Source organism: Taudactylus pleione, unplaced genomic scaffold (assembly GCF_031769625.1).
Source record: "Taudactylus pleione unplaced genomic scaffold, aTauple2 ptg000065l, whole genome shotgun sequence".
In the NCBI taxonomy this organism is placed as follows: Eukaryota; Metazoa; Chordata; class Amphibia; order Anura; family Myobatrachidae; genus Taudactylus; species Taudactylus pleione.
In genome coordinates this window covers 4,531,742-4,675,920 of record NW_028284467.1, presented here as the reverse complement: position 1 = coordinate 4,675,920, position 144,179 = coordinate 4,531,742, and the positions used below count along the sequence as shown (strand labels likewise).

Genomic DNA, 144,179 nt, shown 5'->3' with positions numbered 1-144,179 from the left:
ATACTACTCACAAACATGATATCCCCCACAATACCCTTACCCTCCCTATCCTTACCCATATCCACCACCTTTACCCTCTGCTCAAACCTCACAACAACACGTGTCTTCACCCAATCCACGAACATGTTTTAATTGTAAACAAACAGGACATTTAAGTAGAAACTGTACAGTAAAAGAGTAGGAACCCCAGATCAGGGAAGACCTGGATATCCCCATAAGGGATATGCACAGAGACCAGCAAATGTCCAGCATTCACGGGCTCCAATTGTGGCCATAAATGTTTTATTGGAGAATGGTAGCCAACGCTAGGGGTCAGGTCATACCTGTAGTCTACAGATAGTCAGGTTAACGGGAAGTACTAGGGAAGAACCGGTCATGATGGTTGATGTAGCTGGTACTGAATATCCTTTTCTTATAGACACAGGGGCGACCAGGTCAGTGATAAAATCTCCCATTAATTTACAGGTGACCAACGAGACAGTACCAACAATGGGTGTAACAGGTAAAGTGGAACATTATCCTTTAACAAAGCCCACAGAAGTTACTATTGGGCTGTTGCATAGCAGGCATTCTTTCCTTCTGGCTGCTGCGACTCCTACTAACCTGCTGGGTAGAGACTTGTTATGTAAGATGGGATGTGTTATATATTGCACCCCTGATGGTGTATTTTTAGATATCCCAGAGAGAGTTGCACATGAGGTGCGAGATATGTTGTACACTCCCCAAAGGATAGTGTATCACTCTACAAGTTTAAATGAAAATCCATCTCAGGTAGATGAAATGTTGTCCCAAATTCCAGATTCCCTTTGGACTAAGGATGGACAGGACACTGGATTAATTGCAAACGTAAGCCCTGTAATGGTAAATTTAAAAAGCGGTAGGCAAGCTCCAAAAATTCCCCAGTACCCAATAATACAGGAGGTAGAATTAGGGGTTTTTCCAATAATTGAGCGATTATTGCAACAGGGAATTTTAGTTCGTACAGGTAGTGTAGCCAACAGGCCCATCTTCCCAGTGAAGAAGAGTGGTGGGAGGGGTTATAGGCTGGTACAAGACCTTAGAGGTGTTAATAAGGTAGTAGAGAGCCAATTCCCTGTAGTGCCAAATCCAGCTGTCATCCTGATGCAGATCCCACCAAATGCAACTCATTTCACTGTCATTGACCTCTGTTCTGCTTTCTTCTCTGTGCCTCTCCATCCTGACTGTCAGTATCTATTCGCATTTATATACAGAGGTGTACAATACACATGGACACGATTACCCCAAGGTTTCATAGACAGCCCCAGTATCTTCTCCCAGGCATTGCACGACTGTTTACAATCTTTTCAACCTGCCAATGGATCTGTTCTAATTCAATATGTGGACAATTTATTGCTATGTTCTGACTTGTTTATGTCATGTTTAAATGATACTAAACTTTTGTTGCTTCATCTCTCGCATACAGGACACAAGGTGGCAAACTACAGCCATGCCAATCCAGAGTAAAATATTTGGGACACTGCCTAACCCAGGGGTTATGACATTTTACAAATGATAGAATCCAGGCCATACAGAACATGACACTGCCGCAGAATCAACAGCAAATTCGTACCTTCTTGGGAATGTGCAGATACTGTAGAATGTGGATCCCAGGTTTTTCTATTTTGGCCTTGCCTTTACAGGAATTAGTCTCTTCCTCAAAGCCCGATCGTGTCATACACACAGAGGAAACAGAGCAGGCTTTCCTTAATCTTAAGGATAGTCTGACAAAAGCTCCTGCATTGGGAATACCTGATTATGAAAAACCTTTTGATTTGTATTGTACGGAAGCCGATGGTTGTGCTGCAGGTGTCCTTACACAAAAACATGGTGATGCCAGTAGGCTCGTAGCATACTACAGTGCCCAATTGGACACTGTGGCAAGATCACTCCCCACTTGTTTGAGAAGTGTAGCAGCTACCGCTTTATTGGTGAGTAAAAGTGAGAACGTAGTATTGGGTCATGATGTGATTGTCTACACTCCCCATGCTGTATCTGCTCTGTTGAACTCAGCTCAAACCAGACACGTCTCTTCGGCTAGGTTTATCAAATGGGAACTAGCTCTAATCGCACCCACAAACATCACTGTTAAACGTTGCAGCACGCTGAATCCAGCAACGTATTTACCATATGTACAACATGATGTACAAAGGGTGGAAGGAGGCAAGTTGCTGGCGGGAGGTGAGTTCAGCGGACATAATGATATGCACGATTGTATGGAAAATCTGAATCAGACCTTTACTGCTAGACCTGACATACACGACACACCTTTAGGGAATGTGGATGTGACTTTTTATACGGATGGGAGTTGTCACAGACAAACAGACACAGGTGAATTATGTACAGGTTATGCTGTTGTAAATGACACAGACATCATAGAAGCTAAATCTCTTGGTCCTCCTCACTCAACCCAGGTGGCAGAGTTAGTAGCACTAACTAGAGTGTGTGAACTGGCAGCAGGCAAATCTGCTAACATTTACACTGACTCGAGGTACGTGTTCGGGGTGGTGCACGATTTTGGGGCTCTATAGCGTCTGAGAAATTTTATGACAGCAGCAGGCACACCAGTTGCACATTCCCAACACATAAAACATCTTTTAGAAGCAATTCAACTGACCAAAGTGGTGGCAGTAATTACCTGTAAAGCCCATACATGTGAGGATGATCCGGTGTCACTGGGCAACAACAGAGCCGATGAAGCTGCAAAATGGGCAGCAGGGTTAAAAATGTTTTCTACCACTGAAAAAATATGTCTTTCTAAACAATTGATATGCTGAAATTAATTGAGATGCAAAATTTGTGTTCCATTCAGGAAAAGTCCATTTGGAAGTCCAAGGGATGTGGGCAAGAGTCCTCCGGTCTCTGGAGGGATGAATAAGGTAAACCAGTAGCCCCCAAGTCATATTACCCCAGCCTGGCTGAGGCAGCACACAGTCTGACTCATCTGGGAAAACAAGGTATGTGCAAGTTGGTGAGAGCATACTGGTGCGCACCAGGTTTTTCTTCACAAGCAGAAAAGATAGCAATGTCCTGTCTGACCTGCTTGAGGAAGAACATAGGGAAAACGATCCCTACTGAACCGTCCCACATTCCACCGACTGATGGACCTTTCCAGGTGATACATATTGATTTCATCCAATTACCACCCTGCAGGAATCTTAAGTATGTATTAGTGTGCACTGATGTATTTTCTAATTGGGTTGAGGCCTACCCAGCGGCCACTAATACTGCTGCGATTACTGCCAAGAAAATAGTTCAGGAATTTGTATGCAGGTACGGTATCCCTAAAATCATTGAGAGTGACAGGAGTACTCATTTCACAGGTGATGTTTTTCAAAATATGTGTAAGTTGATGGGTATTAATAGCCAACTTCACACCCCCTACCGACCGCAAGCCAGTGCCAAGGTGGAGAGGATGAACGGGACTATTAAAAATAAGTTAAGTAAAATCATGGCAGAGACTGGACTAGGATGGCCAGAAGCGTTACCTTTGGTCCTACATAGCATAAGGACCACTCCTAGACCCCCTCTAAATCTGTCCCCATTTGAAATACTGTTCGGTAGACAACCTCATTTGATTATAAGTCCACAGGAAGACTTGAAGGGTAACAACGAGGTAACTGTAAAGTATCTTATATCAATGAGTAAGCAGTTAAAACAACAGCAGCAGAAACTGAAATTGTTGTCCCATGATATGCCTGAAACTAACTGTCATGATGTTGAACCAGGAGAATATGTTATGATCAGAAATTTCTTGCTTTCAGGTTTTTTGACTGATCGGTGGGAAGGTCCGTACCAGGTGCTGCTGACAAGTACTACATCTTTGAAGGTGGCCGAGAGAGATACCTGGGTCCATTCCACTCACTGCAAAAAGGTCAATCAACCGGTGGAGAAACAAGTCGGAGACAAGGCTGATAGCGTGGACCTGTCGCTCGCGAGCTTGTTCCGGGAGGATTGAAAAGGTCGTAGTAAGATACCTGAACTAAGAGAAATTTGCAGGTCTTGTTGTGACAATGGACGGGCCTGCTGTGTTCATTTTCATATTCTCTTTTAGAGTGTTCACCATCCTGGTCGGTTCGGGAATATCCAGTTTCTGTGATGGGAGACCGATTGAGGAAATGGGAGCTGATGGCAGTGCTGATGGAGTGGAGTCAGGAGGAGTGCAATGCCAATCAGGGGTGTGTCTGACCAATCTTAGTACTGTTATTGTTAAGAGAGCTGTCATTCCATATACTCGGGGACGGTGTTGAGGTTTATCGTCTGAAGATTCCTGTATTTGTGAGCTTTGTGGGTCCCTAGTTGATGAGAACTGTATCCAACGGTGCCAGCCTAAATATAACCCGTACTGGGGTGGGTATCCTTTAGAGGATTATCATAGCATGGTAGGCAAAGTGTTAAATCAAACTGATTGCTGGGTGTGTTCACATGTGCCACAGGGTTGGTGCCATTTCCGCTGAATATCATGGAAATTTTAGAATTACAGAAAGGGAAAACATTGGATGGAAAATTCCTCTCATCCAAACCACCTCATTTCAAACTCTATCAATTCCAAGTAGATAGATCACTTTTGTGTTTAAACATAACCAACCCCAATAAACCTGGGAGTTGGGAAGTGACGGGGAATAATCAGACGATGACCTTCTCACAAAGAGCTGATAATGAGTCCATAAACCATGATCTGTTACGCTCAATTAAATCTAGTGGGAAACATTTTAGGTATTGGTATACATTGAGTTCCACCAAAGAAATTATTGGTAAGGTGCCAGATGGTTATTGTGCTAAAATAATACAGCCAGAAACTTGCATGTACCAGATGGAAGACCCAGAAATAGGATTGTTTGCAAGGGAAATGCGCTTAATGATAATGATGCATACCATTCCTTATGTTCTCCCTGATAATGTATATTTTATATGTGGAAGAAAAGCGTATAAGTGGCTCTCCCCGAGTTCCGAAGGTTTGTGTTACCTGGGAAGAGTAGTCCCAGAAGTTATGACCCTCACACATGTTGAAATGCTTGGTATACATAAAAACACACCGTCACCATATCTTCACACGCAATATGAACACAGAGGCAAACAAAATATGATACCTGGTGACGTGCACAAAGCCACTCAGTTAATTAGTGAGACAACTAGCTTTCAAGTTTTAGTTGCATTGGATCCCACAAGGATCGCTCGGGGTACATTAAACTTTAGATATATTCAGGAACTTGCTAAATTAATAGATAATATCACCGAAATGTACGATGACACATTCGGGTATACAGGGAGAGAATTGCAAGCGTACAAGAAAGAACTGGTGCAACACAGGCTAGTGTTAAATTATTTAACTGCTGTTACTGGAGGGTATTGCGTAATGTTGGCCACCCAATTTGGAGTAAAATGTTGCACCTATGTCACCAATGATACCAGCTACCCCTAGGAGGTGATAGACCGGAAGATGGATGAAATTCTGCAGCTAAAATGAGAGTTTCGTAAGAACCATAACGCTTCAGTGACTGAAGTAGGGGAGAAGATAGAAGGATGGGTTTCATGGCTGAACCCAGTGAAATGGTTCTCAGGTCTAGGGGAATGGGTCCAGGAAATGATTGCCAGTATAGGCAAATTCTTAATCCTTATACTGATTGTCATCATAATAATTGGCATATGTGTCCAGTGTGTTCCTATTGTGTTGAAGTGTGGAAAATGTAAAAATAGAGTAAAACGAAAGAACAAAATTATGATGGTGGTCAGTATGAATACCGAGGTAAATACAGAACTGAATTACAACCCTGAACTAGGAAATACCATCATTTAATGTATTATATTTAGACATGCATCGAATGTATTATTGAAATGTTATTTTTAAAAACACCTCAGATAATGTAAAGTCTCAATTCCCCTTCAAGACTGCCTTTATAGGACTGGTGTATCCCCACACCTTTCACATGATGTTCCAAGATCCACGGTGTGCATATAATAGTAGTTTTATGTCCCCACTCAGAGACACATTATTGATGGATTAAGAACCACCTTGTGCCATCCCATAATAACACTAAATAGTATATAAATGTAAGCCTAAATTATATTTTAAAATCAGATTGTGATAGCATGTTGTTCGCTATCAAAGGGTGGACTGTCGAAGTTGGAATTTTGTGAATGGCCGTCTAACGCCATTTTAGATAAACTCACACTTTAGTACATGTGGCGATATTACTATTAGCATCATGTGATTGCATCTGTGACCATTGCCATAAGTTACGGTGATTCATCTAAAGCCCATGTCATGATTTTACGTAGTTTGGGTGCTCTGGATAAAGTGTGTATATTATTATAATTCCCCTAAGGGATATATTTCAGAAATGGCTGTACAGTATGTCAAAATTAGATTGCATTAGCTAAACAGAGCAAATGGCCACGTGACAACTAGCCTGTGTAGACAAGCTTCATGGACATAATGTCTGCTCTCTCTCCAGGTGGCCCTGCTCAAATACAGCAAGAGCGTCATTTGTAACACCTTACATTAGCAGGCTTCCTACAATAAAATACCTTCAAAGCCAAGATTGTTATCTGAGGTTTGGGTCTTGTAGCTGTGCTAATTTGCATCCACACAGGCCCTGGGAGAACAAAGACCAGTATTTTGGAACCTGAAAAGGGTGGGGGCTGCTGGGACATGAGCAAGTCATGGAACTATAAGGCTCAACATTCGACACTGCTAGGTGTTCACTTAGTTTAAGTGAGATTTAAGTGCACCATTTCTCATACACACATTAATACGCACAATTGCGCCGTTAACTAGTCGCATATTAGCGAATGCATAAGACCCTGTATGAAAACGCTGAATATTAACTCCATGCACATGCATCTGCTCCAAGTTAACTAGCATCTTAACTTCAAACCCCACATACTCACACCTTACATATTCACATACAAGGTTCCATAAGCTTTAAGGTATAAGATTCAAGTATGCACATTTACTATAATTGCTATGAAATAAAGGTTATTTCATAACTAAGGTTTTATACTTGATAAGTAAGCCGTGATTGGTATTGTACTGATGTGTACTCTTTCAACAATATTCTGGTACCATCGGTGTGGAGATCGCATCATGCATTCTCAACTTATGGACCGCAGAGACTTCAAGCAACAAAATGTACATTATATGAACAACTGTTAGGATGTTGCATGAGGCGGGAAACCAGAGACCCCCAGTTGTTAGAGGCTGGGTTGTGTCTATTTGAATCAACCTGTTAAATGCCTTGTAACATATGCCCTCTCCTTTAGGACCAATGGTATTAGCAACAAACTTCTCTATTGTGCTGTTTATTTCTGGGGGGTATAAATATGTGTGCTCTGACCCTGGGTTCCTAGTCTTTGTGCTGAATGCTGATTGACGAGGGGTTTCTTGCTGATGTCTAACATCTGGACCAGAGAGCGCTGCGTATGTATAATTGTACTTGGGTCTGTATAATCTCTGCGCTAAGCTAAATTAGCGTCTTCCTTAGAGGTTTATAGGTAGGATAGAAGGTATATGCAGGGGTATATAGAGGTTCAAAGGCAGAATCCTAAGATATCTAAAAATATACCATCAGGGGTACAATAAATGACACATCCCATTTTACATAACAAATCCCTTTCCAGTAGGTTAGTGGGGGCCTCTGCTCCCAGGAGAAAGGAATGCCTGGTATGCAATGGACCGATAGTAACCTCTGCGGTTTCGCTAAAGGATAATGTTGCACTTTACCCGTTTCACCCATTGCTGGTACTGTTTTGCTGGTCACCTGTAAATTAGATCGCAATTTTATCACTGATCTGGTCGCCCCTGTGTTTACAAGAAAAGAATGTTTAGTACCAGCTATATCAACTATCATTACAGGTTCTTCTCTAATATCCCCAGTTAACCTGACTGGCTGTAGACTACAGGTGTGACCTGACCCCTAGAGCTGACTATCGTCTTCCAGCAAAGTATTCACTGCTGCGACGTGAGCAGGTGATGGCTGGAATTGTCCTGACTGCTGTGGGTGCCCCTTCTGTGGGTATCTCGGTGTTCCCTGGCTTGGTGGTTCCACATTTTGGCTTTACAGAACTTACTTATGTGGTCCTAATTGTTACATCTATAACACCTTCGTGATTGATGTTTTGTGAAAGGTCGTTGTGTAGGTTGAGGAATGAGGAAAGATTGTGGTTGTGTGTAGGGATAAGGGTTTGGAGGTTGTATGGGATGAGTGTATTGTGGCTGTGTGTGATAAGAGTGCTGTGGTGTTTTTTGCATTTCTTCCAGAGCTTGAATACTAACAGCCATTAGTTTCTCGCTCTGCATTTCTCTCTTCCTAAACATGTTTTTGTCATGTTCAATTGCAGATTCTCTGAGCGTGTCTACCGTAACTCCCCTCCAACCAGGAAGTGAGGTCTGAACCCTGGCCTTTAGAGTGTCCTGAAGACCATCCATAAGCACTGTGATTGTCATTTCCCTGTGATGGGTGTTGTCTTTTATATCCTTGTATTGGGTAATAGTCTGCAGCGCTCTGGTAAAATAATCTGCTGCAGACTCACTCTCTTTCTGCTTAATCGTGAAGATTTTACTCCAGTTAACAATTAATGGGAAAAATACAGCCAATTTGGTAACAATACAGGTTATACTGATTACCTTCATCAGTTATGGGACTATCTCCATCCAATACACAGGCCGTGATAAACTTTTTCACGTCGGTATTGTGTGGAAGACATGCCCGTAATACCACTCGCCAATCTTTATTGGTTGGCTCATGAGCATTACCCAAATCCTTTACAAATCTCTGGCACTTTGCTAGTTCTTTCCTAGGGTCAGGGAAATCTGTTATTATGGAACGTAGTTCTGCTCTTGTCCGTGGACAATGCATCGCTACATCCCTTGCGGCCACTACACCATGTGCATCCAGATTCCCATTGGGAACAGTTATTGTCCGGACGGGATGGATGCCTGCCACACTGCTACATTTGACCTTACTACCTGTTTGAGGGTTCAGCCTATTGCTACTACGTATGGTATTAGTAATCTCCGCTACTGTTACAGTGGGTGTTAATACTTCCTGCACTGGTGGGGCTACCTCCATTTCTGGTACTAGCGGGGCAGCTACCTGTGCTTGCTGTGGTGGTACATTTAACATTTGTGCCACATGGGAAAGAGCGGACATCACAACAGGTTAATCATCTGCATCATAAACCTGTTCCTTATAGTTACTTAGAAGAGGGTACAAGTTACTTGTTACATTTTTATGATTTTTGAGATCGACTGTACCTTCACCCTCATCCGCATAGGGCAGTGGTGGTGCGCGTGCGCTACTAACATTACCTCCTGCAATGCTACCTTGCTGTGCATGAGCGCTACTTTGCGTACTCACTCCCTGGCATCGTGAACGCAACGCTATTTTGCGTCGCGTGCACAGCACTATGCCACATGTTCCCCTCGTTCTGCCACAGCTTCAAGCAATCATTAAACTTTACCCTTTTTTTCAGAGACTTCACTAAACATATACTGTATCTGAGATTGTTCAGAACCTCCGAATCAAAGCTACCAATCTTAGGAAAAGGTGTTCTACATTTCTTGGTCATTTTGAACCATATGTCACAGTACGCAGTAGCATACATGCCATACTTCTTAAACATAACATACCTGGTCAAACCAAGTGGCCCTTCCATCAGCAGCACATCATCAACCATTACTAGAGATTGCTTCACACCCATATGAGTAAAAGCTTATCAATTTCTAGAGAATTTTGATTGGTGAATGATTTTCAGTGAGCTACGTTCACGCACCCCCTCCCGTTATACACAGCAGACCCGCCTGGTGTTAGTCAGCTTGTATAACAAGGAGCAGAATAACCACCTATTGCAAATTATTCTACTTGCAACAATATTAACTCAAGCTTCTGCCGCTCGCTTCCTACTTTGAGTTTACTCCCGCTGGTAGCATATAGAAGTTCCAATAACTCCTAACCTTGCCAGCAGTTTCACTCCTACAACAACCCACTTCACAATCACAGTTTATATAACCATGCGGTTCGATCGCATTGCCCAAAGAACCTAACTGATCAATGGCCTTTGCGATTAATGGGTGCTGGACCAAGAAACGTAATTTCTCGATAACCACAATGTACCTGCTTTGTACACTGGCCCAGTAGTTTGTACTGCCCCATCAGGCACCTACCGAGTTTATACTGAGGTTTAACAGACAATAACCTCCACTACTTAGGCTTTACAATCACATGTTTCAATTTACATACACCTTTTCTGCCCAGAAAATAGAACCTTTTCCCTTAATATGGCAGTACAATACAGATGTTTAACAAGCAATCACACTATGCATACAATGACCGTTTGAACACGTGGCAGCAATACAGGAAATATGTGTACGCTATTGTGCGACTTCCCCTTTTAACACAACACTATCAACGAAGGAAAACAAACTTTTTCTTTCCTTGTCCCTGGATTGTAATCAGCGCTCCTTGAACTCACAAAATAACGGATAGCGATCTCTCAGCATAAAGTGGTAGCAGGTTTTTGAAGGCAATGCGTTCTTTCTTGTGTATGGCGCCTCCACCCTTTGATGAGAGATCGATAACCGTGTGTTACCATGTAAAATGGCAGCGTGTTCTTACTCTATGAGCCCCCAACTATGAATTCCTATTTAACCTCTATACCCTAAAGTCGCAGTTTAGTGTTGCGTACACATATGAAATAATCGCTTTCCAGATGTTGAGTGTGGTTCCAAAACACAAAAGTTATTATTCACATAAAAAGCATATAGTTACATGCCTTGATCTATAATACAATTAGCACAAAGGTTATACAAAGTACAAGGTACAATCAATATATACGCATACGCTCTGGATCTAGATTTCCTGGGATCAACTATGAAACCTCCGCTAACAGAAAGAAAGATGACTAACTACAAGATCCAGGGTGCTTGTATATAAACCCTTGCAGAGATAATCAATACAATACAACAAGTTGGCATAATCCCATTGGTTCTTTCTCCTGGTTCTTCTGTTACGATGCAGTTCATAGGTCAGTTTGTACTGTAATAGTTCAGCCTCCAACAGCTCTTTGTGTCAGTTTTCCCACCGAAGAACAGGTCTAAACTGGCTAATAAACATTATATTACACAGTACATTTCAATGCCTATCTCTCTATTATCCATAATTCGCAGACACATGTTGCGATCTCCTTGCCGATGTGTCACAATCTGGTGAAAGTGATCCTCTGTGGAGGATGGTGAGCCGGGGGGTTCAGGTGACTATCGGAGTGACTGTGGCTAGGTCTCCTATTTGCGGCCGAACCCAGGTTTGGCTAGACCTGCCCAGAGGCACGGAGTCTAACTCACTTGGTGGTTTTCTCCAGTGACCCCTCCAATTGGGATTTGGTTTTCCGCTGCACCAAGTGAGCAGGTCGCGCCCTCTGGACAGGTACCTGGGAATGGCAGAAGACTGGAAACTATATTACGTTAAGTTATTGCTAGAACACTGGAGATACACTGGAACACAATTAGAAATCCTGATCACCGGCTTGCATGAGATTACTGAGAATGCACTAAGAATCACTAAGAAATCCAGGAGCTGACTAGCTCAGCAGCTCAGGGAGATGTGGACACAGGCAGGTGCTGGAGTTTGCTAAATATGCAGAAAAACACAAACATATACTAGGGATTGCACATACAAGAGTAGAGTGGACTCAAGGAATATATTGGGAATGCTAGAAATGTGGTACTGGACAAAGGCCAAATACTGGGAGAGCTAGAAATGCTGGTACTGGGCAAAGGCAAAATACTGTGAATAATCATATATGCAGGTGCAGATTGCACAGACAAGACATATAGAGAAGATAGGCATACACTGGGAGAGTGCTAACTGCAAGTGCAGATTTGCACTGACAAGGCACAGAGCAGATTGATACAGACATGTGCTGGGAGGACCAGCTGTGAGCTAATTAATACCAGCAGGTAATCTGACACTTCAGTGATACAGGGTAATAGCCACAGGAAAGCTGCAATAGAATTAGCAGCACATATACAAAGACAAACAGGGAAGGGACATGAACCACTGAAGTACTGTGAGAAAGCTAAAGTCTCAGAGTAAGGTTTAGCATGGAAGCTAATACAGGAAACTGGGAAACTGTGAGCAGGCTGAAGCAACACGTTGAAGGATTTAGCACAGAGCAACAGTGGGAGTAACACAGGCACTTGGAATAACGAAGTTGAACAGCAACTTCCTGGAGTTGTGGAGGCGGATTTATACCCACGGGTAGCAGATTACTGGAGCACAGCATCAGCTGACTGAAATCATGCTACCATAGGTTAGGAGTACTGTCACATGAGAGGAACTGTCATGGCGGCGCCCATGATGGGAACTCCGATCCCCAGCACACACAGCTGACCATGGAAGCTCGCAAAAAGCACCTATGGCAGAATACTCAGCCCCACATCCATCACTGCACCAGATGTCTGACCACAAGGAAGTCAGGGGAAGCCGGCAAGGAGGTGAGAGAGGCCGATCCTAGGCTGAACCCTGACACGATGGAACCGGAAGTCTACAAATAAACAGGGGTATTTTAGAAAAGCACTAAACACAGTCTGCTTATCATGTACTAAACCATAGATATCAAATACCTGCATTTCACAACATAATTGATGATGTATAAAACCTTTAATATTAACCTTAATGCTAGGGAACCTTTTTGTGTAAGTATGCAGTGTGTCGGTGTGGGGATATTAAGAAAAGACGCTAGAATGGGTTGTGCATCTACGTGTTTGTGGAGTACACCTGTTACGTTCTGGGTTATTTGTGGACCCGGGGTGGTAGCAGGAGCGATCACAGAAGCAGATTTGTAAATAAAAACTAGGATTTTAATAAGTGCTCGAGTGGACATATAATGTGGCAGTAAATAAAAGTCCAGGAAAATATAAATGTGCACAAGAGTTCTGTGGTGGGAGCAAAAGGGTTAATGTCCAGGTAGAAACAATTAGAGCAGTCCAGGTGTGCAGGTAGTGAAACTGAAAATAAACAAGCCAGGTTTGCAGATAGTGAACTGAAGTGCAGGATGTCAGCAGGCTCAGGCACTCAGGTATGGGCAAGGGTGATGGAGGTAGCGGGGTAGTCCAGTGGGAACTAGGAGCTGACAGGCAGACTGGCAGACAGTGGATTCACAGGCACAGGAAAGCACAGAGAACTCCCTCTCAGCTAGGCTGAGAGTCACGTTGCACTGGCAAAGAAGGAAGGCACTGACCCTTCCTAAATACCCCATGCCGTGCTGTTACTGGCCGGAGGGAACATGTGACTCACCAGGATTGGCCAGCCGCATCACATGGCCAGAAGGCAAGATGGCAGCGCCCATGCCAAACGGAATGGAGACGCCGCCAGGCCTTACCAGCGCAGAGTGACAACAGGCCCGCACAACAACGCGTACAGCCAAAGCCCCCCGCCAGACACCAGCTCCACCACCAGACAGCCCGCGCCATAATGACCTCACAGGTAACACTCGCCTAGCGCCATGCTGAAATACCCTGGCCGTGACAGTACCCCCCCCTTTTGGGGTGGCCTCAGGACACTCACCAGGCTTCTCCGGATGGGCAGAATGGAATCTCCTGATGAGCGTGGGAGCGTGGACATCACAAGCATCGGTCCAGCAACGTTCCTCTGGACCGTAACCTTTCCAGTCCAGCAAATACTGTAGATGACCTCTGCGAAGACGAGAGTCCAAGATCTGGGCGACCTCAAACTCAACTCCTCTCTCCGTCTGGACTCGAGGAGAAGCAGGTAGAGCACTATGGAATTTATTCAGGACCAGGGGCTTCAATAAGGAAATATGGAAGGAATTAGGGATTTTTAGGTATGGGGGTAACTGTAGACGATAGGCCACTGGATTAATGACTTCTGTTATGGAGAAGGGACCGATGAAGCGCGGTGCAAATTTCATAGAAGGAACCCTCAGACGAAGATTCCGGGTGGATAACCAGACCTGGCTTTCAACTTGCATGCATGGAACTATTCTACGCTTCTTATCGGCCTGGGTCTTATAGCGAGAGGATGCCTTCAACAAATCAGACCATACTTGAGTCCAGATGGCAGCAAAATTCCGCACCGTGTCCTCCACGGCCGGAACATCGAAAACAGGCAGGCTTCGGAATTCGGGAACACGAGGATGAAGGCCATATACAACCTGAAATGGCGTTTGGTTAGTTGACGAGTGGTAGGAAGCATTATGTGCAAACTCAGCCCACGGCAGCAAGGCAGCCCAATTGTTCTGGGAAGATGACATAAAAATTCTTAAGAAAGTCTCTAGATCTTGATTAACTCTCTCGGTGGAGCCGTTGCTTTGTGGATGGTAGGCCGTGGAAAAGTTTAACTTCACTTGAAGAACAGAACACAAAGCCCTCCAGAATTTTGCAGTAAACTGCACACCACGGTCAGAGACAATTTCAGCAGGAAGGCCGTGTAGACGAAATATGTGTTGGACAAACAACTGTGCCAGGTCAGGGGCAGAAGGTAACTTCTTCAACGGTATATAGTGGACCATCTTAGAAAATCGGACTATTACAACCCAGATAGTGTTGAAACCTTGAGAGACTGGCAGGTCTGTGACGAAATCCATGGAGAGATGTGTCCATGGACGTGATGGAGTAGGTAATGGAAGCAATTCCCCAGCTGGAGCTTGTCGTGATGATTTATGCTGGGCACAGGAGGAGCAGGAAGAGATAAACTCCATTATGTCTGCCTTCATAGAAGGCCACCAATAGTGTCTTTTCAGGAACTCCAAGGTCTTCCGAGTGCCTGAATGCCCTGCAAAGCGAGAGGAATGTGCCCAAGTGAGAAGCCTCTTCCTTAATTCCGGGGCCACAAATGATTTTCCCGTAGGAGGCTGAAGTTGTAATGCGGCGAAAACTCTTGATTCCAAGACAGGGGTATTGCTTTGATTTTCAGATTGATCATCACAGAGGAGAGATCTCGATAGGGCATCAGCCTTCTGATTAAGTGCTCCAGACCGAAAGGTCAGGGTGAACTGAAACCTGGCAAAGAATATTGCCCAGCGGGCCAAACGAGGACTCACACATTGGAGGTTTTTGAGAAATTGGAGATTTCTATGGTCCGTAAATACCGTAAATGGAAACTTGGCGCCTTCTAGCAAATATCTCCATTCTTTCAACGCCAACTTTACAGCTAGTAGTTCTTGCTCACCTATGGCGTAGTTCCTTTCGGCAGGAGAGAACTTTTTAGAAAAGAACCCACACGGATGGACTCGGTTGTCCTCATAACGTTGAGACAAGACTGCTCCCACAGCTTCAGATGATGCATCTACTTCCAACAAAAAAGGCCTGTCCAGATCTGGTTGTCGAAGGACTGGTGCTGAGATGAAGGCCTGTTTTAGAAGATGAAAGGCAGACTCTGCCTCAGGTGACCATTGGGCAGGATTAGCACCTTTGCGGGTCAAGGCTGTAATGGGAGCCAGCAGTGTAGAAAATCCCTTAATGAAGCGTCTATAATAATTGGCGAAGCCCAACAATCTCTGGATGGCCTTCAGTGTCTGAGGTCGGGTCCAATCCAGAATTGCTTGTACCTTCTTGGGGTCCATTTCTAAACTGGAGCCAGATATTACATAGCCGAGAAAAGGTACACTGGGCACTCCAAAGACGCACTTCTCCAGTTTGCAGTAAAGGTGGTTTTCTCTCAAACGGGTCAGGACCTCCTTAACATGTTCTTGATGTTTAGCCACAGAGGGAGAAAAAATCAGTATGTCATCCAGATAGACAACAACCGAAACATATAACAGATCCCGGAAAATCTCATTAACGAAACTTTGAAAGACAGCAGGGGCGTTACATAATCCAAAAGGCATTACTAAATACTCGAAATGTCCATCTCTGGTATTAAAAGCGGTCTTCCATTCATCGCCAGCTCGGATACGAATGAGGTTGTAAGCCCCTCTTAGATCTAATTTTGAAAAAATGACAGAGCCCTTGACCCTATCAAACAACTCAGTAATCAGGGGAAGAGGGTATCGATTTTTTACAGTAATGTCATTAAGGCCTCGATAATCGATACATGGTCTTAGACCACCGTCCTTCTTGCCAACGAAGAAAAACCCAGCTCCGGCAGGTGAAGTAGAGGGGCGGATGAACCCCTTTGCCAGGTTGTCCCGGATGTACTCGGTCATGGCTTGAGTCTCAGGCAAGGACAGCGGATAGGTACGACCACGAGGTGGCATCTTATCAGGTATCAATTCAATTGGACAGTCCCATTCCCTATGAGGGGGTAAGATATTTGCTTGTTGTTCAGAAAAAACGTCGGCAAACATCTGATATTCCTTGGGAATGGCAGAAGAAACTAATGAAACTGTCTTTCTCACAGGTCGAATTTTTGGAAGACAGGATTTCTGACAGTCCATACCCCATGACAGAATCTGCATAGAACTCCAATCAATCCTGGGATTATGTTTACGTAACCAGGGTAGACCAAGAACAATTTCTTGAGAGGCCTCTGATATCACCAGGAATTTTAAGGACTCAGAATGAAGTGCCCCAATTCGGACCAATACAGGTTGAGTCTCTTTGGTGACTATCCCGTTAGTCAGAGGGCGTCCGTCTATCGAGGTCAGAGAGATAGCATGGTTGAGAGTCAAACAAGGTATCTGAAATTTATCAATGAAACTAGACGTTATGAAATTTCCGGCTGCTCCTGAGTCGATTAGAGCAGTAGCAAAGACAGGTTTGGGTTTAAGATCCAAGGCTAGGGTAATTGTGAAATCTTAAATTTTTGGAGACGAGTTCATAACTCCTAACTTGATGTCTCCAGGGTCAGTTAGGATTTGGCATTTCCCGGTTTACGGGGACAGGAGATCAGCAGGTGACCAGACTCACCGCAGTACAGACAGAGGTTCTTTTGCATTCTTCTCTGACGTTCTTCTTTGGAGAGGTGTGTATGATTCACCTGCATAGGCTCCTCTTCAGTGGGAGAAGGAATGGGACGGGTAGAAATGGAGGGGGTAAATGACCTTTGCCGGTCAGTTCTGTTTTTTTCAGCCTGACGTTCCCTGAAGCGTAGGTCAACTTTGATACATAATGAAATCATGTCGTTCAGATTAGTAGGAAGCTCTCGAGTGACTAGATCATCCTTTAGTCGGTCTGACAACCCATGCCAGAAGGCCGAGGTGAGGGCTTCCTCATTCCATTTGAGCTCTGATGCTAAAATTTGAAATTGCACGGCATATTGACTGACAGGACGGACCCCTTGCCTCAGTGTCATGATGTTTGATGATGCTGATACAGTACGCCCAGGTTCATCAAAAATCCTCCTGAAGGATGACACAAAGCCTGCGTAATTATCCAGCAGCGGATCTGAGCGCTCCCAGAGTGGGGAAGCCCATTCCAAGGCCTGGCCGGATAACAGAGAGACTATATAAGCCACTTTAGTTCTTGCAGTTGGAAAGTTGTCAGGCTGCAGGGTAAAATGTACGTCACACTGATTTAGGAATCCTCGGCAGAGTTTAGGATTGCCGTCAAATTTATTTGGTAAAGGAAGACGTAAGCGGGGAGATGATCTGCCTCCTGTATTCCCAGACGCTGATGCGGATGTAGTTGCTGGTACTTCAGGGGTAGAAAAGGAAGTTTGCAAACTATCCTGTAGCTTGGACATCTCTTGCAGAAATGTAACCATCTGATGCTGCATGTTTTCCAGATTTTATAATCGACCAGAAATGCACCTGAACAAATCCACTCCTGACTCCTGATCCGTGGCCGGCTCCATGTGGCCAGTGCAAACTGTCACGTTCTGGGTTATTTGTGGACCCGGGGTGTTAGCAGGAGCGATCACAGAAGCAGATTTGTAAATAAAAACTAGGATTTTAATTAGTGCTCGAGTGGACATATAATGTGGCAGTAAATAAAAGTCCAGGAAAATATAAATGTGCACAAGAGTTCTGTGGTGGGAGCAAAAGGGTTAATGTCCAGGTAGAAACAATTAGAGCAGTCCAGGTGTGCAGGTAGTGAAACTGAAAATAAACAAGCCAGGTTTGCAGATAGTGAACTGAAGTGCAGGATGTCAGCAGGCTCAGGCACTCAGGTATGGGCAAGGGTGATGGAGGTAGCGGGGTAGTCCAGTGGGAACTAGGAGCTGACAGGCAGACTGGCAGACAGCGGATTCACAGGCACAGGAAAGCACAGAGAACTCCCTCTCAGCTAGGCTGAGATACACGTTGCACTGGCAAAGAAGGAAGGCACTGACCCTTCCTAAATACCCCATGCCGTGCTGTTACTGGCCGGAGGGAACATGTGACTCACCAGGATTGGCCAGCCGCATCACATGGCCAGAAGGCAAGATGGCAGTGCCCATGCCAAACGGAATGGAGATGCCGCCAGGCCTTACCAGCGCAGAGTGACAACAGGCCCGCACAACAACGCATACAGCCAAAGCCCCCCGCCAGACACCAGCTCCGCCACCAGACAGCCCGCGCCACAATGACCTCACAGGTAACACTCGCCTAGCGCCATGCTGAAATACCCTGGCCGTGACAACACCATGGTACGTGCTTTGCGGGGTTGTTCATATTATATGTAATAATAAATGTACATATTTGTATAATGAGGACTTTTAACCTGGGGCAGTGGCAGACGCACAACGCTAATAATCCTAAAAGTGCTGTACACGGGGTATCGTACAGTCGCTAATATGCGTGGTGCGTTTTATGTGCAGGGTGCTTTAATAAACAATGCAACTGTGCGCTGTGCATCTTTTATATTATATGTATGATTTAATGTGCTTATGGGGTATGGTAGGACTTTTAATAATATGCGGTAGCAATATAATTGCACGATGCTAATAATAGCATAGTAGCATCGCACACAATGGTTTCAGGTTGACAACGCATGATGGCAACATAAAAACTGGCGTCGTGCAGATTTTAATTTTAAAATTTAGGCCCTCATTCAGAGCCGCTCGTAAGCGGCCGTACGCTCGTAGTCATCCAATGTTGTAAAACCACGCATGCGTCGGTGTAACAGTGCGCATGTGCGTATGGCTGATTGCGATCATTTTTTTCAGTCGTTCGTCGAATAGCAAACAGGAAGTGACATGTCAGATGTGATTGACAGAACTGTCCATTTTGGGGTGGTGACGGGGGTGGAGATGGGAAAACGCAGGCGTGTCGAGGCGTTTTTTGGGCGTACATAAATTATCTGGTGCGAACGGCCAATGTGAATGGAACAAGTGTTACGTCACTGTCTGATCCACTTTCCATTAAAACTGCTCGCTCAGCTTGTTTTCTGGTATACTCTACCGCAATAACGATGGTCTCTTCGTCCTTCCCAAGCCACATCAATGGTATTCCGATTTATCAATTGAGGCCTCAAAAACAATCAGTTTTGAATTGCAAAAATGCTTGTAAGGTGTTTAGCAAATAGCCTTTTTTTAGTAGCAAAAAAACATACGCAGGTGAACTACTCAGCTGCTAATTTCTGGGTTAGACAATCAATTATCTTACAAATTTATTTTAAATTTGCGTGGTTTTTTTCCAAATTTTTTTTTTTTAGGGCAACAATATTGTATGCATGTTTATTTTTTTTCTTCATTTTTAGGGGCCAAGAAAACAATTGTCCTTTTGTTTTTTGCTAAGTGTTAATTAAAACTCATAAATTGTTTTTAACCCTTGGTTTTTTTATTCAAAAATAATGTTTAGATTGCCGTTGTATTGTTTGTAATTTTGTTTGCGGGATTACCTTTTAACCAGTTTTTGAATAAATGAACAATAGAATTGTGCAGATTTTCAACAGTATTTTATTTTTTGTTGTGTTTTTTATAATTTTTTTGGAAATAATAAAAACTTGATAACATAAAAACAAATAACAAATGATTTTAGAAACACACAAACAAAATAAGTGGCACCTGAAATCCACAAATAAAAAAAATTATAAAAAAATTCACAAGAAAGGAGAGGGAGGTTTTGGGCATTAAGGAATATGGGGCAAACACAGAGAAGGATTGTGGGAAAATTAGCCAGTGCTGTCATCGCCTTTTGGCCTGTTTGGCCGGGGTAGGGAGGGAGCCTGAACGGGTCCGGAATGTCCTTCTCCAGGCCTGGCCAGAGGCAGATGTTGTGGCCTCTGGACTAGGCATAGGGTTAGGCACATTTGGAGGGATGGCTGTTGTTGTGCCAGATGTGGAGGGTCCTGATGTTCCGGCAGGAAGGGAGGCCGGCTCCAACATGTGCTGGCGAACGAGCTGCTCTGGGGCATTTGCTCTTCGCACGTTGGCCCCAGTATTTTCCGCCAGGGCCTTAGCAATGGTCACGTTGGCCACAGCACTTTGGCGTCCAACTTCTGCAGAATCTCGGTCTGCTGATCCGTTTTAATATTGAGATCAGTGAGGAGGCCCACTGCCTGCGAGGGGGAATGCCCTGGACTGTCTGCCACAGGGTCCCCAGCCGGATCTACTGCTTCCTCCCCTGCAGAGCCAGCAGAAATTCTGCGGCCAAAGCTCCCCTCTGGACTGGAGCAGACTCATCCGCCTGTGTCTCTGTGAGAAAAAAGAGAAAAGAGTAACATTATAATCTAGATATTGTCCAAAACACATTTCTGAGTTGTTAACATTACAACATTTACCTGTGGCAACATTAGCAGCCGCAAAGTCTGGCATGTCGGTATCCATGTTCAACACGCCAAACACCTCCTCATTCTGCACACACCCCTGGGCCATCTCCTCCAAATCTGTGAGCTCCAGTGACACAGGGGTGGGACCCCCCACCTGTCCCCTCTGCATGCCTAGCCCTATCAGCCAGTTTTTGCTTAAGACGACAGTTGAAGTCGCTCTATCTGTGGTGTAAAAAGTTGGCATTATTCCTGCAGTATTTGGACCTGTAAACACTTTTTACTAAAATGTAGTTTTTACGTACCGGTGTTTGACCTCCCGGGTTGAACGTTCAAAATCACCCACCCTATTGACACCACTGGCTATGTCATCCCACATTTTCCATTTCTGGCTTGCACCCATATTCCTTGCTGCCTGTGGCAGGTTGTCATTGCACATTTGCACCAAAACCTCCATCTCCTTTCTTGTGAATTGTGGATGCCTTTTTTTTGTTTGTTTAGTTGGCCTACTAGGCCCAGCAGCCTCTCCCATGGCATCCTCAACACCTTTTTTTAAAATGGGATTAAAATTTATAATGTAAAATGTTCCCAAAATTATTGTTAAACATAATCCTTTAGCCCAAAAAAGAGAAATACTTACCTGGTGCCTCTTGGCCAGTGCTTTGCTGCTCTGTAGTCATTTTGGACTTTCAGGTCTCACTACAGCAGACCGATTTGGGTTTTCAGTGACGTTTTTATACATGTGTCAGCATTATTCGGCCACATCATTGACTGTGCGCTTCTATTGTCCGTCCTTAATTTGAGCGGGAAAATAAAGACTATTTATGGCTTGGTGTAACTCGAGTCGATGTGGCATGTTGATTGTTGGAGGTTTTGCGTTGGAGTGGATTGTTGGCTTATTGAGTAGAAGGAGGACTTTTTTTGTGCGATATTTTGTTTTTTTTCTAACTTCTTTCTTTTCCGTTGGCTTTTTTTTTATTGTTTGGCTATTTTTATTTGAATTTTTGAGTAAGTATTTTAAAAAACCACCGTAAAAAATAATAGTAAATAGTTTACAAATGTTTGTAATAATTTGTTTTGTTTGTCTTACAGTTATTTTGGCATTGCCCCAGTGACGTTTTTGAACTTTGGGATATATGTCTGTTTTTGGTAAGTGTTTTTGGTTTCATGAATTTACAAATTCGATGTGTTGCATATGTTTCGCTAAGTAATGTTGTTTATTTTCCGGGAACAATCATGTCTTACCACTAAATGTAGCGTACTATTTTGCAAACTAATGTTTGAGTGGTTTTAAATGTAAAATTTACGTACTATTTTTCGAACTAATGCGTCCTTATTTAACTGTAAAAGTAGCGTACTATTTTGCGAACTAATGTGTCTTGATTTAACTGTAAAAGTAGCGTACTATTTTGTGAACTAATGTTTTTAGAATTTGTCAGTGTAAAATCATGTCTTACCACTAAATGTAGCGTACTATTTTCTGAACTAATGTGTGCTCCCTTCTCTATTTTTTCTCAAAAAAAAATTGTTTCCAATCATATTTTATTTAATTAATCTTAAACATATTTTCTACTTTTGAAATGTAGGTTGTTCTGCATATGACACGTCCCAGGCCTGTAAGCATCTTTGGATTTCTTAGAAAAGATAAGTATATTTTTCTTTACACATTTGTCTAAAACAATAACTACCTGGCTTACCATTTCAGGTTGATGTTGGTCGTATTATATTGGCCATGGTTCCAGAACCCGACCAACCTCAACTTCGTCCCAGGCGTAGGCCTCGTAGGCGTGCAAGGCCCCAGATATATAAAAAATGCGTCACCCTTTTTGGAATGCCAGATGATGAGGTGTTAAGGTGATACTGTCTGCTGCCACAAATCATCATAAACACTCTCTCATTAATAGAGAGTGATCTTGAACGGCAAATTGACAGTCCTACAGCAATACCACCACTTACTCAATTAATGTCGGTGTTACATTTTTGTGCCTCAGGATCCTTTCAAACCACTGTGGGAATAGTTGCTGGAATATCCCAATCCTCCTTTTCAAGGATCCTGAGGGCAGTGATGGAGGCCCTTTTTAAACACCTCCATCATTTTATTAAAATGCCATTGGATATGGGTAACCTTAATGTGGTGAATTTTTACCAAATAGCTGGCTTCCCACACATCATAGGGGTTGTGGATGGCACATTTTTAGGAACCGAAAGCACTTTCATTCACTGAATGTAATGGTGGTATGTGATGCCTCCCTCCAGATCCTGTCCCTGAATGCCAAATTCCCCGGCAGTGCACATGATTCCTTCGTCATCCGGCAATCAGGGATTTGGCACAAATTAAACAACCTACAAGCTGGTGATGCGTGGCTTCTGGGTAAGTTGAAACCTTCTGTTGAAACCAATGCAAAGCTTGTTACACAATGGTTCTGATGTTTGTTTTTATATTTTCACAGGAGACAGTGGTTACCCTTGCACGCCCTGGCTGCTCACTCCTTATTTGGTTCCCACACCAGGGCCACAAAGTGAGTATAATTCCGCACTTACAGTGCTCCACCACCTGCCTGGTGGCTGTATCGGCCTTTTAAAAGGCTGATTCAGATGCCTCCACCGCTCTGGTGGCGACCTCATGTATTTGCCGGCTATGGTTTCTAAAATTGTGGTCCTGTGTGGGATATTTCACAACATTGCCATAAGGAGTGGTGTCCCAATGCAGCCAGAGGATGCCTTGCCTGAGGATGTCCCCCCCAAGGTTGGTCGGAGGTCAGTATGTGGGGGGGCCATACGCGATGATATTGTGGCCAGCTATTTAGGTAATTATTTTCCAAAATTAAGTTAATTGACACAATGTAGACATGTAAGATTTTAATGTACAATTTTAATTTTTTTTTTTTTTTTCTTTTATTCCATAAAGTTACCATAAAAAATTATGCCTACTACCTGATCCCAAAAAATGACTTCATGTGGACACATTGGATATAACTTCGGGAACAATGATTTCTTCGCCTCATTTGTAGAATCATGTTGGCATGCTACTTCTTCAAACAGTTCCTGATTGTTGTTTTACTTTTGTTGTTTTGGGTGTGTTTTGGATTTTTGTGTGTGTTTTCATTGTGTGAATTGATTGTGACAAATCACTTGGTGTTTATTATTTGTGTGCATTAAACTTTTTTTTACTGTTAAACAAACATTTCCTGGGTAAATTACAAGCAAGTGTAACCTGGTCCAAAAAAGGCAAACTTGCTTAATGGCTAATCCTGTAATGTGTTAAATTGTAATCTTTTTGACCCTGTTTTTTGGCTAAAAACAAACACCAAAGGTATTATGGTGAATCAGTCTGTTTGCCAATGTAGGCCTAAGCAGGTTTGGTTTAATTTTTACATTACCCCCAAAAAAGAACAAACTAGTGTTGCCGTTAATTCTACAAACCTATTGGTATTGTTAGGTGTTTAATTTGCCAGCTTACATACTTACTTGAGCTTTCTACAATCCAATTTACATTACTTAAAACCTCATGGTAAATTAGTAGACTTATCTAAGATTTACAGACAAGGAATGAGACTTAAATAAATCAAAATATCTGTGATTTTTTAAAACATTTTTTGGGTGAAAAAAAAAAATTAGTGGCGCAGGAGCGCCAACAGATGATCCAAGACCACTAGCATGCCAACTACATGGCCCCTCAAGCTCTGCAAGCCTGCATACATTTGTTTGTTACGCCTCTGGTCCTCTGTGGGTTTAAAAATATAGGGATTACTAAAATGACACCTTAATTTATATGTTAACAAACAACTTAAATATCAGACTATACAAAAAAATTTGAAAAAAACATCTACAAAACAAAAGTAATGCCAAACGCAAAGATTGTTGTAAAAATAAAAAAATTAATTTTACATAAAAATTCAACATAAAATAGGGACAACTACGTAAAAATACTACATTTATTGGTACCGTAAACAAGAAAGACACAAGCATGAGTGTTTGGACATGTGTCATATGTGTAAGGGGAAAACATCCTAGACATTGTTTCACAAAGATATATATCCAAAACATTAGAACTACTTTACAATTTTGAACTGCACAGGCAAAAGGACATCACCAAAAAATCAAAAAATGCAAAAACATACATAGTTTAAAAGGGAAACAAACCGGGCATAATGCTGACTGGGCCAGGAGCCCCGAAATCGTCCTCCTCAGAGGTGGGCCAGTGCTGCACGGATGGAGGAGGGGTGATTTGTGAGGAAGTTGAGGGTGAGGAAAAGAGAGGGGGGGGAGGGGAGAGTGAGGAAAAGAGAGGGGGGGGGTGGAGGGGAGGGTGAAGTTGGAGGGATGGGAATGTGAGGAGAGGGAGGGGCCTCACGGTCTGCCAGGTCTGGGGTGGAGGGGGAATTTGGGGAAGAGTGGGGAGAGGATGTTTGGGTGGGAGTGGGGGATAGGGGACGAGCCCGACGTCGGTGATGTTGGAGACGTCGTAGTCTGCGCTCAGCCCCTAAATGATGTCGAAAAATTTATATTATTACATATTTAATATTTTGATTTCAAAATTTACACACCAAAAAAAAAAACACAGGGCTATATGGGAAACATGCACACGCAGGTATGTCCAAAATAAAGAAACAGGGCTATACGGGAAACATGCACACGCAGGTATGCTTACATTTTAAATTAAAAAAAAAAACACTTTGCAGTATTTGCTGACGCAAATTGGCCAACAGGCGTGGGGATCGGCGCCGCAGATCGGACCACCTTCTTTCCAGTTGTCCAATATTTCGGTGGTATCCGATCGTACGCAGGTGGCGCCGCACCTCCGCGTAGGCAAGCCGCTTGCGGAGGTTAGTGATGGGGCCCGTGGAATTTGTTATTCTCCGGTCCATCACATCAGTGAGGACCAGGAGTTCACGGCGACAAAAAGCTGCAGCTCTCATGATGGTAATGATTTTTTTTACACAAAACAGTTTTAATAAAGGTCCTAGAAAAAATTTGATTTTTTTGTGACCTACACCCTCACAAATATAATGTGAGTTATGATAGGCTTGATGCAGTGACATGCGTAAGCTAATTTAAATATTAATAAAAAAGATGAAAAATCTGCATATAAAAAACCGCAAAATAATAGTAGCATTCAAACAAACTTTTAATTTTGAACAACCATCCCCTTGGTCCAACCGTACGTATTCTGCGGAATCAATGACACACACTAACAATAATAAAGTTTATTGACATTGAAAAAAAAAAAGGATTGCAAACATGTGAATACCAATTAAGATAATTAATATAGTGATTGCCATTAATCGATTCAAGTATGTTTGTTGAATGAAATAACAGGCAAACGAAAACTGACAGGGCCACTTCCGGAATTGACTTGTACGAGCGTTCCCTGCAACCAAAGAGGAGACGGACGGTCGCTATTTAGAACGTTCGCTAGCTAGAGGAGGGGTTGGGAGACTATGGGGCGGAAGATTAGCTGTGAGCGAACATACGAGCGAGCGCTTGAATTTACATTTTTTCGCTCGTACGCCGAACGAGCGAACGGCCACTTGCGTCCGGGTCTGAATCAGGCCCTTAGGTCAGCCAACCATCCTGCTACGACAAGAGAGCAACTCTTTAGTACAGTCCTGGAAGAGGCACCATTATGACATCACAATCTATTGTGCAGGGTTCTTTTTTCCCCCCTCTCTCTCCCTCTCTGTCCCAGTGCCTTACTGACAATTTGTCCCTCTTTTTATTTGTTTTTGTTAATAATGTTTCATCTTAGTTAAAAAAAAAATTATATAATTTTTTAAGTTTTGGTTTATATTTGATCTTTTCATATCTTATTATACGGACACACAATATTGTAACAATTGTAACAATGTATCCTTTTATTTTATCTTTATGAATAAAAAGTCGAATTGAATAATGAAAAAAATAAGTTGCTGTAACCAGGAGAACTATTCCCCAGAGACAGTCTTTTACAGCACAGTCACTGAGATGAGCTACAGGTGTAAGTACTATTGAAAACATATTATACTATGTATAAATTATATAGTTGTTCCTTTATCTGGGGCTCCTCCCATTGGGGCCAATGACTGTGGATGTTACCCTGGCTGGGCTTCTTACTGAGCCCGTGTCATTAGGAACAGCTATATATTAGTGCAGTGGTTCCCAGTGTGGGGTACTGGTAGCCCCAGGGGTACTCGTTATGATAGAAGACATATCTGTAATGCCGGGGTGGGATATGCAGTAGATAATTACAGTATATAAAATAAATCATAATTTGTAATATATGGGTGTCACACTCCCCACAGAGACCCCAGAACCAGACCCCATTACTTACCTTTGCGGGCGCTCGCCTGCGGCATCCTGGGCACTCACATAGTACGGCAGCGGCTCCCTCCTCTCTGGCTAGCTCTGTCAGTGTCCTCTCTCCTGCACCTGCAGTCTGCTCTGGCTCTGGCGTCTGTGGGGTTGGACTGCAGCCCTCCGGTCCATGGGCACGGCCATGTTGGATTGCCCATGTGACTCTGCCTCCACCAATCAGCATCCAGCAACCTAAATAAAATGATTTCTTATGTAGCAACTAGTAGCCAGTGCAACAGGACTCTTAGCCTAGTCTAGTGAGCTCCCTTACTGTGCTCCATATAGTGTTCTTGCTGACTTTTCAAGTATTTCATTGCTGTGAGTTCCAGCCATCCTCCATTATACCTGGAGTCCAGTTACCCTCCGGTCCAAACCGGAGTTCCAGCTGTCCTTCATTATACCTGGAGTCCAGTTACCCTCCGGTCCAAACCGGAGTTCCAGCTGTCCTTCATTATACCTGGAGTCCAGTTACCCTCCTGTCCAAACCGGAGTTCCAGCCATCCTCCAATATACCTGGAGTCCAGTTACCCTCCGGCCCTAGCCGGATTACCAACCATCCTCCATTATACCTGGAGTCCAGTTACCCTCCGGGCCAAACCGGAGTTCCAGCTGTCCTTCATTATACCTGGAGTCCAGTTACCCTCCGGTCCAAACCGGAGTTCCAGCCATCCTCCAATATACCTGGAGTCCAGTTACCCTCCGGCCCTAGCCGGATTACCAACCGTCCTCCATTATACCTGGAGTCCAGTTACCCTCCGGTCCTAGCCGGAATACCAACTGTCCTCCATTATACCTGGAGTTCAGTCTCTCCCGGTCCTAACCGAAGTACTCGTCGTCCCTCAAGTTCCACTCGTAGGATCCTCCTGTCTATTTGTTCCTTCATGCGCAGGAACTTCCTCAGACCCAGTCTTCTTCAGAGAGCATCTGAGTCTAACCAAACAGACCCAAGGCCCAGCCCAGGAACACAGCCTCAATCCCCTTTGTCTATGACAGTTTGCACTGGCCAGATGGACTTAGCAAGTGGTCAGGGATCTGGAGTGGATTCCTCTCAAGATGTGCTATCTCATCTGGAAAGACAAGAGACCTCTCAGATACAATTGATTCAATTAATTCAGGATATGTTGTCTTGTTTGGACAGCATTCAGGCCTTGCTGTCACATCCTGCTCCAGTTAGCACTCAAGCCGCTTCTTCTTCAACTGTGTCATCTGCTCCTCCAGCACCACCTTCTGCTCGTCTGCAACTCGCACCTCCGAGCAAGTTCAATGGCAACCCCAGATTATGCAGAGGTTTTCTAAATCAATGCAAGATTAATTTCGAGCTTCAACCTGCCAACTTCCTGATGGCCAGAACCCGAGTAGCCTACATTATCTCTCTGCTCTCTGGTCAAGCACTCAATTGGGCCTCACCTCTCTGAGAGAAATCGGATCCTTTACTATATAATTATCCTGAATTCATTTCCACATTTCGTAGAATTTTCAATGAACCAGGAAGAACCACTTCCACCTCAACAGATATTCTATGTCTCCATCAGGGCAGCAAGACTGTCGGCCAATGTCACTCAATTCCGAACCATGTCTTCAGAGCTTAATTGGAATGAGGATGCTCTCATTGCTGCCTTCTGGAATTAACTTTTAGGAAGACTCAAAATGATCTGGCCTCCCGTGATCTTCCACCCAAGCTGGATGTCACGGCTGCCGACACTTGAGACTCCTGGGAGGAGGCAGGCCTTCTAGGCACAATAAACTGGGGTGGCTTTAGGAATTACCTTTTCATGAAATCTCGATAGCATGGAATAAAAGTAAATAGAATTTATTCACAGGAGAAATATAATAGCAACATCTCACATAAAGTCTCAACCACACTGAGGTTCACATAAGCAATAACGAGTATTGGAGAAAACCCTCCATATAGTCTTTAACACAGAAAAGTTAATATGGTAGGGAACCACCGAGTCCAGTATGAGGCTAACACCTCAGGATGGTATAGAGGAGCTTCACCTGGGTGGAACCCTGTAGTGATGGAGATCTGGAGCAGAGTGAGCCCTGTGATGCGGTGAAAGATGGAGCAGGGTTGAGCCCTGTGATGCTGTGAGGTTGAAGCAGGGTTGAGCCTTGTGATGCGGTGAGGTCGGATCAGGGTTGAGCCCTGTGATGCGATGAGATCAGAGCAGGTTTCAGCTCTGTGATGCGATGTGATCGGAGCAGGGTAGAGCCCTGTGATGCGATGAGATCGGAGCAGGGTTGAGCCCTGTGATGCAGTGAGATCGGAGCAGGGTTGAGCCCTGTGATGCAGTGAGATCGGAGCAGGGTTGAGCCCTGTGATGCAATGAGATCGGAGCAGGGTTGAGCCCTGTGATGCGGTGAGGTCAGAGCAGGGTTGAGCCCTGTGGTTTAACTAGAATCCGGAGCGGGGTTGAGCCCCATGATGCAATGAAGGTTGAAGCAGGGTTGAGCCCTGTGAAGCGGTGTGGTCCCGGAACAGGGTTGAGCCCTACGGTATAACCAGAATCCAAAACGGGGTTGAGCCCTGGATGTGGCGATGATAACTGCAATGGTGCTGTTGACAACTGTACAAAGATGGATTTGATGTCCACAGGAGTGAGAGGCAACAGGCAAAGCAAATAGTGCAGCAAAGGGTGAAACCACAGCAGTGGAGAAGAAAGCAATACTTAGGCAATGGCTATGCAGTGCGGCTGGTAACTGGCATCAGAAGTTAAGCTGGAACATGAGCGGAGATATAGCAGAGTCCACAGCAACCCACAGGCACAGCAGGGATCTGGCAGGAGGTCAAGACGTTGCACAGACACTGAGACACAGTTAGTAACAGGCTTTATACTAGAAGTCTGTGATCCATAGGAAGTTCAGAACATGTGACCCAAATGGAATCAGGTTTGAAATAATGAGCAATATAGGAATCCCAGAACCTGACAACACCTTGGAAACAGATGATCACTTTATCTCTCTATTCCCTGTATGCGAAGAATGCCAGCAAGCAGGATAGCTCCTCTAACGACCACAAAGGAACTTTGGAAAAATAATCTATCTTTATGTACTGAAATAGTCGCAGTCCTGACAGTACCCCCCGCCCCCTTTTTGGGTGGTCTCCGAACACCCATCAGGTTTTAAAGGGAATTTAGCATGAAAATTACGTATCAATTTAGGATCTTGGACATCAGAACCTTTAATCCAAGATCTCTCCTCCGGGCCATAACCCTTCCAGTCTACAAGGTATTGTAATTGACTTTGATGCTTACATGAATCCAGAATTTTATCGATCTCAAACTCCACACCTCAAGCAGTTGTTATGGGAGGTACTTTAAGTCGAAGATTTCTAGTAGACAACCAGACACGATCCCCAACAGAGTATTTAGGAACAGCTGAACGTTTTCTACCAGCAAAGACTTTATAATTATGAGAGGCTTTCTTAAGACACTTATGTACCGGTCTCCAAATTCCAGAAAAATGTTGGAGGGTAGCTTTGGTTGCTGGAATGTCCACTGTAGGAATTGATTGAAGCTCAGGAACTCGAGGATGCTGACCAGAATTGGCAAAAAAAGGGCTTACACCTGTAGCAGACGAATAATGAAAGTTATGAGCAAACTCTGCCCAAGGTAAGAAATCCATCCAATCATCTTGAGAAGAAGAAATATAAATTCTCAAGAAGGTCTATAACTCCTGGTTCACTCTTTCGGTTTGTCCATTTGACTGAGGGTGATATGCAGAAGAAAACTGTAATTTAATTTGCAATGATGAACATAAAGCCCTCCAAAACCGAGCAACAAACTGGACACTTCAATCAGAAACTATCTCAGAAGGAAGTCCATGAAGACGAAATATCTCTTTGATAAATATTTGTGCTAATTTGGGGGCTGATGGAATTCGAGCCAAAGGACAAAAATGAGCCATCTTGGTAAAATGATCCACCACTACCCAAATAACTGTACATCCCCTAGACTCAGGAAGATCTGTAATAAAATCCATGGAAAGATGGGTCCATGGTTGGGTGGGAATGGATAGTGGATGGAGAGGACCAACTGGAGACTACCGGGAGGACCTATGTTGTACACACTTAGAACAAGAACGTATAAACTCTTGAACATCTTTTTTCATGGAAGACCACCAATAGGAACGTTGCAAAAATTAGTACATTTTACGAACCCCTGGATGTCCAGAGAAACGAGAATTATGAGCCCAGGAAAGAAGTTTACCTAGTAACTCTGGTGCCACAAATATCTTCCAAGGAGGAGGATCAGGAGAGATGAAAATTGAAGAAAAAGCCAGAGGGTTTATTTTAGGGTACCTTTGATCCTCATGTTGTTATTTCTCTTCCAACATTGAGCATGAAAGTGCATCTGCCTTTTTGTTCAATGAACCTGGATGATACCTAAGGACAAAATCAAAACGAGAAAAAAAGAGTGCCCAACGAGCTCGTCGTGGGTTCAGACAATGGGCAGTTTTCAAATACTATTTTTACAGACCATAAAAATTTGTTGTAACAGGGTGCTTTGCACCTTCAAATAAATATCTCCATTCCTCCAAAGCTAACTTAATAGCTAACAACTCTTAGTCCCCGATGGAGTAATTACTCTCAGCACTAGAAAATTTTCGTGAAAATAATCCACAAGACACTGTTCTCCCATCTGCAGCCACTTGAGACAAAATAGCCCCAACTCCATAAGTGGAGGCATCCACTTTTAGCATAAATGGCTTTTCAACATCAGGTTGAACTAGAATGGGGGTCGCAGAAAATGCATCTTTGAGAGTCTGAAAGGCATCCAATGCCTCTGGGGACTACACTTTGGGATTAGCCCCTTTTTTGTGATAGCAGTAATTGGAGCTACAATCATTGAAAACGCTTTGATAAACTTTCTGTAATAATTGGTGTCGAAGCTGGATTATTGGCTGAGACAAGATCAGTTTAAAATTTAATCACAGCGACGCCATCTTGGAAATAAGATCGCAAGACGCCATTTTGCGAATGGCCGCCTAAGCACCATTTTAGATAAACTCACACTTTAGTACATGTGGCGATATTACTATTAGCATCATGCGAATGCATCTGTGACCATCGCCATAAGTTACGGCGATTCACTAAAAGCCCATTTCATGACTTTACGTAGTTTGGGTGCTCTGGATAAAGTGTATATTATTATAATTCCCCTAAAGGATATATTTCAGAAATGGCTTTACAGTATGTCAAAATTGGATTGCATTAGCAACAACAGAGCAAATGGCCACGTGACAACTAGCCTGTGTAGACAAGCTTCCTGGATATAACGTCTGCTCTCACTCCAGGTGGCCCTGCTCGAATACACACCTTACATTAGCAGGCTTCCTGCAATAAAATACCTTCAAAGCCAAGAGTGTTATCTTAGGTTTGGGTCTTGTAGCTGTGCTTATTTGCATTTACACAAGAACCTGGGAGAACAAAGGACTTTACTTTTGAGCCTGGAAGGGGTGGGGGCTGCGGAGAGAGGGGGGTGTGTGGAACTATAAGACTCAGCATTCCACACTGCTAGGTGTTCACTTAGCTTAAGTGAGATTTAAGTGCACCATTTCTCATACACACATTAATACACACAATTGCGCTGGTAACTAATCGCATATTAGCGAATGCATAAGATGCTATATGAAAATTCTGTTCATTAGCTTTATGCGCACGCATCTGCTCCAAGTTAACTAGCGTCTTTATATCAAACCCTGCATACTCACACATTACATATTCACATACAAGGTTCCATAAGCTTTAAGGTATAAGATTTAAGTTTGTTCATTTAGTATAAATGCTGTGAAATAAAGATTATTTGGTAACTAAGGTTTTATACATGATAAGTAAGCCGTGTTTGGTATTGTACTGATGCGTACTCTTTCAATAGAATTCCGGTATTATCGGTGTGGAGATCGCATCATGCATTCTCAATTTATGGACCACAGAGACTTCAAGCAACAAAATGTATATTATATGAACAACTGTTAGGATGTTGCATGGGGCGGGAAACCAGAGACCCTCAGTTGTTGGAGGCTGGGTTGTGTCTATTTGAATCAGCCTGTTAAATGCTCTGTAACAGATACATCCCCCTTGAGGACCTATGGCATCAGCAACAAACTTCTCTATTGTGTTGTCTATTTCTGGGGGGTATAAATATGTGTGCTCCAACACTGGGTCTTAGTCTTCTTGCTGAATGCTGACTGACGCGGGGTTTCTTGCTGATGCCTAACATCTGGACCAGAGAGCGCTGCGTATGTATAATTGTACTTGGGTCTGTATAATTCCTTTGCGCCGAATTGTGTATGAATCAATAGCGTGTAACTGACTGTACTTTTACTTGAATAATACTTTGTGCTTTGGAACCACACGTTCCAAGTCTGGAGTCTTTATTTACTATATGACTGCGTACGCAAAATAGCGTCATCCTTAGAGGTTTATAGGTAGGATATTAGAAGGTATAGGCAGGGGTATATAGAGGTTCTAATTCAGTATTGTTAGTTGGGGGCTATTAGTGAAGTCACTTACCTACTCACATGGCACATATGGTTATCGATATCTCAGCAAAGGGTGGAGTGGCCACATGCAGGGTTTACCTGCAACTGCTTTGTGCTGAAAGATCACTATCCATTTTTGTGTGAGCCAAGGAAGCTGACTAGAATCCAGGGACAAGAGAGGAAAAAGTTTGTTTTCCTTTGTTGATAGAACCTAACGTTTAAAAGGGTGCCGCAGTATTGAGCACGCGGCTGAGTCGCAGTTTTGCGCACAGTAAAGATGCACTTTTGCGTATGCAGCTAAAAAGTTGTCATACGGTTATGTGGTAGTTGAATTATTGTGTATGCGACTGGTCGCACCATAGCGTATACGTACTTCCGGTTGTGCTGCCACGGTGTTTAAATAAAGCCGTTGAGGTTTACATTTTTCAATATCTGGGTTAACGTGTTTTTTCCTGTGCAGGAAAAAGTGTGTAACAGTGAGTATTTGTTGGTAGGGGTAACTTGTTCCCTACAGTTAGAGGTACCGTATGACCTTTAAGGGCTAAGTGCTAGTCGCTCGGTAAGCAGCTTACCGTTCTATACACAGTAGCAGGTGTACATGTTGTCTTTGTTGCAGAGAAGGTGTGGAAGTTGCCTATTTAAATCTTATCCAGGTGTGGAAGTCGCCTTACTAAATCTTATCCGGGTGTGGAAGTTGCCTTTTTCAAATCTTATCCAGGTGTGTGGGCGCTGCCATTTAAATCGTCCACAGGTAAGTGAAAGTATCTTGATTGTCTTTCACCAGTTTAAATCTTTATTGAAAAGCATAGGAGTTGTCTCAGAATAGGGGCCATGCAAACAATAGAGATGTTAGACAATGATGTGCTGCTAATGGACGCGCCGATTGGATCGGCTCGTCGTATTATGCATACTAAGTACGATACTTATGCAATAAGGTATTGTGATGTATGGTTTAAAATGACGATGAAGAGTGTTAGACCGTTTCCCAGAATTGGTAGTTTTGATAAGGATGTATTAGATAATGTCCGGGATCACATCAGTTTGATGCGCTTCCAAGAGAAAAAGGGAAAATATTATGAATGTTTAAAATTGTGGCAGCATGAAGGGGATGCGTGGCTTAAAAATGTGCAAGCGACGCAAACTAGCGTTGCGAGCGCATTGCCAGAAAATACATCCGCGACGCTGAATTGCAATACGGGCGGGCCGCAAAATGGCGCGCACGTGCAGCAAGGTTGCGTTGTGGAGAGTATTGCCAGCAGTTGACGCTCACCACCTCCACCTTATGTGGATGGAGGTGCAAGTACAGTTACCAAAAATACCCATAAAAATGTAACAAGCAATTTGTACCCTCTCCAAAGCAACCATAAAGAAAATGTTCATGATGTGGATGATGAGCCTATTGAAATGTCTGCCATTTCCCATGCTGTACAAATGATAGATGCTGCATCACAACAATCACGAGTGGTGCCGCCATCTTCATCGGTAATAGCAAGCGAAGTGCTAACACCCTCTGCACTCGTAGAGGAAATTGTTAATAGCATACGTAGCAGCAACAGATTAAACCCCCAGCAAGGTAATAAGGTCAAAGGTAGCAGCGCTGCCGGTCTGCATCCCATTCGGACAATCACTGTTCCGAATGGAAATGCAGATGCGAACGGTGTAGTGCCCACGAGGGAAGTAGTAATGCATTGTTCTTGGACAAGAGCAGAACTAAATTCCATCATAAATGATTTCCCCGATCCCAAAAAGGAACTAGCCAAATGTCAAAGATTTTTGAGGAATTTGGGTAGTTCTCATGAGCCAACTAATAAAGATTGGCGTGTGGTGTTAAGGGCCTGTCTACCACGCAATACCGTCGTGACAAAATGTATCACGGATTGTGCATTGGATGGTGACGTTCCCTTAACAGATCAAGTAAACCAAGGTAACATTTCCCGCATTGTAACTCAATTGGGTATATATTTTCCAGTAGTAGTTAACTGGAACAAAACTTTCACCATTAAACAAAAGGAGAGTGAATCTGCAGAAGATTATTGCGACCGGGCTCTGCAGGCTATCGCCCAGTACACTGGGTTAGAAAATATTAAAGATAGCACTCACCACAGGGGAATGATAGTCATGGTACTCATGGACGGTCTTAAAGAGAATTTAAAGACTCGGGTTCAGACCTCACAATCTGGCTGGAGGGGAGTCACAATAGATACACTCATAGAATCTGCCATAGAACATGATAAAAACATCTCAAAGAAGAGAGAGACCCAGAGCGAAAAACTAATGGCTGTCAGTATCCAAGCTCTGGAGGGAATGACGGTAACATCACAGCCAACGGACACACTCGCACCTGCACACACACTTACACCTGAACAGTTATATGCCCTCACTAACCCTACGCAACAACAAACACAGCTCTATTCCACTAACCCAATACAACCACAGGTCCCATACTGTTCACAAACTTCATATCCCCACAATACCCTTACCCTCCCTATCCTTACCCATATCCACCACCTTTACCCTCTGCTCAAACCTCACAACAACACATGTCTTCACCCGATCCACGAACATGTTTTTATTGTAAACAAACAGGACATTTAAGTAGAAACTGTCCAGTAAAAAGAGTAGGAACCCCAAATCAGGGAAGACCTGGATATCCCCATAAGGGATATGCACAGAGACCAGCAAATGTTCAGCAGGCACCAGCTCCAATTGTGGCTGTAAATGCTTTATTGAAGAATGGTAGCCAACGCTAGGGGTCAGGTCATACCTGTAGTCTACAGATAGTGAGGTTAATGGGAAGTACTAGGGAAGAACCAGTCATGATGGTTGAAGTAGCTGGTACTGAATATCCTTTTCTTGTAGATACAGGGGCGACCAGGTCAGTGATGAAATCTCCCATTAATTTACAGGTGACCAACAAGACAGTACCAACAATGGGTATAACAGGTAAAGTGGAACGTTATCCTTTAACAAAGTCCACAGAGGTTAGTATTGGGCTGTTGCATACCAGGCATTCTTTCCTTCTGGCTGCTGCGACTCCTACTAACCTGCTGGGCAGAGACTTGTTATGTAAGATGGGATGTGTTATATATTGCACACCTGAGGGTGTATTTTTAGATATCCCAGAGAGAGTTGCACACGAGGTGTGGGATATGTTGGACACTCCCCAAAGGATAATGTATCACTCTACAAGTTTAAATGAAAATCCATCACAGGTAGATGAAATGTTGTCCCAAATTCCAGATTCCCTTTGGACTAAGGATGGACAGGACACTGGATTAATGGCAAATGTAAGCCCTGTAATGGTAAATTTAAAAAGCGGCAGGCAAGCTTAAAAAATTCCCCAGTACCCACTAAAACAGGAGGTAGAATTAGGGGTTTTTCCAATAATTGATCGATTATTGCAACAGGGAATTTTAGTTCATACAGCTAGTGTAGCCAACAGTCCCATCTTTCCAGTGAAGAAAAGTGGTGGAAGGGGTTATAGGCTGGTACAAGACCTTAGAGGTGTTAATAAGGTAGTAGAGAGCCAATTCCCTGTAGTGCCAAATCCAGCTGTCATCCTGATGCAGATCCCACCAAATGCAACCCATTTCACTGTCATTGACCTCTGTTCTGCTTTCTTCTCTGTGGCTCTCCACCCTGACTGTCAGTATCTATTTGCATTTACATAAAGAGGTGTACAATATACATGGACACGGTTACCCCAAGGTTTCATAGACAGCCCCAGTATTTTCTCTCAGGCATTGCACGACTGTTTACAATCTTTTCAACCTGCAATGGATCTGTTCTAATTCAATATGTGGACGATTTATTGCTATGTTCTGACTCATTTATGTCATGTTTGAATGATACTAAACTTTTGTTGCTTCATCTCTCGCATACAGGACACAAGGTGGCTAAGGACAAACTACAGCCGTGCCAATCCAGAGTAAAATATTTGGGACACTGCCTAACTCAGGGGTTACAACATCTTACAAATGATAGAATCCAGGCCATACAGAACATGACACTGCCGCAGAACCAGCAGCAAATTCGTACCTTCTTGGGAATGTGTGGATACTGTAGAATGTGGATCCCAGGTTTTTCTATTTTGGCCTTGCCTTTACAGGAATTAGTCTCTTCCTCAAAGCCAGATTGTATCATACACACAGAGGAATCAGAGCAGGCTTTCCTTAATCTTAAGGATAGTCTGATAAAAGCACCTGCATTGGGAATACCTGACTATGAAAAACCTTTTGATTTATATTGTACAGAAGCCGAGGGTTGTGCTGCAGGTGTCCTCACACAAAAACATGGTGATGCCAGTAGGCCCGTAGCATACTACAGTGCCCAATTGGACATTGTGGCAAGATCACTCCCCACCTGTTTGAGAAGTGTAGCAGCTACCGCTCTATTGGTGAGTAAAAGTGAGGACGTAGTATTGGGTCATGATATGATTGTCTATACTCCCCATGCTGTATCTGCTCTACTGAACTCTGCTCAAACTAGACACGTCTCTTCGGCTAGATTTACCAAATGGGAACTAGCTCGTATTGCACCACCAAACATCACTGTTAAACGTTACAGCACGCTGAACCCAGCAACGTATTTACCATATGTACAACATGATGTACAAAGGGTGGAAGGAGACGTGTTGCTGGCGGGAGGTGAGTTCAGCGGACATAAAGATGCACAAGATTGTATGGAGTATCTGAATCAAACCTTTACAGCTAGACCTGACATACATGACACACCTTTAGAGAATGTAGATGTGACTTTTTACACGGATGGGAGTTGTCATAGACAAACAGACACAGGTGAGTTATGTACAGGTTATGCTGTTGTAAATGACACAGACATCATAGAAGCAAAACCTGTTGGTCCTCCTCACTCAGCCCAAGTGGCAGAGTTAGTAGCACTAACTAGAGCGTGTGAACTGGCAGCAGGCAAATCTGCTAACATTTACACTGACTCGAGGTACGCGTTCGGGGTGGTGCACGATTTCGGGGCTCTATAGCGTCTGAGAAATTTTATTACAGTAGCGGGCACACCAGTTGCACATTCCCGACACATAAAACATCTTTTAGAAGCAATCCAACTTCCCAAAGTGGTGGCAGTAATTCAATTTAAAGCCCATACATGTGAGGATGATCCGGTGTCACTGGGCAACAACAGAGCCGAAGAAGCTGCAAAATGGGCAGCAGGGTTAAAAATGTTTTCTCCAACTGAAAAAATTATGTCTTTCCAAACAATTGATATGCTGAAATTAATTGAGATGCAAAATTTGTGTTCAATTCAGGAAAAGTCCATTTGGAAGTCCAAGGGATGTAGGCAAGAGTCCTCCGGGCTCTGGAGGGATGGACAAGGTAAACCAGTAGCCCCCAAGGCATATTACCCCAGCCTGGCTGAGGCAGCACATGGTCTGACTCATCTGGGAAAACAAGGTATGTGCGAGTTGGTGAGAGCATACTGGTGCGCACCAGATTTTTCTTCACAAGCAGAAAAGATAGCAATGTCCTGTCTGACCTGCTTGAGGAAGAACATAGGGAAAGCGATCCCTACCGACCTGTCCCACATTCCACCGACTGATGGACCTTTCCAGGTGATACAAATTGATTTCATTCAATTACCACCCTGCAGGAACCTTAAGTATGTATTAGTGTGCACTGATGTATTTTCTAATTGGGTTGAGGCCTACCCAGCGGCCACTAATACTGCTGCGTTTACTGCCAAGAAAATAGTCCAGGAATTTGTATGCAGGTACGGTATCCCTAAAATCATTGAGAGTGACAGGGGTACTCATTTCACAGGTGATGTTTTTCAAAATATGTGTAAGCTGATGGGTATTAATAGCTGACTTCATACCCCCTACCGACCGCAAGCCAGTGCCAAGGTGGAGAGGATGAACGGGACTATTAAAAATAAGTTAAGTAAAATTATGGCAGAGACTGGACTAGGATGGCCAGAAGCGTTACCTTTGGTCCTACATAGCATAAGGACCACTCCTAGGACCTCATTCAGAGCCGGACGCTATTTGCGGTCGTTTGTTCAGAAAAAAGGGGTGGCTATTCAAATGAACTGTTCGCTCTTTGCGGTCTGTTTACGCCTCTATGTCTGAACGAGCGAACAAAACTTGCGGTCGTTTTTTGGATAACTACGCCCCCTGGCCGCTCGCATCCTACGTCATGTCCGCTATTTATTAGATTAATCGAGTACATCGACCAGCGTATGAACTGCTCGCTATTCTTGTGGTTGGTTTTTCCTACCATAATCTTGCGAGCAGTTCTGACTATAAAGTAACCCAGTGACGTGGTCAATGACGCTGCTGTACTAATTATGCACACCGATAAAACGCCCATTTTGACCTTTAAGCACACCTGCGTTCGGATCTCCACTCCCCGTTTTCAAGCACCTTCCCCTGTTACCACCCACATACGACTCCTCCTGTCACTCAAAATAGCAGGCATTCACTATTTAGCGAACAAACGATTTTCGGCCGCACTGACTGGTTCGCGCATGCGTATTAATTTACGATCCGTACGTATGCGCAGTTGGGCAAACATCGCTCGGAACGAACGAGCGACCGCTTATGAGCGGCTCTGAATCAGGCCCCTAGACCCCCTCTAAATCTGTCCCCATTTGAAATACTGTTCGGTAGACAACCTCATTTGATTATAAGTCCACAGGAAGACTTGAAGGGTAATAACGAGGTAACTGTAAAGTATCTTATATCAATGAGTAAGCAGTTAAAGCAACAGCAGCAGAAACTGAAATTGTTGTCTAATGATATGCCTGAAACTAACTGTCATGTTGTTGAACCAGTAGAATATGTTATGATCAGAAATTTCTTGCGTTCAGGTTGTTTGACTGATCGGTGGGAAGGTCCGTACCAGGTGCTGCTGACAAGTACTACATCTTTGAAGGTGGCCGAGAGAGATACCTGGGTCCATTCCACTCACTGCAAAAAGGTCAATCAACCGGTGGAGAAACAAGTTGGAGACAAGGCTGATAGCGTGGACCTGTTGCTCACGAGCTTGTTCCAGGAGGATTGAAAAGGTCGTAGTGAGATAACTGAACTGAGAGAAATTTGCAGGTCTTGTTGTGACAATGGACGGGCCTGCTGTGTTCATTTTCATATTCTCTTTTAGAGTGTTCACCATCCTGGTTAGTTCAGGGATATCCAGTTTCTGTGACCAGGGACCGATTGAGGAGATGGGAGCTGATGGCAGCGCTGATGGAGTGGAGTCAGGAGGAATGCAATGCCAATCAGGGGAGTGTCTGACCAATCTTAGCACTGTTATTATTAAGAGAGCTGTCATTCCGGATACTCGGGCAAGGTGTTGAGGTTTATTGTTTGAAGACTCCTGTATTTGTGAGCTTTGTGGATCCCTAGTTAATGAGAACTGTATCCAATGTTGCCAACCTAAATATAACCCGTACTTGGGTGGGTATCCCTTAGAGGATTATCATAGCATGGTTGGTAAAGTGTTAAATCAATCTGATTGCTGGGTGTGTTCATATGTGCCACAGGGACAGCATAACGTAGGGTTGGTGCCATTTCCGCTGAATATCACGGAAATTTTAGAATTACAAAAAGGGAAAACATTGGATGGAAAATTCCTCTCATCCAAACCACCTCATTTCAAAATCTATCAACTCCAAGTAGATAGATCACTTTTGTGTTTAAACTAGGGATGTGCAGGCTCGTTTCTACTCGGTTCCGTTCGTTTTTTTTTACCGAATCTTATTGGCTATCCAAAACTCGTGACAGCTGAAACCCAATAAGATTCGGGAAAAAAACTCTAATGGAACTGAGTAGAACCGAGCCTGCACATCCCTAGTTTAAACATAACCAACCCCAATAAACCCGGGAGTTGGGAAGTGACGGGGAATAATCAGACGATGACCTTCTCACAAAGAGCTGATAATGAGTCCATAAACCATGATCTGTTATGCTCAATTAAATCTAGTGGGAAACATTTTAGGTATCGGTATACATTGAGTTCCACCAAAGAAATTATTGGTAAGGTGCCAAATGGTTATTGTGCTAAAATAATACAGCCAGAGACTTGCATGAACCAGATGGAAGCCCCAGTAATAGGATTGTTTGCAAGAGAAATCTGCTTAATGATAATGATGCATACCATCCCTTATGTTCTCCCTGATAATGTATATTTTATATGTGGAAGTTCAGCGTATAAGTGGCTCTCCCCAAGTTCCGAAGGTTTGTGTTACCTGGGAAGAGTAGTCCCAGAAGTTATGACCCTCACACATGTTGAAATGCTTGGTATACATAAAAACATACCATCTGCATACCTTCACACGCAATATGAACACAGAGGCAAAAGAAATATGATACCTGGTGATGTGCATAAAGCCACTCAGTTAATTAGTGAGACAACTGGCTATCAAGTTTTAGTCGCACTGGATCCCACCAGGCTCGCTCGGGGTACGTTAAATTTTAGATATATTCAGGAACTTGCTAAATTGATAGATAATACAGGTAGAGAATTGCAAGCATACAAGAAAGAACTGGTGCAACACAGGCTAGTGTTGAATTATTTAACTGCTGTTACTGGAGGGTATTGCGTAATGTTAGCCACCCAATTTGGAGTAAAATGTTGCACCTATGTCATCAATGATACCAGCGATCCTAAGGAAGTGATAGACTGGAAGATGGATGAAATTCTGCAGCTAAAATGGGAGTTTTGTAAGAACCATAACACTTCAGTGGCTGAAGTAGGGGAGAAGATAGAAGGATGGGTTTCATGGCTGAACCCAGTGAAATGGTTCTCAAGTCTAGGGGACTGGGTCCAGGAAATGATCGCCAGTATAGGCAAATTCTTGATCCTTATACTGATTGTCATCATAATAATTGGCATATGTGTCCGGTGTGTTCCTATTGTGTTGAAGTGTGGAAAATGTAAAAACAGAGTAAAACTAAAGAATGAAATTATGATGGTGGCCAGTATGAATACCGAGGTAAATACAGAACTGCATTACAACCCTGAACTAGGAAATACCATCTATTAATGTATTATATTTAGACATGCATAAAATGTATTATTGAAATGTTATTTTTAAAACACCTCAGATAATGTAAAGTTTCAATTCCCCTTCAAGACTGCCTTTTATAAGACTGGTGCTTCCCTACACCTTTCACATGATCTTCCAAGATCCGCGGTGTGCGTATAATAGTAGTTTTATGTCCCTATTCAGAGACACATTATTAATGGATTAAGAACCACCTTGTGCCATCCCATAATAACACTAAATAGTATATAAATGTAAGCCTAAATTATATTTTAAACTCAGATTGTGATAGCATGTTGTTCGCTATCAAAGGGTGGACTGTTGAAACTGGATTATTGGCTGAGACAAGATCAGTTTAAAATTGAATCACAGCGACACCATCTTGCAACTGGCCGCAAGACGCCATCTTGGAAATAAGATTGCAAGACGCCATTTTGCGAATGGCCGCCTAAGCGCCATTTTAGATAAACTCACACTTTATTACATGTGGCGATATTACTATTAGCATCATGCAAATGCATCTGTGACCATCACCATAAGTTACGGCGATTCACCAAAAGCCCATTTCATGACTTTACATAGTTTGGGTGCTCTGGATAAAGTGTATATTATTATAATTCCCCTAAAGGATATATTTCAGAAATGGCTTTACAGTATGTCAAAATTGGTTTGCATTAGCAACAACAGAGCAAATGGCCACGTGACAACTAGCCTGTGTAGACAAGCTTCCTGGATATAACATCTGCTCTCACTCCAGGTGGCCCTGCTCGAATACACACCTTACATTAGCAGGCTTCCTGCAATAAAATACCTTCAAAGCCAAGAGTGTTATCTTAGGTTTGGGTCTTGTAGCTGTGCTAATTTGCATTTACACAACAATCTGGGAAAACAAAGGACTTTACTTTTGAGCCTGGGAAGGGTGGGGGCTGCTGAGTGAGGGGGGCGTGTGGAACTATAAGGCTCAGCATTCCACACTGCTAGGTGTTCACTTAGTTTAAGTGAGATTTAAGTGCGCCATTTCTCATACACACATTAATACGCACAATTGCGCTGGTAACTAATCGCATATTAGCGAATGCATAAGATCCTATATGAAAATGCTGTTCATTAGCTTTATGCGCACGCATCTGCTCCAAGTTAACTAGCGTCTTTATATCAAACCCTGCATACCCACACATTACATATTCACATACAAGGTTCCATAAGCTATAAGGTATAAGATTTAAGTTTGTTCATTTAGTATAAATGCTGTGAAATAAAGATTATTTGGTAACTAAGGTTTTATACATGATAAGTAAGCCGTGTTTGGTATTGTACTGATGCGTACTCTTTCAATAGAATTCCGGTATTATCGGTGTGGAGATCGCATCATGCATTCTCAACTTATGGACCGCAGAGACTTCAAGCAACAAAATGTATATTATATGAACAACTGTTAGGATGTTGCATGGGGCGGGAAACCAGAGACCCTCAGTTGTTGGAGGCTGGGTTGTGTCTATTTGAATCAACCTGTTAAATGCTCTGTAACAGATAAATCTCCCTTGAGGACCAATGGCATCAGCAACAAACTTCTCTATTGTGTTGTCTATTTCTGGGGGGTATAAATATGTGTGCTCCAACACTGGGTCTTAGTCTTCTTGCTGAATGCTGACTGACGAGGGGTTTCTTGCTGATGCCTAACATCTGGACCAGAGAGCGATGCGTATGTATAATTGTACTTGGGTCTGTATAATTTCTTTGTGCCAAATTGTGTATGGATCAATAGCGTCTAACTGACTGTACTTTTACTTGAATAATACTTTGTGCTTTGGAACCACACGTTCCAAGTCTGGAGTCTTTATTTACTGCATGACTGCGTACGCAAAATAGTGTCATCCTTAGAGGTTTATAGGTAGGATATTAGAAGGTATAGGTAGGGGTATATAGAGGTTCTAATTCAGTATCGTTATTGGCAAAGCCTAAAAATCTCTGAATAGACATAAATGAAGTGGGCAGTACCCAATCTTGAATAGCCTTTAAATTCTCAGGGTCCATCTGAAGTTCGGAACCGGAAATGATATACCCTAAAAATGGTATCACTGGGACTTCAAAAACACACTTGGAGATCTTACCATAAAGCTTATTAGCTCGAAGATGACTTAATACATCTTGAACATGGGTACGATGATCAGAAAGATTCCTGGAAAAAAATCAAAATATCATCAAGATAAACAATAACAAACTGATAAAAGTATATCTTGGAAAATTTCATTCACAAACTCCTGGAACACCGCGGGAGCATTACATAAACCAAAAGGCATGACGAGGTTCTCATAATGGCCATCTCACATATTAAATACAGTTTTCCACTCATCTCCCTCTTTAACTCTGATCAAGTTGTAAGCACCCTTTAGATCAAGTTTAGTAAACAGTCGAGACCCCTTAACTCTGTCAAACAATTCTGTAATGAGAGGCAAAGGATATTTAATTTTTACCGTGATCTCATTTAGACCTCTAAAGTCGATACATGGACGAAGACCACCATCTTTTTTCTTTACAAAAAAGAAGCCCGCTCCAGCGGGAGATGAAGAAGGCCTGATAAACCCATTTTGTAGGTTATCTTGCACATATTCAGACATGGCTTGAGTCTCAGGAACAGAGAGAGGGTATACTCGACCTTTGGGTGGCATTTTACCAGGAATCAGTTCAATAGGACAATCCCAGGGATGATGCGGTGGAAAAGACATCAGCAAATTCATGATAAGGCTGTGGGAGAGAAGGTGGAACATCTACTTTCACTTCAGCCAATCGTACCACAGGAACTAAACAATTTAATTTTGCATTTAGGACTCCAAGAAAGAATTTGAGAACAAGTCCAATCAATATGAGGGTTATGAAGAGTTAACCATGGTAGACGAAGAACTATATCATACATAGAAATGGGTAATACCAAAAACTCTAAAACTTTCTTCATGCAAAGCTCCTACCCTCAACTTCATAGACTTTGTTTGATGCGTAACATATCCATTAGAAATTCTAGTCCCATTAACTGCAGAAAGGGAAAAAGAACGGGTTAATTTGACAACAGGAATTTTTAATTTCTGAACCAAAGACAATGAAATAAAATTGCCAGCTGCTCCAAAAATCAGAAATGCTCACAGAAATTAAACAATCCTTTTTGGGGGAAAGTTTAGAAAGTACCCCTAGTTTGACTTCCCCTCCATCAACTAGGGATGATCGTTTCCCATCCTTATTGGACATTTAGCCAAGAAATGTTCTGAGGATGCACAATACAAGCACAAATTAGAATGCCTCCTACGTTGCTTCTCAACTTCAGACAATTTAGCTTTATTAATTTGCATAGGCTCATCAGATGTACTATGACAAGAGCGAGACTGGGGAAGAGAACTTTTAGAACACTCAGAGCGACTCCTCTGAATCCCTCGTTCTCGCATACGCAGATCAATTTTAATAGTCAATTAAATTAACTCATCCAAATTCTCAGGAAGATCCCGAGTCACCAACTCATCTTTAAGTCTCTCAGAGAGACCATTCTAGTATGTTGCTCTTAAAGCCTCATTATTCCATTTAAGCTCTGCAGCTATAGTTTGAAAACGAACCACATACTGACCAACTGGAGCTGTTCCTTGCTTTACTCACAAAATATCCACAGACGTGGCCACTGATCTTCCAGGTTCATCAAATATCCTTTTGAAAGTAGAAACAAAAGCTTGGTAATTAGACATTAAGGCATCATTTTTCTCCCATAAAAGGAGAGGCCCACTCAAGAGCAGCACCAGACAGTAATGACATAATATAAGCCACTTTAACACGAGAGGTGGTAAAACTTTGAGGTAACAATTCAAAATGAATGTCACACTGGTAGAGAAATCCTCTACATGTTTTTGTATTACAATCATAAGAGGTAGGAGTCGGTAAACATAAATGAGAAGCAGAAACCCCTGATGTACTTGCAACAGGAATATTAAGTTTATCAAGACGTGTAGAAAGATCCTGTAGACATTGCAAAACTTGAACTTGAGTGTTTTCCTCTACTTCCAAACGAACTGTCAAACCCTGAAGCACCTGTACCCCAGTAGCCTGTTCCAGATCCGGATTAATTTTTAGGTCTGTGCAAACTGTCACGGCTACCGACACTTGAGACTCCTGGGAGGAGGCAGGCCTACTAGGCACAATAAACAGGGGTGGCTTTAGGAATGACCTTTTCATGAAATCTCAATAGCATGGAATAAAAGTAAATAGAATTTATTCACAGGAGAAATATAATAGCAACATCTCACATAAAGTCTCAACAACACTGAGGTTCACATAAGCAATAACGAGTATCGGAGAAAACTCTCCATATAGTCTTTAACACAGAAAAGTTAATATGGTAGGGAACCCCCGAGTCCAGTATGAGGCTAACACCTCAGGATGGTATAGAGGAGCTTCACCTGGGTGGAACCCTGTAGTGATGGAGATCCGGAGCAGAGTGAGCCCTGTGATGCGGTGAAAGACGGAGCAGGGTTGAGCCCTGTGATGCTGTGAGGTTGAAGCAGGGTTGAGCCTTGTGATGCGATGAGATTGGAGCAGGGTTGAGCCCTGTGATGCAATGAGATCGGAGCAGGGTTGAGCCCTGTGATGCGTTGAGGTCGGAGCAGGGTTGAGCCCTGCGGTGTAACTAGAACCTGGAGTGGGGTTGATGCAATGAAGTTTGAAGCAGGGTTGAGCCCTGTGAAGCAGTGTGGTTCCGGAACGGGGTTGAGTCCTGCGGTGTGACCAGAATCCAGAATGGGGTTGAGCCCTGCGATGCGGCGATGATAACTGCAGTGGTGCAGTTGACAACTGTAACAAAGATGGATTTGATGTCCACAGGAGTGAGAGGCAACAGGCAAAGCAAATAGTGCAGCAAAGGGTGAAACCACAGCAGTGGAGAAGAAAGCAATACTTAGGCAATGGCTATGCAGTGCGGCTGGTAACTGGCATCAGAAGTTAAGCTGGAACATGAGCGGAGATATAGCAGAGTCCACAGCAACCCACAGGCACAGCAGGGATCTGGCAGGAGGTCAAGAAAGATCTGAAAGTAACATTGCACAGACACTGAGACACAGGTAGTAACAGGCTTTATACTAGAAGTCTGTGATCCATAGGAAGTTCAGAACATGGCGGAAATGGAATTAGGTTTGAAATAATGAGCAATCTAGGAATCCCACAACCTGACAACACCTTGGAAACAGATGATCACTTTATCTCTCTATTCCCTGTATGCGAAGAATGCCAGCAAGCAGGATAGCTACTCCAAAGACCACAAAGGAACTTTGGAAAAAGTAATCTATCTTTATGTACTGAAATAGTCGCAGTCCTGACACTGGATGATTTGATCTCTCTCTGCAACAATGTGGACCTACGTCATAGGGAGAGTGCTCTGGAAAGAAGCTGATTTGATCATGGAAGACCACGTCCGGTCCCTCGTGTACCTTCTCCTCCCGTGGGCAAAGAACCGATGCAGGTCAACCGCTCTCTCTTGTTGGACGAGGAATGGCAGAAAAGGTGGAAGAACCTTTGTATGTATTGTGAATCGTCCCAACATTTAGTTAGATCCCGTCCCATTCGTCCGGGAAACGCCTCCTCCTAACTTATGACAGAGAGGTTAAGTTAGGAGTTGCCATTGATTCACCTAGGAAGTCGGATTCCACCATCCAGGCTCAGTTGAAGCTATCTCAAGGTTCCACAGCTGTACTAGCTCTTTTGGATTCCGGAGCTGCGGGAATTTTCTGACTTTGGACTTTGGGCCTGATTCAGACCCACTCGCGAGCGGCTGTCCGCTCGCAAGTGGGTCGATGTTCTGGACTGAGCATGCGCACGACGGAGGGAGCTCCGTCGTGCGCATGCGCCAGACGCGACGAGCGAAGGAAAGTCCTTCGCTCATTGTGTCTGATCAAAGGGGGCGTGCTGTCGATGTTGATTGACAGCACGCCTTTGGTAGGCGTGCCGGGGGCGTGCCTCCCTGACGGGGGCGTTCCCACGGGAATGCCTCCCGTCAGAAGCCGGCCCACTGACATCACTAGTGGTGTCAGTGGGAGTGATTTTGGCTCTGATAGAGCCAAAATCACTCCGGAGCTTGCGGTTGAAAACCTCAACCGCAGGCTCCGGCTCGCAGTTTCGATGGTCGCGATGGTCAAGACCATCGCGGCCATCAAACTGCACGCTCGTATAGCCTGTAGGTGGTGACCCACAGCTATATGAGCGTCCAGGAGGATGCTCCATTTTCATGGAGGCCGGCCCTCATTCAGAGCATGTGCTCTGCTCAGAGCGTACGGCTCTGAATGAGGGCCTTTGTCCATAAACAACAAATTTCCATTGAAGCTTTGCCTCGAGTCATCACCTTAACCACCATCGATGGTAGTCTTATTACAAGTGGAACCATCACCCATCGTACTATGACACAAACTCATCATCGGGGTGCTCCATTCTGAGGAACTGTCCTTCCTAGTGATTCCCAAAGCCTCTCATTCTCTAGTTCATGGCCTATCCTGGCTACATAAACATTCCCCACAAATTGATTGGTCAACTATGCAGATAACCTCTTGGAGTTCTTTCTGCTTTGAAAACTGCCTTCAACGAGTAGTTCCCATTCGATCTTTTGCTCTACAAATTCCTGAGGGTCTGCCCACACCCTATTTGGACTTCCAAGATGTTTTCAGCAAACAGAACGCAGATACATTGCCTTCACATCGAGACTGGGATTGTCCCATAGACCTGATTCCAGGAAAAACTCCTCCCAGAGGTCATGTATATTGATTATCCTTACCCGAGACCCAAACCATGTCTGAGTACATTAAAGAAAACTTAAGCAAAGGCTTCATTCGACCTTCTACGTCTCCAGCTGGAGCTAGATTTTTCTTCGTAAAAAAAAGATGATGGTCTTCGGCCATGTATCGGTTATCGAGGACTTTATTATATAACAATTAAGAATCGTTACCCACTTCCTCTTATAACCAAACTTTTTGACAGAGTCAAGGGAGCCTCCATCTTTACCAAGCTTGATTTAAGAGGAGCTTATAATCTGATTCGTATACGTGCTGGAGATGAATGGAAAACGGCCTTCAACACCAGGGATGCGCATTACGAATACCTTGTCATGCCCTTTGGTCTTTGCAATGCCCCGGCCATGTTCCAATTTTTTGTAAATTACATTTTTCGAGACCTCCTTTACAACTGTGTGGTCGTTTACTTGGAAGACATTTTGATTTTTTCTCGGGATTTGGAGAGTCATCGAGTTCAGGTAAAAAAAAGTCTTTCTGAGGCTGCGCTCCAATCAGCTGTTTTGTAAACTGGAGAAATGTCTTTTTGAAGTTTCTAACATACCGTTCCTAGGGTACATGATCTAAGGAACCGGCCTTCAAGTGGATCCCTCAAAGTTACAAGCCATTCTCGACTGGTCACCACCTTCTTCTCTGAAAGGTGTACAGCGGTTCTTAGGTTTCACCAACTATTATCGCAAGTTCGTGAAGGGATTTTCCACATTGGTAGCACCTACCACAGTCTCACCCGCAAGGGAGCAGATCCAACCCAATGGCCGTAGAGGCCACCTCTGCCATCCAACTTCTTAAACAGACGTTCATTTCTGTCCCTGTCCTGAAGCAGCCAGATTTAATATGACCATTCACCCTGGAAGTGGATGCATCCTCTGAAGGTATTGGAGCTGTTCTCTTAAAACAATTCGAAGATGAGAAACTTCATCCCTGCGGGTTTTACTCTGGTAAATTCCTGCCAGCAGAGAGGAACTATTCAATTGGAGACCAGGAATTGCTCGCCATAAAACTGGCACTTGAAGAATGGCGGTATCTCTTAGAGGGGGCTCAATATCCAATCACCGTTTACACCGACCACAACAATTTGTTGTATCTAAAGTCGGCAAATTTTTTGAACCTTCAACAAGCTAGATGGGCAATGTTCTTTTCGAGATTCAACTTTAAACTCTCCTATCATCCTGGATCACAAAATTGCAAAGCCGACTCTCTTTCTCATTCCATGGAGAGTGGTTCCGATCCAACCATGGAACAGTCTCATCCAATCTTGGACCCAAATACTTTCGCTACTACTAATTTCTCCACAATGCCTCATGTTGGAAAAACTTTTGTTGCTCCTAATCTCCATAAGAAGTTACTACAGAGGGCACACCCTTCCTATTTTTCTTGGCATTTAGGTATGGAAAAAAACACTTGAGTTCATCCAGCGATCTTATTGGTGGCCTGCAATGAAAGCAGACATTAGGTCCTATGTGTCTTCATGTGTCACGTGTGCTCAGCACAAAGTTCCCCGACCGGCTCTGCCTGGACAACTCCAACCACTTGCCATTCCGTTGCAGCCTTGGACGCACTTATCAATGGATTTCATCACTGACTTCCCTTCATCGCGGGGGCATAAAACGATTTGGGTTATCGTGGACAGGTTCTCCAAAATGGCCCAGTTTGTACCCCTTACTGGACTACCAGCTGCACCGTATTAGCTCAATTCTTCATATGGGAGATTTTCAGATTACATGGCCTACCCCAAGAAATCATCTCTGACAGAGGGGTGCAGTTCGTGGCAAAGTTTTGGAGATCACTATGCTCCGCCCTATGGGTGAAACTAAAGTACTCCACCGCATACCATCCCCAAACCAACGGGCAAACTGAAAGGGTCAACCAGGACCTGGAACAGTTTCTTCGCACCTTCATCTCTTCCTCTCAAGATGACTGGATTGAGCTTCTCCCATGGGCTGAATTCGCTCATAACAATCATTACCATACCTCTACTAAATCAACTCCTTTTTTCACTGTATTTGGTCAACATCCCTGAGTTCCAGAGTTTCCTCTACTCCCAGGTTTTGATGTGCCCGCTGCCAAGATATCTCTCCAATAGTTTGACATTTGGAGAAAGGTTCATTGTGCTATAACGAAAGCCTCGGCCCAATACAAGAGGTTCGCTGATTGCAAAAAATGGGCAGTTCCAAGTTCTCAACCTGCAGATATGGTTTGGCTCTCCACTCATAATCTCAGACTCCGAGTTCCCTCAATGAAACTGGCTCCATGTTACATCGGTCCATTTCCAATAATCAAAGTCCTAAATCCAGTTGCCTACAAGTTGAGACTACCACCATTCCTTCGTGTTCCTAATTCCTTCCACATCTCCCTTCTAAAGTCATTGATTCTAAACAGATTTCAGAAAGTCCTTCCCAAAACTTCTGGTATTCAAACTGGAGGTGACGAATTTGAAGTTGAAAGAATCCTAGATTCCTGTTATCATTACAATCGTCTCCAATACCTCATTGATTGGAAAGAATATGGTCCAGAGGTGAGGATCTGGATTAATTCCTCTGATATCTATGCTCCTCGTCTAATCAAAACATTTCATACGAAGTTTCCTCTAAAACCCAAAAAGTGTCCAGAGGCAACTCATGGAAAATGGGGTACTGTCACACGTCCCCACAGAGACCCCAGGACCAGACCCCATTACTTACCTTTCCGGGCGCTCACCCGCGGTGTCCTCGGCACTCACATATTGCGGCAGCGGCTCCCTCATCTCTGGCTGGCTCTGTCAGTGTCCTCTCTCCTGCACCCGCAGTCTGCTCCGGCGTCTGTGTGGTTGGACTGCAGCCCTCCGGTCCATGGGTGCGGCCATGTTGGATTGCCCATGTGACTCTGCCTCCACCAATCAGCATCCAGCAACCTAAATAAAAGGATTTCTGCTGCAGCAACTCTTTGCCAGTGCAACAGGACTCTTAGCCTAGTCTAGTGAGCTCCCTTACTGTGCTCCATATAGCATTCGTGCTGACTTTTAAAGTATTTCATTGCTGTGAGTTCCAGCCATCCTCCATTATACCTGGAGTCCAGTTACCCTCCGGTCCAAACCAGAGTTCCAGCTGTCCTTCATTATACCTGGAGTCCAGTTACCCTCCGGTCCTAGTCGGAATACCAACCGTCCTCCATTATACCTGGAGTCCAGTTACCCTACGGTCCAAACCGGAGTTCCAGCTGTCGTTCATTATATCTGGAGTCCAGTTACCCTCCGGTCCTAGCCGGAGTACCAGCCGTCCTCCATTATACCTGGAGGTCAGTATCTCCCAGTCCTAACCGGAGTACCAGTCATCCCTCAAGTTCCACTCATAGGATCCTCCTGTCTATTTGTTCCTTCATGCGCAGAAGCTTCATAAGACCCAGTCTTCTTCAGAGAGCATCTGAGTCTAACCAAACAGATCCAAGGCCCAGCCCAGGAACACAGCCTCAATCCCCTTTGCCTGTGACAGTGGTAAATATATATGTAAAATCTTGTTTATAGCATATTTTTTTGCTTTCACATATAGCAGCGCCTAAACATTTGAACTAGTAGCGATTATATTTATTACATATGTTAGGGGTACAAATAACGCAATTGGGCTGCCAGGGGGCACCCAGGTGGAAAATGATTGAGAACCACTGTATTAGTGGTAATGTGAAGGTAATAAGAGGCACTAAATAAATATTTTGCCACCGTTTACTGATCCCTCGGTATGTATCCAATCACAGTTCTGTCCAACCTGATCTTATACTTCTGATTATATTGGATTACATTATACCATACTTACCTACTTTTTTCATCTCCTCTCCAGAGAATCCTGAAGGGAAGATGCAGCTTGATACTTGGGGGGGTGGGACCTGGCTCTGACAGCGTTTTGCCTTATTTTATCCCCACCTCCTCCATACGGACCTGCGATTCTCTTTTTTAACTCTCCCAATTTGCCCACTTCACTAGAAATTGGGTAGGATGCGGAAGATCCGGCCACTTTTCCAGGGATGCGGGGGGATACCCAACAAATTGGGAGCAACTTGCAACTTCCGGGAGAATAGGCAAGTATGCGTTATACTGTACACACAATTCTTCCACAGAAACGTGAATCCCCCATTATGTGATTCTCATATAAAATGTAACGATAACTGTACAATATCTTCAAAATCTAATAAATGTAGAATTATGCTGTTTGCGGCAATACTAAATTATATACCGCCCGAGTGTATTAAAATACACAAGTAGGAACAGAGGGTCTGAAAGGATCCAAAAATAATACTAAGGGGCGGTGCAGAAGATAGCGCTACTATCGAAGTCACCTGAATATGAATGTATGGAACGTAATGTTTCTGTTATATAAGCATAAAAATAAATTGTATACTTAACTTAAATAAAAAAGCGGCTCTAATTTATTTTTAGTTGTGTTGTTCGTGTCCTCAATGATTTTGTGTTAATCAATTAGACATGAAAATAAAAAGGATATCACAATGTATAAACCAGATATCAACTGGGTATTTTCCAAGTAAAGATACACTGATACGAGTGATAAAAGCTTGTAGGGGCTTCTTTATGGATGATCAATGGTAGAGCAGACCAGTACTCACGATAGGTTTTGTATGATCAATCACATAATGGTGTCTTTTATCCCCAACGAAAGAAATATTTTCACTCCTCTTTCGGTTGGTAAAAAAAATAATGTATTATAAAAGTCAACATAAAACCAATTGTCAGCTAAAAAAGTTCAAATTTGTTAGATAGTGCTATCTGGTGGGAGCATAATCTGGAGTTGAGTGTGACCCCAAAACAGTAGCACCTATCCTTATGTATCAATGTCTATTTCCCTATAGACTGTAAGCTTGCGAGCAAGGCCTTCCTACCTCTATGTCTGTCTGTTATTACTAGAGAGAACCGGACCCACCCGAACTTCGGGGATCCGGGGTGATCCAAGGCGCCCCTCGGAGGTTTTGCCTCAAGCGGTCATTTGTAAAAATCCCTATGCCTTCAATAGGCAAAGCACTGATTGGCTGACAGAGCCGCCTGTCACGGCTCTCAGCCAATCAGCGTTAAGCCCTATTGAATGCAAGGAAAAAATAAGATGGCGCTGGTTCCTGTGGCCGGAACCCCCCGCTGCCGGCACACCAGCTGTCGACACACCAGCTGCTGACACCGCCGGCAGCCCCGCATTTCCCCATGCTGCCAACATCGCCGGCATCCTGCATTTAGAACACCCCTGCACTGCGGACACAGTCAGCAAACCTGCACTGAGGACACCACTGAGGACACCACTGGCACCCCTGCTCTGCCGACACTGCTGGTACCCTGCACTGAGGACACTGCCAGCACTCCCACACTGCCATTCCATGTACTGAGGACACCATCAGCAACCCCTGCACTGCTGACACAGCTATCAAACCTGCACTAAAGACAACACTGGCACCCCGCACTGCCGACACCGCCAGTACCCTTCACTGAAGACACTGCCAGCACCGCAGCACTGCCATTCCATGTACTGAGGACACCATCAGCAACCTCCACACTGCCGACACAGCCAGCAAATCTGCACTAAAGACACTGCTGGCACCGACACCGCCAGTACCCTTCACCGAGGAAACTGCCAGCACTGCCAGCACTCCCTCACTGCCATTCCATGTACTGAGAACACCGCCAGCAACCCCTGCACTGCTGACACAGCCAGCAAACCTGCACTAAATACAATGCTGGCACCCCTGCACTGCTGACACCGCCGGTACCCTTCACTGAAGACACTGCCAGCACCGCAGCACTGCCACTCCATGTATTGAGGACACCGTCAGTGACCCCAAACTGACAACACTGCCGGCACTCCCACACTGAGGACACAACCGGCACCCCTGCACTGCCGACACTGTCAGCAAACCTACACTGAGGACACCACTGGCACCCCCGCTCTTCCCACACTGCCGGTACCCTGCACTGAGGACACTGCCAGCACTCCCACACTGCCATTCCATGTACTGAGTACACCGTCAGCAACCCCGGCACTGCCGACACAGCCAGCAAACCTGCATTAAAGACACCGCTGGCTCCGACACCGCCAGTACCCTTCACTGAGGAAACTGCCAGCACTGCCATTCCATGTACTGAGGACACCGACAGCAACCCCCGCACTGCCGACACAGCTAGCAAACCTGCACTGAAGACACAGCTGGTACCCTCGCTCTGCTGACACGGCCGGTACCCTTCACTGAGGACACTGCCAGCACTGCCATTCCATGTACTGAGGACACCGTCAGCAACCCCACACTGACAACACTGCCGGCACTCCCAAACTGAGGATACCACCGGCACCCCTGCACTGCCGACACTGTCAGCACACATGCACTGAGGACACCCCTGGTACCCCTGCTTTTCCGACACCACCGGCACCCTGTACTAAGGACACTGCCAGCACCCCCGCACTACTGCCCCACGTATTGAGGACTCCGTCAGCGACCCAGAACTGCTGATACTCCCACACCGGCCACATACCTGCACAGCCGAGACTGTCAGCACTCCTGCATTGAGTACACCGCTGGCCAGCACTGCTGACACTATGCACTCAAGACACTGCCAGGGCCCCCACTCTGCCAACACCGCCACACTTCCAACACTGATGGCACTTCCGCATTTAGGACACCACTGGCACTCTTGCATTGAGGACACCGCCAGCATCCCGCACTGCCGACACTGAAGTCACAGTAAGTGCACTATTAGTAGATCCAACCCACATTGTATAACACACAGGGCCTGATTCAGACCTGCTCGCAAGTGCTTGAGTGCTTGCAAGCGGGTCTATGGTGGGCTCTGCGCACATGCAGCGGCCGCACTGCGCGTGCGCAAGCCCCGGAGCAAGAGAGAAATTCTCTTGCTCCGTTCTCACTACAAAAGGGGTTGGCTGACGATGTTGATCGACAGCTCGCCTGTTTTGTAGGCATGGCGGGGGGGTGGCTTCACAAACTGAGGCGTTTCCAAGCGAATGCCTGCCGTTTGTGGGCAGCCCCACTGACATCACCAGTGATGTCAGTGGGAGAGCTTCCGGCTCTATTAGAGCCGGAAGCTCTCTGTGGCTTGTGGCCATGAGACCCTACCACAAGGGTCTCGTTGCAGCCCCGATGTTCCCTAAGGATTCTGGATTCTAACCTCTATACACTCCTGCCTATACCTTCTAATATCCTTCCTATAAACCTCTAAGGATGATGCTATTTTGCGTACGTAGTCATACAGTAAATAAAGACTCCAGACCTTGAACCTGTGGTTCCAAAGCACAAAGTATTATTCAAGTAAAAGTAAAGTTAGTTACACGCTATGATCTAAGTACAATTTAGCGCAAAGAAATTATACAGAAATTATACAGACCCAAGTACAGATATACATTCGCAGGCGCTCTGGACCAGATTACGGCATCAGCAAGATAACCTCCGTCAATCAGCAATCAGCAAGAAGACTAGAAACTCAGGGTCAGAGCACACATATTTATACCCCCCCAGAAATAGACAACACAATAGAAAGGCTTGTTGCTGATACCATTGGTTCCCAATGGGGACGCATCTGTTACAGAGCATTTAACAGGTTGATTCAAATAGACACAGTCCAGCTTCCGACAGCTGGTTGCCTCTGTTTCCTGCCTCAAGCAAATCCTAACAGTTGGTTTTATAATTTACATTTCGGTGCTTGAAGTCTCTACGGCCCATAAGTTGCGAGTGCATGTTGCGATCTTCCCACCGACGATACCGGGAAGCTGTGGAGAGGGTGCAGATCAGAATAATACCAAGCACGGCATACTTATCATGTATTAAACCTGAGCTACTAAATAACCTTTATTTCACAGCAATTATAATAAATGAACAAACTTGAATCTTATACTTTAAAGCTTATGGAACCTTGTATGTAAATATGTAATGTGTAAGTATGTGGGGTTTGATAGAAAGATGCTAGTTAACTTGGGGCAGATGCGTGCGCATGAGGCTAATAAACAGCATTCGCATGCAGGATATTGTGCATTCGCTACTGAGCGTCATGTTAGCAGCTCCATGGGCCTGGAGCTGAAAATGTCCAAGGGCCTATACTGAGAAGGGGAAGAGCTGTGAACGGTGCTGTGTGGCTGTGGTCAGAGTCACCTTGGTGAATACACCCCCTAAACTATGACCACAATGTCTGCCTAACTACATAGAAATAGAAAAAATGCATAATTTTGTTTTTTTTGGGGGGGACGGAGGACTAGAAAAACTATTTAAATACTTACAAAATATGGCCAATTAGGCAGCTGGTAATCATTCTGTCATATTGACAGGCCTATTTTCATTTGGAGGACTGGAGCTGTAGATCCATCCGCCCCATTGTTAATCTGGCCCTGAGCAGCTCAACTGTGCGTAATGTGCGATGTTTATGCATGAGATTCCATCTATGATGGACTTAACATATACATATATATATATATATACATGTACATACACACATATCTATATATATATCTATATATATATATATATATATACACATACATACATACACATCTCATTCCTCACTCACAGTTTCAAACTGCAATGCAAATGTGTTACACCCAGCTGTGAAGCCGGGGCCATTCTGTCTGGGTGTGGGACTAAAACCTGTTTAGGATTCAGACAAATTCAATTGTGTAGATCAATGTCTGGGTTATATTACAATTGCCACAACTATACTTGTCTACATACAGGGATTCCCAATTTGTATGTAAAACACTCACAGTATTCAGGTGCATTGTCTATTCTATTTACTTTTCTCAGGGGCTGTATTTCTAGTTGTTTTTGGTAGATTATCAAAAAACATTGCCATCTGTACTTAGCTCGTGAGTTGTAACTTAAAATGGCGCTGGTCGCAAAATGGCGTCTTGCAGAGTCTTATTTCTAAAATGGAGTCTAGCTGCCATTCGCAAGATGGCGTCGCGCACGCTAATCCGTCTCAGCCACTAATCCAGCTTCGACATCGCGATGGTCTTGACCATCGTGACCATCATCCTGGCCACTCGCATTAGCTGTGGGTGGTAAGACACAGCTAAGTGAGCGGCCAGGAGGCCGCAAAAGAAAAAAAAACCCACCCTGATTCAGAACGAGCGCTCTTTCAGAGCGTCCGTCTCTGAATCAGGCCCACTGTATCCGTGTTGGAACTTGGAAGCTGAACTGCCACATGTTAGTGCCTCCCACTGTGTTGCTTAGCTTAGTCAGCTAGCTAGCTGGATGCAACCTTTTGGCCTTAACTAGATGAAAAACATAATAATGTGAGGTGGTCAAAATTGATTGGAAATTACTGGAAATTAACGTTATTGAGGTTAATAATACTGTAGGAACAAAAACAGGTCCATTTTATGTGATTTTACCTGTTTTTATGATATTTTAAGAAATAATCCAGATCCAAAACCAAAACACAAAACACAGAGGTGAGGTTTTGCAAAACCAATCCAGATCCAAAACCAAAATCAAAACACGGGGGTCGGCGCACATCTCCAGAATATACCTTTTCCTCCCCTGCCAGCGCTCTTTCCCAGTTGTCCCACAAAATGAAATCTCCTTTTTCCACTTCAGTTCAAAAGTCTATACAAGCATGTCCATAATGCACATAAACAGGTCTGCAACAAGGGGTATGTGACCGCTTGGGGGGCGTTTCTGGCGCTGAAAAGCACTAAGCCTGCCATTATCCTGGGCAGCTGTGTGTGGCACCCATTAACTGCTACAGAGCATATGAGAATGGACATACTTCCCAATCAGACCCCTTAAATAGTGACTGTCCCACTGCTGGGGAGATCTGCATACCCATAGTGTACAGTATGCTATGAGAAGGGAGCTGGTGCTTTATGCTAAATGAGCTGATGGCAAGGTGGTGGCAGATTGCAGCTGTACTGACAGTCTTTGTGCAGGTATGCTAATACATTTTCCTTTGTTTCTACTCATTCGTGCATGCGTGTTTCTCGCTAGCTGAGCAATTGTCCACAAGCACTAAAAATAAACAGAGTAATTCTCTTCTGATTTTGCTACACTTGTTTTGATGTTTAGGATTGTGAAACCGTTCGTTACATCATATTTTGAAACAGTTTTTATTTTATTTTCCTCAAACAAATGCAATCAGACTTTACAGTAAATACATTTTAAAATCATGGACCTTGTCTTACCTGGAGTATTTTTTGTGGTTTATTTTCTTTGGTGTTTATTTATAGGATCAGATGAGAGATACTGCATATGACATTGTCCAAAGAGGTAGTCACCCTGCACGCCAGCAGCTACAACAGCACAGATCGACAATGTCTAGATAGACACCAGGCAGGGCTGGCGCTACCACTAGGCAAACTTAGGCAGCTGTCTAAGAGCGCCGGCCACTGCAGGGCACCGCTGGATTAATGTGTAGTGTGGACCACACATAAGTGCAGTCCGCACTACACTACTAGGAACAAACACACAGCCGCCAGCTGTGTGTTTGTTTTAGCAGCCTAAGAGAACCAGACAGACTCTCATCGGCTGCTGCGCCCACTGCCGGAGCCGGGCTGAAGCTCAGTCATGAGCTCCATTTTCCAGCTCCCGCAGTGGGTGATGAGAGAGATGTCATAGGAGGATGAAGAGGAGGAAGAGGATGAAGAGGAGGATGAAGAGGAGGATGAAGAGGAGGAGGATGAAAAGGATGAAGAGGAAGAGGAGGAGGAGGTAGAGGAGGAGGAGGAGGAAGAGGAGGAATGATGGATGGATGAAAGGAGGAGGAGGAGGATGGATGATGGATGGATGGAAGGAGGAGGAGGAGGGATGATGAGGAGGAGGAAGGATGATGGATGGAAGGAGGATGGATGATGGATGGATGGATGGAAGGAGGAGGAGGAGGGATGATGGATGGATGGATGGAAGGAGGAGGGATGATGGATGGATGATGAATGGAAGGAGGACTACTACTACTGCTGGGGGGACTACTACTGGGGGCACTGCTGGGGGCACTGCAGGGAGTACTGGGGGCACTGCTGGGGGGGACTGCTACTGGGGCCCTGCTGGGGAGGACTGCTACTGGGGGCACTGCTGGGAGGACTACTACTGAGGACAGAACATGGGGGGATGTCGAAGCTGGATTAGTGGCTGAGACGGAATCAGCGTAAAAATTAGCGTGCGCGACGCCATCTTGCGAATGGCAGCTAAACTCCATCTTAAAAATAAGAATCTGCAAGACACCATTTTGCGACCAGCGCCATTTTAAGTTACAACTCACGAGCTAAGTACAGATGGCAATGTTTTTGATAATCTTTTTAGAAGCCATGACAGGTCCATTCTGGGGACAACCTTGCATAGAGAAATACCAAAACAATTAGAAAAACAGCCTCCTGAGAAAAGTAAATAGAATAGACAATACACCAGAATACTGTGAGTGTTTTACATACAAATTGGGAATCCCTGTATATAGAAAAGTATAGTTGTGGCAATTGTAATATAACCCAGACATTGATCTACACAATTGAATTTGTCTGAATCCTAAACAGGTTTTAGTCTCACTCCCAGGCAGAATGGCCCCACTGCCCATAACACATTTGCATTGCAGTTTGAAACTGTTAGTAAGGAATGAGATATGTGTGTATATGTATGTATCTGTGTATATATATATATATATATATATATATATATATATATGTATATATATATAATGTTACATCCATCATAAATAGAATCTCATGCATAAACACTGCTAACATGACGCTCAGTAGCGAATGCACAATATCCTCCATGCGAACTCTGTTTATTAGCTGCATGCGTGCACATCTGCCCCAAATCAGATAAACCTAACTAGCGTCTTTTCCCATATCCCTAATACTTACATAATCCACACTTACACAAAAGGTTACATAGCTATAAAGTAAAATATCCAAGTTTTATTCATTTATTACAAATGCTGTGAAATAAAGACTATTTTAGTATCTAAGGTTTAATACGTGATAAGTAAGCCGTGTTTGATATTTTACTGATCCACACTTTATCCACAGCTTTTCGGTATCATCGGTGTGAAGATCGGAACATGCGTTCGCAACTTATGGACCATAAAGATATAAAGAACCAAAATGTACTTTGTAAAACCAACAGTCAAGATTTGCATGAGGTGGGAAAACGAAGGCAACCAGCTGTTGGAGGCTGGACTGTGGCCATTTGAATCAACCTGTTAAATGCCCTGTAACAAATGCACCCGCACTGGGAACCAATGGGATAGGCAACAAACTCCTCTATTGTGTTGTCTATTTCTGGGGGGGTATAAATATGTGTGCTCTGACCCTGGGTTGCTAGTCTATTCCACTGATTGACAGAGGTCTCTTGCTGATGCCGGAATCTGGTCCCAGAACGCTTGCGTATGTATGACTATATCTTGGGTCTGCGCTAAATTGTACTTAGATCACAGCGTGTAACTGACTGTACTTTACTTGAATAATACTTTGTGCTTTGGAACACATGTTCAAGGTCTAAAGTCTTTATTTTACTGTATGACTGCGTACGCAAATAGCATCAATTTTAGGGGTTTATAGGCAGGGTTTAGAAGGTATAGGTATGTGCATATAGAGGTTGAAATCCAGTATCCTTAGGGAGTACTGCTGGGGGCACTACATAGGGAACTACTAGGGGCACTGCTGGTGGAAGGAGTACTACTAGGGGCACTGCTGGTGGGGACTGCTACTGGGGACTACTACTTGGGTCACTGCACTGGTAGGACCACTACTGGGGGCACTGCATAGGGAGGGATTACTGCTGGGGCACTGCTGGGGAGGACTACTACTAGGGGCTCTGCTGGGGGAGGGCTGCTACTGGGGAGATTACTACTGGGGGCACTGCTGGGGGGGAGACTACTACTGGGAGCACTGCATTGGGGGGACCACTACTGGCGGCACTGCTTTCGGAGGGTTACTACTGGGGGCACTGCATAGGTGGGGGACTACTAAATTGTACTTGCAACATTACTTTAAAACTATATGGTAATAGAAATTCAGAGATATTTGTTGCATGCATTTGCAAATACATTGTAAGCCACCAGGACAACTTCACGAGTTGGAGATGACAAATTAGAGGGTTAGTACAGTAGTACAACAGGCATACTGTAGACTGGGCCAGCTGAGGCAAACATGGGGCCTTGTGGGATATACATAACAGGGTGTTGCTAGACTCACATAGGATCATGTCTAATGGTAACCACGGAGCCTCCCCAAAAGCTGTCCCTGAATATTAGTATGTGGCTAATGGATCATGTATGACTAAATCCTATCCTGAATAGAGAAATAAACATATATATATATTAATTTAATAAATAAAATTAAAAAAAAATCAGAATTGTACAGAATTTAACTTAAAAGCAGTAGAGTAGAAAACAATAATTTACCAGTCCTTGATGGCACTTACTCTTCTGTAAAGCAGCGTTCATGGCATGACTACATGGTATTTCATTTGCGATTCTGGATTCTTATTGGTGGTACTACAGGGTAGTTGAGACAGGAGTCATTGAGCACGTTATGCAGCACTTTGTAGAGAATATTTTTAAAAATGTTTTTTATTGAAGCAAACACACCACTGACAAATTTGCAAGACAAAGGCATATAGATCAAGCTTAATGAACATCACATATAATGGTAAGAAATATACAATAGACAAATCGTAGCGCGCTTTCCTAAGTGTCAATTCTGCCTACAAAGTGTCAAATCAGAGCAGAAATACAAGCAAAAAAGGAAGAAAGTTAGAGAGCTTGTAGAGAATATTTAATGATTCACATCAGTCTCTGCCCCAGTGGAGCTTGAAATCTATGAGCCTGATTCACTACAGATCGGAACTGCGATTGCAATAATGATTACGCACGTAGTCTCACTGCTATAGTATGCTAATCCACTGCGATCACTATGCCGTCGCAGCACAACATAAGGACGCCCACTGTACCTTACACACATCCGTAATGTTTAGCAAGACTGCGAAACCATTGGTACAATCGAGTACCATCGAAGCCTCACGCACACTGGCACAAGCTCTGTCCTTACTCAGAAATAGCTAACTTCATCGCATGCTATGATTCCTCAGGCTGTGTACGGCATCACAGTGGCTAAATCATGCACACCCCTGCAACGGCGTTCAAACCAGTGACGGCTCCAGAGCAGTCCAAAATTCAAATAGGGGAGCCATGCCAACTGTCATTTCAAATGCTGCCAAACATAGATGGATGGGACTCACTGGCAGTTGGTGTGGCTCTCCTATTTGAATTTTGTACTGCGCTGCAGCCCCACCTATGGAGCCGCCACTGGTACAAATGCGTTTCACCGACTATCCTCCTGTCACCTCCCACAAATGTCCCTTCCTGTCAATCACTCTGCGATGGGTCTGTGTAGTCACTGCGATCACAGTCCCATTTGCAGTGGCCGGTTCACACACGCGCACTGCGATGCATATGCATGCGCAGTACGCAACAACTGCCCTTTGCGTGCGTAATCGCAGTTGCGATCAGTAATGAATCAGGCCCGATATCTCCTACCACACAAATACACGCAGACTAATTTTGGCAGCATATTTATGGTGCGTAGGAAGATGCTGGAGCACCTGGTGGAAACCCACACAGAAGTGGTGAGAACATATAAACTTAAGTGCTCTGAGGCAACAATGCTAACCACCATGCTACCATGTTACTCCAACTACAACACTGACACTTAACGGTATAGAGGACACTATACACTTTTACAGATTTCTCACATAATGCTGGCAGGGTTAAAACCAGGCCCATCTCTTTAACCAGTCCCGGGCAAATTTCTTCCCATCATAAACATCAGTTAGTGTATTATGGCCTAATTTTAAATTGACGTCAGTGGTGGAGGGGGGGTGCTCTACGTCCTGTCCAGTGGCGGAATTTGCCTAGGGGCTGCGTGGCTGCAGCCCCCTCCCTGTAAAATCCTCCACTTCAGTGAGCTAGTATAGTCTGTGACTGCACTGGCTACACACCACTGTGACTGCGGGTGGCTTCCTTTTGGAAGCGCCACCTGCCAGTCACGCACAGTTGCCTCCCCCCTGGGACTGCCATAAGCATAGAGTGGCTTCCAGTGGAAGCCGTTGCTCTGCCTTCCGGGCAGCCCTACAGGACTTCTCGGGGCTACTACCAATGCAGCCCCGAGAAGTTGGTCTAGTGTTATGCACAAACGCAACGCTACTGCTGCTCATGCGCAAGTCCCAGTGACTGACATTCATTGTGCAGGCGCCGGGACCAGAAGCAGCGGCAACCTTACCTCAGGTATGAGGGCAGCAGCTGTTGCTGGTCCTGTCCATGTACAACCTGGGGTTCCGAGAGGGGGGGAGCGGGTACTACCCAGGCTTGCTGGAGGGGCCCGGGGGGGGCCCAGGTCCGACGCCAACCCCCTCCTCCCTGTCAGCTGAGCAGCACAGCACATGCTGCTGTGTGCTGAGCTGCAAAGGGAGACTGCTTGCTGCTGCAAAGCAGCAGCAGTCTCCCCTTAGCCTATGGGGGGAGCGATCATTCAAATCGTACACCCCCTGGATATGCTACTGGGGGGTATCTATTCCAAACAGTATATAATGACTAATTGATATTCCAGATCAATGTTACCGGTGGGTGGAGTAAATGAGTTGACATGCCCCCAAGCAAGCTATAAAGTGAAATCCAGATTGGGCTTATTCAGAGTATACTGGTCTGGCAAGCTGATAAATACCTTCTGTCACTACCCAGGTTTCGCAGCGTGGGGGTTTGTGGTCCTTCCGGTGAGGGCGATGTGTCGCAGTCCTGGCAGGGTAGCTGGCGTGTGAAGATTGGCATTGTGGGTGCGCAAGGTCTGTCAGCGTTGGGCCGTCCTGACAGGGGTAAAACTAGTGGTGTCTCCGCATCACGGCTGTCTGGGCACCACCATGTTGTCTTTGGCCATGTGACAGAGCAGGCCAAGCGTCTGTGGGTCACCTGCTCTCTCTGGCCTATTACGTTCTGTTGCTGGGTACTTAAGGGTGTTTGGAGTGCCCTGTAGTTTCCAGTGCAACGTGTTCACAGCGTCAGCTGTGAGAGAGAGTTCCTGCACTCCTGAACCTAAGACCTGTGCTTGCCCTAGCTCCTTGTCTGCCTTTGGCTCCCTGCAGCCTGCACCACTCTGCCTTGCTTTGCACTCAGCTGGAGATCGCCCTGCACCTTCCACCAGACCCACTCCTGCCTGATCCTGTCTCCGCAGTTAACCCATTCCTGTACAGCCATCATCACTGCATTACCGGATTCTCCTTTCAGTCATCATCACAGCATTACCGGATTCTTCTTTCAGCCATCATCACAGCATTACCGGATTTACCTTTCAGCCATCATGACAGCTTTTCCGGATATCCCTCTCAGCCAATACTCTGTATACCCGAATATCCATTTCACCTTTGCAGTCTATCTGGATTCACCTTATTTATCTCTGTCACCGTGTCTTGACATTTGTTTATTCCCACTCACTACAGTTTCCTCCTGCTACATTTATTAGTTTGTTACTTCTGGACTTTAGTTTATCTTATTGTTCATGTCTACCAACATTCACATTAAACAACCTACTTTTCAATTTAAACCTGTTCCAGTGTTTACTCCTGTTACCACCCCGGGTCCACAACAAACACAGGGCCTGATTCAGACCCGCTCGCGAGCGCTCGCAAGCGGGTCGATGTTGGCCCAGTGCGCATGCGTACGACGGAGGCAGCTCCATCGTGCACATGCGCGAGGCCCGGATAGCGACGGGCAAGCCGTCGCTCCGGGTCTCGCTACAAAGGGGGCGTGCTGTCGTTGTTGAGTGACAGCACGCCCCCTTTGGTGGGCGAGCCGGGGGCATGGCTGCCCAGAAGGAGGCGTTCCCATGGGAACGCCTACCGTCTAGGGCCGGCCCCACTGACATCACAAGTGATGTCAGTGGGTGGACTTCTTGCTCTGTAAGAGCAAGAAGTCCACTGGGACTTGCGGCAATGAGACCCTACCACAAGGGTCTCGTCGCAAATCCGATGGTTGCAATGGTCTTGACCAACACGATCATCATCCTGGCCGCTCGCACTAGCTGTGGGTGGTCACGGCCCCACTGACATCACTAGTGATGTCAGTGGGAGTGCTTTTGGCTCGGACAGAGCCAAAAGCACTCCTAGGCTTGCGGCAGCGAGACCCTACCGCAGGGTCTCGTCACAAGCCTGATGGTCGCTATGGTCTTGACCATCGCAACCATCTTTGGTCACCCACAGCTATGCGAGCGGCCAGGAGGCCGCTCCAATATTACGCAGGAGGGCCATGATTCAGAGCGAGCGCTCTTGTCAGAGCGTCCGGCTCTGAATCAGGCCCTCAGTCAGGATACCTTACAAGCTACACTAAGTATGCCTGCAGTTACTCCTGTTTCCACTTCTGTGGTATCTGCCTCTGGAGTTCCTCCACGTTTGTATTTAACCAACACCGGGCAAGTTTGATGGCAATCCTAAACTGTGTCGTGGATTCCTCAACCAGTGTGATGTACATTTTACTTTTCAGCCCTCCAATTTCCCTACTCCTCAAACCAAAGTGGCCTATATTGTGTTTTTATTTTCCGGCTCAGCCTTAGATTGTGTTTCTCCGCTCTGGGAGCGATCAGATCCGTTACTGGATAATTACCCAGAATTTTTAACATCATTCAGGAGGATTTTTGATGAGCCAGGAAGAACCACTTCAGCTGCTTCCAGTATTATGAATCTGAAACAAGGTATGCGTCCTGTCAGTCAGTACGTCATTCAGTTCCATACATTGGCATCAGAGCACAGATGGAACGAAGAAGCCCTAACATCGGCCTTCTGGCACAGACTATCGGATCGTATAAAGGATGATCTAGCCACTCAAGATTTACCCTCTAGCCTAAATGATCTCTTTTCTCTCTGCAACAAAGTTGTTATATGCTTTAGAGAGCGCCAAGCTGAGAAGCACAGAGCTGATCGTGTTAGGCCTCATCCTCTACCTGCTCCTACCCGTTCTCCTCCCTCCTTTACAGGTGGAGAACCCATGCAGGTTAATCATACCCATCTTTCTAAAGAAGAACGACAGAGACGCATTCAAAAGAACCTTTGTCTATTCTGTGGAGACACGGGTCACCTGGTGGCTTCCTGTACCTGCAAGCCGGGAAATGCCTATTCCTAACTAGTCCTGGGGACACTCAGGAGTATTACTTCCGTCCCTAAAGCAGAATGATTCTGTCTTGTTTATAGCTCTGGACATTAATTCTAGTCCTATATTCGTATCTACCCTCCTGGATTCCGGGGCAGCAGAAAATTTCATGTCCCTTTGTTTGGCAGATAAATTACAAATTCCTTGCGTCGCCTTGGATCATGCTATCTCTTTGACCTATATCGATGGTAGACCTATTTCAAGTGGGACTGTGTCTAAAAGAACTCAACCTGTTCTAGTTTGTATCAGAGCCCTTCATGTTGAACATAGCTTCTTAATCATACCCAAGGGTTCCCATGAGATTATACTCGGACACCCCTGGCTGCGTAAGCACAACCCCCGAATTGATTGGGCAATATGCAGGTTTAGTCATGGAGTGAGAAATGGCAGGGGTCTTGCTTCCCGAAGATCCGTCCTGTGAGAGAAATTCAGGCATTAAAAGGTACCATCTATACCTAAGGAATATCAATCTTTCACTGATGTTTTCTCTGACAAAACAAGCTAACATCTTACCTCTCTATAGGGAATGGGATTGTCCCATTGACTTGTTACCTGGGAACACGCCTCCCCGTGGTTGGACCTATACGTTGTCCTTACCAAAATCCGATGCCATGTCTGTATACATCCAAGAGAATTTAACAAAGGGATTTATCCAACCATCTACTTCACCTGCTGGAGCGGGATTCTTCTTTGTTTCAAAAAAGAATGGAGGCTTGAGACCGTGTATAGATTATAGCGGTCTGAATGATATTACGGTGAAGAACAGATACGCACTACCATTAATCACCAAATTATTTGACAGGGTTAAGGGATCCACTTTATTCTCTAAGTTCGATCTCCGAGGTGCATATAATCTCATCCATATCCGAGCCGTGACAAGTGGAAAACAGCATTCAATACAAGGGATGGTCATTTTGAATATTTGGTCATGCCGTTTGGGCTGTGTAACACACCTGCTGTTTTTTTTTTTTTCATCAATAAATTTTTATTGAAAATAGTCAACAAATAGGGGTACAGAAAAAAGAGAAGGGGGCGTAGGGGGCAAGAGAAACAAACAATAGCAATATAAATAAAAAAGAGGTAAGTAACAGGACATCCATAGATATTAAACAATTATCACAATACAAATACATAGCAGATAGACAGATTAGGTATCTGAGTCTCCTGAGGGAAGTTCGTTCAGATTACAAGGAGAGGACGGGGTTAGTGGGGTAAGTCGCGCAGAGGGCGCACCTTTACCATCAGTGACATAGATATGCCATGGATACCACTTCACAATAGGAGAAGATGGAGCTATAGAATAAACAGCGTCCTTAGTCTCCATTTCGAAATGGAATTGGGTTTTCGTAATTACTTTGGCAAATGGGAGAGGGGTAGGAGACTTCCAGTGTTGGGCTATAGTAGCCCTAGCGGATATTAAAATGTATCCAAGGACATAACAAGCTGATTTGGGAATAGTGAGAGGATACCAATGTAGAAGGGCTAGGGAGGGATCAAGAGGTACTGTAAGGCCAAGAACATCCTTTATGAGGGAAAATACATCTAACCAGAAAGGACACAAAGAGATATGAAAATGGTACCTTCAGAGTGGCAAAGACACCAGCAAAATTTAGAGACTGTAGGCCATATCCCATGAAGTCTAGATGGGGTCAAATACAATCTGCATTTCAGTGGGATTAGTGCATTTGGATAGAGAAAAGGAAGATAAATTAATAGATTCCCATTGTTTAAGGCTAAAAGAGCATTGGAGATCAGTTTCCCAGCAGAGCTGAACAGAAGATTTGGTCATCAGATCAGTGGGAGACAACATTAAGTACCAAAAGGATATGGCCCCACGGGAGGAGGATCTAGATAATCTATTTAGAATTTGGTCTGGTGGTGTTTGAAACGTAGCGGGGCCAGTAGCACCTGCTGTTTTTCAAGGTTTGTTAATGAGATCTTTAGGGATCTCTTATATGTTTCAGTTGTCGTCTATTTAGATGACATTTTGATTTTTTCTTTCTCTCCTGAGGAACATCACAATCATGTCAAAGAAGTCTTGTCTCGTCTGAGGAAGAACCATCTGTATTGTAAGTTGGAGAAATGTGTGTTCGGTGTACCAAGTATTCCATTTCCTGGATATATCATTTACGGATCAGGGATGGAAATGGACCCCAAGAAAGTCCAAGCAATCTTGGATTGGTCCCGTCCCACATCTTTGAAAGCCATCCAGAGACTTCTTGGTTTCTCCAATTATTATCAACGTTTTATTAAGGGATTCTCCTCCCTGGTGGCTCCCATCATGGCCTTAACTTGTAAAGGTGCCAATCCTGCTCTATGGCCCCCTAAGGCGGAGGCAGCCTTTCAACTTCTCAAGCAAGTCTTTATCACAGCTCCCGTATTGAGACAACCAGATGTCAATAGGCCATTTTTATTAGAAGTGGATGCTTCGTCTGAAGCAGTGGGAGCTGTCCTGTCTCAGCGCTTCGAGGATAACCGGACTCATCCGTGTGGTTTCTTTTGAAAGAAATTCTCCCCTGCTGAAAGAAACTATGCCATAGGCGAGCAGTCAAGTTGGCTTTAGAGGAATGGCGGTACCTCCTAGAGGGCGCTAAGTTCCCTTTCACCATTTTCACAGACCACAGGAATCTTCTTTTTCTAAAAAATATCTAATGTGTAAGTCCTCGTCTGGCCCAAAGGACAATATTTTGTGCTCGCTTTCGTTTTACCCTGACGTATCGTTCTGGGGCTCTCAACCTGAAGGCCGAAGCCTTATCACGGTCGCTGTCCACAGAGAGTGGTCCAGAAACACTGCAGAGTACTCCCGTACTGGAGTCAAAGGTTTTTGCCACTATACAACTACAACCACCTGTTGGGAAGACCTTTGTGGCCCCGGAGTTGAGAAAACAGTTGTTGACATGGGCTCACTCGTCCCGTTTTGCCAGTCACTCAAGCATTCGCAAGAACTTGGAGTTCCTGAAAAGATCCTATTGGTATCCATCGATGAAAACCAAGGTGACCGAGTTTATCGCGTCCTGTACCCTGTGTGCTCAGCATAAATCTCCTCTACAGTCTCCAGCTGGTGAATTGATGCCCCTTCCTGTGCCATCTTGTCCATGGACACATCTGTCCATGGATTTTGTGCGGGATCTGCCAAATTCTAATGGATATACCACCATCTGGGTGGTAGTAGATCGTTTCTCTAAGATGGTCCACTACATTCCGTTAAAGAAGTTACCTTCGGCACCTTATTTGGCTCACCTATTTGTTCACCATATATTTCATCTTCATGGACTTCCTTCAGAAATCGTCTCAGACACCCTGGTCTTGCCCATAGCAGGGAAATAAATTGTCTGTAGCAGGCACACACGCCCTGCCTGTAGCTGGCATATTACTTCTGCCCAGAGCAGACTCCTTAAGGACACCCTCATAAAGCATAAGGGTCCCTTCAACATCAAACGCAGTGTATTGCAATTGATGTTGTTTAACAGGTTCCTCATCGGTGGATTGGAAGTTTAAAAAGGTGACCGGAACCTTGGCTTTATCCAAACGTAGAGCCACTATGTTGGGTATCAGGTCAGAATGTCTACAGTTTCTGAATGTCGACATGGACTTTAGGTCGACAACCAATGAGAATGTTGACATTTAACATGTCGACATCAAAATATCAACATACCGTTTTTTTTGCTTATTTTTAGGGTTAGGTTTAGGCTGAAATAAGTAAAAAACTGTAATTAACCATGTCAACATCTATTTGTTGTCAACATATTATTACTATGCAAATACGGTTAACTACATTATTATTACTATGAAGATATGGTTACCGGCATTACTACTATGAAGATACAGTTGCCGACATTATTATTATGCAGATATGAGGTCTGATTCAGCAAGGAACGCAGTTTCCATTACACGCGCAAACGGACGTTTGTTGCGTACTGGGCATACATATGCATCGCAGTGCGCAAACTAACCATTGAGATCAAGATTGCGATCGCAGTGACTATGCAGACCCATCGCAGAATGATTGATAGGAAGTGCCATTCGTGGATGGTTACGGGGGGGGGGTAGTCAGTGAAATGAAGGCGTGGCAGTGCGTTTGAAAACCGCTGCATGGGCGTGCATAAATTATTCACTGTGATGCCTTACGCAGCCTGATAGCGTGCGATGAACTTAGCAAACATTACGGATGTGTGTGAGGTAAAGTGGGCGTCCAATGAATTAGCATACTATCGCAGTTGAACTGTGTGCCTAATCATACCTCCCAACATTCGGAGTCCCAGAGTCGGAACCTCCGCGTGCTGTAGGCGTGTGAGCCTGAAAAGGGGGTGTGGCCTGATAATAAATGGGCGTGGTCTGATGCCCCCCCCCATATACATCACTAATGGGGCTGCTGGGCCGCCCCCCAGTACTGTGAATAGATGCTGTGCACATGCGCACAGCATCTATTCTTGCTCTGCATACCCACTGCTCTGCTATGCTTCCCCCTGGCTCGCAGGTGGGACAGCGGGACAGTCCCAGAAAAACAGGACTGTCCTTCTGAATGCAGGACAGTTGGGAGTTATGCGTAATTGCTATTCCATTCACAGTTGTGTTCCGTAAGGAATCGGGCCCATGGTAACCAGTGTTATTATTACTATTCAGATGTAGTACCTGTCATTATTATTACTATTCGTCTATGGTAACTGGCATTATTTCTACTATGCAAATCATGTAACCGGCATTATTATTACAATTCTATGCATATACGGTAAATGTACTATTACTATGCAGATGCAGTAACTGGCATCATTATTACTGTGCTATGCATAATATAGGGGTGAGCAATAAGCGTCCCCCCAGATGTTGTACAACTACATATCCCAGCATGCCCAGCAACAGCTTTACTATTTGGCCTTGCTAAAACTGTTGCAAGCTTGCTGGTATTTGTAGTTCAACAATAGCTGGAGGGCCAATTATTGCCCACTCTATGCACGGTAATAACACGCATGATAAGAAAGCTGCTGCTGGAGAGGAGACTACATTTCCCGGTCAGCACCGCCCGGTGTGACGTGATCCCGTAAGGGCCTCTCTTTCTCTCGCGAGGGTTCCATCTGCCGGTACCTGGTGCTCGGTAACGGCCCTGGCCGCTCTCCCAGAGGCTGTGCTGTTCGGTGTCACCTATTCCTGACAGCGGGTGACTCGCTCTGTACGGGCAGCTCGGTGTATCCGCGCATTGTGCAGAAAGCCCCAGTCATCCCCCGCCGCCGCCGCCGCAGTGACCGCGCCCTCCTGTCCGCGTACACAGCAGCAGACATGGCCGACCCCAAGTACGCCGACCTGCCCGGCATCGTAAGTACCCAGCGCCCAGACTCCGGCCTCCTGCTGCCCTGGCATATGCATTCACCCCGTCTGCCTGGTATTGGCTGCAGTGTGCCGGTTACTGACACCTCGGCCTATCAGTTATCATGCGTTTTCTTTCTGCTTCTGTATAGCTACAGCCGGGCAGGTTATCCTGGGACTTCTACTTCCACCACAGCTATGAGTGTAAGCCGCTGGGCACTCCCAGTGTCTGGTGACAATTACACTTGGTAAATAAGTGGCCCATTGGGGAGCCTTGGCAGGACCATTGGGAAACACTATAGGGCATGGTTCACAAACTATCATGAATCAAGGCATCCTAGAGCCGCAGTCGCCAAACCGTCGTTCGCGAGCCACAGGAAGCTTGAGGCCGCAAGCGTGGTGGCTCACTTTACTGTGGGCGCTCTCCTTATGGAAGTTGGCTGACAGCGTGCAAGCTGTGCATAGGGCGTGTGTTGTGTGGCGGCAGTGCATGACGGGCACTGCCAGCAACCTCGATGCTGATCGAATTAAGGGGTCTATTTACTAAGCAGTGTTAGGAGACAAAGTGATAAGGTGCCAGCCAATCACCTTCCAACTTCCATCTCACAGGCTGTGTTTGAAAAATGGCAGTTGGGAGCTGATTGGCTGGTACCTTATCATAGACTTATCACTTTTCACTCTGTTTCCTAACACTGCTTAGTAAATAGACCCATTAGAGACATCGGGCACTTGTTTGGAGGGAGTGTGGGACCTGGCCATCCACAGTTTCGCCTGCACAGCCCCGGGCATCCTGCTGCCAGCTCTCGGGCATCAGACGTATGGGGGGCATCCACTAGACGAATTTATTCCTGTCCAACCTCTTAACGATTTTCCCTTGAAGTTTCCCTTGAAATATGATCTTCCACTCTGAACAATTTGCAAAAGATTTGCTAAAGATCTAACAATAAACTATGTTGTTTTAATCTGTGATTGAGAGCTTTCAGCTATAGTAGGCAGATAGTGGTTCATCGTTTGATCGTTCAGCGTAAACGATGTGTAAACAATCAAGTGACATTGACCTGCATGTTCGGTCGATGGAGGAGACGATCAAACGACCAGCGGGAGCGCGCATCGTACATCGTTAGAAACAATTACTGCACGATTTGCAAACGATGTTCAAACGATGTTATCATTATCGTTCAATCGTTCAACTTTATCGTCTAGTGGATACCCCCCTGTAGAGTCAGGCACTTTGAAAGGGGATGTGGGGACTGGCCATCCACTGTCCCATCCAGTCCCTGCTGACAGCTCTCCACATTTTATTTTTGAAAGCTAATATCTGGCTAATAACCACATTTTTTCATAGAAAAACAACAATGCATTTAGTTATTAGCCAGATTTTAGTTTTCAAAAAGAAAATGTGGCTCTTCAAGACATCTCATTTTTCTCAAGTAGCTCCCACCCCAACTAAGGTTGGAAATCACTGTCCTAGAGTAGCAGCATTTATTTTTCACTGCACCACTAGGCCAAAAGTTTCTTATTGAGAAACTCAGAAAAAAAATATTGAATTAAGAAAATTGTGCTTACCTGTCATCCTTATGCTGGGTATGTGCTGGTGGACAGGGTTGTACTTTAGTTTGGCTACATATTTTATGATTAGTAGTGACCAATACTGGTTTTCCCTATCACATTGACTTGATTTGGTCATGGAACACCAGTCCGTGGCACCCAGTTTGGGAACCACTGGTATAGGGAATTTGTGCTGCTTCATTAAGGAGATTGCACAGACTAAATCATGTTGGTAACAACGGCTGCATCAGAGAACTGAATAGGGGGAAATTAATTGTGTGGTTTTTTTTGGATGTCTGTAATTAATTGGTGCCTGATGGGGCAATTCAGTTGTTTTTGAGTGCCCATTAATTGTCACGCTTGTCTGGCTCCAAGAGACCGGGTGTATCCCGCGTAAAGCGTCTAAACATATTCAAAGTCAGTGGTTATGGCACCAAAACCAGAGTTTACACACATTTCTACTTGCCACCTCAGGAGGGTTCGTTGCTGCCCACAAACTGTCCCTGTCTGCCAGTCACTTTGTGAATAAATCCTCACTGTGAGCTACATTGGAAATCAAACTTTGCATGCGCAGAAGACCAATCGCTCAAACTGCGTCCATCTCTCAATCAGGCTCCTAGTACAGTGACGGTCATAGGGAAGCCTTGGCCCTGTGATTTAGTGTATAAGGCAAAAGAGGTGCACACATGAAATATCTCAGTCTAGGTGCATGCATTACGGTACTGTATAACTAACTAAATAAAACAGCATGAGGTTCAGCAGTTTGTTTCAGAGAATACAGCCTGTAGTTATGATTATATTTATTTACTATGGGAAATAGCCCAATGTAGTAGCTAGCATACTACTGACTACTGTGAGTAAAGGTGCATGCACACGTAACGATTTTTTTAACGGTTAGTCGATAATGATGTCATCGTAAAATCGTTCCGTTTATGAGTTATAACGATGAACGATAATCACTAATGCGCACTCCCGTTTGTAGTTATCGTTCATCGTCCATTTCAGACTGTCCTACATGACGATCTTCATTAAGGGAAGGAACATTATGCGTTCATCATTCAAAAAAATGTTTGTTACACTTCAAAAAGCTTTACATTTTTCAAGGGAAAATCTGACAGAGAATCGTTGGTTACAAATCGTTACGTGTGTATGCACCTTAAGTCATGGTGGATTAATGGAAATTTTTAGTTTTAGGGTTCTGTGAGTATAATTATGAAATTTAAAGACTGTGGTACCTGCTGTAAGGTATTTTCTCCTCTAAAGGCCACCAGTGGACAAAAGTAACAGCCTCCAGGTTGCCAAAATTGCTGTTTTGTAGATTTAGCTGCAAGATTTGAAGTGACAATTTCTTAAAAGCAAAACCATATTGATTTTGACCTAATTTTTTTTTTTTTTATACCCTACACACTGAAACATCAGAACTTTGGCAAACCAGAAGTTATTACATATGGCTCCTGGTCTTTAGAGGTAAAAAATTCCTTACAGTGCTCACTGTCTTCTGTAAATTTGATAACTTGTGTCCTAAATAAATCGGTGATGCTATCTGATCTCATAGCAGTGTACTGTGAGTCCGTATACTACCCAGTGGGCTCGATTCAATTCAGCGCGATGCTGCATAGCCCCAGGAGGGAGCTCCCAGAGCTATTCAATTCACTGCGCTGTTTGGTCCCACTAAAGTATTTTTTTCTCACACCCCCCTGAGGGGGCGAGGAGAAATCCGACCAAATGCCTGCCGCGCGGCTGGTTCCTGCTTAGCACTGTGCTATCATCCAGACGGCCCGCACTTTAGTCGGAGAATGCCGTTTCTTGCGACTAAACACCCAGGTTAAGTCGCGAGAACACGCTTCCACCGACTTATGCCCTTATTCAATTAGTTTCGCACCCGCAGTACTTTTCCGCCTGCCAGACTTTTTGCCTACATCATGTGTTTTGGACGCGAAAACTTTTAGTGCGTGTCCCTTTTGTTCTCCGTATTCAATTCCAAAGGACGCAAAATCGTGTCCTGGCGAAACTCAAACAGGGGAAAAGTGCTGTCAGAGGTGGGCAAATCAGCCTAAAACCCCCCAAAAGATGCACTAATATTGGGGTTCAGTATAGATGTCCCCGAATAGCCCCCTGAAGCTATTTGGGGTACTTAAGTGCTTTCAATTGCCTCTATACAGTGTCTTTGCACAAGTGGTGAAGAATAGCATTAAGCAGTATTTTTTCGAGAAAATAAGTAGTCCTATCAAATTTGTTGTACTTGAAAATAGGTGTTAGCATGGTTTAAATTTGCTAAAGACAAGTTTTAAGTGACATCAAAAACGCACCTTCAGCAAGTACCTGCAATCAAAAAACACCTACCCCATACCTGCAGACCCCCCAAAGTCTATTTTGCTATTTTTAATGTGTGTACCCCCACTTTGTACTTTTTCGACCCCATTTTAAAGTCCTTTTTTCTTTTTTTGTTGGGGTGGTCCTTATTTTTTTTGGCGCAGTTATCCTTTGGGGGGGCTGTCCCAAGGGTACAGAGTGGTTTCCGCACCTTTGCACCCCAAAACCACAATTCTGCACTTTTTTCCGCCTGCTATTCATAGGCAAAACTTTTTCACCTATTACATTGCATTGACTTTCCGCGTACACGAAAAGTCTTTGGAATTGAATACGGCGAAAAGTTTCCGCCTGGCGAAATGACGTCATCCGCAATACTTTTTCGCGGATTAAGACTTTTCTCCGCTAATTGAATACGGGCCTTAACTGGCAACTGGAGCACCAAAGAGCATGGTGGATTGAATAGCTTCGGGAGATCCCTCCCCGAGGCTATTCAGCATCGCGCTGAATTGAATTGAGCCCAGTGTATATATTCGGGTATGTGAAATTAAATAGATTTTGTATTAATGACCAAATACAACATGTTAAACAGGCATTTTAAGGCAGTTGGCTTGTAGGTTTTAAAAAAACAGCTATGTCCAAAATTCTTTAAGGCTATCCTCTGTGCTTTCATGTGAAGACACACATAAATTGGGTGTAGTTATATAGTCACTGGACAGATACCAATGAAAAATGTTTTGTCAATGGATGTTTGGGAAGTTATCTGTGTTGCTTTTGACTATAAGGATGTCCCTACTGCATGATTATGTCCAGTAGCAGATCATAATTGGTTTAATGTACATTTGGGCAGAAATGGAATATGCGTCTTTTTTTTTTTTTTTTTCAACCACATGCAAATTAAAAATGTCTTAATAATGCTGAATGAGGCACATGTTGGTCTTACAACCCCTTGCGCTAAGTGGAATTGGACAGGGATTAGAGAGGGGCATATAATGCAGGCAAACTAGAGTAATGGCATATTTGTGCAAAATGTGTCCCATGCTAACCTTTGCCAGGATGCATATGTGCCTGTTAGTAAGCGTATCACTATAGATGCTCTACCCCTGATTCAAAACTGATAACAATCTGCAGCCGCGTCTGAATCTCTTCCGATCCTGCTAATACTATTGTAATCTGCCTGCTGCAATCTATTCACATTATTACAGTGATATTTGTTATCTGTCCACAGCAATAAAGCACATTTTCATTTCTTCTTTTAAGGGCAAGCCAAGCCAACTTAATACTTTTGTCTTGTTTTTGCATCTTGTTCTAATTTCCTTTGCCATGGTAAATGTGACTAAATGTGAGTTGCTAATAAGGGAAGCAATCGGGAAGCCGACTGCCTATATACCGGCAGCCGGCTTCCCGACTGGCTTATCCCGGCAAGGGTGAAATGCCGGGCATCTAGATGTAGACGCCCGCATTTCCCCGACGCCGGGAGAACGGCGCCCGGCATCACGATCGTAGTGATGCCGGGCGCCGCGAGCGGACAGCCGTGGGGGGGAGGGTTAGGTTTAGGGCTCCCGGGGGGGACTTAGGGTTAGGCACCCCCCCGGGAGGGTTAGGGTTAGGTAGCAGGGAAGGGGGTGGTTAGGGTTAGGCACTTAGAGGGGGGATTAGGGTTAGGCACTTGGGGGGGAAGTTAGGGTTAGGCACCCCTAAGGAGGGTTAGGTTAGGTTAGTGGATACTTACCTATCCACGATCGGGATCTCCAGCGCTGTCGGGCTTCCGCTGCGTCGCACTCTGCTCCTGTCGGGCTGCCGCTGATGGGAATCGAACCATGCGGCCGGCGGTATTTCATACCCATTCCGCTAATAATACTGCCGTACATGCAAAAGTCTCCTTCTGTTCTTCCTCTATACTTCCTCCCTTGGAAAACTTAACAGATCTTCAATACCATCTATAAGCTGATACACAAAAATCTACCCCCTTCTCTTCCGCCATCCTATCAAGCTTCTCCAATGTCCCGTCTGCCATCTCATCCTGGATGTCCTAGTGCTTCCTGAAACTTGACATGTCCAAGGCTGAACTTACTGTTTTTTCCCCCTTCCAGGGTCCCTCCATCACTGCCCGTTTTTCACTGTCAAAAACATCGCCCTCTTGTCTGTTCCCCAAGTTTGCTGCCTCTATTATCCTCGACTCTGCTCTCTACTTCACTCCCCATATTAAGACCATCTCTAATGGTAGCCATACACGGTGAGATTCAAAAGTTGGTCAGATCAGTTTTACGATTTCACTTGAAAATTCTTCACTTCAGATGCAGGACGATTTGTATTTAAAATGCAACTATTTCACATAAGACCATACGATTTGATCAATCACATAGTGTGTGTCAATTCCTACACGATCAGTTGAGATCTCTCTGCAAAAGCATCTGATCTGCGATCCAACTAGACGACGGCGGGGACGCACATCGGGGTTGCAGAAGACTCAAAATACAACTATTTTCAAATGATCGGTCTGTCCAACCTGTAGAAACTGCCCAAATTGTGTGTTCAATCGTCCAGTGTATGGCCAGCATTAATGTCGTCGCTTCCAGCTATGGAAAATTGCCAGAATCTGGCCCGGTTTTACCACAGATGCAATCAAAACTCCCATTCACAGTCATACTTTCCTGCCTGGACTACTGAAACATCCTCCTCTCAACTTTCATCTATTCTCAATGATCCTACTTGTGTCACTTTTTTCTCTCCTGCTGTACAGAGTGTGACTCTCCCCTTTGCAACCTGCTTCGCATCCAGCTCAAACTCCAATTCAAACTCACTTACAAAGCCTTAAATCACTTCCTACAACTCTAGCCACATCTCTCTCTACACTCCCTCCCACCCTCTCCACTCCTCCTTTAACCTAGATATCTACTTGAGCTTGGTCACTTTATCTCACGCTCGCCTCCAAGATTTTGCTTGAGGTGCCACAACCTATGGAGCTCACCCTCTTACCCAGTCAGACTCTCTGAAAGTCTTCCCAGTTTCAAATGCGCCCTTAAAATGTACCTTTTTAGTAAAGCCCTCCTGATAACTCAACACTGTTCTTCTTATCGCATTTGCTAAATATCTTTCCTAGTTCACCCTAGTACAACTGTTCACCCCTTCCTTTTATTATGTAAGCTCTTATAGGCAGGGCCCCCCACCCTCTTCTTCTACCTCAGCACCATCCAGGTCACCAGTGCTCCACTCCCTTTTTCTTTTCCCCTTCAGCAACTCAAACTCCATTTGCTCGCCCATTAGTTGGGTCCAGGATCTCTGAGCACTGAATCCACTTGCCTCTGTATGTTTCGGTGAGTTGTTTTTGCGATATAGAGGCAAACTCTGGATGAGCCCCAGGTGAGCATATATCCTACAAAGTGGCACTTAGAAAATGTTTGCATAGATTGGTATAAAGGCATGTTGAGATCTATCTTTATGTTCTTTTAAATGCTTGCTGAATGTTGTCCTTGTTACTAAACCAGAGAACAGACTCTTTGGTGGCTTTATCAAGTCTTAGGCTGGGTACACAACAGAAAATTGTGTTTCCTGCCGATCCGGCGGCCAACAAAATGATATATTGTGCCGTGCATACACACTGCACGATGCAGTTTTTTGGTGGAGCTATGTACCATGCATCGTACACAACCTCTTCTGATTCACCGTGCAGCACGGCCAGCCAAAAGATGTTGTGTACAACCCGCGGGAACGTGCAATTGATGGTACACACTAAACGATATGTAGTGTTCACTCTAGGTCCGGCGGCAGGCAGGGCGCTGAACCTAGAGCAAGGGCGCTTCTGCATGCGCCCAATAAGGGGGCATGGCCAATTAAAAGTTGGCGTGTCTTTATGACTTTTCGTCCCTCTTGGGGGGGTGCCCGGCACTTACGGACCCGCGGGTGGAGGACAAAACCCGCAGGCTGTTTCAGCAGGGGCGCAGCGCTGGACGGTAGGGTGCTTTTTGCCCTTCACAACTAGGGCAGGGCGCTCTGCTCTGCTGAAACAGCCTAGCGGGAACGCTACGATATGCATTGGCTTTACCTGGAAACTACATATTGTGCCGATGACGTTTTGGTGTGTACACAGCCTTATGTTTGACCTTTGTTTTTGATGAAGGGCTTGGAACAAAACTCAAAAACCATTTTTTATATATCTATCACTGTTTCTCTAAATGTTGCATTGCTCATCCTAGTGTTCCTGTTATTTGTTGTTATTCATATTATGAGCTTCAGGGAGTCGGCTTATGTAGAATCATTAGTAAGTGCTTTCAGTGTTGTCTTACTGGCAGTGAGTAGGATGATTTTTACTGAAGATAGTAACCATTAGTGTCTAATATTTCATAGCATCAATCAATTCTACTTGTGTTTTAAATTATAATTTTTTTTGTTAGCTGACCTCACTCTTACAAAAGAAAATTTATATTGCTATGTTTACAACAATTTTATTATATTATATTGTATTCCTGTCGTTAAAAGGAATCCTTTAAAGTGTCATGCAGGATGGTAATTTTATATCACCCGTTATATCAAGTGATCCTATTTCAGTACGTATTCTCTTTAACTCGCTCTAGTGTGACTTTTACCCCGAAATGGCAGGCAATGGTCTCCGTCATGAAAACAAGACTAGGTCCTGGAGGATGCATGCCGACTTTGTAATAGGTCCATGACAGCTGGGAGCAGAAGCAGAGTTGTCGGGTCATGTTGTTGCGCTGATGACCAGGGAAGCGAACTTGCGGGTGTATCATGTGACCACCTCCTCTGCACAATGGAAGGAGTCAGTCAGTACGCTGAGCACTGTCATATTACCATTATATTTTACTAGCAACCCGCCCTGGCTTTGCATGGGAGCAATTTTGGATTTACAGCGATAGTCTCTTTTATTTTTTTTAATTTAACCGAGGTCTTATAAGACTGCAGCGTAGACAACATTAGTCATTTTTCCTCCTGACGTCAACATGAAAAGATTTAGTTTTGATGTGACACACAAAAGGGCCATGTAAAGTTGTCTATGAGCAAAACAGTCTTCACATAGGTCAACTCCAGCCACGTTAAGTGTCTGTCCCTGTGAATTATTTATTGTCATGCCGGGAATTGGACTCATTTGAAATTAAAGAATTGTGTTTCACATAAATTAAATCTGAACGGTAACAAAAGGGAAATAGCAAACAGGGCTTACATCAATTTTTCTGTAGAAACCGGATAATATGTAGCAATCTCTACATGATCTAAAATGTCATCGTTGTGATATATTTTTAACGGTTTAGGCAGCGTAAGGCAAGAAAGGGTTCAGACGACCGTTCTTTCATTGACTTGTTACACTAAAATCGTCACTGCTCTGCTCCCTTTTGTCATACATTAATGTAAACCTTCTTTGACAAATGCTATACTGAATAGTGAAAACTGTATAAAAATCCATCCAGTGGCTGTAGCCTGAACAAATGGACAGATGCCTACTAGGGACTTTAATTTATACTATGTACAGATTATCTTGAGGAAGGGACATAGTATGAGCAGAAATCTCCATTAGTGTTTGGAGGGACATTACTAGTACAGACAGGAGAGACATAGGAGACAATTATGAAGTCTGTTAGATCACCGGCAAGTCGTATTAAAACAAGTGCATATAGCTGGCTTGGTGCTAGTAGTGTTCATTCTAGCACCCTGCACCTGTCTCAGTCCATGCAGTTCCTCTTTCCTTCCTGAGGTGTCGCTCTCTTCTCTGGTGCTTCTAGCTGATGGAAAAAACTTCTGATTACAGACCAGCGTGTGCTAGAAGCACCAGAGCAGAGAGTGACATCCTAGGCAGGTAACTGCACTGGTTGTGACAGGTGCAGAGTGCTAGAATGAACACTATTGCCAATCTATTTTTTAAACAATATTTTTATTGAGAGACAAGTATACTTAAAATGTGAAAAGGAGATACATTTGAAGGACATAAGATTCATGGATTGAACATAAACAAAGGTGTATATAATGCAGTATGAAGGTTAAATCCGTGGAAATTGCAGGTTAACAGATTAATTTTTCAGTGTGAATTCAAATATCCTTTGGACGCCCTGTAGGGTGGAAAGTCTGTGTTCATTATGAGTGTCATATGGCTCAGTTAATCGTCATCATGTGCCTTCATTGCTATATTTTCCGTAATGTCAATATACATACGTATAAACAAAAAAAGAAAAGCAATTTTCTACTTCAGGGTTCATAGGGTATCCACAGGATACCTTGGGGTATAGGTGTGACGTCAGTCGCAGGGCACCAAAGAGTTAAGCTTTCAGCCTCCCAGGATGCACTAGGTCCCCCTCCTATACCCCGCCCCCGGGCCAAGGCACCTCAGTTTAGTTTGGTGCCCGGCCGGAGTCGGGTGCACCTGTTGGAGTGGGGGCTAGAAGAGCCCCTGAAGCTTTTTCTTCATGCAGCTGTGGCTGCACATCTGGATGAACAGCATGGACAGTCAGTCCTGACGTCCATGCTGTCTTCCCTACACCCCGCCGGTACCAGAACGCCGGTACTGATCCGGGGATGCTGGTGGGCGTCTGGGGTCACAGCTAGCGGTGACCCCAGATGCTCCGGACCATGGCCGGATTCAAGGGGGACAGAGGTAAGCAGCGGGGTCCCGCGGTGGGTCCCCGCTGATCACATGGTCCTAAGTCCCCAGGCAGGGGGCTCCCTGGGGACTGGCTGCAGCGTGGAGCCAGGCGACCAACCTGCGCTTCCACTACCCCCTGGGACAGCGGACCGCAGCAGAGCGGTAGCGCTGCGGCGTCCCAGGGGTTAAATGCATGCCAGGGGAGCGCGCCTTCCCTGTCTCACAGCCGGCGCCTCCCCCGCTGCACACAGCCCTCTCTGCATGCTGCCGACTGGTCCTGTGGCAGCGCTCCTCCCCCAGGCCAGCCTCCTCTCTGCTCCTCGGCGGCCATCTTCTCCAGAACGCATGGTGAACGCTGCTGGAAGCGCTGGACGGAAGCATCGTGGTCTGGGTCCCCCCGCATACCTCTCCTCCGCTGTGGTCAGGTCTATGTATGCAGCGCTGTGTCCTACCAGGCCCTGTGTCTGTGTAGTTGAGTGATCAGCGCTGTTAGTGCAGGAATTGTTATTTTTCTACATTGTATGTGACTGTGCTAGCGCTGCTGCCTGTAATCTTTCCTTCTCTAAACTGTCAGCTTTATTACTGTCCCTGTTCTTTCTGCTAAAGCCCTTGCGGTGCGGTGCTGCAGGGTGGTCTCTCGCCTATTTAATACTTAATTGGTGAGAGAGGTCACATACGTGGTGCCATCATGTCTGAAAGTGATTTTCCCCTCCGGCTACAGTGTACCACGTGCAAAGTACCGTTAGCGGAGGGGGAGGGTAGCGCGGAGGGCCTTTGCCGGCAGTGTTTGTCCATGGCGCGGCCTATTACGGTTACAGCACCGGTACAGGAGCCGCCCTGGGCTTGTTTCGCTCAGGCGTTAACAGCTTTAGTGGGCCAGTTAGCTCCGCAGCCCGCGTTTACTCCGATGGGTTTGTCCCAGCAGTCTGTGGTGTCGTCACCCATGCAGGGGTTCCCACGACAATTGGTGGTACCCCACAGTCTCCCTATTTCCCCGCTCCCGGGTTCTCAGGAGCCAGCGTGGGTTAACTCCCTGACGAGTTCTGTACAGCACTTGTCGGATGTGTTGCAAGGGGAGTCTGTGATGCGGTCTCATAAAAGGCCGGTGGCGTCTCTGTCCGCTCCTTATGAGGATGACGAAGGGACGTCTGATGATGGGGAGATTCTAGATCCTTACGATCAGGAACCTCTCCATACTAAGGACGCTGATGCTAAGTCCAAAGTATATATTCCTGGACTTATTCGGGCGGTCCGCACAGCCTTGGTGATTGAGGACGAAGTTCCCCCAGCGGCTAAATCTAAGTATGCCTTTTTCAAAGATGTGAAGGGCGATGCCACAGTCTTTCCTCTTTCGGGTCAGTTGGTGGACCATTTAGAGGAGGCGTGGAAACAACCGGGCAAAAGATACCAGCCGCAGAGACGCCTGGCGGTGGCTTATCCGTTCGCGGATAATTATTTTGCGAAGTGGGAATCCCCTCCACAGGTGGATTCTCACGTGACCCGTCTTGTCCGTAGTGCCACATTGCCGATGCCATCCATGTCCTCCCTTAAGGATGCTACGGACCGCAAGGTAGAAATCTGCCTGAAGTCCGCTTATTCCCTTGCTGGGGGGGCAGCACGGCCGGCTATGGCCATTTGCTGGGTTGCCAGAGCGATGGAGCGCTGGGCGGATTCATTAGAGGCTTCTTTTGAATCTGACTGTCCGGCCGATCAGGCGGAGTTGATTGGCAATCTCCGTGATTCGGCCACCTACATCAACGAGGCGGCTCTAGACATTAGTACTCTGGTGTCTAGAATTTCTTCAGCAGCGGTAGCTGCTCGTCGCACCTTGTGGCTGCGATCCTGGAAGGCGGACGCAGATTCCAAGAAAGGTCTGGAAGCGTTGCCGTTTACCGGAGAAGTTCTCTTCGGTCCGGATCTGGATAAGATTGTGGCCACGCTGGCGGCAGCCAAATCTGCCTGTCTCCCGTCGGCCGCTGCTCCTTCTGGTTCGGGACCATCGTCCTTTCGGTCATCTAGGGCCCAGGGCAGGCCCAAACCACAGTCGTTTCCTCGACAGGCTGGCCCTAAGAAATCGGTCAAGCCCCGGAAGCAGGCATGGAGTACCAGACGTCCGGCCCCCAAGCCAGATGGCAAGCCTGCGGCCTGACGGTCCGGGCCTCCCTTTGGGGGATCCCAGGGTGGGAGGCCGCCTGCTACAGTTCGCCCAGTGTTGGTCGACCACTACGACAGACACTTGGGTTCTGGAGGTGGTTTCCCACGGATACGCCCTCTCCTTCCGGCACAGACCCCCGGCTCGCTTCTTCACCACGGGTCTCCCATCAGACCGGAACAAGGCTACGGAGCTGCGGAAGGTATTGCACACTATGCTCCAGGCTGGAGTTATAGTGGCGGTTCCATTCTCCCAGAGGGGCCAGGGTTTCTATTCAAATCTATTTTTGGTACAGAAACCCAATGGGTCATATCGTCCGATTCTCAACCTCAAAGCACTCAACAAGTCTTTGCGGGTCCCGAAGTTTCGGATGGAGACCCTACGGTCCATCATTCTGGCGCTGGAACCTGGGGACTACTTGGTGTCATTGGACATACAGGACGCTTACCTGCATGTCCCTATTCTTTGGCGCCATCAACAGTTCCTCAGGTTTGCAATCAGCAGCGACCACTTCCAGTTTCGGGCGTTACCTTTTGGCCTGGCAACAGCACCACGTGTTTTCACCAAGGTGATGGCGGTCATGGCGGCTTCTCTGCGGCTGCAGGGAGTCCGCATGTTGCCGTATTTGGACGACCTGTTATTGGTGGCAGGATCTCCAGAGCTCCTGTTACGCCACTTGGACCTGACCATTGCACTGCTGCAACGGCACGGCTGGCTAATCAACTGGCAGAAGTCCACTCTAATCCCGTCTCGGAGGATTCTGCATCTTGGAGCCTTATTGGACTCGGGACAGCAAAGGATCTTCGTGACGGAGGACAAGATCTCTGCTTTACAGTCAAGGGTGCGCAGTTGTCTGCACAGCCGCCGGGTGTCCTTACACTCGGCGATGAGGTTACTGGGCTCCATGGTGTCGGTGTTCGACATGGTGGAATACGCCCAGTTTCACTCCAGACCTCTGCAGCACCTGATCCTGTCCAAGTGGAACGGGCTGACTCAGTCTCTGAAGTCCCAGACGATTGTGCTCACCCAGGAGGTTCGCCTGTCCCTTACGTGGTGGTTACAGACGACCCACCTCAACAAGGGACGTCCGTTCTGGGTTCCAAATTGGGTCCTGTTGACAACGGACGCCAGTCTTCGGGGCTGGGGAGCAGTTTCGGGTCCACACTTGTTCCAGGGCAGGTGGACGCCGACAGAAGCGGAGCTTCCAATAAATATCTTGGAACTCCGTGCGGTCTTCAATGCTCTCCAGCAGGCACAGCGGTTTCTCCAGGGTCGCCCGGTGCAGGTCCAGTCGGACAACGCTACCACCGTGGCCTACATAAACAGGCAAGGAGGAACTCGCAGTCGGGCGGCTCTCGTAGAGGTCTCTCGGATCCTGGTTTGGGCGGAGCGCAATCTTCCGGCCATATCAGCGGTCTTCATCCCGGGAGTGCTCAATTGGGAGGCGGACTTTCTAAGTCGCCAGGACGTTCATCCGGGGGAATGGTCCCTGCACCCGGACGTTTTTCAACTACTGGTGGACAGGTGGGGTCTTCCAGAAATCGACCTCATGGCGTCCCGGCACAACAACAAGTTGCCGGTGTACGGGTCTCGCACAAGAGACGAAGGGGCGTCTCTGGTGGATGCTCTGTCCGTCCGGTGGACGTTCCGGTTCGCATACCTGTTCCCTCCGGTCTCCCTTCTTCCACGGGTAATCCGGAAATTCAAACAGGAAGGAGGGACGCTCCTGTTGATAGCTCCCGCGTGGCCCAGACGGCACTGGTTCTCAGACCTTCAGGGTCTGTCCGTGGACATTCCTCTGCGGTTGCCGCTACGACCGGACCTTCTGTCTCAGGGTCCTTGCCTTCACCCGGACCTGACTCGGCTGTCTTTGACGGCGTGGCTGTTGAGACGGCCATGCTGAGGTCCCGGGGGTTTTCCAGCTCTGTGGTGCGTACCATGTTACGAGCTCGGAAACCGTCTTCCGCGAGGATATACCATCGCGTGTGGCATACGTTCTTCCAGTGGTGTCGACCGAGAGGTTATGCACCGCGGGAGTTTCGTCTGTCTCGGATTCTCGCCTTCCTGCAAGCGGGACTAGATCATGGGCTTCGCCTTGCTTCTTTGAAGGTACAGGTTTCGGCCCTATCTGTCTGGTTTCACCGTAGGATTGCTACAATCCCGGATGTGCGCACCTTTATGCAGGGTGTTCTCCGCATTCAGCCGCCCTTTGTTCCACCTGTGGCGCCTTGGGATTTGGCTGTGGTCCTGAGGGCTCTCCAAGGACCGCCGTTTGAACCACTGGGCTCAGTGGATCTTAAATGGCTAACAGCTAAGACTGTTTTCCTTCTGGCCATTGCTTCGGCCAGACGTGTTTCTGAGTTAGGGGCTCTTTCTTGTAGACCCCCTTTCTTGGTTTTTTATGGGAACAGGGCAGTGCTCCGCACTCGGCCCGAGTTTCTTCCCAAAGTTATTTCCCAGTTTCATATTAACGAGGAAATAGTTGTTCCGGCCTTTAACTCACCGGGTCTTTCCGTGGGTGAGGCCTCTTTGGATGTTGTGCGGGCCTTAAGGACTTATGTTGACCGCACTTCTTCGTTTAGGAAGTCGGACGCTTTGTTTGTCCTCTTTGGCTTCCGTAAAAAGGGTTGGCCTGCTTCAAAGCAAACTTTGGCAGCCTGGATCCGTATGGCTATTTCTGAAGCTTATCTTCATGAAGGCCTACCGGTCCCTCCTTCTCTGAAGGCTCATTCCACTAGGTCTGTGGGTCCTTCGTGGGCAGCTCGACGTGGTGCCTCGGCAGTTCAGATCTGCAAGGCTGCTACGTGGTCTTCTGTCCATACCTTCGTGAGGTATTACAGGTTTGACACCTTCGCCTCTCAGGATGCTTCCTTCGGGCGGCGGATTCTCCTTTCTGCACAGGAGCGTCCCCACCCTTAAAGGATACTGCTTTGGGACATCCCCAAGGTATCCTGTGGATACCCTATGGACCCTGAAGTAGAAAATATGAGATATGGTAAGAACTTACCCTTGTTATCTCTATTTCTACGAAGTCCATAGGGTTCCACAGGACTCCCGCCCTGTCGCACCTGTGCTGCAGATGGGCTTTGCTCTGGTCACCGGTTTTCCGTCTCCCTCTGGTGAGAATGTGATTCTTGTATGTGTCCAGATCTTTGTTCTCTCTCTTCCTTCTCCTCCTCCGGCCTATGGCTTGGTAACTAACTGAGGTGCCTTGGCCCGGGGGCGGGGTATAGGAGGGGGACCTAGTGCATCCTGGGAGGCTGAAAGCTTAACTCTTTGGTGCCCTGCGACTGACGTCACACCTATACCCCAAGGTATCCTGTGGAACCCTATGGACTTCGTAGAAATAGAGATAACAAGGGTAAGTTCTTACCATATCTCATATTTTCTTAATAAGTAAAAGTATAAGCTAGATAAGATGAAACCTAGTTGTCTCTTTAATTTTTCCATTTTGTTTTGAGGATAGTAGAAAGAAGAAGGGAGAGATAGAGAAGGAAAGTGTGGAAAATAGAGGAGTGGGTGAGAGTTTGGAGGATAAGAAAAGTGTCAAGATTAGCAGTATATATGCATAAGGACCAGGCACATGAAATACAGTGGGATGTAATTTCCGGTTGGGGTCAAACATTGTCAGGATAAATGAGATTGCAGCCATTGTGTGGGTTGGAAGCACGTAAGTATCAGGTATCTTACATCCTTGGGTTGAGAGTTGATGTAATTTTCCCAAGTGTTGAAAAATGTCTTAATACAAAGGGCCTGATTCAGACCCACTCGCAAGCGGCTGTCCGCTCGCAAGTGGGTCGATGGTGTGCACTGCGCATGCGCACGACGGCGGGAGCTCCTTCATGCGCCAGACGCGACGAGCGAAGGACTTTCCTTCGCTCGTTGTGTCTGATCAAAGGGGGCGTGCTGTCGATGTTGATTGACAGCACGCCCCCTTTGGTGGGCGTGCCTCCCTGACGGGGGCGTTCCCAAGGGAACGCCTACCGTCAGAAGCCGGCCCACTGACATCACTAGTGATGTCAGTGGGAGTGATTTTGGCTCTGATAGAGCCAAAATCATTCTGGGCTTTGCGGTTGAGAAACTCAACCGCAGGCTCCGGCTCGCAGTGGCGATGGTCGCGATGGTCAAGACCATCGCGGCCATCAACCTGCACGCTCGTATAGGCTGTGGGTGGTGACCCACAGCTATACGAGCGTCCAGGAGGACGCTCCATAATTATGGAGGACGGCCCTCATTCAGAGCGTGCGCTCTGCTCAGAGCGTGCGGCTCTGAATGAGGGCCAAAGTTCCTTCTGGAGGGAAGCTTCTGTCCAATCCATCTTAAATATGAAAAAAGTTTTTCCTCAAAAAGATTAAAGGAAGGTGGGAGGGGAGATAGCCATTGCTGCAGGAGACTTTTACGGGCGACATTAGATATTATGGTAAGTATTGTCCTAATACTTGGTGTTAGGTGGGTATCAGGATCCAAGAACCCCAACACTGCCCATCCGGGATATATATATATATATTTTTTTTTTTTTTAAATTATCCCATCCTTGTTAATACGTGCTGATTGGTCAGTGAGGTGAGTTGATCTCCCAATTCTAGCACTAGTGAGCTTTTGCAATTTCGAAAAAGTCAATTATATACAGTAAATTCTGAGTAAAAGACTAATTGCAATCTAAATTTAATATTATATACCATATAAACATTGCTTTTGTGTTATTACATTAGCTGTTGAGTCAAGATATCCCAGTAAGGCTTCTCAAGAATGTATTGGGCATGTCCAAACGTGGCCTGTTTCACACACTCTTTAATAGTCATGAGCAATTAATTATAGCTGCTAACTTGAAGCTGAATATTTTAGAAACTATAGAGCTGTAACACAGTATTTATAATAAGTTATGGGTTGTCTGTTCAGATGCCTGTTTTGTGCAGCTGTGTGTTGGTAACAGCGTTGCTTTAGCCTACTATTGCACCATCCACAATTCTGACTACATTATCTTAAGTACTAGGGGTGCTCATATTTCCTGGTAATCTCTCTCACTATTGCACCCCTCCAGCTTGTCATTATGTACGCCAACAGGGTTTTTGTTCAACCAACACTTTTCCAACTGGCTTGCGCCTCAAACTTGTTAGTATGCAAACTGTTATGAGAATATGTCTCTCATTAATCTTCATCTCCAATCACTGTATGTGTGCCGTTTACCATTTACAGCTGCAAACAATGTTGATTTCCTATAAACCCTAAAGGATGAATAAAATTGAAATCTAAATTCAGCTGATAAAGATTATGATGATTTGTTTTCTTGCTTTGTTTCCAGGCTAGGAATGAGCCAGATGTTTATGAAACGAGTGATTTACCAGAAGATGATCAGGCAGAGTTTGATGCGGTAAGGCTACTACTTGTTTTGTTTTTTAACTTGTAACTAACGTTGCACACTTCTCTATGATTTCTAGTCCAATAGAAAAATCTGACTGCAGGCAATAGCAAGTGGAAGCCTATACTCCCATGTATGATGGGATTTAAACGCTCCAAAGTTTTTCCCTGACCCCTTACTAGCAAAAATTTTCAAATTCTGAAAGGTTTTGAACATTCTCCTGAAGATAATTTGACTCCTTCATAGAATTATTTTGGAGTCTCATAAATGAGCTTAGATACTGTGGAACTCCAGTTAAATGGTTTTTTTTTGCACAGCTGTAGGGCTAGCATGAGAACAGTGTTCTGGTCTTTACATATCGGCCTGTTATGAGGATTTAAGCTCCATGTAGTAGGTCATCGATTTCTAAGGGGGTATCCAATTTGCTCCAAAATTTTTGGCCATAAAAAACGGGGGGCTTTCGCCGATGTTTTTTTTTTTTCCCGACAATTTTTTTATCGTGCTATCTAATTAAACCTAGTTTATTACGCCCGAAAATTTTCTGTTTTTCTCACGAAAATACATAGGATCCGAAAAAAGTTGCGGACCTATGTATTTTCTCTACTGCGATCGGGTGAAAAATACCTCATCGGGGGTTTGGTTTCGCCTGCCTGAGGCAGGCAAAGCAAAATCTCTGATAAGTGCCGGCTTCGGGGCTAATTGGATAACCCCGGGCAAGGTAATTAGCCGCTGTAATTTACCACGCCTAATTGGATACCCCCGCTAGTGTTAAGCATCATCGTTGTCATTTGCATCATAGAACCATGGGCCACACAACATATGTCCTGAATGTTGTATTTACTCATATGCTGCTTGTGTTCATGTTTCTTATCCATTTCTTGTGGGCTTCCTGCAACACACCGCATTAATGTGCTAGATCCCTACTAGTCACTGTACTGATTAGATGCAAGGACAGCGGCTGTGAAATCCAGCCACCTACTTTTAGCTATATAATCCTTGATAGGAGTCAGCAGTAAGTAAAATGGGTTCATGCCAGTGGAAAAATACACAAATAATTCATAAGGGATTGATCTAGGGAAGAGAACAAAATGCCTTACAACCCAATGCCCGCTTGTCAAGACATTTACTGTAAATAACATTGATTTTTTTTTTGTTTAATCTTTTTACCAGAGTTTTTTATTTTTTTTTTATTTATTTTGTGATAAATGTTTCCCATCTCTGAACTGGAGTTGTTGTGTTATGGTGCGTACACACAGTCAGATATAACAGGATGTAATGAACCATTGAGGATATCGATCATATCGTTATCTTTCATATCGCCCTGTTTTCGGGCCCTTCCAACCCCCCAAACGATGGTCGATGCACGGATAATCGATATCTACCATCGTCCGTGCATGCAGGCCAACCTGGTCAATAGCGACCAGGTTACCCTGGTTACTATAGGGACCTGCGATCGTTGATCGTGGGTTGTTATAGTCGTTTGGGAGGTTGGTGCGTGTGCAGGATGTTCGTTATCGAACAGCAGGACGATCAGACAATGATATCTGATCGCTCCGTGTGTACAGAGTTTTACTGACATTGACTGCTGCCTGCTCACAATATTTCAAGTCATATATCGAACCCATGCATAATTTTTAATTCTAATTCAACACTATTGTAATTCCACTACTGAATTATTTGTGTTGGGTTACGATTATATTAAAATGTTTTGCTTAGTAAGGTTTAGACCGTTTGGCGTCTAAACAATGTTGTCTGCAATCAATGTAGGAATGTACAAAATGTTACAATTGTTCAAACTAAGCAAGCTCTTCATTTCCCAGAGAACAAAGGCTCTAGATGTCTGCATCCTCTACTGCAGAATCAGTGGCTTTAAAAGACCAGTAAGCATCTGAATGCATATCAGTCCATTAGAATAAAGCAACTATATCACTTGTATATGTTGGCATACCCTGACAGAACATAGGCTGTTTGAGTACATGCAGTGGGGCTCCTAGTTATTTCATTGAGTGTAAGAGAATAGGATATTTCTGATGGAATATATCGCATCAGGGATGGCAACCTTGTTTGTTTGTTCTAGCACCCCCTTTCCCCCCCTGCACTAGTACTCCAGCAAAGTTCCCTCATGTAGCTCACCCATGTCTCACATATAGTTTTAGTTTGGGATATTTTGGTTTACTTCTTCTTTTTCGTTTCTGCTTTGAGTGGATCTCTTAACCAAATTAATGTTTTGTTTTAAGGCCTGTTATTTGGGCTGGCCAATATTGTTCTAATCGTGTGTGTGTGTGCGTGCGTGCGTGCGTGCGTGCTTTTTTTAGTTTTTTCCTAGCCAAAAAAAAAATAATATAACCTGACTAATGAGCACTTACCAATAATGGAAATTATATCCCAAAGCCATCATTATAATGCTAGGATATGCTACCTTGCAAATTCCTCCTACTGTATCACTTCTCCTAAGTGTTTTCTTCTACAACCAAACTTCCATGCATGCCATGTTTTTTTGACCATTAATACCCCTTCCACACTACAAGCTATATAAACCCGGCTTATTGCACGTGTGCAGCAACCCGGGTTACTGTGCATTGTGAAAGGGACAGGCTGAAATAACCTGGGTCAAGGACCTGGTATTTCAACCTTGGACACAAGAAGTGTTGAACGTGTGCTCAACCCAGCTCGCAGGGCAATGTGAACGTGTAACCCGGGTCCTGTTCACTGCATAGGAAGAGCCAGTGCTTGGAGATGAGATCATGTCCAAGCGCCGGCTCACCACGTGATGGCAATGAGGTCATTGACCCACCATTAGCAGCGGGTTGGGCCTCCAGTATGAAAGGTGTCGTACCCGGTATGAGCATGTGAACAAAATTCTGGATATGACCCGGCACACAGATGTGTAAGGGTATTAGTAAAGTACAAATGCAGGAGAGGGCAGATGTGTCCAGAGCTTGCAGTGAGCACTCTGCACCCTGGGAGTGTCTCTAATCACACGCCAGTAAGTGTTTTGCCATCACTTCATGTAATGAGGCACTGTGAGGTAAGCAGATTGTAAGCTAAGATAGTGTAAAACACCACTATAGATACTTTGGGCGGAATTCAATTGTTTATTCCCCCCTTCGCACCCGACGGAGCTATTCTATTGTTGCTCCTGTCGGGTGCAATCAGCTGCTAGCGCTCAATTTCAGCTCGCAGCCCCAGAGGGGTGCGGGCTGAAATCGGCGAAAAGTGTCCTGTTTGGGCGCCCAAACGGCACTTTTCGCGATCGCGCCCAGCACTTTGGTCGGGGTTAGCCGTTTTACGCGGCTAAACACGACCACTTTGGGTGCGATCAGCGTGAAACGCTGGCACAATTGAATAGCGGCCCTCGATCTCCTGTCACTTTAGACGGGAGATGCGGGCCGCAAAATCAATTGAATTCCGCCCTTTGAGTACTTCCTTAGTGAGGCTAATGACATTGACATATACTGTAGTTTTATTCCAGCAGTGTTATAAATAGTCTATAACCAATTCCCTGTTTACTAAAATTCATCATTAAGTTTCAGTTGATCCTGCCAGCCTCAACATTTCTAGGGCTCACTGACATACTTTAATTCCCTGTGTGGAAATTATTGCAGACGCCATGTAAGAATATGTTGGTATATGCAAAGGATTCTTACATCAAAGAACTTCCTTTTGCATTTCTTGGCAGTTTTTATCTTGACTTAATAACAGCAATGCTCCGTATTTTCCCATATTGGAAGTGATGCATCTATGCCATGCTGTCTCTAGTCTATATTCCTTCTCGTGCAGGAATAACATCATCACCATGCTTATTTTTGTGATCACTTTTATTTTGCTCTAATGATGGGGTCACACAGCCAACAATCAAAATGTTGCCACTTTAGCCCTATATTCAGTATTTTCTTTGATCTACACTTGTTACATGAGCCCTGAGATTGAGATGGAAGCCATTAAATTGGTGGTAATCCAGATCTGTTTTACTATATCCACCCCTAACTGGGAATTGTATATGTTTCGTGACACTACCCCCGCTGCCTGGTAGTTGCATACAGCGCATATTGTATTGCTTTGGGACACCATACACATATGTTGAATTGTTTTAAAATATGTTGCACTGTTACAAATTTTTCTAACACTCTCACCCTCCCCTTTTTAACCACCTCGCCTGGATACTAGTTTGCACAAGTAAGACCACTCATGCTTCTTTTTTTGCATGCTTTTTGTGTATTAAAAATAATTGCATGCAATCAGATTTTCTATAATCGCAGCTGATTTATTTTAAACCCTCAATGTTGTAATCTCTACTGCTGTTATCTAGGATGTTTACATCTCTATAATTCTATCTGACTTTCATGTGTGACCGAAGCATGTTTGATTTCTCAAATCATCCATCATTAATATAATGTAAATATGCTCATTATGATCCTTTGGTAATTTGTTGCTGTTTTGTTATAACAATGAAATAATGATTACTAGTAAATAGCAATGTTTGGTGCCGTCAGAGACGCAGTGGATGAATGTAAGTGAGTAGGACATAAAGTTTCCCCAGCCACTGGCTACACTAACATGTCAGGAGGCCTTGTGTCCTTGCATCCATATGCACCAATTTATTGCTGTAAGTTTACAGAGGATTATTACTAAGAAGGGATCAGGGCTACAATCTCAAATTGAGATGTTGTTTAAAGCCTTGCACACATGCATGCCGTGGTCTGAAATAGTTGATGTGCTGCCACTGCCTGTTGGTTCTAAATTACACGTATGCAGATTCTAATTTATACTGTCTCAGAATATAATGCCTATTCAAGTATCTCACGCACAGGAAAGATTGTGCCCTGTATAGTAAACCTTGTAACATTGAGGATTCAATAAAAAATTGTAAGAGTACATGATCACAAGAAAGAGAAATTACCGTAAGGACTTAAAAATAAAGCACCATGTACTGTTCCTCCAGCATAGCTTTTCAAGCAATACTGTAGTTGTTGCCATACTCCAGCAAATACTCCATGATTTAGAGAGAACCATATGCAGCTGTCCTAACTCTGCTTGAGTCAGGCAGCACAATGCGTTATGCTCACTCCTGTGGGGCTTCCTCGCTGCTTCACAGCTTCCCTGCCTCACAAGGAGATAGGCATCAAATGAAGGGAGCTTTCTGGGAGCAAGCATAATGAGGTATGTTTACCGACATTTACATACACTGGGTGGATTAACTATAGAAAAGCTCAGATATTTATTACACCTGCACAGACCAAAACGCTCCAGCTAAATAATGATTTATCTAAGAGGTGGTCCTGTTTAAATTAAGGTATATTCTGCACAAAAGCATATTGTGTTTGCATAAATAGAAGTTAGGACTAGAACAGTGACATCACAGAATATATTTCATGTCACTGTGTATATAAATGGATACAATGTTTGAAACCTTAATTCTTATTTCAGGCTTTGTAGCACATTCATTTCCCCTAGTCCTGATCCCTTCTTAGTAGTAATCTGCTGTAAAATTAGAGCAGGGATGGGGAACCTCAGGCGTGGGGGCCTTACAAGGGCCGCGGAAACATTTGGTCTGGCCCTCGGAGCTATTTCTGGCTAGCAGGGTACCTATAATGGCACCCTGCAGCCAGAATCTATGCAGCAGTGCCACCTGGACCGCTTAGGACGCTTCAGACGGTTACAATGCTGCCCTTACATCCTGAGGATGCTCCGAGCATTGCTGTAATCATCGGTGATTGTGACCCCTACCCTGTGTGATGTCACAAGGAGGGGGCGTGGCCTGCACCGGGCCGCAAAAAATGTTATATATATCAAAATGGCCCTCAGCAGCAAAAAGGTTCCCCACTCCTAAATTAGAGAAACAATTTGGTGCACATGGGTACATCGGAAGTACTGTATGTTGAAAACATAACATTTCCTTTACTTTCTGGGGACCATTATCATCCAACGACCAACACAGACTGTGATTATAAGTGCATGTATATATGAGAACAAAGATGCTTTTTTTTTTTTTATTTTAAATACGTGACATTTAAAGTACTGATTTCTATCAAACAGTATTTCAAACAAGATCTACCCTCTTAATTGTGTATTTTGTTTGTACATGTCATGTTCACTCAGTCTTATGGCTCACAGTCGTCTTTTGTGTTGGTCATTTTACTCATAACCTGTTACCCCAAAAATAGATTTCCCTGATAGGGAGCTGCAGCTGGAAAGAACAAATAGATAAATAAGTACAGTCTTAAGAGTATTTGCTGTTAACTACACTACAGATCTTTTCTAGCTGCCTGGTGTCAAGATTAATGGTGGTAAAAATCTCTGTTCCAGACGTTGTTTCAGAATATACTATAAATGATGATCTGGTGACTGAAAAGCCCATGACATATGGATTACTAGAGGTTATCATACAGTCCTTGGGTGACCACTCTGATCTGCTTATGGGTGACATTTGCATCCCTCCCATAAGGAAATAAATAGTTTAGTATGGGGTCAAGATGATCATTTAGTAGTATTTATCACTGAACCTTCCTTTTTATGGGATAAATGGCACCCAAACCATGCCAGGAATGTGTCCCAGATCCCATGTGATGGAAACAAGCCATGTGCCATACTTAATCCTGTGTGGTTCTCCTGAACGTGGTGAGGGAGGATTTGTCTGACTATGATACCTACTTCCACTGCTAGATAGCCCATTGTCTGTGCACTTACTCTGCAGAACTAGCAAACGTACATTGCCAAGTATAATGAGTGGTGCAACCCAGCTCTGATAATCCTGCTCTGTGCAGTACTCATCTGACTTTATTTATTGATGACTGCTTCTGGCCTTGCACTTATTATTAATACACTCATATCTTCATCCATGAGTATTGTGCGCACTGTTGACATATTATAGATGGTTTTCTCCCTCAGAGCTCCATGCAGACATCTGCTTATTACTGTAGATCATGAAATATTAGTAAGTAGAACTGTCTTGCCATATGCACCCCAAGAATTATCCTCTTCCTAAGGCACGGAAGTCTTCTGTTGAAACCAAGATGATAGGAGAGCAGAGCAATTGTTTTGCATGGTTTATGTTGGGATGTTTGCATTGTTAATGCATGAGCCACACCTGTATAGAAAACCATACTTTCCATGCTTTGGGGTCCAACATTTACCTTGGTGTTTCCATTTTTTAAATTGTCTGCTTCCGGTAAATGTTGTCCAGTGGAGAGTGAGCACCATGGTTATGGTATAAATATAACACAGTGGACTGTAGGACATGTTAGCAGTTTAGTTACGAGTGCTTAAGAAACTTTTTATTTCTGTGTACTAGGAGGCAAGAAAGCATAAAGAGAAGACCTCTACCCCTTCCACATCGCAAACCCGGCTCTGACCCGAGATTTTGAACACTGGTCCAACCCAGCTGTGACCCGGGGCAGACCCCTTTCACACTGCACCTCCGACTAGGGATATGCCCTGGTTGGCCCTGTTCATACTGAACCCGGGTCAGCCATGTAAATCCCTATGTATGACATTAAAAATTTACTTTTTCATGCTCACAAAGATAAGATCACGAAAGGGAACACAACGGTGGGGTGGGGACTGCTCACAGCTTAGCAGGAATCATGGTTGATGATTACCACTGTGTAGCATTGAGTTCATGAGTGTTTGGGCTTTACTGCTATTTGATCCAGCCAGTGAGAGCATGCTGCAGCTTCTGGCAACATAGTGTACAGTTCACTTCATAACTCCAATTAGCCATCACTGTAATGACAGTAGTGGTATTAACCCCTTTCAGACTGCCGGAATGCTGCCTCTGCTGTTGTCTGCAGTTTGCTGCCAGTGTGTCTGGCTGCTGACATCATCAAGTGAGACCCAGGAACATCAGTGGTGTTTGCTGAGTCCCGGGTTGGATAACCCGGGTAGGTCCTGTTCACACTGCACTTCACTTCACCCCGGCTTTTTCCCGTGTTCAACCCTGCTCAATTGCAGGGTTGAAATGCCAGGTTGCTCGACCCGGGAATTTGTTTGTTGGCGCTTTCACACTGCACCTAAATCCAAGGTTATTTTTGCGATGTTAAAGGCGTATAACCTGCTGCATGCATATAATTTGCCATCATCCCCGAGGAGAAAATAATGCTTTTTACAATTGTTTTTATCTCCATCCTGTCTGATCAACATTGCAGTTTTAAGTCAGAAACTGTGGTCATTAATCTTTTTTTTTATTTTTTTTTTATTTTTTTTTAAATGGCGGTGCATATTATGTTATAGTGCCCCAGCTTATCTCACCAGGTTCAATTAACCCTTCTGCTAGCAAAATTTCATTGCACTGCTCTAATAACTTGTTACAGCTTTCATCAAACTTCGCTTGCTGCAACTAATTCTGTCTATTTAATTACCTGGCAGCTACCATCATTTTCATACTTTGTTATAGATGTTACTAAAATCACCTAATCTACTCCTATTCCCCATTCTTGGCTCCATTCCTAAAGCATTATTACAACATATTTATTAAAATAAAATAATTTTGGTGTGAGCTATTTAGCAGGTGAGTTGTATGGCTAGAACAACACCTGCAAATCCTGAGGCTATATTTACTAAAGTGTGGGTTTTAGAAGTGGAGATGTTGCCCAATCAGATTCTACTTATATTTATCTAGCACCTTATAGAAGATAATAGCTAGAATCTGATTAGTTGCTATCATCTCCACTTCTAAAAACCCTATCATCTCCACTTCTAAAAACCCGCACGTTAGTAAATCTACCCCCTAGTGTCTAGAATGAACGCTGCTATATTTCAATAGGCCAGAAATCTATGCTTACAGTTTACATGGATCGTTTGATTTAAATAAATCCTAGTGACCATATATAAAGATTGTGATGCAGTTTTTACACACCCATACACTAGCGACAGATTGCCGCAATTCCCCGATCCCCAGGCGCCGAGGTCAGGGCATTGGTGCAATCCAACATGTTGGATTTCACTGACTTGCCGATCATGATCCAAATATGATTGTGATGAGCAAATCGGATATTTTTAACAATAGAATTTCACCCAAATCCCTGTCGGCATTTTCAACCTGCGGATCGGTGACTTGGCTAACCTATGTATGGGGCCCATTAAAAGAAAGTTCTTCCACACCCTCTATTCTGAATGCTTGAATCGGGCAGCTACTGTGAGCTTATTGTAAAGTTGTTGCATGTTTATTTGTCTAATATCAATTCTTTCTTTTTTTTGTTTTTCCTTTTAACTATTTGTTTTATATTTCACTCACCTCTTGGGGAAAAACTGCAAGGAGCTGGTAAGAAGCCTGCTGTTCTATCTGCTTCTCTACGTGCTGTGCTTGGGCTGTTTTTTTATTCTTGTTTCTGCAATATCGCCATAAGCTTCTATGTTCTACTAATACTAGAGTTTTTAGTTGCAGCAAATTGTATCCCTGTGCAGAAACTTGGATTTAAGAAAATGTCATGTGACTATTCTGGATTGTCAACGAAAGATGATCACACTGCTGCAAAACACATCAGCTGAAAAACACTTGTATATTTGCAATCTTACGTCATAATGAATGCTGTAGCTCAGAATGGGACGAACACTATTTAGGAGTCTTGTGCCATAGGCAGGAAACAGCATTTAGTGCTCTTGTTTACGGGCGCTCAAGAATCTGCCACGTTCATTAGCATCACCTGGTTCACTTTGAAATTGTTGTAATGCTTAATTCTGATGTCCTTTTTTAGTGCTGTAGCGATATTTCCCCCTTTCAGATGGCGTGCACATGGTACAGTTAAAATGGACGATATAAATGATAACGATATCGATCATATAGTTATCGTTCATATCGTGCATTTTTCGGTGCCCAACGACCTGCGATGCGCGGAAACGTATGGGCGATATCGATATCTTCCATCGACCGTGCATGCTGGCCAACCTGGTCGATATCGATCAGGTTACTATAGGAACCCACGATCATTGATCGCGGATCGCTATAGTCGTTGGTGAATTGGTGGTGTGCTGGATGATGGATTTAATCGCCCAGCAGACCCGGGTGATCGTACAACGATATCGTTATCAATCGTCCCATGTGTACGCACCATTCCTTTTGTTGACCATATTTAGTTGTACTGCTACCTAGTAAAATATGTTTTGATGACACTCCACTTTAAAATAAACATGATATAATATACTTATATTTGGTCACTGTGATTATAAATACAGGAGAAAAACCTATGTAGTATCCGTATTTCACAGCGTAAGGCTGTTGACGTGACAACCCTCCTGAGGATTTCCTGTGGCTCCATACGATATTTAGGGCCCAACTCTTTATCTTGTATTTAGAAACCCAAGGCCAACCTTTCAAACTTTGAATATCTATAGGAAAGCTCAATTGTGTTGCTTTTTCATGAAGTGGGCCAGATAGTAATGAATACATACCCCTGCAGATATTTCAGATAGGTCAATTTTTTTGTGGGACTTGTTAGCCCAGGTATGAAAGGCATGTTTCCTTTTGTTACATATGACCTGCATTGGCCTATGCGTGAAATGCAGTATAATAGTAATTCTGGTATAGTGTAATGGGTTAAGAAAATACAGTAACACATTTAATTTGGAAATTAGTGTCTTAGTTTTTCTACAATTGAAGTTTTCAATTGGCGGTGACTTAATGGCTTCTTGAGAAATGACTGTATGGAACATAGTTATGTCACACTATTTTCTTCACATCCACCTTCCTGCATTTATCATCCAGCCCTCTCGCCTTGCTCATACTAACTTATATATTTTTCCATCTACACTTTGTTAAAGGTTGCAAGTTTTTTTCACCGGTTAACAATGCCCCTACCACTTTCAGTGATTAAAAGTCCTGTGCGGACATCACCTGTCTGAGTCTAATGCACTTCTCCAACCCCTCTGGCCCCGAGAGCAGTCATTAGCACTAGTATTTGCACTTACACCTACCCCATGCTTGGTGCAGATGATCTGACTGAAAATGGGGAGGACCGTGCATTTTCTCAACTCTGAATAGGTTGCAACTCTGTCTACACTCCCTGCATGCAAATGCCCATTCACCCATCGAGAAAGGCAACTAAGATGCTTACAAACTGCTCGCAGATGTTCCAGGTTGCGTATGCCCTGTTTTCTAAAAATCGCAAAATGCAGCTGCATTCAAAATGGCTCAGAATCCAGCCCTAAGATTTTATTGTAATAGATTGTGGTTGGATAAGATAGCTGTTATAACAGTATGACAGAAAACATTTGTGTTATAACAAAGTCTTTTTCTTGCCTTTTCTCGGCATTGCTACATTTCTGATTTCTCTCTTCTGCATGGATATTATAAGCTTCAGTATGTTGAAATGTTTAGACTATAACCCAATTGCTGTGTGTTGTCTGTTACTCTTCTTTGCCTGAGAACTAATGATTCCTATTTTGGAAGTGTGTGCTGCCCTTTGTACTTTCCTGGGCCTACCGACCTCTTCATGTTTTATATCCAATGTTTGTAGAGTGACCTTGCAATCATTAAGGACAAAATGTTGATTATTGTTTGTTTTGTTGTAATACCTGTCCAGATAATGCTATCCTGTTTGATTTGATCGATTTGGTGTATTTTGTTACATAAAAATTTTCAGTGATTTTTCTTTATGATGTGAATAAACTGTAGTTGTGTTTTATGTTCATGTTCCAATCATGGCAGCTCGGGTATGTGGTTATATTGGCTTTGTAGCAAATATGATACTTGTTGGTGGGTGTAGAGAAAGATAGAGATAGTCCTGCCAAGAGTGAAGCTCCCTATAACGATGTTACTCTCACTCTGTCCTTCAATCTAGGAGGAGCTGACTAGCACCAGCGTAGAGCACATTATCGTCAACCCTAATGCAGCTTATGACAAATTTAAGGACAAGAAAGTCGGCACTAAGGGACTTGGTAAGTGTAAAATTGTCTAATACAGAAACTGGAATAAGAGATGAACTGCACGCTCCTGGGCTTTTTGGTGTTATATATATATATATATTATAAACGTTGTAAGGGTGGTACTCCATGGCTTTCAAAAAAATTGACTAAAACACCATCAGGTAGGTATCAACGTTTCAGGTGTGGTTACTTACCCCTTTCATCACTCTTACCTATTATATACCACCAAGTGCAATCCTGGAGCTTCCGCCATTTCGTGCACACGGACGCACAACAGTGATGTAATGCGTCCCGCCTGCAACAGAGGAGGGGGGGAGGCCCTGTAATCATGTTTATACCTTGACAAAGGGACAGGTGCGTCCTGAAACGTTGGTGGTGTCACAGATGTGAGTTCAATACGGATTTATTGCTTTCAGAAATCTAATGTATATGTAGGGGATATAGAGGCGCACTGATTTCAACGTGACACTATAATATACACAAATTAAATATTGAAATAAAATAAACAAATTACCATATGTGACGCACCTCAAAACATCATTGAGTAGCTGCTCCAAAATAGTGATGGGGTATGGCACCCACAATAAATAATATGAAGTGGAATAAGGAGCGCCTACTAGTGTCAAAATAAACTTAATAAATAAAGTAAACACAAAAAAAGTGACAGAAAACCGTGATGGATCCACTACTTATTTGAAAAAGATGTTCTTCGGTCAAATGACCATAAGGAGGGATATGAAAAAGAAAAACAGAAAAGGAAACGACATAGTGTGTACCATTCAATGTTGTGTATTAATTCCTATATTCTAATAGTCAAATAGACCCTTTTGGGATTAATTCCTTTTACCAAAAGAAAAAAATGTTTTTCTAAGGTACATTCAGGGTCAGTGACAAATTAATTAAAAGCAATTTTAATAACACAGTATCCAACAATGGTAAAAAAAAAACACATGTACAAGACATAAAAATAATCAATGCTTATCTGTCCATATATGAGGGGTCAGTGAGCAGCAGTGCTACTAGAATATAGGAATTAATACACAACATTGAATGGTACACACTATGTCATTTCCTTTTTCATATCCCTCCTTATGGTCATTTGACCGAAGAACATCTTTTCCAGATAAGTATTGGATCTATCACTGTTTTCTGTCACTTTTTTTGTGTTTACTTTATGTGTATGTAATCCCCTCCCTCATCTGGAAAGTATTTACAATGCTTCACTTTTTCCACATTTTATGTTATGTTACAGCCTTATTCCAAAATGGAATAGATTCATTTTTGTCCTCACAATGCTACACACAATACCCCATAATGACAACATGTAAAGTTTTTTTTGCGACTTTTGAAAATTTAATAGAAAAAAAAAACTAAGAATTCACATGTACATAAGTATTCACAAACTTTGCTCAATACTTTTTTGATGCACCTTTGGCAGCAATTACAGCCTCAAGTCATTTTGAGTATGATGCCACAAGCTTGGCACACCTATCTTTGGGCAGTTTTCACCCATTCTTCTTAGCAGCACCTCTCAGCTCCATCAGGTTGGATGGGAAGTGTCGGTTCACAGCCATTTTCAGATCTCTCCAGAGATGTTCAATTGGATTCAAGTCTAGGCTCTGGCTGGGCCGCTCAGACATTCACAGAGTTGTCCTGAAGCCACTCCTTTGATATCTTGGCTGTGTGCTTAGGGTCGTTGTCCTGCTGAAAGATGAACCGTCGTCCCAGTCTGAGATCAAGAGCTATAGATTGTAAGCTTGCGAGCAGGGCCCTCTTACCCTTATGTATGTCATGTATGTATGTCTTTTACAACCCAGTATAATGTTAATGTTGATTCAAATTGTGAAGCGCAACGGAATTTGCTGCGCTATATAAGAAACTGTTAATAAATAAATAATAAATAAGAGCAGTCTGGAGCAGGTTTTCATCCAGGATGTCTCTGTACATTGCTGCATTCATCTTTCCCTCTAGCCTGACTAATCTCCCAGTTCCCCCAGCATGATGCAGCCACCACCATGCTTCACTGTACGGATGGTATTGACCTGGTGATGAGCGGTGCCTAGTTTACTCCAAACATAATGCCTGGCATTCACACCAAAGAGTTAAATCTTTGTCTCATCAGACCAGAGAGTCCTTCAGGTGCTTTTTGGCAAACTCCAGGTGGGCTGCCATGTGCTTTTTACTAAAGAGTGGCTTCTGTCTGGCCACTCTACCATACAGGCCTGATTGGTGGATTGCTGCATAGATGGTTGTCCTTCTGGAAGGTTCTCCTCTCTCCACAGAGGAATGCTGTAGCTCTGACAGAGTGACCATCGGGTTCTTGGTCACCTCCCTGACTAGGGCCCTTCACCCCCGATCGCTCAGTTTAGACGGCCGGCCATCTCTAGGAAGAGTCCTGGTGGTTCCGAACTTCTTCCATTTACGGATGATGGAGGCCACTGTGCTCATTGGGACCTTCAATGCAGCAGATATTTTTCTGTACCCTTCCCCAGATTTGTGCCTCGAGACAATCCTGTCTCGGAGGTCTACAAACAATTCCTTAGACTTCATGCACTGTCAAGTGTGGGACCTTATATAGACAGGTGTATGCCTTTTCAAAATAATGTCCAGTCAACTGAATTTACCACAGGTGGACTCCAATGCAGCTGTAAATACATCTCAAGGATGATCAGTGGAAACGGGATGCACCTGAGCTCAATTTTGAGCTTCATGGCAATGGCCGTGAATACTTACGTTCATGTGATTTCTTAGTGTTTTTTTTTTTTTTTTATTATTATTAAATTTGCAAAAATTTAAAAGAAAAGGCTTTCTACACGTTGTCATCATTGTGTTTAGAATATATATATATATATATATATATATATATACACACACAGTTAATCAATTCTAATTAGGCAGTACCAAAGCAACCATACTGCAGATAGTGTTGTTTGTTTTTTTTTCTTTGAAATATGTAGAAATCATTTCCAAGGAGGCAGTCCCTGACTTTATCATAATTGCGATTTGTATTTTTGTGTACAGTACCAGTCAAATGTTTCGACACACCTTCTCATTCAATGGTTTTTGTTTATATAAATTCTTTTCAACATGGTAGATTAGTACTGAAGACATTAAAACTATGAAAGAACACACATGGAATTATGTTGTAAACAAAAAAAGTGTTAAACAAATCAAAATATGTTTTATATTTTAGATTCCTCAAAGTAGCCCCCTTTTTGCTTGGATGACAGCTTTGCACACTCTTGGCATTCTCTCAATCAGCTTCATCAAGGTAGCCTCCTGGAATGGTTTTTCAACAGTCTTGAAGGAGTTCCCAGAGGTGCTGAGCACTTGTTGGCTGCTTTTCCTTCACACTGCGGTCCAACTCATCCCAAAACAGCTCAATTAGATTTAGGTTGGGTGATTGTGGAGGCCAGGTCATCTCAAGCAGCACTCCATCACTTTCCTTCTTGGTCAAGTAGCCCTTACATAGCCTGGAGGTGTGTTTGGGGTCATTGTCTTGTTGAAAAACAAATGATGGTTCCAGTAAGCGCAAACCAGATGGGATGGCATGGCATGGCGCTGCAGAATGCTGTGGTAGCCATGCTGGTTAAGTGTGCCTTGAATTTTGAATAAATCACCAACCGTGTCACCAGCAAAGCACCCTCACACCTCCTCCTCCATGTTTCACAGTGGGAACCACACATGCAGAAACCATCCGCTCACCTTCTCTGCGTCTCACAAAGTCACGGCGGTTGGAACCAAAAATCTAAAATTTGGACTCATCAGACCAAAATACAGATTTCCACTGGTCTAATGTCCATTCCTTGTGTTTCTTGGCCCAAACAATTCTCCTCTTGTTGTTGTTCATCCTCAGTAATGGCTTCTTTGCAGCAATACGACCATGAAGGGCTGATTCACACGCAGTCTCCTCTGAACAGTTGATGTTGAGATTTGTCTGCTACTTGAACTCTGTGAAGACTCTATGCGGTCTCTAATCTGAGATGCTGTTAAGTAGCGGTTTCTGAGGCTGGTAATTCTAATGAACTTATCCTCTTGGTCTTCCTTTTCTGGGGCGGTCCTTATGAGAGCCAGTTTCATCATAGCGTTTGATGGTTTTTGCAACTGCACTTGAGGATACTTTGAAGGTTCTTGATCTTCATGTCTTAAAGTAATGATGGACTGTCGTTTCTCTTTACTGAGTTGAGTGGTTGGTGCCATAATATGGATTACAACAGTAGTCAAATAGTGGTGTCCATTGTGTATTAACCCTACCTCTGCACAACGCAACTGATGGTCTCAAACACATTAAGAAGGCAAGTCATTCCACAGATTGACTCTTGAGAAGGCACACCTGTTAATTCAAAACCATTCCAGGAGACTGCCTCATGAAGCTGAGAGAATGCCAAGAGTGTGCAAAGCTGTCATCCAAGCAAAAGGGGGCTACTTTGAGGAATCTAAAATATGAAACCTATTTTGAGTCGTTTAACACATTTTTGTTTACAACATAATTCCATGTGTGTTCTTTCATAGTTTTGATGTCTTCAGTACTAATCTACTATGTTGAAAATAATTTAAATAAACAAAAACCATTGAATGAGAAGGTGTGTCCAAACTTTTGACTGGTACTGTATGTATTTTAGAATTATATGCATCTTAATGAGTACAGTTAGCTCTTTAAGTACTGTCTATTCTTGTAAAGACAGAATTCAGAATCTGTTCTTACTTGAACGCTGTTTAACTCTGCTAGGGAGCTAGAGATGTTACTATAATTTATCTGCAGGTGGCTAATCTCTAGCTGCTGGAGACAGCGTTACTATCCTTAGGGATGCCTTGCTATACAAACAAACATTTTAGTTAACTCTCTTTACTTGTAATATTTTTAAACGAATGAGCAAAACAACCTGTTACTCAAGTAGAGTAAATGTAAACTATGGTTTCCATGAGTTGGTGCTGTTAGGCAGCATGGCCATTTGTGCAAAAATATATTGAAATAGTCTTTCCTCAGCAGATGGCACAGACCTAAAGAATATTATGTTTCAGAGAATTATAGGCCAGTGGTTCCCAAACTCTGTCCTCAAGGCACTGTAACGGTCCAGGTTTTAGGATATCCATGCTTGAGCACAGGTGACTTAATTAGTACCTCATTCATTTTGATTAAATCATCTGTGCTCAACCATGGATATGCTTAAAACCTGGACTGTTAGGGAGCCTTGAGGACCAAGTTTGGGAACCAGTGCTATAGGCTAGCTGGACTCCTCAGAGCAGAACTCTCTGCAAAACTTTAATCTCCTAAGAAGCTAATAAACACTAGTAGAACTGGGGTGTAAGCCTTTATTCCAACATTTTAGGAGAAACCTGTTAAGCTCCAGAGAGCTCACAGCGTAAATTTCTGTAGCTGGTAAGTGTTAATGTGGCTCATCCATTAAGTTGGTTACCAGTATTTGTAGGAGCTGGTGTACAAATACCAAGGCTTAGGGATCTAATTACTCAGCAGTGTTAGGAGACAGAGTGATAAGGTACCAGCCAATCCCATCCTATTTGCCATCTCACAGGCTGTGTTTGAAAAATGACAGTTGGGAGCGGATTGGCTGGCACCTTTTCACTTTTTACTCTGTCTTCTAACACTGCTCCGTAAATAGACCACTTAGATCTGTGCGGAATCGGTGAACTGCAATTTTTGATGCGTTTGTCATGAACAATAGGTAATTCTGCCCATTGGACAACCACAGTACATTTAGTTATGTAATGTAGGTAGGATTCATTAAAAAATTTATATAATTTTTTTTTTATTTAAAAGTAAAGCCACTATGCCTTGACATCATGTCCTTTTTATAGTAAGGAATTAATGGCCACTGTTCTATATTCCTCTACAGCAGTTGCTGCATTAGGAAGGAGGTGCTTTAACTGAGCAGGCGCATTTTGAATGACAACTTTGCAGGCTTGCTGTGTGGGTTGACTGATACATAGGGACAGGATCAGTGATATTACAGTGACTCAAATGCCTTTAGACCTGTATGAGATCCCACCAGAACACTGTCCTAAAAATGTTGTAGGACCTTCAGTGTGAAATTATCGAATATTAATATCTGACAAATATTTCCTCCTATATAGATTTTTCTGATCGCGTCAGCAAGTCAAAAAGAACAGGTTATGAGTCTGGGGAGTATGAAATAGTAAGTATATTTATACTGCAGGAGATTATATTTAGTGTTTGGATGCGAACCATGATTTTTGTGTTACTTCTTAGGGTAGATGTTGGTATTATATTGTATAGTGTCTCTTAATTTACGGGTTTTTTCAAAGTATATAAAGAAATAAAGTTGGGAAAGTTGTTTTTGAATGTTCCTCTTTTGATCTTGGAATGTTGACTTCTTAAACCTTCTTTTTAAAAAAAAAAAAAAAAATCTCAATCCTGGTTTTTGTATGTTTCCAAATACCCAAATTTGTGAATTTTTGACATTTTCATACCCTTATAAATGAAACATTTGCATGAGTTAAAGAAAACTTTTATAGTATTGAATTTATCAAGAGACTTAAAGTAATTTGCATTGGATCAATTGACATAGATTGACCCTTAACTACCTTGTTCCTCAGAGTTTTGTTTCTAGTTTGTCATGCTATAATAAATATATATAATTTTATTTTTTTCCCAGTATCCAAAATTTGGGGATGTTTCACTATTTGGCTAGGTTATGCCCCTTATAAGTATCCTGTGAATTAGTTGCTCTGTAGAATATTTATATGCCTTATGGATACATTTATTATTGTGTAACAAAATATTCTGTATAAACAACTCTGCAATTTAAATAAATCTGTTTTATTTGTTTTATGGAAATCACTGCTAGATTTTCTTGTGTTGTTGTGATCACGTATTAGCAATTCCTCATCTAAATAATCGTTTAATATTGTGTTGGCCGTAAACCCTAATGGTTGTTTCCTGTGTAGCTGGGGGAAGGAGTGGGGCTGAAAGAAACACCACAGCAGAAGTATCAGCGGCTGCTGCATGAATTCCAGGAGCTGACACAAGAAGTAGAGAAGATACAGGTAAAAGATCCCATTCATTTGCATACATTCCATTATTTACAAATATCACTAATCGGATGTAATTCTGCTTTTGACAAACTATGCAAAGGCCAAATGCATGTTTTATATGGCACAAATGACCAAACACATCCTTCAGTTACACACTTCTCAAATCACTAAAATGTATTCACATGAATTCTGATTAGATAGAAAATGCCTGCCTGACGTCCAAGATCAATCCATTTGTCACGTTTGTATAATCAGGTTTTTGCCCTCTTACTTGTACAGAGCACTGTTAAGGAATCTGCCACTGAGGATAAACTGACTCCAGTTGCACTGGCCAAGCAAGTTGCGGCTTTAAAGCAACAATTGGTATCCAATCACTTGGAGAAGTTATTGGGCCCTGATGCTGCCATCAACCTTACAGATCCTGATGGAGCTCTAGCAAAGTGAGCACATACATTTATATCCTCATATTGAAATGCTAATTAGTTTGTGTTGCCTGACCTAAGGCAGATTCAGTTAGTTGTAAGATTCCATCACAACCCTTCTCGCTAATATGCTGCTTGATGATAATGCAGGAAAAGCTTTTCTTTTTTTTTTTTTTTTTTCAGTATTCGATAGAGGTGCAAGCAAAAAACAGGTCCGGTTTTCCTAATATATTAGACGAAAATGTGCGTAGTCGTACATCACACACAGCTAATTGAATCTGCCCCAAAGGGTATCTTTTCAGCTTTGAGCAATGTGACTTTAACACTCTGCTGCTGTTATTTGATCTGTTTGTTTTTCTGTCCTGTAGACGTTTACTGACTCAGTTGGATGTTGCTAAAACTAGAAAGAATCCAGAAGTGAAGAGCTCTGTAAAAGGTTCAGCCCAAGATAATGGTGGATTGGTGACCTATGAGCTACATTGCCGTCCTGAACAAAATAAGTTTTCCCAGGCTTCAAAGGTGCTGTAACATGCGTAGTGCTAGTAATATTGCACCGTAAATGTCTGTAATGTTTTGTCAGAAACCTGCCAATGTTTTTCTTGTATAACAGTTGGCGGAGCTTGAGAAGAGACTGGGTGAACTGGAAGCCGCTGTGCGCTGTGATCAGGACGCACAGGCAAGTTATCAGATACTTAAGTTATATATAAAGCATTTTTTACAAGATTATTAAAATATAATTCCATCATCCCTTTTCTTGTTGCAGAATCCCCTCACTGTTGGATTACAAGGATCTAATTTGATGGTGAGTAATTTGATTTGAGTGGTTGTCTACCTCCAATAAGGAAATGTAATAGTGAATATGGTCAAGAAAACCAGGAGTGAATGCATGCATGGCTCAGCCTAGACGCCATGTGCTGTCCAGGTTAGCAGCACACATCTGACATCTAATACAGTGCCAAAGCGTAATAAAGGACAAAACGGCAACGTCTCCTCAGCTGCCACATGACTAAGCCTAGACCTACACAGAGGCCAACTGGTGCAGATCTATCACTCCTTGCAGCCTGTTCCTTTATCTCTGCAATGGAACCTCGCTGAAGACTTCCTCTGGGAAGGGATTGCTGCAACACTCAGCTATTGGCTGCTGTGGCAGGCTTTACCAGTTAAGGGGCATACACGCAAGACGATATCTTTGAATGATAACGATATCGTTCAACGATATATCGTTCATATTGTGTATGCAATGAACAACCAGCGATGCACGCTCCCGCTGGACGATAATGATATCTATGGTCGTCCGTACATGCAGGCCAGTTTGGACGATTTCATCATGATTTGCATGTTAAGAGATATGGCAGGATGAATTCACTGACAGATATCTATCATAGATATCTTTCATTGTGTACACCCAATTTCGTTTGTTTTGCACTACAGAAAGTTCAAGGGAAATCGTTCAACGATATCGTTGATGCAGTACATCGTTCCGTGTGTACTCTGCTTTAGTAAGCTTACATATGTATCATTTGGCTGAAGAAAATGTCTCCGTTGGCCAATGAAATGACAAGCAGTATAGGGGTTGATGTATCAAACTATCTAAACAGTGGAGAAGTTGCCCATAGCAACGAATCTTCTTCGATCTATCATATTATAGAATTATGAGGATTTGATGGATGATGGGTAGAAGCTGATTGGTTACTTTGGGCAACTTCTACATGCTATAGAAGTCTTAATACATTCCTCCCCCCCCCCCCCCCAAAAAAAAGGGGCTTTACACTGGTAGACCTAGAGTCTCACAGGGCTAGGCTATGATTCCAGAGAGTGTAATAAGGAGTGTTAGATCTAAAACATTTTCCAATGAGTCTTTCGTGCAAACCCACAAATTATTAGATCTGACAGCGTCACCTACCTCCTCTGCAACATGCATTAGGGCCACTTTAAGATGGTCAGGATACAAAGAACACTAGCCAGCCCTTAAATCACACAACAAGGAATATTGGGCCCGATTCAGACTTGGGAATAGAGTAACATAGAGCAAGTAACTGTGTACCTGGGCAAACCATGTTGCAATGCAAAAGGTGCAAATACATATTTTTTTGCATGCGGGGTAAATACTGGCTGCTTTTGCATGTAATCCACAAATGATGGACAGCTTTATTTTTACACTGCAATTTAGATTTCAGTGTGGACACATTTTACATCTGCCCCACCTGCAGAGCAACATGGTTTTTATCAAGGAGCACAGTTACTTGCTTTTCTTACTCTATTCCCAAGTCTGAATCCGGCCCATTGTTATTAAATTACAGTATGCTGCTGAGATGCAAAGTATGTTTCTCATGCCTATGGGGCTGATTCAAGTGAGGATGCAAATGGCCTTACTCATGCAGAATTACGATTATCGGGAATCTGCGCATGTGCAGAACACGTCCTGCGAGATTGCACTCTGTCCCCGCTGTGCCTCTGCCTGATGGACAGGTAGTGGTGTTTGCAGGGCGGTGCGGGGACAGCCTATATTTAATCCATCTGCTCCAGACACTTAGTGCCTGATGCAGAGTAGAAAGTAAATTGGGTATATGTTGTCCCCTATCTGTGTACATGGTGTAAAAAAAGAATGAATGTTTTCTCCTGTGTTCATAGTTGTACATGTCTAGCGGTGAATCCACCTCTGTGATTACAGTATGTTTGATTTGCTGCTCATTGACATAATTAGTGCGCACTTGCTACTACACTATTCAAGATGCAGAAGGTATGCTTGGAAACAGGATGCTAACACCCAACTCTGTGTCGTTGTCACGCACTCATTAAACTTTGCTTATATGAGAACATCCTGTTACATCCCAGTTACGTCTCTTCAGTCATATGTTTAGATGCGGTGGGAATTTGCAAGCCTCTACACCACCTGTACTGGCGTGCCTTTTATTTTTGCCGCTTGTGCAGTGTGAAAACTCACAAGATATGCTGCGCAAATAGGCATAGGTTTAGGAAGATAGGGGGCTTACACTATCATTGTCTGGATAGCAGAACTGTTTTACTGCAAGAGACAAGGAAACCTCCATGGAAACATCTCTAAAAGCTGTTCCAGCAGAATTACTTTGTGCCCACCAGCCTCCACCACTTGTACCCGCAAAGTTTTTCTCAATGTTTAAAGAAGTGTCTTTCTGGCACACACCTTTGGGATGATTCTTTTAATCCGTTTTCTAAGGTTTTGCAGTTGGGAGAAAAGCCATCATCAACTCCCAATGACTGGTTCAGCATGACAAACATAACACTCGGAGAAAAATTGTATGCCAACCTTAAGCCCATATACCAGTCCTTTTGAGGAAATGTGAATGCCCTAGATACATAACTCTGGAAACCACTTGATTACTTGGTAATTGTGATTTACTGAAATTATCTAGCCAGGTATCCTGCAATGTTAATATATTGGAAATTAAGTACCCTCTACTATAAAATGTTCTAAAGGGCGAGTTCTTTTATATAAGACCATGGATCTCCAAGGTATTTACTCAGTGCTAAGTTTGTTTAAAGCCTAAGAAGCATGAGGTACTGTCAGTATGGGTTAACCTTTGCTGACAGCACAAATAGATGTTCTGTATTATAGGAAATCAAACTACATTCAAATATAAGTGATGACTTCATTCCTCATTGAATGCAGCGATGTATATCAATTGTTATTTTACATACTGTATATTCACATGACCTATGTAATAAAAGTATAGAAAATCTTTCAATCCTGAATTCTGTCTTTTCAGGACACAGTGGAAATTCTACAGGCTAAAGTAAATATGTTAGATGTAGCATCGCTGGATCAGGTGGAAGCCAGACTACAGGTGCAGCATCCGTTTATGACTCGTTCTTCTTTCTTTTGCTTTTTTACATTCAGAAAAATAATATAAAGGCTTTATGTAATGTTCAGCATTCTCCAAAAATTAAGATGAGGACACTTGTAAATATTGGTACAGATCTAACTGTAAAACGGTGCTGTTTCACATAGCAACCCATAAAATGGCTGCTTTTTTTTCTAAACTGTACTGGAAAATTGACATTAAATTCTAATTGGTTACTTTGGGCAAAGTCACCCTTTTTGCACTATTTGCTGTACACCAGTTTGCTGTACTCCAGATGTCCCCAGTGTATTGCATTTGTATCAAAGTAAAGTCTGATTTGAAAGCAGACGTATTATTTTGTTTATAGAGTGTCCTGGGTAAGATGAATGAAATTGCAAAGCACAAGACGGCCATTGAGGATGCAGACACGGAAAGCAAGGTATTATTTCTAACTTTATGTCCTAGATAATGGGTGGTGGGGTGGCACTCTTGGTTTTTGCTTTCTATTACCAAATCGGTTTTCCTATACTGGAACTTACAGTCAGGTTCATAAATATTGGGACATTGACAGAATTTTCATATTTTGTCCTCTATACACCACCACAATGGCTTTGAAATGAAACAAACAAGATGTGCTTTAACTGCAGACTTGCAGATTTAATTTGAGGGTAATTACATCCAAATCAGGTGAACGGTGTAGGAATTACAACGGTTTCTATATGTGCCTCCCACTTTTTAAGGGGCCAACAGTAATGGGACTCAGTAATCAACTCAAAAGCTATTTCATGGACAGGTGTGGGCTATTCCCTCGTTATTTCATTATCAATTAAGCAGATAAAAGGTCTGGAGTTAATTATAGGTGTGACATTTGCATTTGGAATCAGTTGCTGTCGACTCTCAGTATGAGATCCAAAGAGCTGTCACTATCAGTGAAGCAAGCCATCATTAGGCTGAAAAATCAAAACAAACCCATCAGAGAGATAGCAAAAACATTAGGTGTGGCCAAATCAACTGTTTGGAACATTCTTAAAAAGAAAGAACGCATCGGAGAGCTCAGCAACACCAAAACACCCGGAAGACCACGGAAAACAATTGTGGTGGATGACAGAAGAATTATATCACTGGTGAAGAAAAACCCCTTCACAACAGTTTGCCAAATAAAGAAAACTCTCCAGGAGGTAGGTGTGTATATGTGTCAAAGTCAACAATCAAGAGAAGACTTCACAAGAGTGAATATAGAGGGTTCACCACAAGATGTAAACCATTGGTGAGCCACAAAAACAGGAAGACCAGATTAGAGTTTGCCAAACAACATCTAAAAAAGCCATTACAGTTCTGGAACAACATCCTATGGACAGATGAGACAAAGATCAACTTGTACCAGAGTGATGGGAAGAGAAGAGTATGGAGAAGGAAAGGAACTGCTCATGATCCAAAACATACCACCTCATCAGTGAAGCATGGTGGTGGTATGGTAGTGTCATGGCGTGGGCATGTATGGCTGCCAATGGAACTGATTCCCTTGTATTTATTGATGATGTGTCTGCTGACAGAAGCAGCAGAATGAATTCTGAAGTGTTTCGGGCAATATTATATGCTCATATTCAGACAAATGCTTCAGAACTCATTGGACGGCACTTCACAGTGCAGATGGACAATGACCCAAAGCATACTGCAAAAGCAACCAAAGAGTATTTTAAGGCTAAAAAATTGAACATTATGCAATGGCCAAGTCAATCCCCTGACCTGAATCCGATTGAGCATGCATTTCACTTGATGAAGACAAAACTGAAGGGAAAATGCCCCAAGAACAAGCAGGTACTGAAGACATTTGCAGGCCTGGCAGAGCATCACCAGGGATGAAACCCAGTGTCTGGTGATGTCTATGCGTTCCAGACTTCAGGCTGTAATTGCCTGCAAAGTATTTGCAACAAAGTATTAAAAAGTGAAAGTTAGATTTAGGATTGTTTAGTTTGTCCCATTACTTTTGGCCCCTTAAAAAGTGGGAGGCACATATAGAAAACGTTGTAATTCCTACACCGTTCACCTGATTTGGATGTAATTACCCTCAAATTAAATCTGAAAGTCTGCAGTTAAAGCACATCTTGTTCCTCCGTCGTACGCATGCGCAGTGGGGAACATCGACCCACTTGCGAGCGTACTGCCGCTTGTGAGTGGGTCTGAATGACCCCCTATGATGGAAGAGATGTGTTTAGAAAGCAATGTAAATTCCAGTTGCACCTAAGCATTATAATTCTTATTACCTGTAAAATTGTGTGATTTAGCTGAAAATGACTAAGCTACCAAAACCTAGTAAATTAGTTTCAACTATTTATTCATATTTTTTAAATAGAAAACTTTATTTTGTCAATTCTCCTGGGGATCGGATTGAGGGTTCGCTAAATCATGTTGTCCAACATGTTAAATTTCAGCGATCAATCTGGACTATAGATTGGTAATGTATGGAGACGATCAGCCGATTTGCCAACCGTTACTAATAGTGATGAGCCTTGCAAGTTTGGCAGATCTGTAATTCGCTGAAAAATATCTGTAATGTATGGGTGCAGATTGGTGGATTGGGGAATCTTAAATCGGAGGGGGGGAATCATAGAATCTGAGTGGTTTTTTTTTTTGTTTTTAGATTGCTGATGTATGGGCTTCTTTAGGTGCATACATGGGACGATTGACCATTGAACGATATTAATGATATCGTTCAACGATATATCGTTCCGTGTGTGTATGCAATGAATGACCAACGATGCGCGCTCCCACTGGACCATAACGATATCTTTGGTCGTTCATACATGCAGGCCAACTTGGACGATATCATCAAGTATTTCCTGTTCAGAGATGTGGCATGATTACTTCACTGAACGATATCTATCATAGATATCTTTCAGTGTGTACATCCAATATAGCTTGTCCTGAACTACAGAAAGTTCAAGGGAAATCTTTCACCAATATTGTTCATACAGCATATCGTCCTGTGTGTATGCACCTTTAAGTTGCTTAAAGGGGCAGCCAGAAAAGGCACAGCCACTTATCTAGCACAATCTGCCCCTGTGCTCAAGCAAGCTGGTGTGTCTTCAGGTTGTAGGGAACCGGTCCTCCACTTTCTTGCATCCGATTCCTCAGCAATGCCAAAAGACAACCATTCTGGCTAAGTCATGCTGGGTCTGACCAGAGTTTCCTCCTGTTTTGGTAGAATTTTGGAGAACTCATCAGGTGCTAGGCACAAGAAACTTCATAATGGAGTGTCTAATTCTGAGTGCCCTCTCCAAAAAAAAGGAGGTGGTGGCACACTATTCAGTCATGTGTCCTCCTGATTGGACAAGGATTCTACAAGATAGGCACTCGTTCTCCATAACTTTGAGGAGGCATGGACCAAGGGCCTAACTCAGTAGTGCACGTCAGTGCACTGCTGAACGCAGATTCCTAATGACCGGCAATCTGCGCAGGCGCCAGACCTGTTCTGCGAGCCCGCACGTAACCTGGCAGCAGACTGTTAGTGATCGACAGTCTGCCATTTGGGGGAGGGGGCATAGATGGCCTCTGTTTTCGTTTGGGGGGAGGGGTTGTGGGGGGCAGAGACCAGGATCTCCTGGCCTCTTCCTTGCAGTTGCGACGGCCGGCTGCGTGACCCCATGGGTCACCTTAGCTGGCCGATGGTCTGCAGAGTATCCGATGCTGCGTTGGACCCAGCAGCTCGGATACGTAATGCAGCAGGATGTGTGATGTCTCCTGCTACATTACTATATCAGCACAGACGGAATTACTAAGCTGCTTGCGAGCAGGACCTAAGTCTAAATAGAAGTCTTATTTTACATTCAGATTGCTAACTCTCTGTTCGTTCCCAAAAGTAATATGAATAAGTGGGAAAATACACCTAATGTGGATTCCTCAGTAGCACGATTGCCTAAAGCCACTACTATTCCAGTCCTGAATGCTGCTGCCTCTTACTCTTTTTGTGACTACTGGCTGGGGCTGCTCAGAGATCCATTTCAGCTTCAGTTTGGTTCAGCAAGGCTGTGGAGAAATGGTTTGCCATTATGGAGGGCTTGGGCTGAATTTGTGACTTTGGTTGAACCTTTCCAGGAAGCTTCTGTAAACTTGTTTAATGTGACTGGATTATCTTCTTTTTGGGGATAAAATCTGGTCGTTGGTGGTCTATGCTCAGAGAACTTGGATCCATTGCATTTTTCGGGTCATGAATTTGGCCCAAAGTTTCCTGGCCATGGACTCAAATTTTCAATATTTTGTTCCCCGAGCCACTTGGTTATCACTTTAGCCTTGTGGCAAGGTGCTCCATCATGCTGGAAAAGGCATTGTTCGTCGCCAAACTATTCTTGGATGGTTGGGAGAAGTGGCTCTTGGAGGATGTTTTGGTACCATTCTTTATTCATGGTATTGAACATGCAGCCATTCAGCTGCTGTGGAACTACGCATCCCAGCATGCCCTGTCACATGTTTATGTAGTACTGATGCCCTAATACCACTTTATGCCACTGTATTAGCTGTCCAAAGATTTTTGGACAATCCGGGCAGAGAGTATGTTGCTTTTTCTTACTTGCTGTGGCCAAATTCCATATACTTGTAGCTAGAACTTAAATGGCTCTGGACCAGCCACAGGTTGCCAGGAGTGCCTTGTTGGCACTAGTGAAAAGTTTGAATTGAAATTGAGTCCCCATCTCTGAAGAATAAATTATTTTTGATTCCCCTGGGTGCTCCAGTTTCTTTAGTAATAATCTTTTGTAATCTGCCTGACGTAGTTTACTGCACCAAATACCTGCATTCTATTGAGACTATTAAAATTTAGGGTGAGACCTATTTATTTTCCGGTTGGTATTTTGAAGAAAGGGGAGATCAGAGATGATGAAAAGGAAATAAAGTAATGGAAAGAAAGGGGAAAATGTGACCTAGGCGAAGAGCTAAGAAGAAAACAATCATGGGGTACAGGCGAGATTCCCTGCCCCAACAATTTACTCACTTTCATTTCATTGAATCACTGTCACTTTGTTGTAACTGTATACATTACTCACTGGTACACTTTATATTCACCATAACCTTATAAATTATATTTTCTTTGTCATCCATGGGGGGGACAGGTTTTACACTGAGTATAAGTGGTGAGCTGGAGCTGGCTAGCCCAGACTCCCTCTCCCCTCTTCCTTGCCCCCAGCTCAGAGGTCCAGTTTTTCGTTTGGTGCCCATGGAGTGGGCAGGTTTTCAGGGGCTGTTAGTAAGCAGTCTCATTTTACTTTTATTTCTTTTATTTACTATCATTTGAGCAGGCTGTGAGTCAGTGTCTGAGACGCCCTCACTGCCACTCCAACAACCTCCAGATCCGACGGCCGGAGCACTGGTGACTGGGTCAGTGACCCTGGCCGGCTCCAGCGCACAAATGGAGAGCCGCAGCAGGTCGCATTGGGGACAGGTAAGGGGACCCACTAGACACCAGGTCCCCCTCTCTCCCTCTCCATTTTAACACATTGCCTGCCTTCAGCTACACGAAGAGAAACACCAGAGCTTCTGCCTCCCTGAATACCTAACTCAAGCTAGACAGGTTATACTCCCCTGTTGGGGCTTGGTTGCTGAGCAACAATTGCCCGTTGTATTACTCCCCTTATGCATTGAATGTTTCTGTGTGCATGTTTAAAGTGTATAGGAGTACTTTATTTGTTCTCTACACTTTCTATATCCTCTAAGTGTTTAGATTTACTAGTTTACAGACTCTCTTCCTTTTTATCGCAATAGGGACTACATTGATTTCATTGACAAACTTTGTGAACACCATTTTGTTTATTGGCATTCATGCTGACATTAGATTTATTGCATAGCCCTATTTATTAATTTTATTTGTGGCGCTCTAACATTCAGTGCTCTGCCTCTTACTACACACCACTGTTTTTATATTAAACATTTGTGTGTGGGGACATTCCTGGAATTACATTAATTTGTCTTCCAAGGGCAAGGCACCCAGGGGGGGAGGAGGGCACTCCTGTGTTGTGCAACTGTAGGATCTGCGCTGACATACCTTCCAAGGCTCCAGGCCACGATGGTCTCTGTGTCTGGAGTTTCACTGCTACGCAACAGGAGGTCCCTTCGGCCTCTGCTTCCAATTCGGAACCAGCATGGCCTTCCGCACTTTCACAGGTAATGTCACAATTAATAAGTCCGCTCCCAGGCCTACCCCTCCTGCTAGTCTCGGTAAATGGTTTTGAGGTTCCCAGTGTTCTACCTGCTCAGGTAGATTCGCAACCCGCTGCTGCAGAACCTCCCATGGGTCCAATCATTCTCTGTAGATGCAGGGTTTTGGCGCAGGTGTCGGCATCTCTCCAAAAGATGCTTGAAAAGGACTGCCCTTCCAAGTGCAAGCCGACCAGACGTGATAATTCTACACCCGTCTGCTAATGACTCTGAGAATTCATCGTATACTGTCTCTATTATTTCCGATGTCTAAACCTCCTGTATTGCAGAGGATTCCACTCCACATATTGTGACCCTGATCAAGGCAGTTGAATCTGCACTTTTGATCGATGACTCTGACCAGACTTTAAAGTCTGATGCCCCAGTATTTAAACATCAGTAGAATGTGCCTGCTGAATTTCCTTCTTCTGCTCATCTTGAAGATCTCCTAGTGGAGGCATGGGCTCACTCTAACAAGTGCTGCATAAAGTCTAAGCGCATTGCTTTGATTTTATCCGCTCCCAGCGGCGGACAGGGCCAAATGGGAGTCCCCTTCTCCTTTAGATACTCACATCGCGTGGCTGGTCAAATCTGCTACCCTTCCTATCCCTAACACTGCCTCCTTTAAAGATCTGACTGATGGGAAGATAAAGACCTTCCTTAAAGCAATTTACTCTAATGCGGGAGCTATTGTCTGCCCAGCCCTGGCATCTGCTTGGGTAGCTAAGGCAATTGGAGGTTGGGCAGATGCTCTCCGTTCTGGTACCCACAGAACCGAGTTGTTTATAGATGGTTGAACATATCAGGGAAGCAGGCTCCTATCTTGGCGATGCAGCCATTGATGTTGATGTCATAACCTCTAAAGTATCAGCTTCTGCTGTGGCAGCCAAGAGAGCCCTCTGGCTTCAGACCTGGACCGTCGACGCAGACTCTAAGAAAGCTCTGAAGCTCTATTCTTTTCTGGAGAGGTTCTTTTTGGTCCTGAATTGGACAAGATTGTGGCTGTGGTAGCCAGAGGCCAGGACTGCTGTCTTTCCTTCGGTGGCAGCCCCCAGGTCGCAAATTTCTAATTTTTGCTCCTTTTACTTGCAGGTTAAGACCAGAACTCCGTCTTTCTCCAGGTTTCTGCCACAAAGGGCTAAAAGTCCAGAGGTATACAGGCCTGGTCTTCCAGACGCCCTGCTACCAAGTCAACTGCTAAGCCTGCCTCATGACTGGATGGTCCTCCACCTTGGAAATCCCAGCATGGGAGACTGTCTTCTGCTTTTCTCTAATGCTTGGTTGGCGACCACGAAGGATGCCTGGATCTGTGGTGTAGTTTCCTCCCTTCTGGCCTCCAAATTCAAAATCCCCGTTCCAGAGAGGCACAGGCTTCTTTGCCAACCTCTTCCTGGTTCAGTAGCTGGATGGCTCGTACCGACCCATCTTCAACCTGAAGTCACTCAACTGGTACCTCCCGAGTTCCGAAGTTCTGCATGGAATCTCTTTGCTCCATCATTCTGGCTCTGGAACTAGGAGACTTCATGGCCTCCTTTAGATATCCAGGATGCCTATTTGCATATTTCCATCTAGGTCAGTCACAAGGGCTTCCTCAGGTTTGCGGTGTGGGAGGAACGCTTCCAATTTCAGACATGGTCAGTTGGACTTTCCATGGCTCCTCGTGTTTTCACAAAGGTCACGGCAGTCAGCGCAGCTAATCTCTGATGAAGGGGCGTCAGGGTAGCATTCTATCTGAACATTCTACTTCTCCCTGGCTCAGTCCCCGGAGGTGCTAAGGGATCACATTTGACTCTGTGTACTTACTACAGTCTCACAGGTGGATCATCAATTGGCGGAAATCCACCTTGACTCAGTCTCAGATGATGCTACATTTAGGAACCTTTCTGGATTCCAGAGTCCAGCTAGTATTCCCTTCAAAGGACAAGCTTCTGTCCTTGTTGGCTAAGGTTTGTTCTTTCTTGGGTTGCCGTAAAGTGTCAAACCACTCTTGCATACTAGTCTTAGGCTCTCTGGTCTCAACCTTCAAGATGGCAGAGTATGCACAGTTTCGCTCCCCTCTGAAGTCTCAGGTGCTCACTCTCCCTCGGGAGGTTCATTACTCCATCTCGTGGTGGCTCCCACCAGCCCCATCTGGACAAGGGCCACCCCTTTTGGAACCAGGACTACGTCCTACTCACTCCCGAAGAAAGTCTTCGGGGGTGGGGGGTGGTGACTTGTCATCTGATGTTTCAGGGTTGGTGGACGGCTCAGGAGAGCCGACTGCCTTTCAATATTCTGAAGCTCAGCTGGACAATGCATCAACCGGAGTTTCTGACTTAAACGCATTGGCTTGTTGCTCCCCTATTCTTATATTTCACTCAGATCGGGCTGTCCTTCGAACATGGTTTGACTACCTCTCTAAGGTAGTTTCCAGGTTTCACATCAACCAACAAATTGTAATCTTTGTTCTAAGTACTGGACTCTTCTCCAGAACTGGCCTCCTTGGATGTAGTGAGTGCCCTCAGGATTTATGTAGACTGGACAGGAGATTTCAATAAGATGGACTCCCTCTTAATCCTGTATGACATTCACAAACTAGGCTTGCCAGATGTCTCCGTTTCACTATCTGCCAAGCTTACATTGCGCAACATGTCTCTGTCTTGGTGTGTGCTTTCACCCGAACAATGGGAACTTTTTGGGCAGCTAGACAGGGCATCTGTAGAGCAGCTTTGTTAAACGGCCACGTGGTCTTCTGCCTATACATTTCTCAGGTTCTTTTCTGCCTATACATTTCTCAGGAGCATTCCCTCCCTTAGGCTTTACACTGGGACGTCCCAAAGCTGTTCACGTGTCTCCCATTGATGATAGAGAGATTTATGTTCTTACCAGTTAAATCTTTTTTTTTTTTTTTTTATATATATATGAGTCCATGGGGACACAGGACGCCCACCTGGATGCACCTAGCTTGCAGGTTCTTTTTGCATCTGTCATCTGTTCCACTTTTTGCCTCAACTGTGTATTTGAACTAAGCGTGTGCCTGTCTTCCTTCGACTTCGTCTTCCTCTATGCCTTGGGCTTGTTAACTTAACTGGACCTCTAGGCCAGGGGCGAGGTATAGGGGAGAGGGAGCCTGGGCTGCTGGGGAAAGAGTTAAGGCTCTATTTATTAATCGTATTTGCAATGCGATTTGAGCATGACATTACCGCCCATAATCGCATTGCAAGATGCAATCATAGCACCGGAACGTATCATCCGGCACATGCAGGGACAGAGCTGCCGAGGCTTCTGCGCATGCGCAGTCCTGCTGACTGCACATGTGTGGCTGGGGGAACCCTCTCCTGGCTAATTATGCGAGGTGTAGCCCATAGGCTGCAACAGGCTAACGCCCTCTTCAGATGGTGTTAGCTGCGGGGGCAATCTCCGGGTGTTTTCGGGGACTAAGCCGCAAATATATAATGATAAATGGGCCCCTTAACCATTTGGTGCCCAGCTCCAGCTCGCCATCTATAACCAGTATAAAGCCTGTGTTCCCCATGGACTCCTAAGAAAAGTATTTAGCAGATAAGTACATAAATCTCCTTTTATTCAATGCCCATACTTTGCATTCACCATCACCTTTTGAAATTATTTTTTATTCAATGTAAATAGATATTTTTTGCACTTACCAGTTTTTTGGAACTGTATTTCTTAACAGCTATTTATAGATCGCACACACATTTTGTAGCACTTTAGAGAGAATATCTGATTATTCCCTACACCAGTGGAGCTTAAAATCTATATTCCCTACCACATACACACATACCTATACACTAAGATTAATTTTTTGATAGAACCCAGTTAACCTACCAGTATGTTTTGGGAGTTTGGAAGGAAATTTGAGCACCCGTAGGAAACCCACGCAATCACAGGCGAACGTACAAACTCCACCCAGATATGGCCTTAAAGGAATTAAACTACTACTCCAACCGTTCTGCTAAAAAATAATTTTTAGTAGATTTAACATTTGAATAATTTTGTGTTTAGAACAATGTTGGACATTTTGAAAGTTTATAATTTGTTTTAATGTTTTTTTTAATCTACAGACATTTGCCAACTATTTCATTAATTTAGAAATGTACACGTCCTGATCTCGTTTCAGGTGCATCAACTCTATGACGTTGTTCAGAAGTGGGATTCTATGTCTGGCACACTGCCCCAAGTTGTTCAGAGACTGGTGGCATTAAAACAGCTTCATGAGCAAGGTAATGATCGGTCTCCAAAAATTTACTAATTTACACAGTCTGCAGTTTTTTGTGTTAGATGTGTTATGTACTAAACCTTTCTTGTAAAATGCCTGGAATTGAAGGCTAAATATAATCCAAGGAAGTAGTTGATTTCGCTTTGTGCAAAACGTTCCATGAAAACCTGCATTTCCTGGACTAAACCTATTTAAATATTTTTAAGATCTTAAAATATCTTACATAAATAAATTTATTTGTGGTGGGGGGGGGGGGTGTCAAGCAAGAAGTCTAGGTCAGTTCTGCAAAATTTGCAGGGTATGCCAAGCAAGTCTGGTGATCTGGCACTAGCTTTTACTCCTGCGAAAATAAATAAATTATATGAATAAATAGAGCGTAGTACATCTATGAAAAGTGTTTGCGGTACACACACAAGGCCTATGGTCATATTCAATTCAAATGCTTTATGTATTTTTTATTTTTTAAAGTGTAATTGTATATGTATACAAATGTGTCCACCTCTAATCTCTGTGTGCTACAATTTGCGTTACATGTAGCGCATGAGCGCCGCGTGACTCTGTAGCGCCAAGCGTCTTTTCATGCAACTTTTTTCCCTTCAAATGCATCTCATTTGCAAAGCAGCTTCTGCTGATTAAAATGATGTGCGGCATGCCTATATTCTGTGTGTGACTGCAGGTGTATCTGCATGTGAAATTCTACGTTAGTGTCAGCAATTGTGACACTGTAACGTAGCATTTTGCATACAGATACACTCGCGAATAAGACTCATTTTAAGGGAAAAAGTTTCACGAAAAGACGCTCGGCGCTACCGAGTAATGCCTAGAAAGCTGTATAACGCGCAAACCGGCTAAATTTATGTGGGTACATCTATATCTCTATGTATATGTAAAACTGTAGACCCTGAAGGCCATTTCGTATTCTTCGTATTCTTGATAAGTACTGTTAGTGTGCATAATGAACTTAGGTATGACTATCCGCAATGGCTTTGAAAGCTAGCTATTTCTATAGGAGTAGAACTATACAGCCGATGCCTCCACATAAGTTTTGATTGGATAAAATCCATCCATTTTGCACTTGGGTGCTGTACCTGGATGTCCTCCAGTTTGGCATCCTTTTGGTGTATATTAATTTCAAGTGACATTTTATTTCCCAGTGAGATCAGTAGAATTATGTTCCTTGAGTTATATTCGGCCTTTTATTGCGGTTCAATTGGTTTATTTTGGAAATCATTGTAATTAGTCATGAGGAAGGAGGTATTTAGGTGCATTATACAGTAATAAGCGTATTTATCTAACCCACAAAAGGAGACTGTACAGTAGGTGACTCCTTTTCAGTTATTGATCCTTTGGGCATCCTTTAATCCTTTCACACCCTTATTTCTATCTAAAAGGGCTGTAGAATGTAAGCCCATCACAAAGTGTAGTCATTACAGTACACCACTCTTTACTTTAACTCTGAGATTGCATTGGAAATGAAGATGCATCCGTATAACATGCCATTTCCTATAGTCGTTATTCTAGCTGATTATATGGATTTAAACGGTAGGTGATAAGAAAATACTGCTTAGTCAGCATTTTTTATTTGTTGGTAAGTGCTTTAATGTTTCCTGTGCAGCTTACTATTACCTTTTCAGTCATCGGCCACCTAGCATCATACACTACAGTCCCTGCTTTATTGAAGTCTGCATTATTAACTATTGAGCTGTTCTTTAGTACAGCCATGGCCGAAAGTTTTGAGAATGAGTATTGGTTTTCACAAATGTCTTTGTCCTGTGTCATGCCAACAGTAAAGCATCCTGAGACCATTCATGTGTGAGGTTGCTTCTCAGCCAAGGGAGTGGGATCACTCACAATTTTGCCTAAGAACACAGCCATGAATAAAGAATGGTACCAAAATATCCTCCAAGAGCAACTTCTCCCAACCATCCAAGAACAGTTTGGTGACAAACAATGCTTTTTACAGCATGATGGAGCACCTTGCCATAAGGCAAAAGTGAAAACTAAGTGGCTCGGGGAACAAAACATCTAAATTTTGGGTCCATGGCCAGGAAACTCCCCAGATCTTAAACCCATTGACAACGTGTGGTCAATCCTCAAGAGGTGGGTGGACAAACAAAAACCCACACATTCTGACAAAGTCCAAGCATTGATTAGACAAGAATAGGCGGCCATCAGTCAGTATGTGGCCCAGAATTTGATTGACAGCATGCCAGGGCTAATTGCAGAGGTCTTGAAAAAGAAGGGTCAACACTGCAAATATTGACTCTTTGCATAAACTTAATGTAATTGTCAATAAAAGCCTTTGACACTTATGAAATGCTTGTAATTTTACTTCAGTATACCATAGTAACATCTGACAAAAAGGTCTGAAAACACTGAAGCAGCAAACTTTGTGAAAACCAATACTTGTGTCATTCTCAAAACTTTTGGTCATGGCTGTATATGTGAGTTGTTTGTCACTTTATAGTGTACCCATCGCCTCTATGCAGTAGTGTCAGTCATTTTGTGGGCTGAACCAACATTCAGATATCAATTCACAAAGTTCTTCCGTGACCTCAATAGTGCCTAGCAGCTTATTTGGCTGCACTCTCAAGTACATGAATTTAGCCCACTAAATTGCCACTTTCTGGGCATGGGTAATGGGTACATTCTGAATATATTGAACTGGCATAATATATTGAAATTCCTGTGATTTTCAGCCATGCAGTTTGGGCAGCTGCTCACCCATTTGGACACTACCCAGCAGATGATTGCCAATTCCCTGAAGGACAACACCAGTGCTCTAGCTATGGTATGTATGTACTACCTTGTGGACATACCTTCTTCCATTGGTGTCAGTGACAGAGCAGAGTGGCTGCTGAACCATTTGCCATTTGTGGAATTGATTTTTTTTATTTTTTTTAAAAGCGCTATTGAATTATCAGGATGCTTCTAAAGGTTTATCTAAAAATAACTGCAAGGAAAGTACAATTGATTGCTTGGAAACTCTTCTGCTCAGTACATTCTGACACCTGGCTACCTGATCTATTATTTATAAATGCCATACTAATTTGTAACTTTTTTTTTTTAATATTTTACTTGTTCCCAATAACCCACTTTCTAACATTTCTTCTGCTTTCTCTTCTACATAGACTATGGTACTGAACTCTTTGTGCTCGTTGTATGGTTCAGTACAGTTTGCTTTATTATAATGTTCCTAGTGTATACTGTATGTGAAGTGCCACACCTGGGGCTATATTTGAACTTGGAGAAAATGAGCCCTGCCTGTCTGGGCACTAATAAATATAATAGACAATGTAAAAATATATGATCCAATATCGGAGCTAGTGTATAGGTAGGGCACTAGCCCATTGTCCTCCAGAAATGAATTGTCCCTTGTGTAAATAGCTTTGCAGGTGTGCTGACTTCGTATGGTGACTCTGTTGGCTCCAGACATCTGTTACAGCTAACAAACAGCAATTACAAAGACAAACGCTAAGCAGTCTACCAGCCGCTGAGTGAGACCAGACCAGTACAGTTGGAGGCAGAAAGGATCAAACCCATTGGAGACCAGGCCGTATCAGTCTCCAAGGTCTCCATCACGGGTGTAGAGAGGTCACATCTGCATTAGAAACATGCCGCTCCCTTATGCTGATCGGCATATTGCTATAACTGTAATTACTGCTGCCTGCCAATTCTCAGCATCCCATACACTACCAGCACAGCAGTTTCTTATGCCACAACTGTTATATAAAAGGCTGGGGATTAGGCAGATGCTGTGTGTATTCTGTCCTCCAGTTCGTAATTACTTTTTATTCTCTTCCTCCATTGCTGTACACCTCGGTGTAGAGTGAGGGAAAAATTAATGAATCTAAAGTCCCTCAGTATCTGTCTAGTTCCTTCCTCCCAGTGTTAATAGACACGTCAAGCTGTTATACACATCAGATGTCAGACAGCATGTGAGAAACTCCTCTGCCAAATCTGTCCCTTCACTTTACGTTCACTTGTGCCCCCTCCACTGCATTACAGAAACCAGTCAGGTCAAGAACGATAAAAGCAGGAGCTGCCATGGTCATAGCGCCTGCATTTTTAAAATATGTTCGTTTTAACTTGGAGTGGGGTTTAAATCCCAGTTCCTCATTGATGTCAGCTACCTGATGAAATGCCCTGAATCTATACCTTGCAACTAGAGATCAGCAAAGTAGCTGTGACATTTTATACCACAGGTTCTCAAACTCTGTCCTCAGGACCCCAAACAGTACATGTTTTCCATGTCTCCTCACAGAATCACAAGTGAAATAAATAGCTCCACCTGTGGATCTTTTAAAATTTGTGAGTAATGAATACACCTGTGCTACTGCTGGGTGACCTGGAAAAAGTGAACTGTGTGGGGTCCTGATGACCGAGTTTGAGAACCACTTTTTCTTCTTCGGGGTCCATGGGTTCCACAGCAAATACGTTGGGGTATGTGGTTGGAGTGATACAGGCACCAAACAGTTAAAACAAGCTCTCAGCTCCCAGGATGCACTGGGTCCTCCCCACATATACCCCGCCCCCGGCTACAGGCAGTCAGTTGTTCTGTTTGGTGCAAGAAGGCAACTCATTGACAGTGGGACTGCAGGAGCAGTCCCAGAGACCAGTTTCTCTTATTTTTTCTTTTTTTTTGAGCAAGCGGCGCGTGCTGTGGATGGGGAACCGGAAGCAGCTAAGGGTCTGACGGGACGCACCGGTCGCCTGCTCCATCTACCCCCACCAGCGCCGCAACACTGGTGTAAAGCCAGTGATTTTGGCAGAGGCACAGTGCCCTAAGACTGCAACTGGGATGCAGGTAAGAGTGGTTTCGGCTGACGCCGGAGCTACGTGGCGGTCCGTCCTCCGTTGGTGGAGACTGGCCAGGAGAACGCTGTAGTGAGGAGCCAGGTAGACTGCCTCCCACACTAGACCACCGGGACTTGACGGATTCCTGACAGCCGGAGGTTCAGTGGCGGCGGCCATGTCAGTGAGCCGGGTGGATCCATACAGCATAGGGGAGGTTCGCTCTCCCCCGGCGGCCCCTCCCTGAATCCTCATGCCCACTTTAAGGTTCCCGCGTCTGGGTTGCTCCTCCCAGCCTCCCTCTATATGAGTCAGCCAGAGACCAGTCTCAGGTGCTCTCGGTGGCTGTACACTCAGGTGGATGGGTCAGTCTCCCTGTATGCCTCTCCCACGGTGACTGGTCATACAGAGCTCTATATCCTACTAGGCCCGAGGCTGTTTGTAGTGGACTAAGAGCTTAAAATGCATATACTCCTATGAGGGGATATATTATACATTGCATGTGACTTTGAAAGCTGCTGTGTATGGTACTGCCTTTTATGTCTATATAACTTGTCAGTCTGTTAACCTATCACTGCTGTTTCTCCTTATAACACTCTACTACAGGTGTGTGGGGTAGTTGGGGTGGGACATTGTGACGTTTGCTCAGAGTTTTGCATAAAGAATCATTGTTATGTCAAAAGACTGTGAAAGACAGGTGGCAGAGGCTGCTGCTGTCATGTATGGCCTGCAAAGCGGGGTTATCCCCACAGGATTTCATACAAAATGGATTATGTGGTCACTGTTTTAAGGAGTCGCCACATCAGTCAAACTTTCCAGCCTCTGGACAAGAACCCCCTTGGGCTTCTTATTCCCAGATCATGGCACAGGTTGTGGAACAGTTGGTGGCCCCAGTGTTGAGAGATCCTCAGCAGCTGCAACCTGCTATGTTTATGCCCCCTATGCTTCAATCCTGGATGGACATGTATGCGCACTCTGGTCAGGGTATGGCTTCATCTTCAGCAGCTTTTCAGCAACCGCTACAAGCAGCTAGACTAGTGCAGCCAAAGACCAGATGGCGTTCGGCCTCGCACCAGGCCAGGCCACAGACTCCGGTACGTCCTCTGATGAGGGTGAGGAGGCGCATGATTCCTCTCAAGAATCTCTCTCTGGAGAGGATGGGGATCATTTTCCAGCAGCAGATGTCCCTTTTATAATTAGGGTGGTCAAAGCTGTGTTGAGCATAGATGAGGGAAAGCCACTGCAAAGAAAGGCGCCTGTATTTAAGCACCAGAGAGTGGTGAAGGCTGAATTTCCCAAATCTGAACACTTGTCGGAACTTATGGGGGAAGCATGGAATGCTCCGGATAGGAAGTTCCATCTTACTAAAAAGGTTGCGGCCTTATACCCTTTTCCGTCAGAGGAGTGTACTAAACGGGAAATTCCGACGTCAGTGGCAACCTCTCAAATGGCTGGTCTACCCTCAGCATCTGTTGCCAGACCTAAAGGGTCGTCCTTTCGGCCACAGGGGAAGGTTAGAGGTCAGTCCTCATCTAGAACCAGTTCTAGCAGAAAACCACTATCTAAGAAACCCTGGCCTAACAAACGTCCGGCTTTCAGGTCCCAGGATAAGCCTGTGGCCTGACGGGCGGGCCTCCCCCTGGGGGATCCCTGGGTAGGAGGCTGGCTTCTTCAGTTTTCAGACACCTGGCATCTCACGACAACAGACGCCTGGGTTCGGGAAGTAGTCTCCCGGGGATACGCCCTGACATTCTGGAGAAGTCTCCCCAAAGGTTCTTTTGCATAACTTGGGCACTGGGTTCTACAAAGGCCTTGGCCCTCCAACAGGATATACAATCCCTGCTAATGTCAGGCGTGATTATCCCAGTTCCAGGGAATCGGCTACAGGAAAGGTTATTATTCCAACCTGATCTGGGTCCTACCGGCCTATTTTGAACCTAAGAGGGCTCAACACATTTATTCGGTTGCCCAGCTTTCGAATGGAAACATTGCGGTCGATTGTGTTGGCAATGGAGCAGGGGAATTTCATGGTATCCTTGGATATGCAGGATGGATATCTGCATATACCAATTACACCATCCCAACAGCAGTTTCTGCGGTTTGCTGTGGGGAGAAACACTTCCAGTTTCAGACACTGCCTTTTGGTTTATCAACAGCCCCTCAGGTGTTTACCAAGGTTATGGCAGTATTGATGGCCTGTCTCATGCGCCAGGGCGTCAGAATTCTGCCATACCTGGACGATCTCCTGTTATTGGGGCAGTCTCCACAGGAGTTGCAGTATCATCTTGGACTGACAGTTTCCTGTCTGCACAGTCACGGCTGGATCATAAATTGGAAGTCATCACTTCTTCCAGTGCAGCAGATGGTACATTTGGGGGCACGCCTGGACTCCTTGGCGCAGAGAATATATCTGCTGGAGGACAAGATTGCGGCCCTTCAGTTGCGGATACGCAAATTGCTTCACAACAGGCTGGTATCTGCTTTCAGCAATGCGTGTGCTGGGGTCGAATGTGTCCACCTTCAGCATGGTGGAATATGCACAGTTTCACTCCAGACCATTGCAGCAGTTGATCCTCTTGCTCTGGAACAGGGAGTACCGCTCAATAAAATCTCAGATGATCAATCTCTCACTAGAGGTTCGGTTGTCCCTGTTGTGGTGGTTGCGGACGTGCCGTCTCAGCCAGGGTCGCCCATTTTGGATTCCAGATTGAGCACTCCTCACGACCGATGCCAACCTTCATGGCTGGGGGGCGGTGACAGGTCAGCACACTTTTCAGGGAAGATGGACGAAGGCAGAGGGTTTTCTGTCTGTAAATGTCCTAGAACTGAGGGCAGTATTCAGAGCGCTGGTGCCGGCCGAGGGAATACTGAAGGGCAGGCCTGTACATGTACAATCCGACAATGTCACCACGGTAGCCTACCTCAATCATAAGGGAGGCACACAGAGTGGGGCGACCATGGCAGAAGTATCAAAAATTCTCGTCTGGGCAGAATGTCACCTTCCAGCAATATCAGCTGTGTTCATACCAGGGGTCCTAAACTGGGAAGCGGACTTCCAGAGTCGGTAGGATATAAACGCCGGAGAGTGGGCTCTTCATCCCCAGGTATTTCAGAGCCTGGTGGATAGATGGGGTCCTCCAGAAATAGACCTCAAGGCACAACCACAGGGTGTGCACAAAAAGAAGAAATACAGGTGCTCAACTAACTCCAAATTTATATATATATATATATATATATATGTATGTATGTATGTTCAGGGTGTGCAGTCTGAGGTCCATTTCCTATATACAACCACATGGTGCCCAGGTACGGGTCCAGGACCAGGGATCCGATGGCCAAATTTGTAGACGCTCTGGCAGTGAGGTGGAATTTCAGACTAGCGTGTGTATTTCCGCCTTTGGCTCTTCTTCCCAGGTTCATCTGGAAGGTCGAGCAGGAAAGCAGTACGGTAATTCTGATGGCTCCTGCTAGGCCCAGACGTCATTGGTTCACCGATCTACAGAGTCTCTCCATAGACACTCCGTGGCCTTTTCCGCTAAAGCCAGACCTGTTGATACAGGGTCCCTGCTTTTACCCGAATCTTCCTACTCTGTCTTTGACGGCATGACTCTTGAGGCCTCTGTCCTAAAGACAAAGGGTTTTTCTGATTCTGTAATACGGACAATGTTGAGGGCACGAAAACCTTCCTCTGCCCGCATTTATTATAGAATTTGGGACTCATTTTTTCATTGGTGTGCACTGAAAAGATATGACCCTAAGGTGTTTAGGGTCTCTAGAGTGCTTTCTTTTCTTCAGACTGGTTTAGAGCAGGGTCTCAGTCTGGTCACCCTGAGAGTTCAGGTTTCTTCTGCACTTTTGGTCTGGGTTTCAGCGGAAGATCGCTCCGCTGCCTGATGTAAGGACATTTTTTCAGGGTGTTCTGAGTGTTCAGGCGTCCTTTGTTCCCCCAGTAGCCCCGTGGGATTTGTCATTAGTTCTCAGGGCTTTCTTACAGGCTCCCCCATTTGAACCCCTGAAATCAGTAGACCTCAAGTGGTTGACAGCAAAGATAGTGTTTCTTCTGGCTATCGCCTCTGCTCGTAGGATCTTTGATTTGCCAGCTCTTTTCTTCTGCTCTCCCATTTTGATATTCCATCGGGATAGAGCTGTACTTTGTACCAAAGCGGGATACCTTTCTAATGTGGTATCTCATTTTCATATAAATGAAGAAATTGTGGTCCCAGCTTTTCAGACTTCAGGCCTCCTCTGTAGGTGAGGCTTCTCTGGATGTTGTCCGTGTGCTACGTATTTACGTGGATTGCACCAGCAACTTGAGGAAGTCTGATTCTTTTTGTGCTGTATGGCTGTCATTAGCGTGGCTGGCCAGCCAATAAGCAGACTCTGGCCAGATGGCTTCGTATGGCAATTTCTCAGGCATACACACAAGCCGATCTGGTGGTGCCAGACTCAGTAACTGCGCATTCTACATGGTTAGTGGGACCTTCGTGGGCGGCTCGCTTGGCTGCCTCTACGGAACAGTTGTGCAAGGCAGCCACATGGTCTTCCGTCCACACTTTTGTCAAGTTCTATGCATTTGACACCTTTGCCTCTCAGGATGCTTCCTTCGGGCGTAGGATTCTCCTTTCTTCTGAGACACAGGAGCGTCTCCGCCCTTAGGGGAACTGCTTTGGGACATCCCCCAACGTATTTGCTATGGACCCCAAAGAAGAAAATAAAAGTTATGGTACACCTTTTTTGTTAACTTTTTTTCTTTGAGGTCCATGGGGTCCACAGGACACCCACCCTAACGCACCTGGTGTTATTGGGTAATCTTTTGTATCTCTGTAATTTCCCTCTTCTGTGAGAGAATGGTTCTAGAGAACAAGGGTTCTTCCTTCTTTCCTTTGCCTTCTCCTGCTTGGGCTTGGTAACATACTAACTGCCTGTAGCCAGGGGAGGGGTATATGTGGGGAAGACCCAGTGTATCTTGGGAGCTGAGAGCTTGTTTTAACTGTTTGGTGCCTGGATCACTCCCAACCACATACTCCAAGGTATTTGCTGTGGACCCCATGGACCTCAAAGAAAGAGTTAACAAAGGTACGTTTATACCATAACTCTTATTTTTATACTAATCGTTTCATTGTGGAGCAGGCCATAGATGTGGGAAGCGTCTTTGATTCCAAGTTCTACCTTTGCGTCTTCATTCTGACATTTGCGCTGTATTTGTATGTTTGCATTTTGTCAAATTTATAGACTAGACAGAGCGGGGACGACATTCTGCTGTGTGACTAAGGAATGCTTAGGGCCAGTTTGTGTGACTAATATTTTGAACTATATTTTGCTTATCTTTACTTCAATTTTTGAATTTCTGTTCGTCTTACCTTCCAAAAATGCCTGAATGGATAAATGCTTAGGATCTAAAAAGTGTGCTGTATTTTTCACTTTATAATAATTGTGTGCAGCAAGTGACTCTGTATCATAACTTTGAAATGAGGTGTGGCTGTGATATTATAATATCTGAGGATGCATTTCGTTATTCTCTCCCAGGCCCTGTAAATAAATTGTTAATTCTACTTTCATTCTGTTATTTCTCAAGAGTATACAGCCATGGGCAAAAGTTTTGAGAATGACACAAGTATTGGTTTTCACAGTGTCTGCTGCCTCTGTTTTTATGATGACAATTTGCATATACTCCAGATTGCAATTCATCTGATCACTCTTCATGACAATTCATTGCAAAGTCCCTCTTTGCCATAACAATGAACTTAATCCCAAAAACATTTCTATTACATTTCAACCCTGTCACAAAAGGACCAGCTGACATCATGTCAGTGTGCTCGATTCAATTTAACGCGAATGAATAGCGCCCGGAAGGAGCTCCCGGAGCTATTCAACTTTGCGTGCTTTTAGGTGGGAATGCCCGTTCTCCTGCCCCTCGCACCTTAAACGGGGTGTTTAGTCGTGAGAACGGGCATTCTCCGACTAAACTTCCCGGCGCGATGATGTTTCCGCCGCGCTAAGGGCAGAAAACAGCATTGCGCCTGTACTTTTGTCGGAATTCTGCTCGCATCCCAGGAGGGATGCGAGAAGAAATCCTTAGTCGGGTTTAGCAGCGCGCTGAATTGAATAGCTCCAGGAGCTCATTTCCGGCGCTATTCAATTTGCATTGAATTGAATCGAGCCCAGTGATTCTCTCATTAACACAGGTGAGAGTGTTCATGAGGACAAGGCTGGAGATCACTGTCATGCTGATTGAGTTAGAATAACAGACTGGAAGCTTTTAAAGGAGGGTGGCTCTTGAAATCCTTTTTCCACTGTTAACCATGGTTACCAGCAAGGAAACGTGCAGTCATCATTGCTTTGCACAAAGAGGGCTTCACAGGCAAGGATTTTGCTGCTAGTAAGATTGCACCTACATCAACCATTTATCGGATCATCAAGAACTTCAAGGAGAGAGGTTCAATAGTTGTGAAGAAGGCTGCAGGGCGCCTAAGAACGTCCAGCAAGAGCCAGGACCGTCTCCTAAAGTTGATTCAGCTGCGGGATCGAGGCACCACCAATGCAGAGCTTTCTCAGGAATGGCAGCAGGCAGGAGTGAGTGCATCTTCATGCACAATGAGGCAAAGACTTCTGGAGGATGGCCTGGTGTCAAGAAAGGCAGCAAAGAAGCCACTTCTCTCCAGGAAAAACATCAGGGTAAGACTGATAATTCTGCAAAAGGTACAGGGATTGGACTGCTGAGGACTGGGGTAAAGTTATTTTCTCTGATGAATCCCCTTTCAGATTGTTTGGGGCATCTGGAAAAACGCTTGTCCGGAGAAGGAAAGGTGAGCGCTACCATCAGTCCTGTCATGCCAACAGTAATGCATCCTGAGACCATTCATGTGTGGGGTTGCTTCTCAGGCAAAATTGTGAGGTAGCCCACTCCCTTGGCTAAGAATACAGCCATGAATAAAGAATAGTACCAGAAGATCCTCCAAGAGCAACTTCTCCCAACCATCCAAGAACAGTTTGGTGACTAACAATGCCTTTTCCAGCCTGATGGAGCACCTTGCCATAAAGCAAAAGTGTTTAAGTAAGTGGCTCGGGCAACAAAACATCAAAATTTTGGGTCCATGGCCAGGAAACTCCCCCAGACCTTAATCCCATTGAAAACTTGTGGTCAATCCTCAAGAGGAGGGTGGACAAAGAAAAACCCACAAATTCTGACAAACTCCAAGCATTGGTTAGGCAAGAATGGGCGGCTATTAGTCAGTATGTGGCCCAGAATTTGATTGACAGCTTGCCAGGGCGAATTGCAGAGGTCTTGAAAAAGAAGGGTCAACACTGCAAATATTGACGCTCTGCATAAACTTAATGTAATTGTCAATAAAAGCCTTTGACACTTATGAAATGCTTGTAATTTTACTTCAGTATACCATAGTAACATCTGACAAAAAGGCCTAAAAACACTGAAGCAGCAAACTTTGTGAAAACCAATACTTGTGTCATTCTCAAAACTTTTGGCCGTAACTGTAGACAGACAGACAGAATCACAATAGCCTCCTATTAAATTATAACTCCACTGCCCTCTCTTTAAAGGGTTTGGAACACCCATATTATTTAGCTACCCATGACGGTATATTTTTTATTTATTGCATGGAAAACATTACAGCTGAGCTACATAACTCTCCAGACGCTTTGAGGCCAAATTTCTTCTGATCACTGCCTAGATTTCTTCCACACCTTAGAATCCTCATATAGCAGTGCAGTGATCTGTCCCCTCCCCAATTACTGTGCTTCCTGCTAGCTGTCACCTTACTAGTGTCACATAGCTGCTTCTGCGTTCGGCCTCGGCAGCCTACTAACTTCCTTACGCTAATGCGAGAGTCCATCTGTGTATACTGCAGATCCCTGCCACCGCATGTGGAAACCTACCATTGTTTTTCCGTTCTCACCCTTGCTGGGCGCAAAAGGCCCATCTAAAACAGGCGTACCGCCTCCATCCACACACTATTCTAGAGCAGGGAATTTGGCTTACAAGCCACGGCACTCCCACAGGACGGAACAGGTGTGTGTGTGTGTGATCGCATGGTCACCGCCCAGAAATGGTACTCTCACAAAAAGTATGGTCCTTCCATGAACTGATCAATCCTACGGACTAGCGAGCACCGTGTGTGTTTGTATGCCTGATCTGGTATATGTATGCTGCAAGAGACATGTTGCTTTTGGATGGATATTATAGTGTTCTCCTGCCGCCCACCACACATACAATGTATTTGTTTTTATTTGCTGTTTTTGTTATAGTCCTTTTTTTGTTTTGAAAACCAATGAAATGTTATGAATGCAAAACAAATTCTGTATTCTCTGGTATTTCGGAGGTCACTTTCTTTTATTCTCTAGTGCAAGGTAAGATGTATACCCCAATACACTAGGTGCTGTTACTCCCTTGCATTTTATCTAGCATATCATGCTTGAAATACTAATGTTCGTTTTTGTCTACAGGTCCAGAAGGCCATGAAGGAGAATTTAGCTACAGTGGAGGACAACTTTTCTAGTATTGACTCCAGAATAAAGAAACTGAGCAAATGAGCTGCAATTTGTCTTTACACACCTCAATCCCCTAAACTGCAAGAAACAAATTCCTGCAAACACTGCACTATGAAACTACTCCAAATTCCCCTTTGCTAAAAGGAAGGTTTTACCATTGTGTATATATATAGTCTTGTTAACATTTAGTTTTACCCATCCTTCTGCTTTTTCCCCTGAGTATGCTTAGAGGCTTCTCCTGTACCCATTCATGCACGGGACCCTACTGCGCCTATTGTATCAGGTGCTTTTACGAAGGTCCAAGCTCTTGGGAATTATAGCATTTTTCAAGGTGTTGCGTTTGCATGTTGGTACAGGCAGAACCGGGGGACGAGAGAACTCTTCGTATTTTTATTTATATCTGTATGTTGTTTCTGTTAAACCCTCTGGTGCAGATCAGTATAAATCTGAACAAAACACTGAAATTACTATAACAATGTTTCTGGCTTGAGGGAAGCTGTTCTACACTAATTGTCCTATCTGAAAATAAACGTACGGAAATTACAATGATAAATATCTTGAAACTTGATGGCCTCTTACTGCTCCTTCTTACATAAAATAATATTTGTAAAACAATTGTTATGTGATGTTTATTTATTTATAATGCAACACGTAAAGAGGGCATTATATTATTGCTTACATGTATACATATATTCACAAGTTTCCATGGTCTTCAAAAGGATGTGTTACTAGGAATTAATAATTCAGTAGTAAAGGGAAATCTAACTATAAATCATAATATTGCTGTTTTTTTTTTGTTCAAGAAAAGCTTATTCTTAAAATGATTTACCCCTTTCATTCTGGCATTATGTACAAATGGAACACCGGTTATTCTTGTGTTCTAATAGTTTTAAAACAAATGGCATTTATCTTCAGTAAAAGTAAGTTACTTTTTCTATTTTTACCATAGAAAGTTTGTTATAGACTTGTGTCTGCAGAAATATCACATGTCACTACTAGGGAATGATGCACTTTAATGATGCTCTTGTAAAAGTCAATGTAGTGTGAGTATAACCAGCTCCCTTGAAATCCTCAGTGTAATAGTTTTTTGGAGTTAGGTTACTCTAGTTATGTTGTGGTGTGAAAACAAGGACATAAGAAATAAAATACATCAGTGTACACTGGGCCTGATTCAGAGCCGGCTCCGTCGTACGCATGCGCACTGGCCCACCATCGACCCGGTTGCGAGCGCACAGCGCTTGCGACCGGGTCTGAATCAGGCCCACTGTGTGATAAATGGTTTGCCATCCCTGTCAATACTTTATAAGTTGACTCCCTTTGTGGGTGTAATAAATACATTTTGGACAAATTTGCACTGTTAAGGACCCCCATACACTGTTCGATTCAAAGTTGGTAAATTGTGTAGTACGATTGCCCTTGAAATTCTTTATACGATGTGGTCAAATGGTGTACGATTGATCGTTACACTTCTAATCATCGTATAGTAAGATCGTATTACACATTGTACTCAAGATCGTAGATCTACTGTTTTGCAGTAAGATCAACGATCCAACTATACGACTGGGGACGCACATCGGCATCTTATACACACAGAAACTACACACGATGTGCACGATTGATCGAAATCGTGCACATCGTGTAAAAAATCGCACCGTGTATGGGCCGCTTTAGATAGTAGTTGTGAATACAATGTAGTCAGGATTATGGAGATTAATGCTGGCTCTCCGATTTGTAGATGATAGTTGATGTGAAAAAGAAAACGTGAAATATTAGTGCAACCTGATGTCCGCATATGTGTGGTTCACTAGTGGAAAGTTGTAGATTCACTCTCCTTTTTATGATGTTAACAAACATTGGACATTTTATTTGTAATTTCCCGATTTCCAAGAATGTTTACCAGTGCCAACTAGAGAAATCTTTGTTTTAGGATAATGATCTGCTTTAATGGCCTTATGCACTAAACATTGGAAAATACTATAAAATATAGAATCTGTAGGATTTGACTCCAGTTAGATAATAGTACAATGATCAGAAGTGTGGGGATAGGAGGCCATTTTGTTTTTTGATGATCCAAATGTAAGGATAGTAAAGATTTTCAATGGCAGCAGTAACTTCTCTGAGCGGCTTCTCTGAGTCTAACATATATCCGTATTCCACAGAGAATCTGGGAAAAAGGGACTGGTAGTAGAGGGAAGAATGTTCATATTACTGTATGAAGTATCTGAGTTTACCATTTAACATCTTGTATGAATTTAATGATGGGGGTATGGGATTGTCTGAATGAAATTGGCAATAAAGTGTCAAATTTTTTGTTATTTTTGTTGTATAACTCCACTTTGGAAGTTTTGGTACTGGTACAATTTGAGCTAGAAGAAGGAGACAAAAAGTGATTCTGCACAGGATCAAGAGATAAATCATGTTAATATAATAAAGGTGTATAGGTCTGTTACCAAATATGGAGGTAAATCATCCCCTAAATAGATCTAAACTGAGTTGGTGTGCTCCCTGATCTCTTAATAAGTGGTTTCCAGCTGCCCATGATTTTTGTGGAAGAAGTTCAATAATCAATTAGCAGCCTACATGTATAAATCAGATTTAAGTTGCAGAAAATTTCAACAGCAAAGCGATAGTAAAAACAAAGAAAAAGTAACTAGTTGCAATGATTAAATGCAGCATAGTCTGCTGTGGAGGAATAAGAACAGTAACTCTGTGTCTTCCCATAGTCTGATTACTTTACGAATGCATTGATGCAAATGTCCACTTTGTAGATTTGTAAAGTACGGTCTGTCAAGCAGGGAAGGTATTGTATGTCATAGAGTATGTAACACGGATTGACTCTTAAGGTGCATACACACTAGGCGATCAGGAAAGACAGTACAATTACGACATCGTAATCGTACCGTCGTTCCTGATCCCCTGTAGTGTCTGCACTGAACGATTAGTCGTTCAGTGCAGGCACTGTCCATCATTCCTGAACATGCCAATCTGTCGTTATCGTCAGATTGTGCTGCATGTTCAGGCGATGGACAGTGTCGGAAACGACCAGCGGGAGTGCGCATTGCTGGTCGTTTCTGACATAAAAGTGCACGATTTGTGCACGATTACTGAGCGATTGCACGATTACGATGTCGTAATCGTGCAGTTCTCAGTAATATCACCCAGTGTGTACCCACCTTTTAGACACTTATTTTTTATTTATTTTTTTTCCCCTTGGGAATTTCCCCACAGCTCTGTCCTTTGGAAATTCCCAGCTGATTCTTTTATTCCTGTTCTGTAAATGAAGGATATCGGAGTGGCAGTCTATAAAGCAATGCTGAGTCTTGCACTAGTTTTCTTCCAGCTTGCGGTCTTAGTAAGTCAGACATCCCGGGGGCCCAGTGATTCCTCATCAGATTCTTCTCTTTTTATACTTGAACCACTGGTCCTAGATTGACTGCAGAGAAGGTAGAAATCCTAAAACATGACTATATTTAAACAATATGGATAATATACGAGGTATAAAAGTGGCTAACCACAGCACACGTTTTGTGATAGCACACACCTGGGGGTTTATTTACGAAGTGTTGGATTGTAAAACCTGACACTTCTGTTGGTGTTTGGGCCCGATATTTGAATGCTGTGTGCAAAAGCATAAACACGAACAGAAGTGTTAAGTTTTGTATCTTGACACTTTGTAAATAAATCCTGTACTCTTATAGGAAAAATGTGGAGATTTGTAAGCCAAGCTAACATGGTGGGGTTCAGGGATGCAAAAGCTTACATTAGCTAGCAGGAAAAGTTGGCAGTTCGAGGGCAGCCTTTTGTTAAGTATGGATTGGGCACATGACTGCGCTTTTGCAGCACATGATAAATTAGATTTCACATAGTATGGCAAGGTTATTAAAATGACAGAATGGGGTGGAGAGGAAAGTAACAGCATTCCCTTTCTAAAAGTCAAGTCCTTTTCATGAATGCAAAGCTTGTGTGCCCACACACAATGCCGGCATCTTGTCCATCTGCAAGAAAGCACATTTCTAGCCCAATGATAGTCTAATAACCTTTAAACAAAAACATAATTTAAGTTAAACTGAGAAGTTGAAATAAAGGAGGTGGTCCTAAAGTGTAATGTGTTGGTCTTTGAAGTGATATTTCACTCTTTAAAACGTGTCATTTGAAATGTATACTAAAAGCTGTCTGGGTAACTGGTAAATCAGCAAAATGCATAAGGCTATGGAGGTGCCACATGGGTGTCCTATAATCTGTTGGCACAGTTCCTTGATTACTATTTTCAACCCTGTGTCCGCAAAATACATAATTATTTAAAAGCATTTTACATTATGGACCACTAATTACATTTGACTGAACTTCATGAGATAGTGTGTACATGTAATTTTTTTTTAGGTACATTGACAAATACAATGTGCAAGTTGTGGGTACCGCAATGGGCTTAAATTCAGCTTCAATATACACCAAACTGTATATGGCAGCATATGAGTCTTGATACATTATGCCCATGTATAGTGCATGCAATCTGCACTATAAAAGATATATTGATGGTGTATTTCTATTGTGCGGTGGAACTAGAGAAGAATTTAGAGCGAATATGTTTTGAATAACAGTATAACCATTCCCCGTAAAGTTTACATATGTAGTGAATGCATATAGCATACATTTTCTGTATGTGGCTTTGTCAAAGGTAGGAGTGAGACTGAGTACCACATTATATAGGAAGCCATCCAAAAGGAATATACTACTATATGCCACAAGCCTCCACCTGGAGCAATTAAAAGAATCCCTGCCTATCTTGCATTTTCTTAGAATCCTAAGGCCAAATACAGATGCAGAGATAGTGAATATGCAACTAATGGCGATGGTTGAGAGATTCAGGGAAAGAGGCTATTGCTATTACTTGGTGCCTAGAGACGGTGAAAAGGACTTCACGGAAGATAACAAAAATTAAGAAACAATACTGAGAGAATGGTTATCAATACTAGGTTTGATACATGTGACATGAGCAATAAAGAGGCACTGGCAGGTTATTGCAAAATTTATATTTTTGAGAAAGGGTCTGTCAAGGAAGCCCTTGTTCACCCACTCGAAAGGGGCAAACTTAAAACTGCTCCTTCTGAGATCTGATATAGGAAGGAATAAAGAATAAACAAACATGGTTGGGTTCTATCAATGCCTGGACTGTACTCATTGTGAAATGAATACAGCTTCTTTTATTACACATCAATATAGAGGACATAAGATAAATAACAAACATTGGGTCATGTATATATCATGATCTGAGATACACACATGTTAATATGCCCAACTGGATTAAGATACATTGGAATAAAGAGCACTAGGTTCAGAGAGGATGGCGTACCACCGTACACCTATCTGACAGGCTCTCACACCTCTGATAAGCCAGTAGTGAGAGACTTTTTGGGTGCAGGGCACCAACTTTCAAGTCTTCAAAGTATGGCAATTGATTAGGTGCCATCACCTCTATGGGATGGGGATCGGTGCCTTATGCTGCTCAAGAATGAGCCAGAATGGATCCTTCGGTTGGACTCTTGCACTGAAATGCCTGAATGAGATGAACCATCCTAGTATTTTCCTAGAATTTTTGTATGATCGTTTGGACTGCTATGAATTCATCAATGTGCCTTTTCATGTTTTTGATGTTTCATGTTTGATGGTGGTTTTGTAATTTTTGTAAATATTTTTGTATTTGCATATGTTTGCCTTATTTGACCCACTGATGTTGGCACGAACGCATTATAATTTGTAATTCATAGAAACCTTGATATATAGCATGCATCATCAAACATACTCATGAAGTGATCCCTTGGTTTGAATTTATGGAGCAGATACCATTGTTGATATGTTTGGAGTTGACATTATAATATTGCTAGGGTATTCTTTTGTGTAGGGTCTAAAGGGGCAGTATATGTCTGTTGCTTACGGGTATGAATAGTCTTTTATCCAAATGACTCATAGGGGGTTATGTAATAGGTTCTGATTTCACTGCACCTGTGGGATTTCTGTAAGATTGCTGCTAAATTTAAACCGGCAATCGGTTATAAAGCTGAACCAGCCTTATACTGATTGCAGCATTAAGTATAGCTGCAATCTCACTGAATTCCTGCAAATTCCTTGAAATAGGAACCTATTACATAGGCCCCATAGTCAAGCAGTCTGTTGGTGCAATTAGTGAACACCATCATTCATATATATTTTGTATAAATGCCTGGAAGAGATGACCGATAATGGGGCGATAAAAATAATAGGTGAGATCAGAACCATGCATTGTTTACTCAACACAAGAGCACCTGATGAGGTAGACATGTTGGGCACACTAAATTGGTTACAATGTGCGAGAAGCAATACATGTAAACAAGACCGATAAGTATAAAATGAACAATGATTAGCAAGATAGCCACTGCATAACTAGTTCCACAGGTTGTTCATCCTGCTCTTGAAAGTACCAGGTGAGGTTGCCTCTATATTTTAATCCCTCTGCTTTGGTCCTGCCCAACGGTTTTGTTTGTTCTCCGTTCATTATTTGAAATGGCACCCGCCAGGGCTGCCTTCTGTCTCCGCTCCTCTTTGCTTTGATCATGCAGCCCCAAGCAGCAAGCTTTTGCAACAATCCCGGGCATTAAAGTGGATCAGTCTCAACATAAAGTGTCTCTCTATGCGGACGACGTCCTTCTCACCTTGACTCATCCCATTCTCTTCCTGCGGTC

General features: G+C 44.0%; 1 protein-coding gene across 1 annotated transcript; it reads left to right on the top strand.

Annotated features, from left to right (window-relative positions):
* Positions 1-72,381: 72,381 nt before the first annotated feature.
* Positions 72,382-138,078, top strand: DCTN2 (dynactin subunit 2). The gene is made up of 14 exons (XM_088465903.1): positions 72,382-72,694; positions 90,587-90,655; positions 102,418-102,514; positions 108,596-108,657; positions 109,430-109,528; positions 109,796-109,956; positions 110,307-110,457; positions 110,549-110,614; positions 110,702-110,740; positions 113,685-113,762; positions 114,127-114,198; positions 124,063-124,165; positions 126,861-126,952; positions 137,419-138,078. The coding sequence occupies exons 1-14, from the start codon at positions 72,659-72,661 to the stop codon at positions 137,503-137,505; spliced, it is 1,212 nt and encodes a 403-aa protein (XP_088322029.1). The 5' UTR covers positions 72,382-72,658; the 3' UTR covers positions 137,506-138,078.
* Positions 138,079-144,179: the final 6,101 nt, after the last annotated feature.

Coding starts and splice junctions, on each gene's coding strand:
- DCTN2 (XM_088465903.1), top strand. CDS start 72,659: ATGGCCGACCCCAAGTACGCCGACCTGCCCGGCATC. Junction 108,658..109,429: donor AGTCTGGGGAGTATGAAATA/GTAAGTATATTT, acceptor TTTCCTGTGTAG/CTGGGGGAAGGAGTGGGGCT. Junction 110,615..110,701: donor GCTGTGATCAGGACGCACAG/GCAAGTTATCAG, acceptor TTCTTGTTGCAG/AATCCCCTCACTGTTGGATT.